This window comes from Oryzias latipes, chromosome 17, assembly GCF_053564925.1.
Source record: "Oryzias latipes strain Hd-rR chromosome 17, Olatipes_Hd-rR_3.1".
In the NCBI taxonomy this organism is placed as follows: Eukaryota; Metazoa; Chordata; class Actinopteri; order Beloniformes; family Adrianichthyidae; genus Oryzias; species Oryzias latipes.
In genome coordinates, this window is record NC_136253.1 from 18,342,403 (window position 1) to 18,449,506 (window position 107,104).

The 107,104-nt window shown below is 39.6% G+C and overlaps 1 protein-coding gene and 1 long non-coding RNA gene across 9 annotated transcripts; one reads left to right on the forward strand and one right to left on the reverse strand.

Moving 5' to 3' along the window:
- Positions 1-9,523: 9,523 nt before the first annotated feature.
- kcnn1a (potassium intermediate/small conductance calcium-activated channel, subfamily N, member 1a) lies at positions 9,524-106,734 on the reverse strand. Of its 6 annotated transcripts, none has more exons than XM_078934817.1 (9): positions 106,582-106,734; positions 55,182-55,655; positions 51,023-51,118; positions 48,530-48,948; positions 27,519-27,660; positions 27,250-27,360; positions 22,509-22,636; positions 17,723-17,792; positions 9,524-11,264 (listed from the first exon to the last, which is right to left on the reverse strand). In XM_078934817.1, exons 2-9 carry the CDS (start codon positions 55,569-55,571, stop codon positions 10,959-10,961), a joined length of 1,662 nt encoding a protein of 553 aa, XP_078790943.1. In that variant the 5' UTR covers positions 55,572-55,655; positions 106,582-106,734; the 3' UTR covers positions 9,524-10,958. The 6 variants fall into 6 exon arrangements, with proteins under 6 accessions (XP_078790943.1, XP_023820732.1, XP_078790944.1 ...); XM_023964964.2 differs by lacking the exon at positions 106,582-106,734 and adding an exon at positions 95,573-97,848; XM_078934818.1 differs by lacking the exon at positions 106,582-106,734 and adding an exon at positions 94,534-94,679.
- Positions 78,276-83,796, forward strand: LOC111949042 (uncharacterized). 3 transcript variants are annotated; one of them, XR_013650622.1, is made up of 6 exons: positions 78,276-79,558; positions 80,169-80,259; positions 80,409-80,558; positions 80,958-81,091; positions 82,749-82,874; positions 83,154-83,796. It is a non-coding gene; the product is annotated as an uncharacterized LOC111949042 (long non-coding RNA). The 3 variants fall into 3 exon arrangements; XR_002875060.2 differs by having other exon boundaries at positions 78,276-79,118; XR_002875062.2 differs by lacking the exon at positions 80,169-80,259 and having other exon boundaries at positions 78,276-79,118.
- Positions 106,735-107,104: the final 370 nt, after the last annotated feature.

Here is a 107,104-nt window from a genome sequence, read left to right on the forward strand (position 1 = left end):
AATGTCACCACTTCTCATTTTTTTTCTGTCAAATGCATTTTTGCCAATAAATATGTATTAAAAGTATTCATTATTTCAGACGCATTTGAAGAGGAGATAGCTGTCGGGCACTAGAGGGCAGCAGGTTCTTATGCTTCTTGGAGCAAAAGCCTCACTGCTTATAACCAGATCGTTTGTCTTCCCGTTCAGTTCCATGCATTTTCTTTGATAATAAAGAAAACTAGAAAAATAATTTGCAATAATAATTAAGGAGAATTAACTGCAACCCCTGATACCATAAGACTTGAAAAAAAAAACACTCACTGGGGTCTGAGTGCTTCCTCTCTTTACGTCCAGTTGCACGTCAGAAAAATCACTCCTCCTGCTGAACTGAGGCCTCATGATGTCAGAGAAACTGAGTGTGTTTTCACGAGCAGATAGCTGTGGGCAAGGACACTCGCCTTATCTCCCACTCCACGAAGACATCAGGGTTAAAGCAAAAAAAAAAAAAAAAGAAATTTAAAAAAAAGAAACTGAAAGTGTTTTTTCATGTACCGGTACATAGATTAGATTTTTGTCAGACAAATAGAAGCAAAAAATATGTTTACCTTGACATATTTCAACCACCTTGCTTGCAGACTTCCCTTTTCTCTACATTACTACAAGAGTAACCAAGTAAGTCCTGCAATTTACTCTTTAGTAAATCCCATCAGTTGCCATAAACGGACTCATCTGCTCAAATGCATGTGCAGTGCTGCAGGCACAGAGCTCTGCTCTGCAGCCAATGCAGGACAGTGCAGAGACAGTCAAAGAGGAGTCATAAAAACAAGCATTTTGTGAGCACAAATGAGTATTTTCTTTGCACAAGTTAGTGTTTTGTGCACCCAAGATACTAATGTATGCACAAAAACATTTTACACAGACAAATCAGAATTGTGTAGCTACAAATTGATATTTTTCTGGCATTTTTTGCGCAAAAGCTAGCAATTTGTGGCCACAAATTAGCATTTTATTAGCATTTTAAGCGTAAAAATTAGTATTTTGTGTGCACGACTTAGCATTTTGTGAGAACAAGTTAGCATTTTGTGCACACAAGATGGCAGGGGGCATCCTTGACAGGTCGCCAAGTCTGTCGCAGGGTAGTGTCCACAATCACACACCCATGCACTCTCACATTCACACCTGGGGACAATTTAGATTAACCAATTAACCTATTTAGCGTGTTTTTGGATGGTGGAAGCAAGCCGGAGTCCCCAGAGAAAACCCACGCATGCACGGGGAGAACATGCAAACTCCACACAGAAAGGTCCCCCATTGATGTTTCCATTGGAGCCCTTCTTGCTGTGAGGCAAGAGCGCTAACCACTGCGCCACCGTGCATCCCTAAAAAAATATACCTTTATTTAAACATACCAGGAGTGCAGAAATGGCTCATTTCCAACTTATTTTCACATTTACAGTAGAGTTTCAACCATGTGAAACACTGAAGCCCTCAGCTGGCTTCCCTGTAAAAACATGAGTCTATGCATTTGCATATAGAGTGCAGATGGTCCGAACCACATGATCGTTAATCTACCAGATATAACCGTACAAGACACCAGCCTCCTCCCACTGACAAAACACTGCATGTAGTGTTGATGGATGAAATCGTCTGTAGGTGTGTGTGTAATTGTGAACAGATATTTATCTCATTTGTCTCTGGGCGGTCTTGTGATGGACTGATGACTTCTGTGGGATGAGTCCTGCCTTTGGCTGGATGACAGAACTCCTCTTCGGCTTGAAAGCATCCCAGGCTTCCAATATCAATGTAGGCGCCAGTAATTCAATTATGGTACATTATTAACAGTTTTTTTTTAAAAGAAGCATCTAAATTAACGTGAGGGAGAAACAAAACTAGTGTTTGAGAGTCAGTTATGTGATGAGTTCATTTATTGTGATTTCACTAAGCTGGAATGACTGAGTGAATAAAACTTAATAATAAAACTTTTTTGCAAGTATTAAAAGGAACTTTTGTTTGTTTCTGGTTGACATAACTGTTAACATACAAAATAAACAAATAAATATATAAAAAGAACTGTTAACATACATTCCTAGTCAAATGTTTCTCTTGTGGCTGCCACAGGCTGTCCCTGAAGGGCTTTTTACACACAAAAAAATCCCCAACACCCATTAAGCTGATTCCTCCTGTTCACTCAAAGTCTTCTTGTGCTCTTTTTTTGTCAAGCTTCCCTGCTTCCCTGGGATGAACTTACCTTTTACCCTGCAAAAATTCCAACTCCAACTAAGTACATTTATCTAATTTTGAGTTGAACTACCTTATAGCACTTGATGTTTGAATCAGTGACTTAAAAAAGGACATTTAATTGAAACAAAATGATTGTTTCCAGAAAAACCTGGCTTTTTAACTTGCAATTAGGTAAAAAAGTCTTAAAGACCATAAAATGTTTTTCACATAGTAAATAAATCTAACCAAGCAAGGTAAAAAGTTGCTCCTGTTGTAGATAAATACACTCTGTGTAAAAGTTTTAAGAGTGTGGAGATATCACTGGTTGTTCAAGACTTTTCTTTTTCGTTTGAATAAAATAATGTGCGAGGGATGTGCAAAGTTAAAAATAACTTTCACAGTAGTATATTATGAGGTATTAATAATACATATTGTATAGTATTTTACAGAAAAAGTGTGGTAGCATTTTAGCATTATGTATTCTAAATCATTGGTAGCATTAGGTTTGGCACTACTTGCAGGCTTTCTGGCAGGACCACCGATAATTTTTTTTTTCTTGGAGGATGACCTTAGTATTTGTATGCGTGTTTCACCTAGATCAGACTTTAGGCAGTTTACTGGTACTGAGCGGAGAAAAATAAACTAATCAGAATTCCCTCAGTAGTGGTGAGCAAAGAGGCCCGTCCTAAATCCCTGTCTGGCGGGTGGACGAGGGACAAGTGGCGTACAGAAGACCGCCTGCACGAAGTAGCCTGGGTGCGTGAAGCCTTTCTGATAAAGGCTGGGTGGGATCCACTTGTGGGACCCCGCCACCAGGCCTTGCCCGTCTGCAGTAGGAACGGGTTACCCCGCTTCTGCCATGACAATTGACTGGGGCGCACTAGGAACAGTGGTGTTCAACAGTCTCGCCATCGCTCTCACAGGATCAGAAGCATTGCTAGCTCCGTTAGCTGTAGCTGCGTTAGACTTAGCTCTGGGTTTGATTTGTTATCCAGTAATAATCTTGCAAGAGTGTTGTTCCAACTCGTTCACTCGTTTCTCCAATATATTAATCCTGTTGTCCCATTGTTCAGTCTGGGCTCTAAGCCTTAAACTAGCTCCAAAATTGGGACTAGCTCAGCTTTCATGACTGTATCACACACACATTGAGGTTTGTTGATGATGTACAGCGGGAGACCACGTCAATGGTCATCTTGACCCCATAGGATAACACAAGGGGTTAAAACTCGATTAATGCCAGAATGACTTCAAAAAAGAGAGCTGACCATGGACCCAAAGAAAAAACAATTCACGAGTGACAACAAATACAGCGGGGAATATAAGTATTGAACACGTCAACATTTCTCTCAAAAAACACATTTCTAATCGAGCTATTGACACGAAATTTTCACCAGATGTCGGCATCAACCCAAGTGATGCACACATAGAAAGAAATCCAAACATTTATGTCCATAAATGAAGTTATGTGTAATAAAGTGAAATGGCACAGGGAATAAGTATTGAACACATGAAGAAAAGGAGGGGTAAAAAGGTCTGGCAAGCCAAGAAAGCAGCTGGAGTTTGTCAGTATTCAGAAGGTTAACCTGCCCCCTATTAGTACAAAGTAATATCAGCTGGTATAGTCCTGATTGATGCCTTTTAAAAAGGTTTCTCACCAGCAAGGTGTTAGACAAGAAGCATTGCATGATGGGTAAAAGCAAAGAGCTGTCCAAAGACCTTTGCAACCTTATTGTTGCAAAACACACTGAAGGCTTTGGTTACAGGCGCATTTCTAAACTTCTTAAAGTTCCAGTGAGTACCATTGGGGCCATCATCCGGAAGTGGAAAGAACACGGCATTACCATAAACCTGCCACGGCCAGGTGCTCCTCGCAAGATTTCAGACAGAGGAGTCAGAAAAATCCTCAGAAGGGTTCTCCAACAGCCCAGGACCACTCGTGGAGAGCTTCAGAAAGACCTGGAATCAGCAGGTACCGTTGTTTCAAAGACAACAATAAGTAATGCACTCAACCGCCATGGCCTACATGCACGCACACCACGCAAGACTCCATTTTTGAAGAAGAAGCATGTTGAAGCTCGTTTGGAGTTTGCGACACAACATTTGGATAAACCCATGACATTCTGGGAGAAGATACTCTGGTCAAATGAGACCAAAATTGAACTGTTCGGATGTCATAAGACACAACATGTTTGGAGGAAAAATGGCACCGCACATTACCCCCAAAACACCATACCAACAGTCAAGTTTGGAGGTGGGAGCATCATGGCGTGGGGCTGTATTTCAGCATGTGGTACTGGTAGACTTCATATCATTGAAGGAATAATGACTGGAGAAAAGTATCGAGACATTCTTGATCAGAATCTGCTGTCATCTGCCAGGCTGCTGAAGATGAAAAGAGGGTGGATCTTTCAGCAAGACAACGATCCCAAGCACACAGCCAAGGTAACACTCAACTGGTTGAAGAAAAAGAAAATAAAGCTGCTACAATGGCCCAGTCAATCACAGACTTGAATCCAATTGAAAATATTTGGAAAGAACTGAAGATCCGGGTTCACAGAAGAGACCCCCGGAACCTTGAAGATTTGAAGGCAGTTTGTGTGGATGAATGGGACAAAATCACACCTGAGCAATGTATTCGACTGGTTTCTCCATACAGGAGGCGTCTTGAGGCTGTAATCACCAACAAAGGTTTTTGCACTAAGTATTAAATAAATTTCAGTAAGCATGTTCAATACTTATTCCCTGTGCCATTTCACTTTATTACACATAACTTCATTTATGGATATAAATGTTTGGATTTCTTTCTATGTGTGCATCACTTGGGTTGATGCCGACATCTGGTGAAAATTTCATGTCAATAGCTTGATCACAAATATGTTTTTTGAGAGAAATGTTGACGTGTTCAATAATAATAATGGACTAGATTTATCTGCGCTTATCCAGACGCTCAAAGCGCTTACATTGTGGCCATTATTCATTCTCTCCTCATTCATACTTGGTGATGGTAAGCTATGGTTGTAGCCACAGCTGCCCTGGGGCAGACTGACAGAGGCGTGGCTGCCATTTCACACCTACAGCCCCTCTGACCATCACCGGGACATTCATGCACATTCACACACCAGTGGAGCCACACTGGAGGCAAGGAGGGTGAAGTGTCTTGCCCAAGGACACAACGACATTTGGATGGTGGGAGCGGGGAATTGAACCGCCAACCCTTTGATCATTGGACAACCCGCTCAACCACCTGAGCCACTGTCGCCCCAAACAATACTTATTTTCCCCGCTGTATTTGTTGTCACTCGTGACCTGTTTTTTCTTTGGGTCCATGGTCAGCTCTCTTTTTTGAAGTCATTCTGGCATTGATCGAGTTTTAACCCTTGTGTTATCCTATGGGGTCAAGGTGACCATTGACGTGTTCTCCCTACCATGACAAAGGTGGATAAAGGTGGAAAGATTTCATGTAATCCATGGACACCAGTGAAGATCACAAATCATTGAAGAAAAAAGGTTCATAGCACTGTCTAGTGGGTCTAGATGACCCAACTCCCAATGTTAAAGTGCCTAGGTTATCACAAGAGTTAAGACAGCTTAGGACGGGGCTAACTGCAGAGAGCTGCCGGCCTGTGTCTGCCATTGTTGACCCGGAACCGGAAATGATAAGCTATGAATAGACACTATGTGAGATGAACTGACTGATTCATGTATGCATAAACACACTCAAAACACATACATTTTCCCAGCACTAACCGCCCTAAAAACTCGAATATGGGAGGCAAGGGACTGTTAAGCTGTTTGCCTCCATCATAGGTCTTTGGGGTTGTGTAGGAACAACTACAGGGTGACTGACTGTGTGCTCTTGCGGGATGTCGGTCTGCTGCCAAATCCCCACTGAAGTGGCTTTAATTAACCAGGCTGAGCCTTATTGGTGCATGTGGACAGAAATAGTAGCTTGCTATTTGAACATCAGCAGCTCTGCCTGAATGTGTGTGTTGCGCAAAACACGTGGTGCACCTTGGAGCAGGGCCTCAACAACCATGCTTCCTCTGCAGCTGTTTGTGTGGAGCTTTATTTTTTTCCTGGGAGAGTTTCTTCGGGGGCTTCATCCATTCTTTTCAACCAAAGAGAACATTTCCATCCACACTATCAAGTAGGATCGTTGACATTCAATTGCTGCCATGACCCTTCTTATTTAGAGGGCTCTCGAATATAATGTCAGACTTGATAACATTGATTTAAGTGAAGTACAACATTGAAATGATAAAACTCTTGTCAACAGCAGAGAAAAAATAGCATATTGGTCTTAACCGAAGTCTGTAATGTCTTTGTGTCTCTTCCTGTTTGGACCAAAGTTTACCTGCAAAGTGAACGAAGAATAAAGAGTGCAGAGAAAAGATGTTTAACCCAATGAACATCCAGTAGAACAAAAAAAAAAAAAACGGAAACTGTACATAATTGTTTTATTTGGCAGTGTACACACAACAATGAGTGTATATTTTGAGTATAGATTTGAGGAAAGATTGAGTATGTATTTTTCCAGGAGAAGTTTATGAAGAAATCCTACTTTTCTGGATTAGTAAGGATTTTTTTTTGCTTGAACAAATCAACCATCGTTATCTTTTTTATTTTTTCAAAAAACACTCTTGTTATAAAAAAAACCCATATCCTTCTTTAAGGGGAAAGTAAGTCTGCAGTTGTTAATTTTTTAAGGGAAACTGAGAAAAAACATAGTCAGGGGTGTAAACAACAATCTACCTTAGGCAATGTTTGATTTTCATCGGTTGACTTGGGGTAAATTTTCATTTTTTTTAATAACTTCAGCTAGTCTTACCTTATGTTAGTAACCATAATGTTTGTTTTTTGTTAGTAACGGAGGCAATTAGTCATATGACGCTCCATCTCAAGGATGAGAGGGTTGTGCCAAGTATATGGGAGGGGGCGTTTCCACAGCGTGGTTATTAAGGCTTGCTTCATTTGGGAGAGGAGCTTAAAATGATGACATCCACAGCATCGTTGCCTGGCTGTACCCATTGAAGGGTCACACAGTCCAGCTTTATTTGTATAATAGAACTGGACTGTGTGACTCCTCCCCCCTCAGGTTCCAAATAGGAAGGACCCGCTAGTCCCAGAAAGCCAAAATTCCATAGACTTCAGTTAAAAAATAAACAAGTATTACTCAGTCATTTGAAAGAATAGCCATTCTTGCTCAGCTACATCTTTTTGATATGTTCTTGCTAATCCTAATTTTCATTATATTTTTGCAAGTTATACAAGTTGTAAACTGACCAATCAGATGCCTCAATAAAAGTAGTGGCCCTCGCGTTGAACGTTCAAAGCATTTGATTGACAGATTCTGCTGACAGGTAAACTAGACAGACCCTGGACATCCCTGCCCTCAGACCGTCCTCCCATATTTGACGAATTGGGGCGAGAATGGGTTGTACTTGACAAAGCACCACTCATTGCCACGGTGCCTTACAGACACAGCTGCTGGTAAGTCCATCCTACCATCCACAGACTCCAACTTGAAACTTAATTGGAATCCATACTGGAAAACAGACAGTGTTCCACTGTTAAACTATTCGATGGCCAAATGTCTCTACGTTCTTGTTATCCCTTCTCAGTGTGGTAGTGCATGAGGCAGGTATATTGATCAGTCTGAATATGTTGCTCTATAGCCTTTCAACATCATCCAAGTTGCTTACACTGTATGCCAGGGGTGACCAACTCCAGACCACGAGGGCCGGTCTTTCTGCTGGATTTCCAGAAGTCCTGCCTCATCTGCTGTTGATTACATGGATCAGGTGCGTTTAGCCAATAAGAAGCTTAAATGGCAGGTTGGTTGGGAAACACTTTGAACACTGGTCCTCAATGCCTGGATTCTGACACCCCCGCTGTATGCCCTCCCATACCACCTGAGGTGCACTTATAAAATGCTACAAGATATCCCTCTTCTTCTGTTTCTTCTATGGGACATCAAGTTTGAATGAGCTCATTTTTGTGCACACAACTCTATTGTCAAACAGTTCTGTTGTGTTTACTCTGTTGTCAAAAACATTTATGCCTTGTGCAATTGTCCTTTTAGAAAAATGTCAGTCGATCCAATTTTGTATGTAACTGTTTAAAGGCCCACTCCGATGACAATGGTATTTTTGGTGTTTTTAACATGTTCTTGTTGCATTTTTGTCATGATGGAGGACATATATAAAAAACATTAATGTTGTATTCACACTAGACACAATTGGTTCGCTTAAAGTTAACCAGAGTTAATTTACCCCGATCCGGAACAAATTTTCAGTCTAGATACCACCAAGAGGACCCTGGTCAGGGACCAGAAACCACTATCGAATTCATCTTACGAGGTGCTCTTAGTTAGTTTCCATTTGGATTGAGCTCCGGTTTTCTCTGATTTTTACTCTGTCTGAGTAGGCTCCGTACTCTGAGTTGAACAACTGAACCAAAACAGCCACCGTAGTCGGTCATCACGTGATGCAAACAGAATAGAAACATAGCAACCATGACGATGAGACACAGCAACTCATTGAAATGTGGTTGGATGAATGCAGGCTCATTAAAACAAGATTTAACGGAATACACATTTCTTCTCAAACTGTTTTTCCGACAATCTATATGTCATAAAAACTTATCCTCCTACCTTCTTAGACAACGTCTCCTTAGTAACCCCCTTGCAGCATGCCTACACCATACCAAAGCAGCAAGTAAAAAGTGTTGTACCTGATATTGATACAGACGTTCAAACTTGATCAGTGAAATGTAAAGTTTGAATAAGTGTACCCTCCCGACAAGGACTGCAAAGCGTAGAACTTTAATTATTCTTTCTCTCGTTGTCTTGCCCCGCCCTCGCAGTTCCTGGCCAATGACTGAAAGGATCTTTAGTCAAGTGGTTTTGTTTACAAGCTTTGGTTCGAATCAGGAAAGTCTGCTAGACGGCAATCTGAATACAAGGATCAGGACTCGATCCGGACCAAATTAAGCGGATTCGGTCTGGAACAACAGACTTTTCCAGTCTGAATAACACCTTTATATGGATCAAAATATGATCGAAGTGAGACTCTAAATTTAAAAAAAGCATGGCTGAGTCTCTGTGGAAATTATTGAGTATCCGCTCATCCCATGAATCAACACGAAGAGAATTGCTATTTCATGACAAGAAAACCAAATCATGTCACGTCCTTTAGTTGATTTATTTATGAAATCATTGTGAATCAGACAGAAGGCTTTATTCAGTGTATGATTTGTACCCTTATAAAGTGTTACCAGCTTTTCTTTTGTACTTGGGGAAAAGATCAATTCAGTTACTATTGGTTTCTTTAGCACTTTTATTAGTATCCTCTCAGGATTCTTTTTTATTATTTTCCTCATATTGCAAACAGTGTTTGCATCACAGAATTACATCCTGCAACTCTTAATGCTCTGAAATTGTGAAGATTTTGGATATTCTAAAAAATCAAAAGAAAATTTCTAGAAATTTGGTGAAATAAGGAGGATGGAAAAAAAGCAACAATACAAACCAAAGTAAAACAAAATTTTAATCCTCCGTTGTTGTTTTCGAGCAGACACATGCAAAAAAAAGGAGAAAAAAAAGAGAAATGTGTGTTTAATTCAGTGGTTAGACATTAGTGAGAAAAGTTTTCCATAATTCACTGCTTTATGCCTGGTCACTTCTGCTAGCTCTCTTAACTTCTCATTTCTCTGTGTTTGTAGAAATGACAAGAGAGAGGCTTCTTTCAAAACATTTGGAGTTGCAGTGTAATGAAGGCAATGTTATGCATTACATTAAGACATTTTCTTTACATTTTTGCAGAGGAATGTATCTGAAAAAGGAATGCAATGCCGTATTCAGACTGGTAACATCGTAAAAAAGCTCTGAAATTAGTAATTAAATAACCCTCTACTTATTATACATTCAGGCACTGAAAAATCACGTTAATATGTAACTAAAAAAGATAGTCACTCTCCTTTCTTTGTTCTTGGTATGAACAAGGAAGCTTTCACCTCGAAGTTGGCAAATGTGTATATTTTCTTTCCTACCTAGTAGTAATGCCATGTGCATCCTCTTTTGCTAGTTTTGTCTGACAGTTTCTCCGACTTAAGTGCATTTCAGAACTGACGCCAACTTCTAAAGCCTTTGCCCCTAAGCGATAGGAAGAAATCCACGACTCTGGTCTCTTTAGAAGGAAGTCAGGTGGTCTCCTCTCCTGACGAACAGATAAACGGACAGACGGGTGGACAGGTGAGCCGAGGCCCTCAGCTCCGCAGACTGACTTCCCCCATATGGTTAAGGACTCTCCGGTGTGATAGCCAGCTTTCACCCCAGCGATCCTGAACTCAGTCTTTTTTTTTAAACTATACAAGGGCTTTTACAAAAAAGCTAACTTGAACAGCCACACAATGGCTAAAACATAAACCATATCTCTACTGTATCTTGGTTTTTCTTGATTTTTTTTACTGTTTTTCTTGGATGCATTTGTGTTTTTTCATCTTCTCATTTTTGTTCTGTTGAGTAGCTCTAATCCAGACCTCTGCTGGGAGGTCAGTCACAGAGGATCTGCTTTCAGGAATATTTTGGTTGAGCGGACGGGCCGTGGGGGGGTCAATCGAGTCATGGGTTCCAGATATGGGTTCAGTTTAAGTCCAGACTCACACGTGGATGTTGGCTTTGGATGGGACTGGTGATGCATTAGTTTTGATAAAGGCAATAGCTGTAAAATGGTAATCTTGCAGAAGTTCTGTCAAAGTTATCCGCTGTCGGAGGAAGTGTGTGGTGCTGTTGACGGAGAGCGCCTCCTACGGGTGGTGGAAGTCCAGGATCGCTCAGAGCGTTCGGAGCGCTCCGATGCTAGGGAAGCAGGCCGGAAACGGTGAACAAAGCCGTCCAGGAAGTCCTGCTGCTGCTGGGATATGGCTTGGGAGATGAGGCAGGGCAGTGCCTGCAAGCTGCCCGTTACCGAGTCTAGCTTGTCCTCCAACGTGCCGATGCGCTTGTCTAGCTCTTCACTGCGCTCCTGCAGCTCTGACACCAGGTCATACATCACATTCTGTGTCTGTAGAAGGAGAGAATGGGCGTTATTAGCAAGAAATTTAAGCAGAAAGACATACAAAGGCATTAAAGAGGCTATTTTCCATTAAAACGTGAAACATCACAAAATCTACTTGCTTTCAGCTTTACTTCCTCTGGTGATAAAATGTTTTACTTATTTTGGAAATTCCTTTTATTTTTACTCACTTTTGTATATTGATAAACTAAACTGTTTTATGCTCATTTAAAATAAAGTCCCACTCCAGCCATGTTTTGATCGATTTTAAAAGCATTCCCAGTGGTCTTTTAATCATCATTAATCATCATGCCTATTTATGCTATATAATAAAAAAAACCTGTAATTTTCCCATTCCCCATTAACCCTTTGTTTACATTCTCTTACTCTATCTTACGGCGCCTCACAACCTAACATTACCAGGGCAACAAAAATGTTGAGCAATATTTGAGCTATCCAGCTGTACAGTCTGGAGCCAGATTCCAGCTCAGACGAGGCAAACTAAGACAAATATGGATTTAGTCGATGGATCAGAATGGAGATGAGCAGGGAGCTTATGGCCCGCTAACTGTAGTTTGTCTGTAACAACTAAAAGCTTTTTCAAATTGCATTTCTTGTCTGCACCTGATTTACCCAAATTTGAATAAAGAAATACTCAGAAATGCAAATGTAATCTTAATTTTCTTTACACACGTCCTTCATCATGAGAAAACTGCTAAAAGAGCATGTTAAAAACACCCAAAACACAGTTTTCATTGGAGTGAGTCTTTAATTACTTTAGGCCTTAGTCATTACTGCCTCTTATGCAGAGGCATCTTATGCCCCTACTGCCTCTGCCTGAAGATGCAGCCGCTTGTGTTTACAATCCTCCATGGGCCGGACAACCCCAAAATCTGCTCCACCAGTCTTCGTCGACCCCGGTACAGATGCATGTGACTAGGGCTTTACTTTAGAGCTAATAACTGTAGCATACTTTCAGCTATGGTCATTATAATGTTTTCCTAAAAAATCAGCAGGCATTGATTTCCTGTTTTTGTACGTAACATATGCTTTTTGTATAACCACTGTAGTACTTTTATGAAGATTTACAACTTTTTCAGAGTTTAGAATGAGCTTCTATAGGTAAAATGTTGAGACATTTAGAGCTGACGGCATCAAACAGGTGGTTTCAGTAGAACATTGGATGGTCATTTCCACCTTTTACTTGCTTCTGCCAATTTTCCTATCTTTGCCTTTTTCAGAGGGGGGCAACACATACTCAGGGACACATCACACCCAGGACACACTCTGTTTGAACTGTTACCTTCAGGACGGCGGTACAGAGAAATCAGAACACGAACAAACAGGTTAAAAAGCAGTTTCTATCCCACAACCATCAACACACTCAACAAACATTATACACACAAGAAGGGCTGCTGAAACAGACTAGCTGTGCAAGAAGAGAACTGATTTCTGCAATAAGCTGACAATTTTTGTGCAATAAGCAGACTAATCTGTGGAACAAATGGCCAAATTTGTGCAATAACTGGACTAATATGAGAGATGTATTTTCTATTTTATTCTTCTTTCTGTGTTTGTGTTTTAAAACTTTCCTTAAATGGTACTTTAATATTGAGTTGTTTTCTTTTTCTAAACATGCAACTGTAAAGACACTTCTTTTTTCTTTTCTTTTAATTGTCCTTTCCAACAGCTGAGTAAACAGATACGAGCTGAAAGCCTCTTGGGTTGGACATATTTAACTTTTACAACAGGGGTTATGAATCTTCTAACACACTAGGTGTGTATTTGAATAAACCCCTTTTGTAATTTATACTAAACTTTATCCATATTACTTATATTTGTAACAGTTTTAGTTGGACCGGACGGAAAAGAAAAGGAGGGAAGATGAGAGAGGGATGTTAAATTGGGGGATATTGGGGGTGATTATAGAAAGGTGGGGTACACTTATAAACTATCATAAAGCAACAAGTTGCTGGATGTTAATAATCATTACTGTCAGGTTTAGGTGTCGAACAAATCTAAAAGGGGCGGGGCCTGTCCACACACACAGTCAGATGTTACAAACAGACCTGTTGGCTCCAATAATGTTCATATACACGATGTAAAAATGGACATAAAACAACTATCTTTCACACATGCATACTTGTGCATTCAGACTAACACGTGAAACATTTCATTCAGTCACACAAACTATTTGTGCAATTGTGATATAGCACCTGTGCTCGTGTGAGTGTTTATGTTCTTCTGAGATGGATGATGGACTGTAAAAAGAAGGAGGGAGGGTCATCACCACACCAAGACCCCCGCTGTAAGGACACTTCTGAAATTTTGTTGTGCAAGTAACATGTCAAAATGACAATGAGGCCTATTCTATTCTACTCTATTCTTCACTTCATTTATATTTTTAGCTGATTCAACATGCTTTTTTTAGCTTGTTATTTTTTCTGCTGGTTATTTTTAGGCTTTCTTTTGTATTTGATGTTGTCTGAAACTTTCATCAAGCAGTATTTATACATTCAAAAATATTTTAGAAATTTTTTTAACATTTAGTGTTGTGTCACCATCTTCAATGAACACTTCAGCTTTTAGTATTAACTCTTACATTATTGCTAATAATGCAGTTTTTTTTTCAAAGTTTACACTTTAATCCATAAATACACAGTTGGGCTCTACTTACTCAGTAAAAAAAACAAGGAAATACTGCCAGCAAATAGTAAAAAAGAGGACTTTCATTTTTTCAGCAAGTCAGCATAGATTTTATCTCCCCTTAGATTTAACAAGCAACCTCTTCCTTCCATTTATAGCATGACAGAGCTTTTTGCTTTATGTTTTCCCCCTCACCCGTTCGTTTATGTAATTAAACGCTTCTCCATTAAGCAGACACTTATTGTTCTCCCTTGGTTTCAGCAGCCAGACTTTCAGAAAGTGACATTTGCAAGTTTTTCATGAGAAATAAAAGAGTTTTCTACATTGAGCTCTTTTATAATTCTCCAAATGTTTGTCTCCACAAAAGGAGATTGAGCTTCTCTTGAGGAATGCATGCAGATAGATGTAAGAACAAAACACAGTTTAAATGCCTTTAACATCAATGGAAGCAGCGGTCATGTACCTTCATTTGACCCCCCTTCTTCCCTGATGGGCCTGCAAGAACAGATCGACCAGGGTATGACTAAGCCTGTCCTTTGTTATTGATTTTCATTGTGTTAAAGGTTCTTAATTAAAGCAAAAATTTGTAAACTATTGCTTCTACTTAGTGCCACCTGAAAAAGTTTGTTCCCCACAATAATCTGGAACTAATCAGAGAAATGCAAATTGATTGTAGAAAGTTTTTCAAAAATCCTGGTTATAACTGCATATGAAGCATTTTAAGATAAGTTATTAAATTTTTTTGCAAGACATTTACATTTTTATAAAATTTGCAAAAGCTACTTAATTCTGTCGTAAGGATATTTATTGTTTGCTGTGCATATTTAAATCAGCAAATATTTTCACATTTGTTCAGGAAAACTTTATTAAGCAATTTGTGTGGCCTTCCAACACCTGATTGATGACAGTGGTTGCTATTTGATGACCAAGACTGACTTGGACCAATCACTGCTTACTGACAATTTTTTATTTCAACATGGCGAAAAAATGGTGACTAAATTGGTTTTATTTTGGTGGAACTATGGATAACATCACACTCACTCAGTCAACTTTAGTCAATGGTTGTCTTCTTTGGTTTGTCAATTTTATTTCCTTGGTTTTTGTCGTTGCAGGTTTTTACAACCAGCATTCTGCATCTTGCAATGTCACGACACCAATAGCTTTCCTTGTAACACTGTTCAAGTCCCGCTCTGGCACATCTAGTCTATATATTTCTGAGCGGTACGCTGTGGTCATAAAGTAATTTTTGTGAGAAGAGTCGTCTGGGCCGCTGCTCTTCATGTTCCCTGTCGCTGGCGAGAGTGGTCATGGCTGCTTCTCTTCCTGCCTGTTCCTGAGGAGGGGGTTTCCATGTTTACCACACATAGTTGTACTACAAGGACTTTAAGTACGGTATTTTTGGGTTTTGCTTTTGTTCAAACCGTCCTCCAGGCCCCGTGCTTTTATTTGCTTTAGTGATCCAGAGGGTTATTGTAAGGGTTGTAATCTTTGGTTTGTCAATTTTATTTCCTTGGTTCTTGTCTTGTTTTGTTATGAGTTCTCCACCTGTCACAGTCACAAAAGGTTAGGTTACCTATCTGCAACTAATTTCATTTGTCCTAACTATCTTCAGTATATACAGCTTGGTATTGGCTGGAGGGCTCAGTTGTGTTTAGGACTGGCACATGGGAAATCAAAGTTTAAATCTCAGGTAGTGCAATGAGCTTCAAACTGTGTGAGTCCTTGGGCTCCACCCAAGGAAGCCCCTAGCCTGGGTTTCCCTGTGCCTGTCCCCAGCCTGGATAAAATACAGGGTTGTGTGTGTGTACCACCTGTGCTACTCAGGTAAGTCAAAATTGATTCACTGTGGCAAAACCGTAACCCTTGTGCTATCCTAGGCACTTTAACATTAGGAGTTGGGTCATCTAGACCAGTGTTTTTCAACCTTTTTTGAGCCACGGCACACTTTAACCTTGACAAAAATCCCGCGGCACACCATATCCAAAAACATATATAAATAAAAAAAAAAGAAAAAGCTCAGTCTGTATTGATCTACAGCCGCTCTGCAATCTCACATGCATTTTTGTGATAATTGTTGCAGAAAACGCTGGAAGCTGAAGCTGTTTTTTCTAAAAGATGTATTAAAAATTCAGTCAAAAGATTCAAAAACTGTTTGATGTGTGTTCGTTGTTTTAAGACGTTAAGAGGAGAGACTCATTGTGCGCTAAGACAGTCACTTTACTGCATCATGGGAGATGTAGTGCCCGTAATCCGCCGACCGCAGAAAGACCAGCGTCTTTGAGCTTCATGGTTTTGTTCACTTGTTCCAGTCTGATACCAGATTCTGTGGAAAGCTACACCGCTAAAGACGAGCTTTAGCTGGTATTTTTGTTAGAACAGAGAGACTTTTTTGCGCTAAATCGAAACAAGGAAGTGAATACTTTAACCACTTCTGATTGGTCAGACTGATGACATGTGATTAAGCCTTCAAGAATGATTGGTGGAGACAGTTAAAGGGGCGGGACTTTTCCTTACACAGTTATAGCTGCAGCTAAATCGCGGTATCCCGTTATTCTTATCAAAATGTCTTTAATAGAATCATATAAACACAAAGAAAAAATAATTTTATGATATTTCATATTCTTAACTTCTCAGTGTTTTTTCAGGGCCTGTTTGGATGAACAAAGAGCTGATTTCCTGGAGATGGTAATTGCTTTTAGATCAGTTAATGAGGGCAATTTCTCACGGCACACTTGACCATCTCCCGCGGCACACTAACACTGGTTGAAAAACACTTATCTAGACCCACTAGACAGTGCTCTGAACCTTTTTTCTTCAATGATTTGTGATATTCACTGGTGTCCATGGATTACATGAAATCTTTCCACCTTTGTCCACCTTTGTCATGGTAGAGAGAACACGTTAATGGAAGGGGGAGGGGGTCATCTAAGATAGCACAAGGGTTTTAAGGGATATGCTGAAAGATGAACAACAGATGTCTGCTTTTCTTTTCCTCTTTGTTGGGTCTTCTGGTTAGTGACCATTCATTAAATTTAAGCATGTTTAATTTTATTTATTAAACCTCTGAGTACCAGGCTGGTCTCCTGCATTTTGGTCCTACACCAGCAGTTTCTGGCACTGAAATACACTGACATAAATTATTACAAACACAGATACAACACGCGCTGACTTACCAGCATTTTGGTAGGGTCCAGGCCAAAACGGCTCCTTGACATCAGTTACAGCTTTGGTGCATATTTAGCTTAATGCAATATTTTGTTTTTTAATATGTGCATATCAAGTAGCACTAACATGCCAAACCTCCAGTCCATTTTTTGGAATAAATAAACTGCATCCACTGCTGCCAAGTTAAAATAGTATTTAGGAATAAGAAACTGAATTTTTTTATGCCACTCAAAACCCACCTTTGAGTAACTTGATAAACTCATAAGCTATGAAAAAAAAGACTTTTTTAAGCAACACAGCAGTAACACTTTGAGCTGTACATGTTGTACATCTTCTTTGTTTTCTAAATCGTTCCAGTCCAAAGTTGTTATGAAATAGTTTTCTTCTAAATTGTTTCACAACCAATATTGTTCCTTCTTAGCATTAACACCAATTGTTTAGCCTACTTGGTGTTTGTTCACTTCAACAAATACTAGGTAATCACATGCAACTATTCTGCATGTGATTGCAAATGTACTCAAATAATTTTAAGATATCTCTTACATCTGGAGTAACCTTACATGAAAATAACTGCACAATACACTGAAGATTCAAAATACACTGAAGAAGTGTGACAGCCTATGTGCAGACATTGTTTGTGTAAAAAGATGACTTGCCTTTGCCAGGTCCACCAAGGTGTTGGCCTGATCATTCAGTTTCCTCTGCTCCATCTTCACACTGCGCAGTCTGATTTAGGGCAAGGGGAGGGACAAGCAGGAAAAAGAGAAACAGGAAGAGGAGAGAAAAGAGAAAGAAAACAGCAAGAGAAAGGGGAGATAAGCAGTTGGCAGAAGGGGAGCAGTGAGACAGGTAGTTTGGGGTCAGAGGGGAGTAAGGAGGCCAACAGAGAAGGAAGAAGGGGGGAGGAACAACACATGTTTTATCTCTCTTTTTATCTCTCATTGACAGCATTGAAAAGAAAAACATGCCTCGCAACCAAATTTTACAAATCTGTGCATACATATACTGTATATATTTACATATACAGTATAGAAAGATGTGCATATAAGCAAGCATTCCTGGTCCTGATAAATATAGAACCAACAAAACCATGCAGAATTACAGAAGCATAGTACACTCAGTTTGAGAAATGAAACACTGCATCTTTTTTGGTGTAACAAGATCAGTTTCTCATAAACACCACAGCAATTCTAAAAAGCAGAAGCTGAAATGAAGATTTATTTTTGCATTTTTAAGGTTTTTGATGATCTTGTTACGAGTAGGGGTGGGCGATGTGACTTTTTTTTCCCCCACTGATGAGTGAAAAAGCATCCCATTCAAAGAAAGCAAAACTTTGGGAACAGAAATGAATAATCATTATCTGAAGTCTGTAATTCAACACCACCCAAGTTTCCCTTTTTTTGGTAAGTTTTATGAAATAGTATTTCTTCTTTTAATCCGTTTAAACTCTCATTTTGAAGGTATTTTGTCCCGCACCCTTGATTTGGGAATCTGGAAAAAAATCTTTATTTGATTTAGTTTGCTTTCAAATACCCACAGGACTGAACCAAAGACCGAAGCGGATCAAACTTAAATGTCGCACAGTGGCATCGGCTATTCACTGGAGGGCAGTAATGTCTCTGTGACCATGAAACTCACAAAGAAGAAATCAGCTAGTTCTCCTTCACACAGGTAATTTCATCTCCTTAACAAAGAGACCATTTTTGAACCAGATTCTTTGTGATCAGTGTTTTTTTTTTTAAATCTCCTTCTATTTTGTAGAGCTCATGTTAATTCCTCCTTAGGAAAGTTTGTCTGCATTCACATTGTAGACACGAGTTCATTTGTAGGTGAGCCAAAGTATCACTTTCAGGCGGGCCAGGGTTTGCTTGTTTGGCCTGACAAAGTGAAGTGGACTTTCCACGGAAACAAGCTCTGGTGCTGAACAAATGTGCCAGGGTAAGTGCACCCACACCCCCCGTTTTTGCATGTTACAACATGTTTTTATAAAACGTGTTAATTTAAAACATGTTATTTACCTAGATAAACATAATAGTATTTGTGGTCTAAGTTCTTCAATTGTTCAGACTAATATTTATTGCTCTTTCCCTTAAATCTAGACCTTTTAGACAAGGTCTGTTACTTTCAATTACTCAACAATTCAGATGGAAATGTAAATTTGTAGATGCATTTACCTTTTATTTGCCTTGTGAAAATTGAAATAAACGTTTAGGCTAGCATTTCACTGCACTGTGACAGCTTGTAACAAGCCTTCTATGGGCAACCATAATCTATTAGATCAACTATGAGTGGTTTTATGTTTATATGTATGTTTTTATATGATCCAAATACCAGCAGAATAAGTTTAAGCTGCTATATCTGTAGAAACAATTTGAGGAGGTCTGTTTCCGAAAATGTGGGAATCCTGACCCAGATTGCTGTTTAGTTTGTTGTGAGTTGCAGGGACATAAGACCCTCAAGCCTAGGCCTCACCAAACAAAAAAGCAAATAAGATTGACTGTTTGATTCCATTTCAGCACAACTAAACCTACTTTACTCAGACAACAATATGTGTCTCAACCAACATGAATAAACTTAGTCACAACAACCTTTAAACAATTAGAATTTGTCTCTTTATCTTTTTTAAAATAATTCTGCAACTAGAGAGTAGTTATGCTAAGTCAGTTTGGAATTCAAACTGTTTGAAAGTGTAAGTAATGTTTTTTGTTTGACAAAAGCAGTTTGGAAGCAGCTCAGTTGGGGCTTTTCTTTAGGAAGCTTGTGGGAGGCTCAGAGTGGTCGTAGGGACAACTTCAGCTGACCACAAGGGTTGCTATCTTTAAGCTACATCATTTTCAAGCAGCAATGCATCAGCTCAGGGGTGCCGCCCAGTCTTTTTGTGCCAAAATGTACCGTCATTTCTGCACTATAAGGTGCACCTGGATCATGAAGCACACCGTCAATAATTGGTCTATTTTTTAACTATAAGGTGCATTAAGCGAGACAAAAGAGTCTGTCAGGGAGTAATTACTATGCGTTCATAGTAATTCTATAACTTTTTTGTGACCTGCATTACTGTTTTTGAACTACAAAAAAGGTCAGGCCACAGTTGAAAATAAGAAATATTCTTAATCTGTCTTGCCTGAATAAATTAAGGTTAAATAAATAAAAACTGCATAGCAGAATGATAAAATTTGCCATAAAATTGACCCAACTTAATAGATCTGTTAGTCACGTCCACCAGGGGAAAAGAATTCAAACAGGTCAGCATTATTCACTAATTCACAAACTCAAACCCTCAAGTTCTTGTTAGTTCTGTGGTCCAAGTCCCCACCTCATCTCAGCTTTGTGTCCTCTCTGCATCTGCTCCACTTTAATGTTCAGGGCTTTGGTTTTATAGATTTTTTTGTATTTAGCCTATAAAATCACCAGGAAGATTTATACTTAAGCCTATCTATAGAAGATGACGCAGAAGAAAAACGCATTGATTTTATCTTTATTGTATAGTTTAAGTGTAATGAGTGGATGATTCGACTGTAGCATTGCTGGAAATAGAAAACATATCATTAACGGAATCGTATCTCCATGTTTGTGAGCGTAACTGATAAGAACTTTGTATACCAACAGAGAAAGTCTGCATGAACTAAGAAATAGTCCCTAGAAGACGATGACTCGTTGAAAAAAATAACACCAACCTTAACTCAAATGTAGGTCAATGTAGGTTCGTAGAAACATTTTTCATTCATAAAGTGGATTTTATTCAAATCAAAGGAAATGCAGCCTTTTAGCCAAATCACCCACCTCTAGTTTTACTCCAAAAAAGACTAACATATTAAAAAGATTTCATTGAGTGAAAATACAGCTCAATATGACTGATAATTGTTTTCCAGCATGAATGCAATATGCTTCCATACAAACCCTAAGTACTATTTGAAAATAAACCCAACATTCCCTTTAGTTTCTGCCCCCAAAACATAAAACATAAAACAAAGATGGCATGCCCCTTGTCAGTGCTACAAACACCTCAGTGATAGGACTTCATATACCCACACTGGACATTCAGTAAGCGTGCAGTGGCTATGACCAACTTTGTGCACAATGAAACGTGAGTAGAGCTGTTTGCCATTGCTTGATCATGTATTTGTGAATATTCTCAAAGGGCTGACATGTGTGAAAGGATGCCACAGATAAAAGATGACACTTTCCAGAAACAAAAACTGTTGGCTGGCACTGTCGAACATACGGACAGAGACACTCTGAGTCAAACTTGCACACCCCGACGGGTTTTGGCAAAGTAATTTGCTGATCGAATCCAACCGAATGGCAAATGCGTGCTTATAAAAATGGCAAGGCTTCACACAGTCATCTTCTAAAGAGGAGGAGAGTTTCCCTGTGCAGCACATACTAAAAAAAGGATGACGCTCATGTGCAAATCGGTGTATCAGAGCATGCTCACTTATGACTCTTATCTCTGTGGGGAACTGGTTCAGCTGTCTGTTTTTTGTTTTTTTTTAGCTTCTTTGTCCCATATGTATGTTGAAGCATGGGGGGACCAAAAGCTGAAGCTAATAGAATGAAACATTTACCTTTTTTTTCTTTCTAAACCTGTTATTTTTTGACAGATTTTGTGTTAAGCACTTTCTAGTAGACTATATACATTATAAAACCGTAAGACTCGAGGTGGAAGTCAATGTAGCTGCAACTATTTTAAATATTACTGAGGTTATATACCACATCGTAGAGGAGGATAACTTGTTGGTCGGGCCAGCAAAAGCCTGAGCGTGTTCTGTGCAAGGAGCTTTTGTTTCCCACACACTCTCCAGACAACCCCACACTGCTGACATCGATGGCATAATGTTGATGCTTTTTTTTTCATTCCATTCAAAGGAGAATGGGAGGGAAGAAAAAGGTAAATGGAACACTGAAGTAAAGAAAAGGAAAAACAAATCGGCATCCAGCAATTTTTTTTCATGCATGTGTCAAACGCAGACATGAAGAGAGGAGGAAGGAAGGAGGATGTGGAGGAGAAAATGGGAGAAGGATACATAGAAGACTCAACTTACTTCTGAGCTCTGCAGTGATAGAGCAAAACAAGGACAGAACACAGTACAAAGTTTTAACCCCACAACATTCACGAAACAAGTGAAACCATTACACTTCTCGCTGTTAAAGCGCAGAGTCAAAGGGGGCTGAGGGGGAGGGGAACGGGCAGGGAAACAGGAAACACCATTACAATACTTCAAAGACTGTGTGTGTATGGGTGTTAACATCTGTTAGAGCTCAGATATGGGGGAAGTATAATTAACTAGTTTCTAGGGGCAGAATCAAATGTATGGTGACACTGCACACCATCCGATTATTAGTTAAAAAAGCAGACTCAGTGTTCAGAAGTTGAAGTGTGGACTGGACTCTATAGATCAATGCTGAAGAGCCTTTAAGGTCAAATGAGATGACAGAACTTACTGGTGAATGGCTTGGAGAAACTTGCGCTGGTGTTTCCGGACCTTGGCGTGGTCTATTTTCTTGACCAGCTTGGTGTGTTTGTAAATGAGCCATGTTTCCCTGAGTACATTGGCAGCTGTGTTCTTCACCTGTAACATAGGGTTTAAAGCAGACCATATCATGACCGACTGACAAGTTATGTGCATCAAATAATGTGTTGCTGGATCGCGGTTCATGTTTCGCAGTCTCGCTGTTTTACAGATTCTTTTTCAGTGCAGGTTGCAATGCCACTTTTTTCTCTCTCTCTCATTGGCTCATTGACTGTATTGCGGATGCTGTCATGTTAGCGGCAGTTGACAATGATTGATCTAAGTCAAAGTTTCTATGGCAACAACTGTTGCCAATCATGAGTACGCTTGTTCATAGACCCCCTCTATTGAAAGCGGCTTGGGAGAATCTGTCAAGCAAATATTCAAGGTGGGGCCAAGGGCACCATATGCTTTTACTGAGGCATCTGATTGGTCAGTTTATAAATTGAAAATCTTACTATAAAGAAAATGTAGCAAGATGGGTTAGTCTGTCAAATACAATGACAGAACATTAGCTGTTTTATTTCTTAGTAGAAGTCTACGGGATTTTGGCTTCTTGGAGCCAGCAGGTACTTCCTGTTTGGAACGCTAGGGGGGTCATTGCTCTCTCTATAGCGCACTGTGCTTTGTGCCCTGATTGATTCTTGACCTCATCAATCAATCTCCTCTGTGCCGTGTCTGCTGCAGTGTTGCCAGATTGACCAGTTTTCCTGCCCAATTGGCCGTTCCTGATTTCAAATTTGTAAGCAAAAATATACAGGTGGACACACATTGGGCAGCTTTGTGGTCAGTTTGGCCCTCTTTTGTCAGGTTAGCTCTTTCGGTTTTTGTGGGCTATAGTGGTTTTTACATACCTTTTGGGCTGAAAACCGTGACTCTATGTAACAAAACACCAACATCCTGTACAGAATATGTTCAGCTTGCCAGAGTTGCATTAATCTTCTATTTCAAGCAGATTTTTGTTTTCATTCTTATTTTTGTACAAAGGATTGAACTTTTGAGAGTTTAAACAAGAGAGAAAAGTGTGAAAATGTTCATGTCTGTCTGAAATAATTGTATAAAGTGTGTAGTGAGGAGTTTTACAGACTAAAGCATCTATAATCCTACTTCATGAATTACAAATATTGCGGGATATTTATGGAATGTATCCCCTGCGATAAACAAAGGACCACTCTACTAAACATCTAAATGGTTTCCAATTGAAAAATTAAGGATGGGCTGAGAGACGTAAGTGTTCAGGATATCAAAAGCTATAGGATTCTATCTCATAGGTTTCTGTTGTCTGACAACAATGCATTGGAACCAGCGACATATGTACATATTGGTGTTTTTCTTCTATTTTGCTAACCAGAAAAAATAGTCCCTGCATATGGTGCAAGAGGTAAAACGTGTTTTCCATCTTCTCACACTAAATTGGTGATGCATTTTGGGTGTAACAAGCAATTATCACAATTGTGTTACATCTCCTTTATGTGTAAGTGTGAAATCTGTAAGCCTTAGCTCTTAGTAGATAAAAACAGACTTGTCGGGTTTGATGTCAGTGAAGTTTTACACGTAAGGTGAAGGTGTGCTCAATGATCATGTAATGAAGTAACATCTAATCAGTTGTTCCACAGGGTTTTATATTTTGACACATGTCCGATGGCAGTTCTCAAAATTTTTAAGTATGATTGTGAAGTCACTGATTTTTTATCACTTCACAACCCAGTGGGTTGGCATTTGTTGGTTTACTCATTGGCTGTAAAAGAGATCTGTACTGAAAAAATAGGAAGTACCCTCCGACTCCATTCATTCATCTTCTGCCCTTTAATCCCATTCGGGGTCACGGGGCTGCCAGAGCCTATCCCGGCCACTTGTGGGTGAAGGCAGGGGACCCCCCCTTGACAGTTCGCCAGTCTGTCGCAGGGCCGCAATCACACACCCATCCACACTCACATTCACACCTAGGGACAATTGACCTATGATGCATGATTTTGGACGGTGGGCGGAAGCCAGAGACCCCGAGGAAAACCTTCGCATGAGAACATGCAAACTCCACACACAAAGGTCCCATTGATATTTAGTTTCAGGTCCCCCAGCCGGGACTTGGACCGGGGGCCTTCATGCTGTGAGGCAAGAGCGCTAACCACTACGCCATCGTGCAGCCCCCACCGACTCCAAGAAGCCAAAATTCCAGAGACTTCTTTTGAGAAATAAACAGCTATAATATAATATATTATCTGTAGTGCAAGTTATTTAAATTATAAACCCTCCAGTCAGATGCTTCAACAAAAGAATGGTCTTGCGTTGAAAATTTGAAGCATTTGATTGACTAAAGTGGTAGATCCTCCTAAAATGGGAGGGCTGTCGACTTCCAGCATGCTCACTCCTGATTGGCAAGACTGGTTTGTTGACTAAGACAGATGGGGACCACTGCTAACTGACATTGTCTGGCTCAAAAAAGACAGCGTCCATATCGTGTAAAAATGATGATTGAATTGACTTTGTTTTGTTGGAACATAAAGTAAGTCGTTTTCTATGGGCGATGTCATACTTGCTCAGTTCAGTTTTCTTATACAGTCCATGGGTTTACTATGAGCCACTTTAATAAAGAAGGGCTTGCGATGGCTTCCATAACTGGATTATATGACTTTTTTTTGTTTATAAAATGACATTTATTGCCTATTGCCGTCTACCTTTAAAAGACTTTTGTCTGTCTTGTAAAACACCCTGCAATTTACTGTAAGTTTACTTGGGTTTATCTAGTAAGATATGTTACAACTTGGAGAACTGGATTAGTTTGATCTACTAAAGCAGCACTGATGATGGGTGTTTTTGTTCTACTTTTCATTTCTACAGTTTTTATTCTTCCTTTTATTCGCTTCCCTTCTTGGTTTACTCTCATCAGTTACACCTGCTTCTAATTACCTCTCTCCTCTGTGTGTAAAGTCTGCGCTGTCTCCTGCTGATGACAGCTTGCTTTGTTGTCATTCATAAGCAGTCAGACATTATTGCGGTGCGAGCCTCCCCGAGTTTTTGATTCTCAAGAGGGCCTTTTTCTTTTTTGACTCTTTGTTGGCGCTGTCTGATTTGACCACAACATAGCCTGGATATATAATTTCTGACAGCAGCTTCCACTTTGGTGTTCACATAATTCGGTTCTATATTTGTCAGGAACACAACCCAACATGGATTCCCCTGAATTCCAGTCTTTTCTCCCTATCGTTTTAATTTAGTAAAACCAATCCAACACCAGAATCGACTTCACCATACAGGAAAAACAATTGGAAGGCAGGAACCCACAATTGCAGCTCTTTTGTCTCATCAAAGACTGAAGGTTTGAGTGAACAGAGATCTAAATTAAGCTCTTCATCTTTTATTTCACACCTTTTATCATTTAGAGCAACATCTATTTTGAGCTGCAAGTCTCTCCCTTTCCATTTGTGGCCTTTGTGATTTCCTTCTAATATTAATGCATGTCACATCTCCAGGAAGATTTAATAGTAGAAGGAGGTAAAAAAAAAACCTCTCTTGTATTCTTATTCCAGGAAAAACTAGTTTGGATTGTACCATCAAGTTCTGACAAGTGTTTGCTGATAGAGTTTAGAATAAAGAACTTTAGTTTGAGGCTTTTAAAAAAGGTTGGGAAATCCTGTTATTGTTGGGAAATTATGACAGAATAGCGTTTGTCATTGTCCTGGTCATAAAAATTGACTATGAGATAGAAATTCTAAGCATGTTTAAAGTGTGATCAAGTTTTTCAACAGCTCTGATGGAAGCTGGATTCTTTTGGCTTACATTGGTTTCAACCATCTGTGATATTGCGCATGGAGAGAACACTTCATGGCATCATGTTAGAAAAAAGGTTAGACTCATCAATCAAGGAGATGGCACTGAAAAGCACAGGAAGGAATTTAAAATCCCACATGCAACAGGACACCCTTACACAACCTTCTTTTCTTGTGTCCCTTAGGCATTTTGGCATCCATTTTTAGAACATTTCCGCAGCTGAAGTGCTAAGACTACAGGTCAATCCCCATGGGATAAATCTCTCAATGCTAGTTCTCAAGGTTCATTAAACTCAACCTTTTTCCTTTAGACATCCTATGTGCTGAAGCGTTTGTCTGTTGGATAGATCTATCGTCTCTGGAATTCCTTTCGACGTATCTCATCTAAGGTGTCTTCTGGACATCATTAAATCTCCCTCCTAATTTCTTCATCTGCAACCTTGAACAGGTCCTGCCACTGATTGTTCTAAGAAAAGACTGTACTGGCTCTTGAATGAGGAGTAATATGCGTCTTCTGAAGACTATCATCCCTTCCAATTTTCGTTATTGTCGCCTTTGAGAAGACATTCAATGTTGGTATTTAAAGCAATTTACGTAATTATTGTGTATGAACTACGTAAAATACGAAAAAAATGCTTAATTCTCAACCGACCAAAAAATTTTAAGGACTCACAACAGAATTCACGCAAAGACCCATCAGTGGAGACCTTCGACGGATATCTATGCACATTGACCAAGGATAAACGCAAGAAACACTTATGAATTACGTATATCACGCATGTATCAAAAAAGAAAGACATTTCATACTTGGAAAATCTGCAAAATGTACGTAATGAGTGCGTGAACCTGCCCATAGGGAGAAACCAAAGGGTTTGGAAAGCTAGTCAGATCCGTCTGTTGACTCACTCGTTTGCAGAGTTGTGTGTCCATCATGAAGTTGTGGACATGCTTCTCAGCCTTGGTCAGCTCCAGCTTCCTGGCCACCACTGCGACGACCAGTGCAGTGCAACCAGCACCCTGTTGTACAAGCACAGTGACCAACACACAGCAACGTTTGGGTTCTCACCTTAAACAGAGCAGTGTTCAAACTACAGCATGAAAATAACATCAAAATGACGGCAAGGGAAAGGGAAACAGAAGACATCCCTTTAAGAATGAGACTGAGGGAACCCTACCATGATCCCTGTCAGCAGACAAACGCCTTTCCCACAGTACGTGTGTGGCACCATGTCCCCATACCCAATGGAGAGGAAGGTAATTGAGATGAGCCACATGGCTCCCAGGAAGTTACTGGTCACTTCCTGTTTGTCGTGATACCTGAAATGATAAAGATAAGCAGAGGTAGGAGGCACACTAAGAAAAGAAGAGACATTTTCTGGGACGTGTGCATGCTGATGAGTTTAGGTTGGTGTTGGTGGGAACCAAACAAGGGTGGTAGGTGGAGAAAATAAAAGATTATTGATTTCTTAAGAAGAAATCGTCAAGGTATAACCCATCTATTCTTAGATTTTCAGTCATTTCTATCTAAAAGGTTGTTTTGCTTTGGTCTTATTATGAATTTTATGAAATGACTTAATGGAAACTGGAAAATTTGATGTTTAGGAAAATAACTGGTGATGTGAATAGTGACTGGGATCATTCAAGTAATGGGTCTGAGGCACAATCAACAATATCTAGATGGAAATTGCAAATAGAATTAAAAAATATATTTAAAAAGTCAAAGAATCAGGTCATGTTTCTGCACATGACTGAATAAAGGGTCTGTGGGTCAAACGTGTTCTACATATTCCAACCCAACAGAAACAAAGCCCAACTGATACATTTCAATCAAAATACCGCCGATGCTTATTGCAGAGTTTATGCTGCTCCTTAAAAAAAAGTTTCGCAATAACAAGTCACCATTTCAAACAAGTTGCTTGCTGGAAACAGCTGACAACCATGCTTAAAATGTGAAGCCAAAGGCCGACAGACTGCATGGAGTAGCCTGAATTATACCAAAGCAAAGCCGGATGGAGGATGGCATCCTTTTGCACAAAGGCAAAAGTCCATTTGCAGAAGCAACTCTGCCTCGTCCACCCCCCAATTCCATCCCCCAACCAATGAGCTGTCTAGGAAGAGACATGAAGATGTACTTTGGATTTAAAGAACAAAGGTGCATTGAAAACATCTTGGTAGCATCAAGGGTGTCCAGCTCGATCCTTGGGGGCCAGCAACTCGTTTCATTTTCTAACGCTCTTTCTGCAACTTCAGGTGGACCAAGAATAAGAAGGTTGGCAGCCCTGAAGAACTAGAGGTGGACACCTTTGCAATTCATGTTCAGCTTAGCAGATCTGTTTTAGGGGAATCATCACTTTTAAGTGACTTTGAACAATCAAATCATCGTCAACAAGCATCATATCAGCCTCCATGAAAAACAAAAAAGCATACAAACTCCATGACGGAGGACTTTCAAATGGGAAAAGCCGACCTGGTGTGCTGGGAATGCTCTCTCCACTTTCTCCTCCAGGACAGTTCATGTTTTTTTTATTTTTTTCAAATCTTAATAAATAAGGAGTAGCACATTCATGCCTGAAACATTTCTTGAAACTCCTGATCGTGAAACTCATGTTCATGCCAATAATTCAATTATTAAAAAAATTACAACTCAGATTCTGACCAAAGTGTGGGGCGCTGTGTAAAAACAAATCCGGATAAAGTGGTCCTAAAGTTTAGAAAGCATAACCTTATAAAACATGGAAGACATGTCAGATGTTAAAAATAAGACAACTTAATTTTATTAAAAAATAATCTTTAAAATAAAGGTTAAATTATTCTTTTAAATGGTAAACTGAAATTCAGCTGTTCTTTTGGATGTGTTCAAACTATTTTACAAGAGGATTAGAGCCCTTCAACAGGTATACTTCTCAAATTTTCTCTGGACTAAAAGCAGGATTCTGATGGCACTGGAAAAAAACCCGCTGCATACTATCGTACCAAATGGAGGCCAACGGTTTTGAAAACCGAAATACAACAACTTAAAAGTAAAAGCTGAAAAACTGGTGTTAAACTAAAGACAAATTTAAAAAAAAAATAAAAAAAATAAAAACTTGTGCTTCTGTATGTCAAATATTACCTTTTATTTTTTTACAGCTTCAGATTTTCTTTATTTAGGTTTCAAACCTCAGATTTTAACTTTACATTTTTTTTTTTTAACTTTACATTTTTTTCTTTTTTCAGTTTCAAATCTGAAATTGTTTGGCCCCCTTCTGGAGGGCAGGGCTTAGATGAAGAACTAATCAGAATGGTGAGGGTGGGAGCTTCACACACAATGCATTCACTGAGCGGAAACTTGGACAATTACCGTACTACCAGAAACTTAAAACACTTACTATTTGATGGCGTCGGAGGGTCTGCCGAAAAACAGATGATGACTTTTTTGGGAAGAACAGCATACTGTTCACACGAAATGCCGCATTCAAATGTTTGATGGTTGAGGCAGGTTATTCAAAGATTTGGGCAGTTACGATTTCAAAATACAGTTTGAATTAGTTTTGAATGATGAATATGTGTCTATTGTGGCCACTTTTTTCACGACGACCACTTGAATAGTTTTTGTTTTAGTAGTAATCATCCAAATTTCCAATGTTGTGAATGCCTCAAGCCTAAAGCTCCCAACCTCATCATTCCTGTTAGTCCTTCATCTAAGCATCTAAAAGTGAAAATAACGATTTGAAAGGGGAAATTTGAGGTTTGAAACTTAAAAACAGAACATCTTAAACTGAAAAAATTTACATTTACTTTTTCAAAGTCTGTTTTTTGCTTTTTATTTATCTTACATTTAAAACCAGTTTTTCAGCTTTCCCTTTTTTTTCGGTTTTCAAAACTTTTTGTCCCGATTTGACACCATAATATACAAAGCAGGGACGGCTGTCAAACTTTTTGTGTTTTTTTTCCAAATGAAAGTTTCCGATGTACCACCAGAGATTCAAGCTGTTCGTTTAAGAACGAACTTCAAGCTGGTCGGATTCTGGTCTTCAGTTCAGAGGACGAAGATTCCTATCTAAACTTTCATATTTAGATTCCTCTGATCTTAGGTCAGGGTTCCTACAATGCTTCATTACAGATATAGCAGCATTGCTTGAGAGTCACTTAGCTTCTTCTCTACTTTAGGGGATTTTAAGCTTCATTTGTGAACTGAGTTCCCACATACATTTTGCGCATTTTCCACCTATATTTCAGTCTTTCATTATACATGCGTGATATACCTAATTCATAAGTGGAATTTGCGTTCGTCATTCATCATTATGCGTGATTTTTGCATGCATAAGCAAATTTGTGGCTTTTCCCATATGCCTAGTGGACTTTTCACACATGTACCACCGATGTATAACTTTTATATCGCACATAGAGCGCGCATATCACGCACATTAAAATTATGTAATCGACGCACAAATCACTACAGAATTGCACATAAATAGTGCAATAATCACGCACAGTTCTACGTTGTTCTACGTTGTTCTATGTTGATTAACGTGTTCTTTGGGTGGTTGATTCATGCTTCTTGCGTGGTTTTAACATGGTTCAGCTGTGATACATCTGTAAAATTGTCATGTGAAGACCACAACTTTCTCCCTTTTTCCACGTATATTCACATATGACCAATTTTCCCCCATGCAATATGCACAAAATGTACGTGGTGGCTGTGTAACATGGCATTTAGCCAACAGTGATTGAACCCCAGGATCAAGGATATCCAGTTAACGTTGGAAACCTCAAACTGGTAAAAAAAAAAAAAAAAAAACTGTTCATGAATCAAACTGGTCAAAAAAACTGTTCATGCATTAGTAAACTGTCTCATTTTTAATATTTGAGGTTTCCATGTTTTTTGTAGACAAAATTGATCTATACAGGAGGTTTATTTTGTTTTTAGTTGTACACAGACTCCCAACATGTCAGAACTGGAGTTGTAATTTGAGCATTTTGGTCTCACAGGAAGTTAGAAGTGTGTGATCGGTTGGCTTGAAGCTTTGTAAATGACATGCAGAGAAGCAGTCTGTGCAATCCCATGCAGGAATAAAAATATGTCTGCATCCTGCATGCTTCAGAGCCAGTATATTGAGAGCAAGGGTACGATGCTACAACCCAGTGTCCATTTATACGGAGAAGAATCAACACGGTGTCGCTAGGCAGAATGTGTGGGGACTGGACAGCTAAAAAGACAAATCTTTGTGTGCTTGACACTTTTTGACACCTCAGCACTGTTGCCTGACAGCTAACTAAATATCATCAAGAGACTTGTGTGTTGATTTTATGAATGCTTTTCTCAACAAGTGGATACATATGATAAAGGGAAAAACCTTTTCTGTGTCCTAAGACTGATTTTTCCTTCTTTGCCATTGGGTTTTATGCATTTCTGCGCCTTAACCATTTCACAGATATGTAAGAGAGTGGAAAACAACAGTAGAAGGAATTGCTCTCAATATACTGTGTTCAGTTTGGGAATAGCATGAAGAAGAGCTGGCACCACTTTCTCTCTATTCCAGGTCTGGATGTGTACAACGACAGGAGCTCCTTTTTCTTCCCCCGGTTACAGATGCAGAACATGTGGATCACTGCCTTTTTAATCCAATTATTTTATATTTGTTTTGTATGAAATAAAGTAACAATAAGAATACCTTTGAAGATTATCACAGAGTTGACTCTTCATTGAGCTGATCCAAAAAATGTGTGTTTCTAACAACCAGTGAACACTGAGCTTGGGATACAACCGACAGTCGTAAATATGAAGCAGCCACAGATTTTCTTTGGCGCATCCACACAACTTTATAAACTCTTACAAACTGTTATTATAAAGACAACAATCATCTATACCAAAACAAAAGTCCTGTAAAGAGTTGAAATCTTGATAAAGCGTTATGCCATAACTGATGAATAACGGTTAAAAATGCAAAAAATCTAATCAAAGGTCAGTGATACGTGAATTATTGGTTTGGGATATGACTAAAATGTAAATACGATTTATTAAAACTTGACCAAACTCTTCCTGTATCTCTTTTTTAAATAATGTATTTTTAGTACAAAAGGATGGTAGCTGAAGAAATTAAATTGAATATTTGTTTTGATGCCAAACTGGAATACGATTTTCAGATTTCTGTGGGTTTAGGTATGGGAGGAAAAAAAGTTAGAAAAATCGCAGCAGAACAGCTCTTCACTGTCCCATCATTGCCCCTACAACAAAAATGGGCATTAAAAAAAGGAAATCAAAGCTCTTTGTTGAATCTTTCCATTTTTGAAGTTCCTGGTCTATCAGCTGGTCTAACGTCTCATAGCAAGTGGAGATTGAAGTGGAGCTGCTAGACCCTAATGTTTGAAAATTACAAATCCGCATTTCTACTAAAACATCTCAAGCTCATTGTTTTACATGGAGGTCGAAGTGGAGCGACAAATATACTGTAGAAACTGTACTGAATGTGTTCCAAATGCACCAGTGGTCATTACCCAGAGGGGTAAGTAAGGGTGAAGTAGGTGAGACAAAGTACGGCGTATGGATTTTTCTTTTTTTTTCTTAACCACCCAGAATCCTGCACTCTAGCCTGTTACTGCCGTTCAAGTGAAAGTGCGCGCTCTCAGAGAGTCAAAGTAAAAACACGTTTTAAATTATTGATATTTGTCAAGTTTGGGGCTAACTCAGTGCATTTGTGTGTAGAAGTACCCTGCAATTAATTGTGTATGAATATTGATAAAATAATCCAGTATCAGACTAATTTCTTTCTTTACTCATCAGACTTCTTTTGTATTTTGGCTCTTCTCTTTGAAGATCATCTGTCTCCATCTCCTATCTTCACAATCCTCCTGGCTCACATCAGCCCCCTTGATCCTCCTCTCGACCTCTGTCCTGGTAGCTTCAACCTCAGTCTTTTTAGCTCTCAATCTGCTCCCTGCTTTCGTCTCCAAAACATCTAATATGATCTTTTCCTCTGATGGATTCATTCCTGATTTTACCCATCCTCGTCACTTGCTTTGCCTCCGGTCCCTTTCTCAGAGCCACACCTCTAAACCAACATGGCCGCCTCCACCACAGTCTTTACCCATTATGCAATCACAGTACATTTGAATGACTTAGTAAATCTTGCCCCTCACGCGTCTCATACATAAATTACTTTGGTGAATCCAAATGTGTAATAGAAAAAAAAATGAGGAAAGAAAAACTAATAAAGCTCAGCATGTGTTTTTCTTCTTAAACAGCAGCTGCTTTGCTTTCTATGTAAAGAAACTAAACAATCTGTGAACCAAGGCAACAGTGTTAACAGATTTAGCATCAATGTGCAGCTCCTTTGGTATGAGGTATGAAGTTTTCTGTCATGACGGTGTGTTTGCATTCACTGCATCAGAGTTTAGGGTTCCAGGATGCAGAAGAAACAACCTGACAAAGGCAGTGGGTGACCTTTTCTCTTAGAAACCCATCCACTCGTGCAGATTTTTTTTTTCACATAACAGCGATCTTAACATTGTTGTAGCACATTAGACCATACATGTGTCTGTCAGCTGGATAATTCTCCTTATAGTGGAGCCGGTTATTAAAATGATAAAATACACAACAAAATATCAACCTAACCGGCTCCTCTATTGGCACAAAGTATATAGATGCTTCTGTAGTATGGTATTTGTTAACCCTTGTGCTATCCTAGGCACGTTAACATTGGGAGTGGGATCATCTGGACCCCACACGACAGTGCGTTTACCCTTTTTCTTCAATGATTTGTGATCTTCACTGGTGTCTATGGATTACATGAAATCCTCTCCACCTTTATCCACCTTTGTTATGGTAGGGAGAACACGTCAATGGTCATTTTGACCCCATAGGATAGCACAAGAGTTAAAAGGGCCACAAAGGGTAGTTTGAGGCGATGATTTGACCTCTAAATTCCCCAAGTCAAATAAACAAATAAGTCAGACTAAGGGAAGTTCTGTCTCAAATCTTCAACTATAGGACCTGTTGAGAATGTTTTGGCAAGTGTTTGGGACCTCCAGCTGGAAGGTCTCTGGTTCAAGTCCTAGATGGATTAAACTTGGGTGGGAAATTAGTCTCAGCAGTGTTTGCCTTACCCTCGTTACTCCACCCTTGTGTGCAAGGCCCTTGATCCCAGTTGCTCCAGTGCTCTGGCTCACAGGGTCTATGGCCGTCATGGGCAACCCCCCCCGGCCCCAGGTAAAAATGCGAACAGAGCATCAGTGTTAAATTGAGTTTGCTCTCAAAACATTTCTCCACGGTATAAATGCATAAAAACAACAGTTCACGGCTGGATTGTGGTGATAAAGACATGCCTGATGGGTGTTAATATGTCTTCAGGTGTTATTTTTCAGTTGTTTTCCCTCTTAGAAATGATTTCCACATGTAAAAAACCACTGGAACATGTTTTAGGCTCATCAAATCTCTTTCCAAGTACTTAAAATAAACCAATGCTGCAAGTGCAGCAAAGGAAGACACATGCACGTCTCTTGAATCTGTAATTTGAAAATGATTAAAAAAAAGAAAACACACCAAATTGTTAATTTTATAGGGAAAAAATCTACATATTGCAGACTACAGAGCTGCTCTCTGAAGGAATGCACTAAACAAAGTTTACCATAAAACCACTGCTGATTAAGAACTCAGAGGTTTTTATTAAAAAAATCTGCTTCCATCTTTAGCTTTTATGGTTGTGCTCTAGTTTAGTAAACTTTGAGTGCTGAGGGGTCTCACAGAGACCCTTTATTTAAAATCAAAAATGGGGAGGGGTGGTCATTAAGGGTGTTTTGCAGCAGTTCTAATGCTGACTGGGTTTTTAAATAGATTCTCAACAGGATTTGCACAAATCTGCCTGTGACACTTTAGAGATTTAAAAAAACCCAAAAACTTTGACATGAAACATTTGACTGTCAGTGCACATGTAGCTAGAGATGCTACAGAAAAAACTTTGCCACTTTTCTCTACATGTGGCACATCTAACCTTTAAAATGCACCTTTAGAAAAAAAAACAGAAAAACAATCCCACTCCACCTCCACTTATACTCCACTCCATCCTTTCCTATTTTTTGTTTGTTTTTGGTTTGTGCCCACGGCACCAAAGCTGTGCTTTTTATCTCAACTTTCCTACATTTTAGGCTTTTACAAATGTCTTTTCATATTTTCTACTTTTTTAAGTCCAGTCAGTTCTTGCACTGTATTTGCAACTGTAAAACATTTATGATAATCCCTTCTGTCATTTTGAGGGATTTACTGCCTAAATAATGTAATGTGTGGAGTGTGGAGAAACGTGTGTTTTTTAAAACTCAACACTCAGCGCTGCTGTCTCAGGTACACCATAAAAACAGAAAATGATCTGCTTTATGTGAAGCTACTTAATTTCAGCAATCCACATATTGATGGTATTTGAATGTACACTCACCAGCCACTTTTATTAGGCACGCTTGCCCAAATGCAAATTTTTGATCAGCCAATCACATGGCAGCAACTCAATGCATGCATAGTCAAGACGACCTGCTGAAATTCAAACCGAGCATCAAAATAGGGAATAAAGGTGATTGAAGTGACTTTGATTGTGATTGTTGGTGCCAGACGAGCTGGTCTGAGTTTTCAGAAATTGCTGATCTACTGGGACTTTCACCCACAACCTCTCTAGGGTTAACAGAGAATGGTCCAAAAAGAGAAAATATCCAGTGAGCGGCAGAAATGGCTTCTTGATGCCAGGTCAGAGGAGAACAACCAGACTGGTTTCAGCAGAAATGCAACAGTAGTACAAATAACCACTGGTTACAACCAAGGTCTGCAGAAGAGCATCTCTGAACAAACAACATCTCCAACCTTGAGGCAGAAGACCAAACACCGGGTGTCACTCATGTTAGCTTAAAATAGGAAACTGAAGCAACAATTCACACAAGTTCACCAAAATTGGACTTTAGAAGATTGGAAAAACATTGTCTGGTCTGATGAGTCTCCATTTCTGCTGCCATATTCTTATAGTAGGGTAAGAATTTGGCATCAACAACATGAAAGCATGGATCCATCCTACCTTGTATCAATGGTTCAGGCTGCTGTTGGTAATGTCATGGTGTAGGGGATATTTTCTTGGCACACTTTGGGTTCATTAGTACCAGTTGAGCATGATTACAATGCCACAGCCTACTTGGGTCTTGTTGCTGACCATGTCCATCCCTCTATGACCATAGTGTACCAATCTTCTGATGCCTACTTGTCAAAAAGCTGGAATCATCTCAGACTGGTTTCTTGAACATGACAATGAGTTCACTGGACTCAAATGGCTTCCACAGTCACCCAATAGAACACCTTTGAGATGTGGTGAAACAGGAGATTGGCAACATGGATGTGCAGCCGACAAATCTGCATTAACAGCGTGATGCTATCATGACAATGTGAACTAAACTATGACGAAACTTTCCAGCACCTTGTTGAATCGATGCCACCAGGGAGTAAGGCAGTTCTGAAGGCAAAAGGGTTCAAACCTGGCACTAGCAAGGTGTACTGTTTAAAGTGGCCAGTGAGTGTATACTTTATGTGTATGCGGTTGCACATTTTGCGAGGAGCCATGGATTCTGAAAGCTATAAAAAGGTTTTAGAGCAAAATTAACTTCCTTTCTAGATGGGATCTATTTTAGGCAAGACCTGAATATTAAAACATCATGGCTTTAAACAGTTTAGTGTACTAACTTAGAATGCCATTCAGTTAATTCACCTTTACCCTGCTAAGCTTCCCAAATCAGGCATGGCCAAAGCCACCCAATTTTTTGAAAATCGTTGGCATGGTCTTGAATGTAGATGGTAGGAGGCAGTCAGTCAGGCGGGGATGACTGACTGACTTGTAATGAAATTTCCAATTTTTTTTCCCAACACGTACAAAATCAGGCGACAGCTGGGTGGCCACAGGGCAGCGGCAGCTGGATAAATGTCTCCGGACAGGGCCATCCATATCAAGTGCGGCCATCAGTTGACAGCACTTGGGGTATATAAAAAGCGGGCCATTATGCACCAGTGGTCATTAGCAACTCAGATTTTGAGTACACATTATAAACTTGTCAATTTAGAAATTTTTAGACAAAATGCCTGCCAAGAACCCCAGCAAGGGCAAGCCCCGCACCCAATAACACAAAGGTCCAAGCGGTCCAATCACAGCAGGAGTCTTCATCAAATGAAGAGTCTGAGCAGGCCTCGTGGCAGATGCAAGGGACGTGCATTCTTCACATGGTGAAGAGGAGCCTGATTTTGGGTACAAGATGGTCTTCTTCTTTGAAGATAGGCCCCATTTCTACAACCTTACCCACGCATGATTCCAGAACAAGTGGCCAGGATGGCCAGATTAAGGTCAGGTCATCACTGGGCCTCTGGCCCATCTCAACAGCCCACACTGCTGCCTTAAGATTTTTAACAATCGGACGGTGGCAGTGGGATGGCAGCACGGGGGCAAGGAGGTGGCTGGAGGGTGGCAGTCTGAAATTATCATCAGACGATTTTGGGGACTTTGGAGAACCTCCTATAAGCCAATAATGGTGCTGCTGGCTTATTGCCAACCCCTGTCACTGGACTGCCACCACATGACCTTCAAATGTGCCCAGGCGGCCACTGACCGGTGTCAAAAAATCATCCGTACGCCGTCAAATTCTAACTTCTTAAATCCTCTGGGGCCGCCATGGCCGTGTAAAAAAATGCAACTGCCACCTCCTGATTAAAAATGCTTCCACGCAGCCACCGGCCAAATTTGCTGAAAAACTTCCATTTAAGTTGCAGCACGGTGGCATTTTGAGATTTGTGGCCGTAGTCTTAGCAGTATCAGTCTGTTTTGTTTAGCATGTTGCAACCAAAGTTGGGAGTTGCAGGTATTTGGAATGCTCTGATGTGGCTAACGTGGCTAATATGACTAAACAAGTTTTGACTTACTATGAACACAGTTAATAAGGTCGTAATGACGGACTTATCTCGGTCTCTTTTGTCTTGCTTATTGCGGCTTATAAATTGTTGCGCCTTAAATAGACAAAAGTTCGAAAATAGACCATTTATCAATGGTACGACTTATAATCCTATAGTGCAGAAAATACGGCATTTGAAAATGCTACTCTTCACTTGTGAGGAATGCAGCACTTTTAAATAAACTTTGTATCCCCACTTTTTAATAAAAACTATGCACCAAGAAGTTGTCAGGACTGTTGTCAGGTTCAGGACTGAACCTCAAAGTGTACCATGAAGGCATCACAACAGTCTCAAACAATAGATTCTGAGACAAATTGTTGCACACAGCATTTTTTGGCTGTCAAGCTAAAGTTGAAGCTGCACTGGTGTGTGCTCCTCCGGTGAACATTACCAGCTGTGCAGATGTCAGAACCACACAGCGTTGACGTCTAATGAAAATTTAAGTGAAGACCAAACCCCCCACCCCATGAAAACCTTCTGTGTGATAAAAAAAAAAGAATTTTCTGTGGCAAAGACTTCCAAATCTGTTTTCGTGCTAAAATGAGATTAGCTGTTGTGTCGCTTCTTCTAAAAATGTGAGTTTTTTAAAAAATAAATAAATAACAGGCCAGAATAGCCAAAAATTTAAATAGCTGTTCGGTTATGAGAATGAGGATCCAGAAAGGCAGGCGAGCCATGCATGCACATTTTGTAACTACGCTTGTGCTATCTGCACATAAGAAAAAAAAAAGCAAAGGATGGGAAAAAGGAGGGAGATGATAAAGTGCAGAGCGTGTCATGTCATATGGGTGCAGCAGGAAATCTGCAAAGCATCAGTCAGGAGTTAAACAGAAAGAAGATGGAGCTTTTTGGGAATACAGGCAAAAAAAAGGCCTAGTTAATGAGCTTAGCTGAGGTAGGTTAGCTCTTATGATGAAAAGGGAGAGGAGGGGAGGACCATTAAGTCTCATCTCCATGCTTCTTCAAGCTCCAGTCTCTCTCTGCTCGACAGTACAAACACCTTTCAACCCCCCCATTCAGGCTTTTTCCAGGTGGGCTCCGTGCTGGTCCAATCTCACACTGTACCGCTCTCAGATTCAGTCAGGAGCGCGCTCAGTGTGACAAACTGCACTTCAGGAAACAAGCACCTCTATTTTTAATTTTTTCTTCAAAAGATGGAATTGAAGAGTAAACATGAAAACTTAAATGTTGTTTTGATGTTTACTAAAAGTGCTGTAGAGGTGTTCGGAGGGGGCAGCATGGATGAAACAAAGATGCGTGATTTAACAGTATGACATATACAAGTCCTGTGCTACAAAAGTCTTTTTAAAACAATGATTTTATCCACCTTTATCCAGAAAAAGCAGAAAACATGTCTGTACCATGACACCATCCACTCTGACCTGAGTGACCACCACCACTCACAAGATGATGCACCATTTCTCAGTTTTTCAGCAGAAATCAAAATCCTTTTGAGCACCAAAACGTCGTTCATTTGCAAAGGGGAGACACGTAATGAGATGTGCTAACACGAAGAGCAGAAAGCCTGTCGCTCCTCATCTGCAGCTAAGAGAACACATGGATCTATCATAATTACATAAAGAGGGTAGAATGAGAGAAAACAAGAACGGATTTGTCCTCTGACACATGAAGGAGACTTGAAGGAGTTTCTGTCTGCCTCCTCCACCGTGTCCTCCTGTCGGACACACAGCAGTCAGCGACGAGGCGCTTGCTTCAAAGTGCCGCTCGCACGACTCGCCTCTCTAAGCTACTTAAAATCTGTTTCCTGAGCACACGAAGGGTGCTGCTGTCTCGCCAAATGAAGCCATTACCTGATTCTGCTTCAGCTTACAGAGTTTGGAAAGGATTATCAGGTCATTTGCTAACCCCCCCCCCCAACACACACACCCCTTACCACCCAGCCACCCTCCTATCCCACTCAGTGCAGCAGTGGCGCCAGCTCAGTGAAAAAAAAAAGATTAGTTGGTTTTTTCCACGGCTGGAGAACGAGGACTCACATGGTATCCCTATGGAGCAGCATAGTGGGGAAATAGAAAGTACAACAAAACATTATACAAACACACACACACACATGCACACACACTCACTCACAGGCCCACATGTGCATGCTGGCATCCATTCGTAGTAACCCAAAGACTTTACACAGTTCTGCCCGTTGCAGAGTGAATTAACAAATAGCATGCATCGCTCACTGAAAGTGTGTGTCAGAACCTGCAATAGTGTGTTTGTGTGTAGTCAAACCCCTCTCTACTGTGTTATACTCAACTGACATTTAAATCTTCCACTAATGTCTGCATTTCTGAACTGAACTTACAACCAAGGTGCAGGGTTACACATGGAGAGCAGAATTAGGCTGAAAATGTATAGAAAAATTAATATTAAATATTGGAAGGGATGTTTTGTGTTTGCGGGGGGTTTACACCAGTGCTCAGGATATTTCTTTCATTTTTAGTTATTAGGGGAGTTAAGAAAGGTTTTAACACATTTATAGATGGAGCCACAGGGAATAAAGTTTTGATCATTTTAAGAAAAAACAATTATAAAGTTGATTAAGGTAATGCTGTTTTGGGAAATGTACATGGCCTTGAAGCAAATAGGTTTATGCAAACCAGGTCCCACCAAATGTGAAAGCAGACAAATGCATTATAGGAAGGATCATGTGTGGTCCCATAGTAAGGGTCTCTAAAGTTGAGCACAGCTCGACCTACTTTTTTAGATATCGCATGAGCGTCGAAAAAATGTAAACAGGAAACATGGCCAGAACAACCTCTCGCATTGAATTTGTGTCTTTTTTCTTTAAGGGTGGGTAAGTAAGTGAATTTTTTGTTTTTTAATAAATTTCTGAAAGGTATATAAATTGGCTTTTTTAGGCTATTTTTTTCTGTAGGAGTGTTACAGTTTAATGTCTTAACAATTTTAATATTTAAAAACTTTAACATGCCCATTTCTAGTATTTTGCATTTTCAATAGATTCTATTGGAAATGAATGAGCTCAGTTGGAATAAATAAATAAATACTAAATTAAAAAACAAATTACTATATTTCAAATACATAAATATGAGTTGAGTAAAATAAATATATGATTTTGATCAATGACATTTTTTTTATATGTATAAAATATAAATACATAAAAAATATAAAGAAATAAATAAGCTTGGAGGATGCTCCTCTTCACAGCTAGTGGGGCCACTCCAACTGTTTACAATGGTTTTGAATGGAATGGCATCTTGTTCAGGGTCAGTTCCTGCACTCCAGTGTTTACATGAAGTAGAACTTAACACTAAATGTCATCGCACCATCACGACACAGAGTAAGAAGTGCCGCAAACCGAGGTTATACCGATATTCCTAATTTTTTGTTTTTCTACTTTGTAACTTTTAAAGCTTTTGCCAGGATGATGAAAATAATGGGGCTGATCAGATTAGCTCCAGGTCAGTAGAAATCAATGTAAATCTATCCTTGGTGTGTTGAGATAGGTTGTGTGAAAAGCACAATAAAAATGTAAGAAAGGAAATAGTTTTGCCCAGTCATATAAACGCAACTGGAACACAGATAAACTATTTGTTTTTAGATTAGACTGATAGATAATATGAGATTTAAACCTAATTATTCTATGACTGAGTAGAGATATTGTTCATAACTTATTATGCCAAGGTTAACAGTAAAAAAGTGAAACTAAATAATTTTACATCTTTTTTCTTTACATTATTTAATATGCAAAAAATAGTCCAGCTTATTTTTTTAATTGATATTTTGCAAAGTTATTAAAGTCATTAAAATAATGCTTACATTGCAAAAACAGCCCCCCTATAAAAAATACAAAAGTCTTACCTAATTGGCAGATTTTCTTTAAATAAGCAAAAATATCTGCCAATGTGGCGAGAAAAATGGTCTCACTGAGAATTCTTATTTGAAGAAAAAAATTACAAGTCACAAGGAAATGTTCCTAAACTGGGATACATTTTGCTATAGAAAAACTTTCTTGATAAGATTAGTTTTCTTGTTAGAAAGAAAACAGAACTTTTTTTTTAAGCAATGGTCTTTGCAGTGTATTTAACATTTTCAGCCAAATTGTTGCTCCGTATTTACTTCTTCTTCCACTTTCGGCTTCTCCCATCAGGGGTCGCCACAGCGAACAAGTCGCATGGTAAATTTGGCAATGTTTTACGCCGGATGCCCTTCCTGACGCAACCTTCTCAAACCGGATTTACTGGCACTTTAAAATTTAAAGGTCTGCCAAAATGGTGAGCTGTGTACTATTTTGACTCAGGGATGACACATCTGTCAACCTCTCTGAGGTCAGGAAGATGGGGGGAACCCCTGTAGGTGAGCTGGCATGCTAAAAAATATTTGCCAGCTAAACTAAATTATTCTCTATGATGAGATTAGACTTGGAGAAGTGGTTTTAAGTGTTTTTTTTCAAAAACAATCTTTAGGGAGGTACGATCAAACATCAACCCGAAGCATAAGTCAAGCAGTGGCAAATAAAAATGCACAAATGCTTACTAGCAGGATGCTAATCCTTGCGTACCAAAGATATAAATTTAGGCTATATCTACATTTGAGCATGTTACAAACAAGTTCTAGAGCTACTGTGAACGCAGTTGATAAAGTCTGACTGACTGACTCATCTCTGACTCCTTTACTCCCTTAATGCACCTCATATATGACATAAGTTTGAAATTAAACCATTCATTAACGGTGCGTCATATAACCTGGAGCACCCTATAGAAAATACAATGTATGAGAGGATCTTTAAATAATGATTTAACTAAAAAACAATGTTGCTCCTACTTTTAGATACTTGTCCATTGGAAAACCACTAAATCAAAAGCTTATTTGTATGGTATTGATTTCACTTAATTCAAAAAGACTTTGGAAAGGGAACATCTTGGCACTAAAAGGAAAACTGCTCAGCGTTTCTTTGCCCCACATCTCAGACCACATTTAGCCTGAAAATAGCATCAGACCGGGCGGCAGCAGCTCCTTTCTTAAACACAAATCCTAAGAAAAAATGAATAAATTAGCAACATAGTTGACTTGGAATCACCCCTAATTAGTGTTACACTGATGCTCAGTGAAATTAGGGCTATGATTGCATTCAAATGGATGTTACTTGGATGAATGACAGGAGTGGAAGATGTTTATGTGTTCAAACGTTTGCAGTTTTGTTGTTGTTGTTAGTCTGTGATTTAAGCTGTAATGTTTTTTCTACACCAGTCCAGTTGATTTATGGAAGTTTGCATCAGAGCCTCTTTCACTCTGAAATCCCCTCAACAGTTTTCATAAAGTTCAGAGGAGCCCAATGCAGCCTCAAATTCAACCCTGATTCTAATAAACAGGTGTAAGGTAGGGCTATTAACAGACTGAAAATAAAGGAAATGTTCTTTTTTGTGTTTATCTACTTCCTGTTGAGTCAACTATGTAGTAAAACAATCAGTGGCTCACTGTGGGACTCAACTCATTTACTATTGTTTGTTGAAACACGCTGGATGTTACTTTTCCTTCATTTACCTTCTAAAAACAAGTTTATCTGTAAAACTACATAAATGATGTAACTGTGAGCTCAAATGTTGTCAGATTTTTCTTGTATCTCCTAATTCATGAAGAATCAAATAAAGAATATTTTCAAACATTGAAAATGAGCATGTGGATATTTGGGGGGAAAATATCCTCATTTAGTACAACTGGCTCAAAATTCCAATAAAGCACCACAACTACTGCATGAAAATAAAGAAATACCTGCAAACATAAAAAATATATATTCCTTTGTGTTTTAGCTTTACCAGGCCAGTGAGCTAAAATTTACAAATAGGTTCTGATTAGATGCAGCATGTAGGTATGCAACTTATGTTAGATGCTCCACTAATTATTACCACTTAAATGTAGTATTTTTCCTTTTTTTTAAAAGTCTTCTCCAATAGTTACTGTCATATATTAATGGTTTTTTTTTCCAGATCAGCAAATAGACTAAATGGGCACCCTTAAGACTTTATATTCATCAGCAGGGAGTGACTTTGTGGCAGTTTGTTTTTTTAAATAAGCATAGAGTCCAATTGGCTCAGACTTTAGTGCTGATGTGTGCAGCAGAGGGGAGGGAAAGTTATGGGGGCAGCTCTCACAGGTCAGAACTCTGTCTCCGCCTCTAGTCATCAGCGGGAATCATCTCCAGATTTCTGAACACACTATATCTCCACGCAACCACAGCGCTCAGTTTTTGGATGCCACACACCTGACTCTCATGTGCACTCACTCACAGTGTTTAAGCACTGCATTGAGCCTCACTCAGAGCGAAGTATTGTTTGTGTTTGTCTCTGCCTTCATTACCAAGCATTATTTCTGGACCGAATCTTCTGATTTTCTGACCCTGCTTTGTCTCTCAGTTTGGTTGCCGCCTGCCCCAAATCTCGCCTGAATCCTGACTGCCCGTGTCTCTTTTCTGATGCTCCCATGCTTGTTATTGACTCCTGCCTGCCTGACCCTGATTTAGCTTTGTGGACTTGTAGCTGAGCTAATAAACCTGCTGCATTTGGAACCAGCCTTCTGCCTGTTTTGTGAAAGCAACATTTCTGAATGGGCTTTATTTGCTGTCAACAGCAATTACATGCAAGGCTTCAATGGAGAAAAATGTTCTCTTATGTACCAGCACCGTAATAAAATAAACTCCAAATTTAAAGTCTTAAGGCCAGTTAAGAAGATGCAAGAGTTTGCTGGTTCTAAACAACGTTCTAAATGGAGCTTCAAAATGTAAAAAGAAGAGCAACAGGACAATTTTTCATCAAAAATAGCAACATTTTGAATTGCAAACTGTCAAAATTACATTGAATGGTATTTTCTGATAAGTAATCGTGTTGTTATGGTCACTTGATGGCAAAGGCCTTAAAAGGTCTATTTTTTTGAATGTGTCAGGATTCTTGAGCAGTTTTAGCAATGGCCTTTCACTGCTGAGGTTGGAAGCAGTAATACTGTAGTTTTGCATTTTTTAAAAGATCCTAATGCTACGTTCACACCACCGTTGGCACCCCACGTTCAAGCGGCCACCTCCAATGAAAAGTCTATGTAAATGCTCAAAACTAGCACTCACGCGTCACTGTGAAAGTTTCAAAGTCAGTTTTAGGCTTTACGTAAAACATGTGGGGCCATTGAACGACTGTTGAAATCTTAAACCAGTAAACTTTGAGCAATCAGGGACTTGCATTTGTCATTTTTGTTTGGGTAGCACCCTTTTTAATTCATTAAAGTACAAACCGTTTGTATAATTTAACAAATAATTTGTGCTATGGTCCTAAACTTTTGATTACCTAATGTATTAATTCAACTGTCTGCCCAAAATGTTTGGACTTTTGTTTCCATTTCTTATTTTTACCATTTGAAGCTCTTCCTAAAACCTTGTAAAAATGTAGCCGTTCCAAATACAAATTCGGGCAATTTCTTAACTGGTCGTAGGATTTTGATCAGGCGTGTATATGTCTATGTCTTATGTGTTAAGCAAAATAATGAGTATTGGAACTGGTATATTGTTCATTGTTTGTGTCAAATGTTTACTTTTTTCTACATCTTAGTCTAATTTTGATCCCCCCATTACCAGTAAGTCCGGACAGATCCACCAAAGCATTAACGTTGATCTTTTTTATATTTATATGTGCACATTTGCTTGGTTTGTGGTTCTTGATGTAACTGAAGCTTCCTATTGATTTGTTTACTTTGATAAAGGCCATGTCACAGACCACTATGTGCATTTTATGAGTTTTCAACCAATGAAATTTTAGTCTTTTATGATTCATGCGTGATTTACGTAATTCGCAAGTGTTTCTGCATTTGTCATTTATCAGTGTGAGCAGATGTCCGTCGAGGGTTTAGGCAGATTGGTTTTTACGTAAATTCGGTTTTGAGCTGTTAAAAGTTTTGGTTAGTTGAGAACTATGCAATTTATGTGAATTTGACTTGGTTTATACACAAATTATTAATAAATCTTAAGCAATTAGTTCATGTTGATTTACATGTTCTTTGTGTGGTTCATTTGTACTTCATTTTTTCATTTCTGATACATCTGAAATTTTTAAGTAAAGGCCACAACTTTACTCACTTTTTTCACATACGTATGTATGTATGTATGTATGTATGTATGTATGTATGTATGTATGTATGTATGTATGTATGTATGTATGTATGTATGTATGTATGTATGTATGTATGTATGTATGTATGTATGTATGTATGTATGTATGTATGTATGTATGTATGTATGTATGTATGTATGTATGTATGTATGTATGTATGTATGTATGTATGTATGTATGTATGTATGTATGTATGTATGTATGTATGACCAATTTTCATCCATGCAATATGCACCACACGTACGTAGTGGCTGTGTGAAATGCCCTTTACATTATCATTGTTTGTATCAGTGTATAATCACTGTAAATTGAGAATTGCCATTACTAGTTATTTTGTGTTACAACCCAAATTTTTGTATTCGGACAACTGAAGGGCTCCTTTTTTTTCTTTCTAATTCGATTCAATGAAGGTCTTTTTCCTTTTTCACAGAGATTTTTTTCATTTTCTATTAATCTTATAATCTTTTGCACTGAAGACAATGAAATTAGCAAATCTTGTCTACTTGAAAATTGAAGATCATTGTTGTATTTGAGTATTGCACAATCTTTTCATGCACTCTCACAGATTGGAGAGTCCTCGCCCATCTTTACATTTGAAAGATTCTCACTTTTACAGCTAATTATGTTGTAGACTCGACATTAAATACCTCAATTAGCTCATAGATCATTTCATGGCCACATTTTTTTCAATTTTTTGGTTTTGATTGCTATTTATTGCCTCAATGTCAACTATTTTAAAACCTGCAGACTCCAAATGAAATAAAAATAGGTAATTTAACCAAAAAAAGTGTGGCATTTCTCAGTTTATTGTAAAGTTTATGTATTTTGCTGTAACTAAAAACGTGATAAATTGTGTGATTTTTGATGGTTGTTTTATTTTCTAAAAGCCAAAAGCAAAATGTTTTCAACTTTTCCTGATGTCAGCTTGCGTCTGGAGCTGAGGCAGTGGACACGGGACTCTAACCCTCACGTCCAAAAGGTAGCAAAAGCTTAAATAGTGGAAGACTGACACCTTAACAAGCTGTCTGCTGGTAAAAAGTCTATATTGGTGAGTGGTGGTGATTGATTATAGATTAATGCTGCTTTTAAGTGGTGTCTGAACTGCGTTACGATATAAGGCCGGGGTTTAAGAGAGCGGACGGCGTTAACACAGTGCTGCTGAATGAATCTGTACAGAGCAGCTGCAAATGTGCTTTGAGCTACTGCAGTGGAAGAGAAATGATCCACTGTGGTCTGCATCCACAGCTAAATAAATGCTTAGATTAATGTACCTACAGTACATTTGTGGGAACATTGTTTTGATTCTGTTTTCTAAAAAAGAAATGCAAACTGTTTGAGTCTAAAATGAAAATGTCCTGAAAGGGTTGAGGTTTCTGAACGTTAGAAGGGATGCTAGAGGAGGGAAAGGTGCAGAAAGCTTTCCTCTAAGCTGATATTTGTGCAAAGCAGCACGTGTTTGCCAGGATTGGTCTGACAAATTCTGCTGCATACATCATCCACCCTCCACCAACCCCACTCAACCAAGCAAGAGGACGTTAAAACATCAGAGCTGGCATTAACGCCTCATTTCCCTTTGCAAATCCAAAACAAAAGAGAGAGAGTGGGAATCTTTGCCTTTGCTCCCTGCCTCTTTCACTTTCTGGGAGAATTCCCGCCGTCCCCCTGAGAACAACCCCAATGTGTCGTTGTTTTTGAGGGGGGGGGGCCTTCGGGGGTCCTGGGGGGCTGCTCTGCATTACCAAAACAAACCATTCAGCAAACAAACAATTATACACTCATGAATTATGGACAAGTCGTCTAAAACAGCAATAAAAACATGGAACGGGGGGACCCAGGGGTGGGTGCCGTGCTAATGAAATGCGCATCGAGCTGTTTTTACGCACGCAGGTCGCAGTTCAGTCAGTCGACTAATCGGCTAACGACTCCACACGTTTCTGTGGTCAGCTGAATGTAAGTGACAGAAAGAAGCAACACTGAAAAGCGTGGGACATGACAGCAACAGGGGTGCCAGAAGAAAATGTGTCAACAGCAAAGCAACACAATCGTGGTCAACCATTCTGTTTTTCATCTTCAGTGTGTGCCAAAAAAAAAAACATTCACCATAACCCCACAACCTGGTGTTTACCTCTCACAGACACGCACAGTCCATGCAGCAATGATCCAGGAGGATATACTGAACACCAGCAACACAGTTCCCGGACAGATGGTCATGAGTGTCTTCATGACGAAGCGCGTGTTGAAGTTGATCTTATTCAGGGCGCCTATGCTGCGGGACGAAGCGTCCGTGAACAGCTTGCTGTGGAGAAGCATGACCCTGCCGATCAGGTAGAGTCTCAGGAACATGGGGATGGAGAGGATGATGTCCACATCCGCGTCCGCCACGGACGGCGTGTAGGTGAAGGCCAGCCGCGCCGTCCACGTGAAGACGTATTGGCCAGGTATGGGGTGGATGGCACACACCAGGAGCTCCAGCACGATAAAGAAGATCCGCTCGTACGTCATGGCTATCCTCCAGTCGTCCGCACCGTTGTCGACCATGAAGAGCTGAAGGGTAAACAGGCGGAGGAGATTTGAAGAGCGGTGCATTTCATGTCATTCATAGCTAAACTGCCATTTTATCGTGCTGTCTGCCAATGGTGAAGCTAGAACATTTTATTCGGAGGGCCGAAAGGATCCAAAATAAGTTTTTAAAAAAAGTAATTAGAGGAGCTCAAGATTTCAATGGAAAATATTGTTTTTGTTATTTTTGCAACGCTTAAATAAGCTTGTGTTGATGATTTCTTAATCTTTGTCAACAATGATACTAGTAGTGATTAAAAATGTGGCTGCCCTCAGCCCCCCCTGTGGCTTCGTCCCTGCTCTCTTGTGTTGTTAACTAAAAATAAGTTAACAAGTCTTTCCCTTTTAGCTTTATTTAGTCCTTACATATTTACCTAAAGCCCATGTCACACAGCCACTACATACATTTTGGGGATATTGCACTGGTGAAAATCGGTCATACGTGAATAGATGTGGAAAAAGTGAGAAAAGTTGTGGTCTCTACGTGATGTATCACACATGTAAGACATTAAAACCATGAAAGAAGTACAAATAACCAGGCAAAAAACAACAACACATAAATCAATGTAAAAGCCAAATCTCTCCCAAAATTCATGCGTCTATTACGTAATTTGAATGTGATATGTGCTACGAATACATGATATGAAAGTTTTACATCAGTGATACATGCGTGAAAAGTCAGTCAGACGTACGTGGAAAACTCGTGGAAAACCGCATATGCGTCTTGCAAAAATCACGCACGATTGCATAAGATTTTGAGATTGAGCATAAACTACGTAAAATTCCCCCCAACTGCGTGATTTTTAACCGAAAAACTGAGAATCTCAACCTGTCGATTTATCACGTTAATCATGATTTATTAATTACAGACAAATTATCATGTTTTTTTCTTCATCGTGTTGATCTAATAATTGTCATGTGAAACTTAATTTGAACTTAGTTGAAATTGCATCTTACAGTGTCTCAAGTAAGCAGCGCCTGCCTGTCGTTGATGTGGTGCCATCAATGTGCAACTTTCTAGTTCTTGAATGAATTAACCCAAATCAATGCCTTAACGCCACGACTATGATCTATTATGTAAGGGATAAAGCCAGAAGAGGAGTTCATTATCATAAATTAATGGGGTACGCGGAGGGCTTATTGCATTGGTCGGTAAACCTTATCTCTGCTGACATTTTGCTCTTACGGTTGAGTGCTGGAATACTTCCTTAAAGGGAAGGACAGCTGTGGAAAAAAGTATGTCAACATATGTATTATGGTATTAATAGGAAGTTTGTGGTTAATAAATTTGATGTGTTAAAATAGAGCATTCAGAACCTGATGATTTGTTTTAGTTTTTCTTTAATGTTAGACATTGAAAAAAATACCCCTTGTTAGTGCAAAAGTAAAGGTTGGAAGTCTTTTATATTAGCAAAGACACTTTTTTAGTAGTATTTTGATCTTTTACTGCACCACAATATCACAAATTTAAGTGAAAAAAACTCAAAATGATGATTTTCACAGTAATTATAAGGTTAGATCAAACATAGATTAATTAGATAAATTAATTATAGGCATTGATTAATTTATTTGAACATAAAATCAACTATATGACAGCATTGTAATAATTATTCAGTGGTAGATTTAGGCAAACAATAACTTAAAGACACAACAGTTGGAAAAAAAATACTCAAAAACCAGAAGACAGTGAGACATAAGCAAACCCCAAATTTTCCTGGAATTTATGGAATCCAATGTTAATAGATGGGGCGGGAACAATGATTTACCAGCAATTTTACATTTATAGTGGAAAAGGTAGCAAGTTCAAAACCTCTTTGGCTCAATATTAGCTTTTGAATTTACTTTGTCTTTACAAAAAAAAGAAAATGTTTACGTTTTATTGCAAACAAACTAAGAATTGACATTGCATTTCAAGATGGCAGTCTTATATACATTATATAAATATATAAAAAATATATATATATATATAAAAATAATGTTTACAAGAAAAAAATATGTTTTCTCCCTTCAGCCTAAAGTTTTCACTATCTTTTTTCTCTCCCATTTATTTTGAACTTACCTGGATTTCCCGGGCGTGGTACATTATTATAAGACCAAGCAGTATAACAGTGGAAAGGCTGATGAGGCATTTCAGTGCAAATGAGTATGAAGATTCCTGTAATGAGAAAAAAACAACATGAAAAAAATAAATTACCAGAGTCAAAGCTTCATCCTGTATCAAACAGGCCTAATGTAAATAATCAATTTCCAGTCACTATGTGGCTTCTTCAAGTAATTCCAATTTCATTTGCAGCAACCATAACAATCCTGATCGCTCCTGGTTTGATTATTTTCTTCTTTTTTTTTTTTTTTTTGGTATTCCTCAATATTTTGAGTTTTAAACCTACAAAGGAAAAAAAACATACAGAGATACAAAAACACATCTCAAATCAAAAACATACACATGCTCAGACACGGTACTGTACAGGAAACTGTGTCTGGCTCTCAGGATGTGGCTAAACAAAGCTGCTGCAGATGTAGGTGCAGCCTGATATTATCTGGACGTTGTTCTAAACTACCAATTAATCAAAGCTGCACAGAAAAAAGGGGGACCTTCCACTCTGTGGTGGTTTTGCATTAGCAGCCGTGTACCACAGTGGTGATGAATAGTCTGGCTAGAAGTAAGGGCTGCAAAGCTGTTTAAGAGGACATGGGGAGCATAGATCTTGGAAATGAGAACCTTTACTTCTCAATAGTCCCTTATACGTTGGTAAAATGCCAGCTAATAAATCTTTGAACTGGCGTGGTGCAAAGAGGCTGCTCTGCAGCCGGGTAATGATGATGGGGTTGTTAATATAATAATAACAACACGAGCAACAAATGATAAAAGCGATAAGTGGAAGTGGTTTGCATAATCGTGGCCTTGATGGCAGTCGGAGCTTTCCAATATTACTCTGTCCTTCGGTGGTCCACATTTCAGAAGGTATTTTTAGCTGTCAACTAGATTGCTTTGCTCTTGCATCCAGAGACACGTTCCAAAGACATTCAAAGATTGTTTTGAGAAGTCCCAGCTGAAATAACATTCAGTAAACCAATTAATTCACCTGCCAGAGGTTCAAGGAGGTTTGTGTCCCAGTGCTTTCGAGCTCTTTGTGTTTCCCTCTTTAAGGGTGCAGGAAAAGCACACCGAGCTCAGTGACACGTCAGGGAACAGAATGTACGTGGAACATGCAACGTGTTCTTTGAGGTAAGGTGTTTAGAGCAGGTTGTTTTTCAACAGAGGTCATGCCTGGATTTTTCGGATGGTTTTTTGGACATATTTAACAATTCAAAAGTGTACTTTGGTGGTTTCTGTCTTTGTTCACACGCTACGGTCACACCTAGCCTCAGAAGCGCATGTTCCAACTCTTCTTCAATGAAAAATCTACCTAAACACACGTATGCGCTTTACAGACTACCGCGTTCAAAACTCTTTGTTCATGAGTCACTACGCAAGTTTTAATGGGTGTATTCAGACTGGGAAAAACGTTTGTTCCGGACCCATTCCGCTTGATTTGGTCCAGATCGAGCTCTGAACCATGTGTTTGGTCTGTAATCAGACTGCCGTCGAGCAGCCTTTCCTGATTCAATCAAAGCTAGCAAACAAGACCACGTGAATAAAAATCTCTTCACTCATTGGTCAGGAATTACGAGGGTGGAGCAAAGCAACTAGAGACAAAGAGAATAGAATAGAATAGAAACTTGACCTCTGCACTACTCACGGTAGTTCATTCAAACATTATACTTTGCTGACCAATTTTGAACGTCTGTATCAACGTCATGTTCAACACTTGAAGCGTTTTCAGCTGTGTTAAAATAAACAACTAAACAGTTTGACAACACAACAATCGTTGTCAATCATATGTCCACAGGTCTTCTGTTACTACATTCTGACTGTGACTTAGGTTCTTTTAATATCAAACACGGTTGTGGTTTTTTTTCCACATACCAGACATGTCATGACGACGAAGACATCCGTCGAAACATGTCAGGTATGTGGGAAAAAACACAACCGTGTCTGATAATAGAAGAACCTAAGAAGTCAGTTAATAATACAGACACAATGAACTTTATTGAACATTCTGACTGTGTTTAGAACACGTGACCACTGGCTTTGGCAGTGTTTTTCAACCAGTGTGCCGCGGCACACTAGTGTGCCGTGGGAGATGGTCAAGTGTGCCGTGGAAAATTGCCCTCATTAACTGATCTAAAAACATTAACCATCTCCAGGAAATCAGCTCTTTGTTCATCCAAACAGGTCCTGATAAAACACTGAGTAGTTAGGAATATAAACGATCATAAAATACTTTTTTCGTTGTGTTTATTTGATTCTATTAAAGACATTTTGATAAGAATGACGGTAACGCGAAATAGCTGCAGCTATAACTGTGTAAGGAAAAGTCCCGCAGCTTTTACTGTCTCCACGACTCCACCAATCATTCTTGAAGGCTTAATCACATGTCATCAGTCTGACCAATCAGAAGTGGTTAAAGTCTCCACTTCCTTGTTCCAATTTAGCTCATAACTCAGTCAGTTCCGACAAAAACACCAGCTAAAGCTCGTCTTTAGCGGTGTAACTTTCCACAGAATCCAGTGTCAGACCGTGGAACAAGTGAAATAAACCATGAAGCTCAGAGACGCGAGTCTTTCTGCCGTTTTCTCGCAGTTTTCACACTACATCTCCCATGATGCATTGGCTTAAAGGGACAGCGTCTTGAAAACACAACGAACATACAGTTTGTATGTAACTTAACTTTTATTACATCTTTTAGAAAAACATCTGCAACTTCCTGCTTTTTCTGCCACAATTATCACAAAAATGCACGTCAGATTGCCGGGGGGGGGGGGGGGGGGGGGGCTGTAGATCAAAACAGACTATGAGTTTCTGCTTTTTTTTTTTTTTTTGGGATGCTGGTGTGCCGCGGGATTTTTGTCAAGGTTAAAGTGTGCCGTGGCTCAAAAAAGGTTGAAAAACACTGGGCTATGGTAGCTGTTTTGATCCATTTTTTCGACTCACAGGATGGATTGTATTCAGACTGAGGAATCTCAGAGTGAAGCTCAGTCCAATTGGAAAACGAACCGAGACCACCTCAAAAGATGGGTCAGAAAGCTGTTCCTGGTCCCGGACCAGAGGTCACTTTGGTATATTCAGACTGAAACTTTACTCTGGATTATCGGGGCAAACAAACTCTGGGTCACTTTAAGCAACTCAAATGTGTCCAATCTCAACAAACCCAATGTTATTTTTTTAGGCTCTACGTACAAAATACACGGTTATTGAGCACGTGCCAAAAGTGAAACCAGTTGAACCTTGACCAGTCAGGGACTCTGATTTGGTAGTCTTTCTCAAAACACAGAAGTGCCAACCAGTTGAAAATAAGGAGAAATTAATATTTGATAACTTTTATCAGCTGGAGTTATTTTACCCCAGTCTTTCATATATTGAAAAAGAGCTGTGTAAGAAAAAATCCGCAGCAAGATTTTCTAAATTTGCACCATTTCAACATTACATGAGTACATGCTCTAGAGTCGGGCGGTGACAGACCAATATGACCACTATATGCTAAAAGCCACACATGTCCGATGTGAACATAGCATGACAGTTTTTACATAATTTGTTGTAGCTGGAGCAGCAGTGGTATATAATAGTTTCAAATCACTAATGTATGTCAGCTATTTATCTTTTTTCCATTCATAATCTTTCCATCCATTTCTTTAACTTGCCTCATCCCTTTCCATTCCCTCGTCACTTTCCATTTTGGTTTGAGCTTTTTTGAGAAAATTGATACAAAAATAAATTTGTGTGTTTGCTATATCCAAATTGCTTTATATTTATCTATGTGTTTTACACTGATTTTTCATGTAGTTGTTGTTCGTGTTTTAATTCATACAATGTTTTTGTGACTCACAAATAAACTTTAAATTTTCTTTGGGATAATAAAAACCCCAACCCACCAATCTCCCTTATTTAATCCCCATGACACAAAGATCGTTAGTTCCTTGGCTAACATCCTAAGTAGCCATGGGGTCAATAACACATTGATACGATCAGTTGTCTGCAGGAACATCCTGATCACCTGAATGATTAGGATGTCCTAATCCCACAAGACCCTTAGACCTCTCCCGATGAACCCACAACCGAAGAAAAACAAAGAGCGGTCGAGGACACATTGATCTACTCAACTATCACATTCACTTACCTTAGTGTAAACCCCCCACGAAAGTTCTGTCTCTGTCACCATGACAACAATCCCAAACATCCCGAAGATGAGTGCGTAATCACTCAGCCGCTTCCTCTTCTCAAACAGCGCCCTCCGATGACCAAGTTTGTAGCCAATGTCCCTGTTTTTCTTCTGTGGAGCCCTCCCCCCACCTCGCCCGCTGCCCTCCCTGACTAAGCTCTCGTTGGAAGCCTTGCTGGGGTCTTCACCACTGTTGCCCTTGGAAACCACCACCTCTAGGCCAGAGCTGTGCAGCGTCTGTAAGGGTTGTGTCTCCGAGTCAAGCTCTGCGAGGTTGCGGCGCGACGAGGACGCCAGGCTGCCCACTAATGGTCTCACCACTCCGCCATTGTACTTGCAGGTGTTCATGGCTATCTGAGGGAGTCGGCCACTGCTCTCAGAGAGAGAGGGCTTTGATCCAGCATGGCTCAGCTTCCTCTGCTCAGTGGTGGCCTGTGGACACAACAGATGGGTAAAAATGAGACACAGTCCACACATCTTTAGATCTTAAACGGAGAGTTTTGTAAAGTGGCCCTGAAGTACAGGTCATGCTTGCAAATGCAAAGACCTATTAAAGGGCCTATATCACGCAAAATTAACTTTTTGAGCTTTTTAGTTTCTTTTAAGGTAAATCCACATGAAAAACAATCCCAAAGCAGTATTTTGATCCGTTTACACATTCTTAGTATTCCTCTGAAAACCTGTGCTCTGAGCAGCAGCCCCTCCCAATCCACGAAAACGAGCGGTTCTCACCAGCTAACGTAGACCAGTGAGGAACCGCCCCTTACAGGAAGAGTCGGCGCTGCCCCAGGCTAACACACACTCCCACTTTCCACATTCACCCACAAACGTCATTTACTTTTGATTTTTGTAAGGTTTCATTTTTTTTGGAACTGTGTTTTGGTTTCTGGTTTATGTGATAATCTTTGATAGTTTTGGCATTGAGTAATTTGTTGATGTGATTTGCACTGTAGTTTTGTCTTTAACATGAAAAAATAAAATAATATTATATTTAAATTGCAAATTATACAATGATGAAATAAAGTTGCTAAACTTTTTTATAGTCTCAAGCACTAAGGAAACTTTCTTTGGCAACATCAATTTTTGAAATTTGAACATAGAGAAAGTTTTCCATTAAAATGTACCAAAATAGATGTTTGTTTGTTTGTCTGGGAGGAAGTTTCATATAACAGCTTTCCCATGCAACAGAGTGGCATCAAAACTGGAACTCTAAAAAACAAGTAAATAATAAATGCGCTTAGATGTATAAATAAAACCATATAACTCATAGTGGACCCTACAAAGTGCAGAAAATTGAATCTTTGCACAGCACAAAATCAAACCTAAATGATTAATGCTCACTGTGACCCTATTTTCCATTAACATGAACACATTTCTTCCAGAGATAAGAAGCAAGATGTCCAAAAAAAGAGATTAAAATACCTTTGCAATGATAGAGAACCAGGATAAAATGCACTTGATGTGAATAAAGTCTAATTTCAGTGTAAGAGGAATTTGCTGTGCTCTGAGAATGCCGCACCACACACCTTGGAGTTCTTATGAACTGCGAGTTTCTGATACGCTAACACAGACATGCGATGTCCCTTTGCAGAGGCTGCAGCGCAGTCATCCCAGCTGCATCCATCTGCCTCTCTACTCTTCATAGACTTGAGCAGATTATCATAATGGCTTATGAAAACTTCACATGGAACGGTGCCTTTTCCAAAACAAGTCGAGGTGTGTGATAACACCGCCGGTCCTTTCTATTAGTCCTGACAAAGCACGCTTAATGCCTTTAAATGTGCTGGTGGGAATACAGAAGGGCATCCCTAATGGAAATTTACTAACTCTGTTCCTGTGATGCTATCTTCTTTGGCATATTGTTGCGCATGAGAACACGACTAAAGGTTAAGGATTAGTGCAGACCATAGGGTTTCTAATCCCTTTTCGGTATTAAATTGCTTTTTAATCTGTGCCATTAGAACCCCCCTTTTATACTTTTGATTTGCTTGAACTTTGAGTCTGAATGACAGGAAAGATTTGAGAAAGGGGCGCTGACACGGCAAAATGCTGTGATCGTGCTAAAGCCAGCTAATTTGATTTAGATTCTGATAAACAGGGGTTTCCCACATTTCTGGAGAATCACTGGGGTTTTTTTATTCATAACTGTTCAACACATATGTTTGAAACATTCCGGTTTAACTAGCATGGCGATAATTTGTGAATCAGGAACAAAAAGGCTACATTTATGCTGAAAGCACTGTACCAGGGTATGTTGGGATTTTGGCTAAAATTATGGTTTTCTAGACTTTCCTGACATGAAAATGAAATCAGGGATCAATTTAGGTCATATAATGGATACAAGTAAAAAGAAAAAGAAATAGGAATACGAAATTCTGTATTTGTCCCTCAATGGGGAAATGTACTTGTTGAAACAACTACTACATACAAACAGTAAAGTTTTTTCACTCATCTGTAAAGGTAAACAAAAATGTACTGTTTGTATGTACAATTCAAAAAGATTAGGGAAAGAATTTTGGGGATTGTTTGGGTTTGAGAACAAAAAAGTTCAGTGCTGAAAACATCAAATCTAATTTAAAATCTCATATTTATTGTATTTTCTGCGCTGTAAGGCGCGCAAAAAGCCTTAATCAATAAAAAAAAAAGAAAAAAAAGAAAGTGCACCTCATAATCAGAAGCACCTTAAAGATCAATTTAGCTGCAAACAAGTTTTGGGTAGACTGTGCTTTTTACTGACAAGGTTGGGAGTTGGCATAGTCACAGTTCGTTTGGTTTAACTGTATCGATCTGTTTTTTATTTGTTGCTAAAAAGGTTTTCACAAGTATTGTGACAATGAAAATGCAGCTAATGCTTCTTACATGGCTAATGTATAATAATGTGTTACTAAACAAGTTCTACAGTTACTGTGAACACAATCAAAAGTCAGACTGACTGACTTCTATCTGACTCTTTCGTCTTGCGTAATGCACCTAATACCATTGTCCGGGTGAATACTTGATTCTGATTGGCCGCTGGGTGTGGATTAAAAAGTGATAATGTACACCTAAAAGAGAAGATCCGCTCACATAGCTTAAATGTATCACTGCGCTGGCTTCGTTGAAACAAACTTTTGCTTTATCATATGGACAAAAACAAGCGGTAAAAGGTGAACTTTCGCTCTAAACTGATGCTTTGTTTAACCCATCGTGACGATCCGCATATATATATATATATATATATCGCTTTCCTTTGCCAGTGTCCACTCAGCCATTACCATGACAATTTGCTGCGTCACATTATTTAAAGTCCTCTTTCTGTAAAAAAATGATTTGAACAGATAAATAATGTATTTCTTTTGCAAGTGAGCATGGTATAAGCCAGATAATGGCCTTCAAAGTGTCAAGGTGGACTTCAAGACTTTGCTAAAGCAACCGTCCTGGGCTTCACATCATCTGTTAATTTTTGATGATGGACACCTCATCAGACAATTTTCCTATAGCTCGGTGCGCCTTATATGACATAAATTCCCAAAATAGATCATTCGTTGTCCTGGTGCCCATTAATTTGGTGCGCCCTATAGTATGTAAAATAAAGAACTTAGGTTTTCTTTAATGTCCCCGCATTTGTTGGTTCTTTTGAAATTCTTAAAGATTTCTATCATAAGCATTTCTAGCATTTTTCTTGCACGCAATATTTCACATCTTCAGGCCTCAAGTCTTTTTTTCTTAAGGATAGTCTGATCTTTGTTCTGATTTTATTATTACCTTAAGCAGGACAACGTGACGCCTCAGTTTCAGAAAAGTTTTCTATTGTTGCTGAGGAGGTAAATTCTCTCTGAAGTCTTTCTCTCTGAGTTTGGAGTATTTTTAGACTCAGTCACACTGTTTGAGTTATTTGATGTGTAAATATGGATTGTAGTTCCTAAATCTGGGACAACACTCACACGAGGCCTGCTTTGTCAAGAAGGGCTTATAAGAATTGCAGAAGTGAAATCAAGTTTGTCCTTCTCAATTTAATTCATTTCTGTACTATCATTCATACTGCGATTTGATTCTCAATCTTCTACTTGACCAATTTGTGATTAAAAACACTTAAGTTTACACTCTGTCCCGCTAGCTTACAGTCCATAACACCCCCGCCTTACATTACCAGTGTAACAAAAATGGAGAGCAATGTTGGAGCTATCCAGCTGTACAGTTTTGAGCGAGATACCAATCGAAGAAAACAAAGATGTACATGGATTTATTCATCTACAAGTGGATGCCTCACATTGGAGTGGAGCAGGAAGCCTGTGGTCCATCAAACTGCATTTTGTCATCTGCTCCTGATTCACAACAAGATCAACAAACAGATACACATTCATCTTAATTAGCTGTTTTTAAAACACAACAAAGCAAGAAATAGTCAAGCAGATCAAAACAAACATTGTGACTTCTAGTGCCCAGTTGGCACAGAGCCACGCTTAAACAACCAGCTGATCACCTCATAAATCCCCCGTTCTCGCATCTTACCGGCTTCCTCTCAAGTCCTTTTAATATGCTCTTGGTTCAAGGATCCCTGAATTTCTACCTTTTCTGTCAGATCTGTGCTCACCTGGTGTGCCGCACCCAAATCATGTATGGACAGGTATGCACACTGTTTAAACGTAACCCTTATTATTCTATCTACCTTACTTTTTGATGTTGTTGTATTATTTACTTGCCCATTTTAATGCTTTTTTTTTCCTATTTACATTTTCTTTTTAAGCTTTATTTACTGAAACCATTTTTTTAAACATAGATTTTACATGATCCTTAACTTGTGTTACTGATCTGCTTGTTAAAAGTAAAAATGTGCTAAATTTAAGCTGTTCTTATTTTGTGACGTGGTTAGATTTAGAGATTTTGCTGTGTCATCCTTTTCTTTCCATTCATTTACTAAACTAGTTTTGTCCCTTTCGGAGTCACGGGGCTGCCTGAGTCGATCCCGGCTGCTGGTGGGTGAAGGCAGGAGACATCCTGGAGAGGTCGCCTGTCTACCGCAGGGCCACAATCACACACCCATACACACTCACACCTAGGGACAATTTGGAGTAACCAATTACCCTATGAAGCATGTTTTTAGATGGTGGGAAGAAGCTGGAGTCCCCAAAGAAAACTCACACATGCACGGGGAGAACATGCCAACTCCACACAGAAAGGTGGTGTTCTGTTTCAGGTCCACCAGCCAGGACTTGAACCGGGGCCTTCTTGCTGCGCCACCGAGCAGCACCGTGCGGGGTCATCCTGTTTCTCTAAAATACAACCAATAAACTGAACATAATTTTGTGATTTTCAGATCCTATTCAACACACAATTTGAAAAAAAACATGTTCACTAGCTGCCTATAGCTCACTGAGTATTGGATTAATAATGGTGACTACTGCAATTCAGCAGGACACAGCTCTTGGGCTTAGGACATTTTTTTGCCAGTTATCTGTTGCAAGTTTTATCCCTGCATTTCACCGCTAAATTACTCATTCTACCTATATTTTTGTTCAAAAATTTCTACAGTTAATAGAGTGAAAAGATTTTCATGTGTCAACAAATAATAAACTGTCTGCCACCCAAGCAGCTCGGCTTTATTTCATCACCTTAACAACCAGACTGGTTTGTAGCAGGGGGGGAATGGTGGACGACTCGTAGACGGCTTCAAAAGGCCCTGCCATGCTCAAACCTAATGTGGCGTCAGACCCCAACTTGGTTTTGTTCTCAGCATTATCCATGTGCCATGCAAAGGTTGGCACCTCATGATTAGAACCAAAAGCCTCATTACTGAACAGCTTAAAGGAAGAAACCATTCTTCTTGCCAAACTCCCTCTTCAGGCAGCTCAAATCTGAGTCCAAAGAATACTAAGTGTTTAGTGCTGTGAGGGACAATGTGCAGCAGTTTTAAATGTTTATGAACTTTTAAAGACCCACTACAATGAAATAGATCCATGTACGTCTTTGTTTTCCTCGTCTGAGCAGGCATCTGGCTCAAAACTGTATGGTTGGATAATATTGCTCGCCTTCTTTTTTTACACCCGTAATAGGTTGGGGTTGTGGGGAGCTGTAAGCTAGCAAGAGCGGATGTAAACAAGGGGATGAGGGGAAATGAAGGCAGATTTACTCCGCACCAACAGTCCCTCCCAAACTCGAATTTGTAATTTCTAATGAACTACTGCTGCTCTGCAGAAACTATGACTTAGAAAACAGTAACGTTTTTTTTGTGGCTAAAAACAGCATCATCATAATAAATAAAAAACCCTGGGAACACTTTTAAAATAGATCAAAAGATGATTGGAGTAGGACTTTAACGTTTATGAACCTTTACGACATCTCTGCATCATACTAGACTGGTTCTGACAAAGATGACATGAAAGGAAGATCCTGGAAGACAAAGAAGGAAAAATAACAAATAACGTTAAGATCAAGGACTGGAGGAAACATGAAGAAGGAAGAGATAAATGAAAGAAAGGTAAAGACTGCTTCCTGTAGGCGTCTCTGCCAGCCACAGAGTGATTGAGAGCTGCAGGCTACACTCTTTGGTTTGTCCCTGCACCCCAGACACTGTCACATTTCTATGACAGGCCAGCAGGCACCGGGGCTCCTCCGTCCATCCCTGACCAGCATGTGGATCATAACTCAGTGCTGGCGAAGACAGAGCAAAAGCAGCAGCTGCAGCCACACATGCACAGGAAGGTACTCCATCACAGCTGTCTGCTTAGGTTCTCCACAAAGGGATTCATTTAGGCTGGAATATTGTTAAAGCTTTGAATGCCAAATATAGCAATGACATTTTTCTGAGAGCAAAAGAAGAAAAAGCATCCTAATTTTTTAAATAGTTATTCCCTCACATTTTGAAAAAAAATAGCCATTTGAGTTGTCTATAACTCTGCAGAAAGAGTTTTTTATTTGATAAGCTAATAAATATAAAAATGAAGCAACATGCAGAGAGGAAAATATATATTTTACTACACCTCATTTTCTAAGAGACCAGACCTAAAACAATAAAGGGGTTAAGTTGCATGGGTGAGTAAACATGTTAAATATCATCTCCATCTGTTGGTCAGGCACTTCTGCTGCACTAATTCAGGAAGAATCACCTGTTCCACACAGCCCACCCTATGGCCTTTTAACCCTTGTGTTATCTTAGATGACCCCACCCTTACATTGACGTGTTCTCCCTACCATGACAAAGGAGGATAAAGGTGGAAAGATTTCATGTAATCCATGGACACCAGTGAAGATCACAAATCATTGGAAAAAAAAGGTTCAGAGTACTGTCTAGTGGGTCTAGATGACCCAACTCCCAATGTTAAAGTGCCTAGGATAGCACAAGGGTTAACAGCAAGCACTGCTTTCAGAAATCACCAAAATTTAGGAAAACACCAAACTTTTAGGAATCACCAAACATTTAGAAATCACCAAGCTTTCAGAAATCAACAAGCTTTTACAAATCACCAGAATTTCAGAAATCACCAAACATTCCAAAATCACAGAGGTTTGGGAAATTACCAAGCTTTCAGAGATCTGGCCATGTTTTCCTTTTTATAAATTGTTTTATCAGAAGTCGTTGGATGCTGTGCTGAGTCATCTAAGATTTCACACACATGATACTGTATGTGAGTTTGCATTTCCTGAATGCGTGTTTAAGGTAACAGACTGATGCATTTTTCTTTTCCAAAATCTGTGATCAGTCGAGTTTTTATATACTATCTATATAGTATAAACTTAAAATGTTTGAATTTAGTCTGAAGTATTTAGTTACTGTACCTATACTCAAGTATACCTAATAAAATAAACTTTAAGTGAACTACTTCAAGGTTAGAGCACCAGTGGTCCTAAAGTGTAAATCACACCAACAAACAAGTTCAAGTAAAAATATATTAAAGATCATCGCAACAATTAAAACAAGAAATTAAAATTAAAATAAACATTCAGGGGCGGAGCTGCAGGGAGGCAAGGGGGGGGGGGGGGGGGGGGGGCAAGTGCCCCCCAGCAAAAAACGCTGCTTCCATTGTTTCAATTTTTTGTTTTGATTTCTGAAATGTAATGTGGTTTTTCCTTTTTAATTGTCGGGATTTTAAAATGCTTTTGCACTGAATGATTTGTTTTTGTGATTTGCACTATCACAGACTTTTAGTCCAGGTTTTCCAAAATAATCTCAAAATTCATCTCAAAATCATTTTGGTATCATATTCCATATTTTTTTGACTTGGATCTAATTTTATGGAAAAACTCTCAAAATCTCTATTTTTAATGAAATGATGTCACACCTATAGACTTAACAGATCATATTTTGTTGAACTTCTTTTTAGAAGTTCCCTCTCAAATGAAAAAAAAATGTAATCTTCAAACAAATCCAGCTAAAGAACACAAGAAAGTCTCCTAAAGATTTCACTTCTTAAAACTCATTCCATCTTGTTTTTATTTTTCCTGTTCCATCATTATGTCCTAAATCAAATTTAAAGAAGCTAATTTGATTACAAATTTGATGAATATCCATATTAAGATTTTTAGTTTTTGCAATACCAAAAAAGCTTCTGTTCTAATATAAGAAACAGCTTAATTAAATATTAAATTTCAATAAATGTGAATAGATGTTTCAGGAAATGTAATATTCTGAAGAACCCTTTTTTATAGGTAGTTTGATGCCTAATTAATGTAAATATCAGATAAAATCAAACCATGTACAAATCAAAATTAAAAAGACATTTAGAAAAGTAGAAAAAGGAAAAATAAGTCCAAAAGTGAGACAGGAGGGAAGAAACAGACGTGTCATTTTTCTCTTTGACAGGTAAATGGAAGGATAAAGATGTAGTTTACCTTTAAATGTTTTAAAAGCTGGCCTTCCTTAGAAGGTTTGGTGCCTGTCAGCTATTTGGGAAGGTAAACTACATCTTTATCCTTCCATTTATCTGTCAAAAAGAAAAACAGCCCATTTATGTAGATGGAAGACAAAGAGAATGTCATTTCCCAGCATTTTAGAAAGAGGACAAACAGCAAGAAGTACTAAAATTAACAGCAGCCGTGAGATTAGTAATAAAACAGAGGTAAGTCACTGGTCTGAGGGGAGACAAGATAAAGATCTAATATAGTCCAAAAAGATCCCTAATGTTTTAGCACTATTAAGTTTTCATGATCACATATCTGGTATTTTCCATCTCAAGAATATACATAATAATGACTGAGTGAACTCAAGCTGGAATTTAATCTAAACAAATGCTCAACAGTGAACAAAGGTAGAGATCAAACAGCTTTAGGACATAATATATTATAGAACATTTTCTAGTTTCTATTTTAGGGTGATGTATGGTCCTTTGGTAACTTAACACATATACACATCTTCAACAGATGCATATACAGTATATGATAATATTTAACCTTTGGCACACTAAAGAACCACTTTTTGATGAAATCTGAGTTTTTTTCGCAGCCCATTTTCCTACTTGGAAGTAAGACGACCCCTTCTGTCTGAGTCAATGGCTTTCGCTTCATGTGGGTGCCGCCCATTTTATGACATCATCCTAGAGCTGGCCTCGGCATCGTGTCAGCGTGTCTCCCACGAAAACAAACAACATCCAAACTTTTGCAAAGATGGATGTGCATATTGTGCATAAGAAATAAAAGAGTTTTTGCCAAACACCGCTAGCTCCAGGAAGTGGGTGTTTGTGTTAGCCTGGGGGCGGTGCTGACAGCACAGACTCTTTCTGGAAGACATACCGGTACTCAGAGATTTCTCTAATATTTATGAAGAATCATAATACACTTAAAAGATCAAAAAAGTTGTTTTTGCATAACATAGGCCCTTAATCAATATAATACAAGGTATCAGAAAGTACATTTTGCACAGAAATACCTGAATTTAAAGACCCACTCAGTTAAATTATGTTTTTGGTGTTTTTAACATGTTATTTTAGCATTTTTCTCATGATGGAGGACATATATAAAGAAAATTAAGATGAAAATGGCCTTTTTAAGTATTTCTTTATCCAATTTGGTAATCACGATGAGACAAAAAAAACGTATTGAAAACCATTGCATTACATACGTAGAAAATGCGCAGGGTGGGCCACAGCTCTCTGCTCCAAGCTCTTAGCAACAGGGAAGAGAAGAGGGAGCTGGGTTTCCCCACACCAACAGAGTTCCACAACTCAGAGTTAATTTTCTCATGAACTATTGCCACCCCGCAGAAACTATGTCCTAGAAGGTTTTTTGATTTTGACCAAAAATGATTCAAATTAAAAGACCAATGGGAACAAATAGATCAAAAGATGATTGGGGTGTGAATTTAAGGTAATCTTAAATTAAGGTAATCTGTTTTTGGCTTTTGAATAAAACAAATATAGAATAAACATTAAAGCCTGATAGGGACCAGTTTACAAACACTTTTACAATGCATGAAGTGAATCATCTGTTTATATCAGTGAATAGTTGGAATTACGTCAACATAGTTACACTCAAGAAAAGGGTATGAAAGAGAATTAGACAATTTAAAGGCTTTAGAAATATTAACACTGGAGGTTAGTCCTCTAAAAATTCTCAAATGTTAACATCTAAATTAAGAATAGACTTTTAGACTTTGTTCTAACTATTTTTTCAAAACTGACCTCTGTCTTCCACTCATACTTTTCTCTTGATTATAAGGGGAAAAGAAAAGCCAACTTACTCTTTATGCTAGTTTTTTACATTGAAAAAGAGATCTCATTTTACAGGTAAACAATGCATTAAAAAAAAAGCCCCTAATTTCATTGATATGCAGATTATCAAAGGGAAAATACCCAATTGGAACATGTGTCACAATCACTCGGCATGAACGCTGCAGTTTAGACATCAGAAAACCCTAACAGAAGCTAGAAACGGTTTCATTCCCCAGCTCTCCCCATTGCCTCTTGTTCTTTCAGTCTCCATTTAGATATCAAAGAATAATTTGCCAAAAACAAGGGTAGACCTTCATTAAAAGGAGGCAGGTACATGCCTGTGGGACCAGGTTTCATTAGGACAAATAACATGCTGTTCAACAGAGACACAGTTCTTTCGTAATTAGGACCCAACAAGGTTATTGCATGTGTGCATGCGTGTGTGTCTTATAAATTAGGTCCTGGGGAGATTGGGGTTAGAACTGATGAGGAAGGGGGGTTACCTTCCCTGTGGGACATGCATTGCCTGATTAGGAACAATTTTAATTTCCAGCAAATTAAAGGACAGGGTTGTTGGGAAACTGATTTGTGGAATTGGGCCATAGATGATGGGCTGGTTCTGAGAGGACTGCAAACCAGCTTAACCTTTCAGCGTTAGCAGTCCTTCAGAGTGGTCTCATAACAACAGCAGTAACATCTAGAGGCGTCAGGAAGTTTGGCACCACTTTGTCTTCTGCTTTTGGCAAATAATGGCTCTTATTTTGTGAAAAACTCCTTTAATCATAAAGTGTAATGAAGTAGACTTTCCTGAAATTAAGTAACCGTGACCTCAGATTTATCCCAATGGGTCACGTCATGATATAACCGTATTTTATGGACTATGAGTCACTTAGGAGTAGGCCTAGAAGTTGCAGCAGCCAAAAAGTGCATAATAAAGAAGACTAAAAGTCATAAAAAAGTTGTGCTTTTAAAAGAAACTTATTTAACAAAATAGGGGAACAAGGTTGAACATTTTATCTTGAAAAGCAAATCATAATAACAGAATAGATAATAATAGACTGAGTATATGATGATTTACTACAATAAACAGGGTTTTTTAAACAATAAAGCTTCATGAAACACAGGAGGAATCTAGTAAGTAAGTGCAACATATGAACAATTATTCAGCATTAAAAATGTGCTGACAAGTTAACTAAACTCTTTATATAAAGGTCATATCACACAGCCACTACGTACATTTGCACATTTTCTACATACAGTACAGACCAAAAGTTTGGACATACCTTCTCAATCAAAGAGTTTTCTTTATTTTCACGACTATGAAAATTGTCACACTGAAGGCATCAAAACTATGAATTAACACATGTCGTGTTATATACATAACAAAAAAGTGTGAAACAACTGAAAATATGTCATATTCTAGGTTCTTCATAGTAGCCACCTTTTGCATTGATTACTGCTTTGCACACTCTTGGCATTCTCTTGATGAGCTTCAAGAAGTAGTCACCTGAAATGTTTTTTACTTCACAGGTGTGCTCAGTCAGGTTTAATTGGTGTGATTTGTTGCCTTATAAATGGGTTTGGGACCATCAGTTGTGTTGTGCTGAAGTCAGGTGGATACACAGCTGATAGAGCTACTGAATAGAATGTTAGAATTTGTATTATGGCAAGAAAAAGCAGCTAAGTACAGAAAAACGAGCGACCATCATTACTTTAAGAAATGAAGGTCAGTCAGTCCGAAAAATTGGGAAAACTTTGAAAGTGTCCTCAAGTGCAGTCACAAAAACCATCAAGCACTGCAACAAAACTGGCTCACATGCGGACCGCCCCAGGAAAGGAAGACCAAGAGTCACCTCTGCTGCAGAGGATGAGTTCATCCGAGTCACCAGCCTCAGAAATGGCAGGTTAACAGCAGCTCAGATTATAGGGCAGGTCAATGACACACAGAGTTCTAGCAGCAGACACATCTGTACAACAACTGTTAAAAGGAGACTGTGTGAATCAGGCCTTCATGGTAGAATATCTGCTAGGAAACCACTGCTAAAGAAAGGCAACAAGCAGAAGAGACTTGTTTGGGCTAAAGAACACAAAGAATGGACATTGGACCAGTGGAAATCTGTGCTTTGGTCTGATGAGTCCAAATTGGAGATTTTTGGTTCCAATCACCGTGTCTTTGTGCGACGCAGAAAAGGTGAACGGATGGACTCTACATGCCTGGTTCCCACAGTGAAGCATAGAGGAGGAGGTGTGATGGTGTGGGGGTGCTTTGCTGGTGACACTGTTGGGAGTTTATTCCAAATTGAAGGCATACTGAACCAGCATGGCTATCACAGCATCTGTTCCATCCGGTTTTCGTTTAGTTGGACCATCATTTATTTTTCAACAGGACAATGACCCCAAACACACCTCCAGGCTGTGTGAGGGCTATTTGACCAAGAAGGAGAGTGATGGGGTGCTGCGCCAGATGACCTGGTCTCCTTAGTCACGGACCTGAACCCAATGGAGATGGTTTGGGGTGAGCTGGACCACAGAGTGAAGGCAAAAGGGCCAACAAGTGCTAAGCATCTCTGGGAACTCCTTCAAGACTGTTGGAAGACCGTTTCAGGTGACTACCTCTTGAAGCTCTTCAAGAGAATGTCAAGAGTGTGCAAAGCAGTAATCAAAGCAAAAGGTGGCTAATATGAAGAACCTAGAATATGACATATTTACAGTTGTTTCACACTTTTTTGTAATGTATATAATCCCACATGTTACTGATTACTCTTCTGAGACAGACATGAACATTTCCACACGTTTCTCTCTTGCTTAAACTCTTAAAGTTAAAACCTTTCCAAATTCCAATCTGACAGAATCTGCAAAATCTGCCTGCAATTGAATATTTATGTAATTTCGATAATTGCATTCTGTACAGAAGACACGGTAAAGGGGAGATTAATTGCCAAAGAACAACAGCCAATCAGGACGCAGAAGAAACAGCCAGACCACAAAAGATGAAAAGCGATAATATAGTGAAGATTACAAATCATTGAAGAAAAAAGGTGAATGACCCCATTCCCAATGTTAAAGTGCCTAGGATAGCACAAGGGTTAAAAGGTGGTTGTTCCTTTTTTGCATCCATCTATCCATCCATCCACATCTACACCTGCTTTGTCCTAAATGGGAATGGAGGGTAGGGTTGCTAAAGACTATCCCTGGTGTCTTTGGGAAAAGGGAGGGTAAAACCAGGATGGGTCGCAAGTCCATCCCAGAACTTGTATATTAAAAGATTTTATATATATATATATATATATATATATATATATATATATATATATATGAATCCAAAGATCTCCAAATGGGATATTTGTCCAATGCATAAGGCCAACTTTGGCAACAAACATTGCTACCTAAGTTGGGAAAAAGACATAGCAAAAAATGTATTGCTGAATTTATTGCTCTGCTTCTGTTGTTTATAGCAGTATCTGCTTTAAATGAAGGCGATAAAACACACGAGCGCGGAGGCAACAATTTATGTAACGCCTTGATTAATGGCTGACATGTCGTTGTTTCCATGTAAAACACCAATCAGTGATAGACGGCAGCACAGGTTCTTCTGTATGTGGCAAACGTAGAGAACGTATTTATCTTCTCCTGACGGAGACCGCTGTCGCTAAGGAATTAATTAAATCAAATTCAGTTAAGCTACATTACATAGCAACAAAAAAGCTAACAAAATCAGAGATCATTTTAGAATGTTTCAAAATAAAAGATTTTGATTTTAAAAAATATTTAACATTTCCAGTAAAGATTTTGTGTGTTTTTATCTTTGCTAACGGCATTAACTATTAAAACAACAATATTAAGGTAAGGAGAACACTAAAATAATACTCTATCTTGCTAATGCTTTATTATCATTATAATCAGAAATTACTAAATATGAAAAAAAAATTGATAAAGAAGTTTTTTTTTACATGAGGTTAGACAAAAGATGCTTTTCAAATTCAAATGAATTGAAATTGGCTCTACCAGCACAGCTCTTGTTTAGCATAAAATCAAAACTTTTTTTCTTTACTTTTACATATCTGTTTAACGGTTTAATACCATTCAATTTGTCTGTATGGTCTAAGACATGGTCAAATATGTCAAATATTATTTTGTGTTTTTATTCTTTTCAGGTAAGGCTAAGTTAAGTGAAGTTCATATTTTAGTGGTAGGTTACAAAAGCTATAAATGGCATGAAGGGGTTAAATCTAGAGAAACACTCAACGCCTGTCTCCAGGTTTTTGTATCTCTGTTTCATAAAATCACACCATCTCTGGTTTAACACTTTGCATTCTTGGTGTCCTCCTATTGTCCTGTCAAACCAAAGCAGGTCCAGTTCCGTGGTTCTGGTTCTGCTGGATATATTTTTCTGTTTCCTCTAAACTGTCGCTATGCCACTCTGTCAGAATCTGTCGGTTACTTATCTAGACGATGTTTGGTTTTATGTCATTGCATTCACAACAACAGCCAACTGAACTGGAATTAACTGGATTAAAATGAATTCTAATATAACTGGATTATGTAAATGGATTATAATTTGTTTGAATTGGATTATACTGAGTGTGATTGGACTAAACTGGACTCTAATGGGCTTTTTTGCGCTTTCTGCAGAGAGCACAGAGCTGACTTACTTAGGACTAAGGCTCAAAAGAAGAAGTTAACCTAAATTTAATTAAAAAAACTGTGAAACTGATCAGTGTGATAGAAAAAATAAATAGCTTTGTTTTTATTTAAGCAACTGTCAACAAGTTAAAATAGTCAACAAAATCAGAATTTTCAGATGATCAGCTGTGATATACTAAATGCTCATCTGCACATTAAAAATACAGACATTTTACTACGGACTAAAAATTTGGCAACAAAAGGCTTATAAAGAAAAGTTGTTGTTGTTAAATAAAAACCTACAGTAGTATTTGAGGAGATAAATTTCCGCATATGTTTCAACAGACAATTTTGGATGTAAAACAGATTCCAAAACAAAAATGTAAAAATGAAGCTAAAGAAGGCAAACAAAATGTTCCTTTTAAAGTTAAAGGTTGTCACAAATCTTATCCCCTGGGGGAGCAGTGAGCTGCACACACTGCGCTCAGGAACCATTTGGTGGTCTTACCCCTCATTCCAATCCCTTTATGCTGAGTCAGGCTGGGGGGGGGCTGAGTCTTTGGTATGACTCAACCATAAATTTGAACTCAAAACCCTATACGTTCTAATTCTATGTTCACATCGGGCATGTGACAGGTGTTTGATAAATTCTCTTCAAAGATCAATTTTCAAACCGTTGGCACTGTCACGGTGGTGGGGCTCGAGAGCCGGTAGGACCCAGAATGCAGAGGCAGGGGCACGTGGTTCAAGGGCAAGGGGTATAATTATAACAAAAAACGCTGCCGAGCAGGATGACAAAACCAAAAACTCACTGTGACGTGACGTGGCATGAGACAAAGAACAAGGAACATGGCATGACAAGACATGAACACCAGAACAGGAATAATGGACCAACCCAGGAGGAAGGCAGAGACAAGACTTATATACAGACAGGGCAGACAAGACACAGGTGGACACGATCAGGGCTGAATGGGAACCAAAGGAAGTAAAACTCAAGAAACCAGACAAGACAGGAGACTTTCAAAATAAAACAGGAAACAGAAACAAGACAGAACAAGGACCAAAAACAAGACAACAAAATCAAATCATGACAGGCACTTCAGTGATTTAAAAAGGACGCCATCCATACATCCCGCATGCAGCATAAGGAACATATTTCAAAAAGATCAAGAGAATCTGGAGAAATCACTGTGCGCCAGGGATAAGTTCTATTGCAGCTCTGCAACAGTAAAATACAGACATGATTCTGGAATGACATCACAGATTTTACTGCTGATAGAGCACCAGGAGTATTTGCGTAAAATTCATATGTGTTAGCAAACATGGCAAATAGCAGGAGAACCTCCTGCCAAGATTTGAAAATGTTGTTCTTCACTAACATGTTTGCTTCACGAACAGCACTCCAAATCATAATTAAAACAAGATTCTGCTTGGCAACTTTTAAGAAGCCTTTATGGGATCTGTTATGTTTTACCTTTCTGTGGTAGTAGAAGAGTCTCTGACCCAAACCCCATTTTACTTTAAACCTGTGCCCTGTATGATGGGTGACTATAAGCAAGAGAGTGACCGCAGAATTTAAAGTCCAGAAAACATCACCCAAGCATTGAAACAAATTGAACATGTACTAACACTCAAAAGCTTAAAATATTTTAGTTTTAAACATCTAAAAGCGAAAAAAACTCTTTAATAAAGAATTCTTCTGGTGGTTGTTGGACGTCTAATGTGCTCCTCAGTCCTGACAGACCTCCTCTGTCACCTTGCTCTCCTCAAAACCTTATTCTCCACATTGAGATCAAAGTCCCACCTGGCAGTTACTCTTTTTACTGTCCAGTGATTTTAAGTCATTTCAAAACGAGCCTGGTGTAAATTCAGCCTGAGACACTTTTCTCCTTTGAGGCAAAGACATCAATAGTGGAGAGAAGCCAGGACAACCGAAACCGCGGGACGGATCAATAGTGCAACAAACTCTGTAAAGATAAACTGGAGAGTTGCCTGGAAACATCCAACTACAGATTTATAAGGGGATGGCAAGGGGGGGGGGGCACTTTGTAAAGCAACAGGGGCAAGAGCAACAGGCGGTAGGGAGGAAAACAGTTATGAAGGCTGGAAAGATTTCACAATTTTTACATTATAAAAATGAAAATACACATTGTGAGTTTAGTTTAGCAATAACAAGAATAAATTTCCTCTCCTTAGTACGGCAGGTTTGAACGCTCACCTGGTGCAGATCAAACAGCTGGTTCTAATGGAAGTGAACTCCGCTGGAGGTCAGAGTGTGACTGCAAACTGTCCCAAAGACCAAAAAGGCATGAACTCCGTCAGGGTTGACATAAATGCTCTTCATTATGAGTGATTGGGAGTGACATCCTGGACTAGTGAGTATTCTGTCACAGGGCAACACAACATTGGAGTACCTGGATAAAACCCAAGAATGCAAACATGTGATCATTGGCATTCCAACCAGTGCCTTCTCGCTGGGAGAATGCTAACCACCACACCCCAGTGCAGCCTAAAATTATAAATTAATCATTAAAATCGCTTTCAAACAAGGTTACAAGAGTAAAATACTGCCAAAAAAGTTTCATTTTAATTTTATTGAGTTTAAAATAGTTGATTATAGTCTGGACTTGAATATTGTCATACTAATAGATGTTCCCGTGTCAGGGGCATCCAGTTTTAATGTTAAGTCAATGTACGGATGCAATCGGAGATCCTGCTGCGAGTTTGGAGTACTTTTTGAGAACTGCTGTGCATCTAGAGTTCCAATATCTTAACTTTGGGCAACCAATCAGGGACGCAAGGACTGTGACATGTTGATAATGTGGAGTCCACCCTCTGATCATTCTCCTTCTGAACTTTTTGATATTTGTCTTTGTTTGTATAAAGAGAATCATAACAGGTCCTCTGATTTTTGTGACTGCATGTCATCAAACTGAGCCACAGAGACATGGAAGTATCGATGAATGTCATTCAGATGCAGCTTCTGCAGTAGAATGTAAAGCGAAACATGGGGACGTGATTACAGATGCTTTAGTAGAGCTCTTTAAAATAAATCAACCTGATCTCTCAACATCAACCGTGTCTTCCATGCACTGACTTTATATGAGATACATAAACATATAGAAGCTTCCATGTAGTGAAAGCTAAAAACAATTAACAGTAGCTCCTCCCAGACATATTTATGAACACGCTTTCGGACAAGTGTTGAGCAGAAAATTTGATTTACATCAAAAGAGAGGGAACAGATTCCGAATTTAAAACGCAAATCGCATTTGGTTTAAATGTAAAATACAGGAGATTTCATGGCAGAAGTTATCAAACACCTTCAAAATTTCCCAGACTGCAGTGAGAGGTTAACTCGATGAGTGGGGCAAAAAAGTATTTCATCTGCCACCATTTGTGCAAGTTCTCCCACTTAAAAAGCGGAGACAGGCCTGTAATTGTTTACCTCAAGTACGAGAGACAAAGTAAGAAAAAATAATCCAGAAAATCACAGTGACTGATTTTTAAAGAATTTATTTATTCATTATGGTGGAAAATACGTATTTGGTTAATAACAAAAAGGAATAACTCAATGCTCTGTTTTAAACCCTTTGCTGATGTTAAAAACACCAATGAATGATTTTCGTGCAAGTGAGTCTTTAGGCAGAGTCAAGGATTGGTCGGCTCAACATTTTAAAATTCTGAATGGGTAGATCTCAACTGTACAGTTTAATCACAACACTTTCCTGATGGACTCAGTCCTCAGACATCATGTGTGATCTACAGTTATCACCTTTGATGTCTCTAACTGTAGATTTTAAACTTGACAAGGAGATAAAAAGGTCTCTTTCTATTATCTTTGGCTTTCATCCTGTTCAACTTTTGATCAAGTAACGAATGGCTTCTTTCATCTATAGGCTGCTGTAACCTTTTGTATCAGCGAGTAGGTCAAAATGCCCTTTAATGTTTATGGTTGATGCAGAATGCTCCTATTTGGCAGTGAACCAGAAAACATGAACATGTGACAGCAATTCTTGTTCCCCTTAAGATTTTACTGTTTGCTGTCAAAACATTTCATGAACTGGCTCCCCAGTATGTCTCTGACCTTCGTTTAATACAGAGACTGACGCGATCATTGAAGTCAGAGGGGCGGCTCTGAGCTAGGAGGGGTTTTGAAACCAGCAGAGGGCTTCTTCGTAACCCTCGTAACCCTTGTGCTATCCTAGGCACTTTAACATTGGGAGTTGGGTCATCTAGACCCACTAAACAGTGCTCTGAACTTTTTTTCTTCAATGATTTGTGATCTTCACTGGTGTCCATGGATTACATGAAATCCTCTTCACCTTTATCCACTTTTGTCATGGTAGGGATAACCCGTCAATGTAAGGGTGGGGTCATGGGATAGCACTTAAAGTTCCACTCTGATCATCATTTGATCCATTGTAAAGAGTTCCCAGCTGTCTTCTAATCATGACTGTGGCGTTTGTAGCCAGAATTTTACAAACTGTGTTGCTTCCTATGGATAGTTTCTGCAGAACAGCTGGAGTTCATTAGAAAATCCCCTCTGAGTTGTGAATTGTTAGAGAAAGCCCGCCCTCACTTCCCATTTCACGCTCTGCTGCTGTCTTATAGCTTACAAACCCAACCTAACATTATCGGTGCAAAAAATATGGCAGGCAATATTGGAGCTATCTGGTCGTGCAGTTATAATCCAGATGCCAGCTCAATGGATTCATCAGAATGGAGCAGAGCAGGGAGCTTGCCGTTGTAGCTTCTACGTCACACATACAAGCTTTTTTTTTGGCAGCTCCTGATTCACAACAATTTGAATGGAAAAATACTCAGAAATGCCATATTAATCCTAATTGTCTTTATAAATGTCCTCCATCATCAGAGAAAGGTCTCAAGAACATGTTAAAAACACCAAAACACAATTTTCACAGGAGTGGTCTTGTTTCCCTTTTTCTTAACTTTTAAAACGAAGTTGTTGTTAAGCTGGCTTTTAATTGCACGTGGCCGGATCTCCAACTTTACCAGACAAACTGGATCATTTAGAAAAGCTAAAACACTGATTTCTCAACTTTTTAAATACAATTTTAGAAATTCAAATGTGCTCCATGTGACAAACGTTGCTAATTCTTGCAGATCTTTGTGTGCACTAAATCATTTTTATCATTAGCTTCTTAAGGTTGGTACTAAAGCCAATGTCACACAACCACTATGTTTGTTTTGGTCATACGTGAATATACAAGGAAAAAGTGAGAAAAGTTGTTTTCTTTTCGTGACATTTTCACAGAAGTATCACAAATGTGAGCGGCCATTGTGCAGTGGTAGTGCGGTCGACCTCTGATCGGAAGATCGCAGGTTCTATTCCCGCCTTTCCCGCCCATTTGTCGAAGTGTCCATGGGAAAGAAACTAAACCCCACCCTGCCTCTGGTTGAAGGTTGGCGCCAGTGTGCCTCAGCGGAGCCGCCATCAGTGTGTGAATGTGTGTGTGCATGGGACTGTAACTGTAAAGCGCTTTGGGCCTTCAAAGATGGTAGAAAGTATGTAAGTATGCGCCATTTACCATGTACCATGTTAAAACCACAGAAGAAGTACAAATAAACCACACAAAGAACACGTATACCAGAATAGAAAATGAACCGTGCATAATTATTTCACTTTTAATATGCAAATCACTAGTAATTCATGCGTCAATTACATAATTAAAAATACCCATTAGCCAAAGCCTTGAATAGAGATCTGCGCAAAACAACAAATGACGAAAGCAAGGCACATTTACAATTACATGTATCACACATGTATCACAAAAGACCGAAATTTCATACGTGCAAAATGTACGTAGTGGCTGTGTGACATGACTATTACATAATAAGACACAGTTCTATGTTGTAGCTTCAGCCCACATTAATCTTCTCTTTTGTTTGCCAGCCAGTAAAACACACCTTTTCATGTGACCTCACTCCCATAAAATCGTATTAGGTCCACTTCAATTCTGTCTCTGTGCTTTAACACACATCTCAAGCCCCGACTGTGTGCTTTACCTGGTAGCAGTAAGTTTTCAGGGGTGCATTGGTATTCTTTAAATTCACTAAGGCTTCTTTTCTAATGATGAGCTGCCCCTTTCTTCAGAAATAAAGCAGAGGCCTATTTAAAAAGCAGCACAGTTGCACACCGTTAGTCTTGCAAACACAACGAAGAATAAAACACACACAAACACAATAATTCTTAAGTGTCATTGAATAAAAGCCAAGGATGAGCAAAAGGCAACTGGCTAAAACGGACTTTTCAAAGAGCAAATTTAAGGGGTATTTTTGTTTGTAAAAAGGTTTTAACCCTAAAACTGTTGTTACAAAAGGAGAACTGTGCAGTCCACTCAAGCACTAAGGGGTTAACAGTCAGACAAAGGCCAAGGATGGAGGCAGAAGCAGCTGTATGGGAACTGCGGCTCGCACAGTGCCAAACACCATAGAAACCACTACCACAAACCTGGGAGAAGAAGCAGAGTGTGGGTGAGGACGGAAAACAGGCGCCGCATTTATTCAGCACGCCAGCATCTTGTGAACAACTTCAAAAACAAATCTGACAGATTAAAATGCAGGAAAATGTTTTCATGTATTGTCTGAAAATGTTTTTACACATTAGGCTCAAAAGGAAATCTGTTGAAACACATGTTTTCTGTAGAGGGCTACAGCTGTGGCGAGCGCGCTTCCCGCTTGCAGTGGTAAGACACAAACAGAGAGCATTTGAGAAGCACACAAGACGCAAACACCACCTCTGATAGGAGTCTGCAAAACCCCTCATCCCCTTTCCATCATTATTTAAACTCTATCAGGTGACTTAAGGGAAAGAGGCGGCTTCATTTAGCCTCTGCCTGACTTTGTGAGGCTAAGGACTGAAAGGCACTAAACAAACTCAGAGCTTCTTTTGATGCCCATTAATGGTGTGTTCAAAATGCTACAGAGAAGAGCCATGACAATGCCACTGCAATTCATCAACAGTTTCATCAAACTACTTTTACTTAACCCTCAAAATGTCAAATATCAAAGCCATTCTGATCATGTGACAAAGTTCTAAAAATATGTTTAAAAAGTATGCAAAGCCTTTCCAAATTTCACAGTTAAAGAGATTGTCTGTGGATCAGAGGAAAACCGGTTGCTGGTTCAAGTCTTACCTGTCCAAGTCACATGTTGATGTTTCCTCAGAATTGTAAGTTACCCCTTTGGGTTAAGAATAGCAGCATATCCTCTCCCTATCCATGTATGGAAATGAGAATGTTTGAGTAAATAGATGAGCATTTGTGGGTTTGGGGTTTATACAAATCTACTCTCTAGTTCAGGGGTCGGGAACCTATGGCTCGCGAGCCATATATGGCTCTTTTGATGGTCACATGTGGCTCGCAGACAAATCTTTAATTTTACTTTTTTTCATTAGACCAGTCCTTTTCGGGCGCGATGCGATGCCAGAGGCGCGCAGTAGTAGCGGTGCTTGGAGAAAAAACTATCAGTTTACTATTATCTATTTCACAGAGTTTGTACCACCCGGAAACCTGTGAATTGCCGTGCCTAAAACTGCGCGCTCTCGTCTCTGAGAAAGAGCGCGCAGTTGCGGGGATGGGAGTGTGAGGAAGAAAGCAGAGGGTGGGGGTGAGGGGTTGTGGGGACAGGCTGCAGGTGAATCGCGCAGGGTTTGTAAAAACGTAAAACCCCGCTGCCCGTCACTCACTGCAGCGTGTGAGTGTGAGTTTGGCTCCGCGTCTGCATGTGAGCAGTCTGTCTCACATCTACACTGTCAGAAAAAAGGGTACGGTTGGGGTACGTTTGTGAACACTTAGGGTACAAATGGTGAATTTGTACCCTAAGTGAGTCATAATTACACCTTAGGGTACTCATATGTACCATTAAAGGATAAAAAAGGTACAAATATGTTTCCAACAATCAGAGGGCCCATATTTGGACCCTTTATTCCACAAACAAAGGTACAATCACTTGTGTGACAAAAGTAGTAATTCAAAGTGTATGAAACGTCACCCAAAATCATTTAATACGTTGTTGGTTATTTGGAAAAGATGCACAAAATAACCAAATATATTTAAGAGACCACACATCTTTTATGACTAGTTCTGAACAGTACACAAGCACATTATATTTTATTGATTGTGCAGAGCATCAAGATAATAACTTTTAAACATGTATTAGTGTGAGCCTGTTTTTTTTTTTTTACTTATATAAGAGCTGTTTTAAGTTTTGCCTTTAATGTAGAGCAAAAGCACAATGTAGACAAAATTATTTGATGTTTTTAACCTTATATGGTGTACTTTAATTTGGCCTAAGTTCAATTTAAATTTCTAGTCTTTGAGCTGTTAATTTAAGTTATTTTTTTTCTAATCATACATTCTCATGAAAAAGTAAATTTCTCTGTTACTACGTTACATTAAGTGTACATATTAGTACCTTTTAGCTTTTGTACCTACACAGGAAAAATGAGAGAGTACTTTTTTCGGAGTTACCATCAGTAATTTTTATTTAAGTAGGTGTAAAAACGTAGTGGAAATATGTTGGAGTAAACCAGCGAGACCACGCCCACTCTACTTTCTTAAGTTTCGTTTCTTCCGCCATTTTGTTATCCCGCAGCGGCCGGAGGAAGATAGAGGCTGTGACTGAGGTAAGTCTGCTAATTGCTCAAAAATAAGTTGGAAACTTGTTTTAAGCGGGTTCGGTTATTTTATCTGTAAGGAATAACTTTTGTGTAGTGGAATGCTGCCATTCCACCGTGTATGTGCCTGTGAGGAGATTGCAAACTACGAGCAGGAGTTTGCTAACGGTTAGCCTCAGCCGTTTGAAGTTCAGCTAAATGCAGCCATTAAATAAATTAAGCTGTTGTTTTTATTGGTGTTGTACCGCGTTCCGTTAAATACATTGAAATATATACATTTTATCACTAGATAATTCTGTCGCCGTTTTACCGATGTACGCTGGCGTTGATGCACCGGTTGTTGTTGCCTACCCCCCCCCCCCTTTTTTTTTTTCTTTCTGTCTTTCTTAGTAAGGAAGCCAGCTACTTTTGAAACGACCAGCTCCATAATTCCTACTGATATTTATCAGGTCCGTCGAATTCAATGCGTTAATCATTTTAATCTGTAATGTGTAGGAGTCCAATAACTTTATTTTTATTTTTTTTACACCGCAGTATGGCAGTCCTTCCCATTTATATGTCAGCTTGCCGTAGCTGCTGTGCGCGCGCAGCCACCATTTGTCGAATGCAAGACAGTGACAGAGACTGTTTAAGTTGTCATGATCGTTCATTGTTGGTCAAGCGAAGTTTACACTGTGTTGTTGATTTTGATCATTCTCCTGCAGAGATTATTTTTTTTAAATGGAGGTCCGTGATTCCAGATACTCGTCACGATTTCCCATACCAAAAACTCATCTATAAACCAGGAAACAATATTTTTTTTAAATGAACTTCCAAGAAATAAATCTGTAGGCCCTTAGAAGCGAGTGCATTGTCGTCAGTGTTTTTTTTTTTAGCAGTTCTGCAAATTCTGCAACATTGCTGTGGCAGCTAGTGTAAACTATATATTTCCCATTACTATTTTAAAATGTATTAATTTATTTGGAACATGGCTTAGATCTGAATAAATGCTGTGTTGGTACCTTTTGGTGTTGTAATGTTTTTTGTTTTTTGTAGTATATATATTTTTGTCCCCACCAGGAAAGATGCAAGCTGTGCGTGAACATGTCAAACGCCAAAAAAAAAAAACGATTTGAAGGTCAGCTGACCTTCAAATCGTTTTGGGAATGCGGTGAGTGGAAACATCCCAATTTCCAGCATTTTCCTTTACAGGAATCAGTCAACTTTGTGGATAAACTGTCAGCTGTGATGCAAACAGATTTTTTTAATTTAAAGATAATTTCTGTGCTGTATTCTAACATAATTTTGCTGTGTTCACAGCTGCCAAATAGTTCAACATCCCAACATTGGACTTGAAAGTGTTTGATGACTCAAAGACAGAAGTTGATGAGCAGGTTTTTGATCTCCTGTTGAAAAACCCAAACCTTGGTGTGTTGGAAATTTGTCTGGCCGAAGATACAAATCCAGAAGGTGAAGTTTTTCTTTTAAATTGTAATTTATCTATTTTGTTTTGAATGGTTTTGGGTAAATTCCCCTTTGATGCCTGAATTTATTTCCAAGGGAAATAATCTGTGTTTTTGCTTTCAAGTACATGCTAAATTAAGAACATTTTTGAGCTGAAGAGTTTTGATTGTATATTTGCATCAATAGGAGTCTAAGGGTTAATGATTTATTTGACAGGATAGTGTGGAGAACAAAACACGGGCAAATAAGTGAGTTTTATACCCTATTGCTGACTTAGACAAGATAATAAATCTGCTAAACTGTTAAGTTGGTCAGTATTTAAAAATCTTTGTTTTTACTTTTTTTGTTTTTGCTATCATACTAATTTAAATATTACAGTAACTGAAAGCTTTAATACTTTGACAGATCAGCCGAGTTGTCCTGCAAAGAGCTGCAATACCAGTTCAAGTGGAGATACTGAAGTGGACTCAGATGACACAATAATATTACAACACAGTCCTACAACAAGACGAAGAGTTGAAGACACCTCTCTTGCCAAAGTAAGTAAATAATCTTTTCACAAAGTCATTGCAAACATTCAAAGTCAGGCTGTCTTTCCAATTCAGTTTAGTTGTCAAACAGTGCAGTAAGGCAGATCATCCAAACTAGTTTAAAGTTTTCTAGGGAAACAGCAGATTGCACCGAGTGAGTCACAACACATTGAATACATTCTGGAATACTGTCCTCATCATACAAACATATAATTCTTCTGTATTTCCTTCAACAAAGCTCTGCATAATTAACAAGATATTGACTATACGGGCGACAGTGGCTCAGGTGGTTGAGCGGGTCGTCCAATGACCGAAGGGTTGGCGGTTCGATCCCCGTTACCACCAGCCAAAAAAATGTCGTTGTGTCCTTGGGCAAGACACTTCACCCTCCTTGCCTCCAGTGTGCCTCCACTGGTGTGTGAATGTGCATGAATGATCCCGGTGATGGTCAGAGGGGCCGTAGGCGTGAAATGGCAGCCACGCCTCTGTCAGTCTGCCCCAGGGCAGCTGTGGCTACAATAGTAGCTACCATCACCAAGTATGAATGAGGAGTGAATGAATAATGGACACAATGTAAGCGCTTTGAGTGACTTGAAAAGCGCAGATAAATCCGATCCATTATTATTATTATACTAAGACAGGCATTGATTATGCAGTTTTTGAGGGGGAAAAATGTTTTCTGGGACATGGTTTCTGCAGTTCAATTGGAATTCACCTTCAAGTTCTTGACAGGACTGTTTTGCAGAGTTAACCGGCCTTAATTTCCCATCATGCCATTGTTTACGCTCCTGTTACCTTACAGTCCCTCACAACCCCCAAGCAACAGAATTGGCGTGCAATATTGGAGCTATCCAGCCTTATAGATGTGAGCCAGATGCCAACTCAGACGAGGAGAATGAAGACAAGCGGAGCAGGGAGCTTGTGGCCTGCCAAATGTAGCTTGTACGTAACAACTACAAGCTTTCTCAAATGACATCTTTTCATCTGCTCCTGATTCATCCCAATTTGAGAAAATAAATATTCAGAAACACAGTTTTATTCTTAAATCTTATAACAAAATGTCATCATAAAAATGCTACATTTTAAAAAATAACTTTCATTGGAGTGGGTCCCCCATTTTTAACATGTCGCAGTATTTTTCTCATGATGGGCACGTTTAAAACTGCACATCTGAGTATTCACTCAAATTGGGATGAATCAGGAACAGACAAAATAAATGCAGTTTGAGGAAGGTCTCTATTGTGACGCACCACATGAAATGAAGTGGGTCTGAGTCCCTCTGCTCTGCTCTATTCTGATGCGTCCACTTGCAGACAAACAGATCCATTAACATCTTCATCATACTTGCCTGAGCTTGATCTACACTATGGCTGGAAAGCTTCAATATTGCTCACCATTTTGGTTTCACCACTAATGTTAGTTTTAGGTTGGAAGGACTGTAAGCTAGCGGGAGAGGGCGTAAACAAAGGGATGATCGGACATCAGCAGAAGGTAACTACTGTGTCAATAGCCCCGCCTACAACTCAGAAGTTAAATTCTGATCAACTCCAAACCACTCTGCACAAACTGTCTTTAAACATCATCTCAAAGTGCTTTAACCCCAGTAATCAGTGCTTGCAGTTGTATTTTTTATTATTAATATGGACTTTTAAATTTGATCCAATAGGTGGTTGCTGTCATTGGTGAGGATGCATCATCCGTTGAAGGTCATGTGAATGTCCTGCATATCCAGTACAGCAAGGTGCGAGAGGATATACTAAAGAAGTACCCTTTCTTGAAGACAACTTCAGGGGTCAGTGACATTTTAAATCAGTTCTCAGCTTAAAATGCATTTTGAATGTCAATATAAGCTGAGACATCTGCTAAAATGACCATTAACAGCTTTAACTCAATTGTAAAAACATTGTAATTTTCTAAACCCATATATAAATAGTCATTCAAGCCAAGTAATATTTATACAATGAGATCACTAAAGGGAAATGGCAATGAAAGAGGCAACAAAGAATATTAGAATGTTTTATGTCTTTGTTTGTTTTAGTTAAAGTGAATGATTAATTTTTTCAATTTTCAGTTGTTTGATGATGTTGACCAAGTGCATCCATCACCTGTCAGTTTAAGCCAGAGCTTCAAGGACGGCGTTTACCAGTGTTGTGCCAAAGGTGCTATAGCTTGTTCAAAGAAAAGCTCCATTAGCCAAAGTCTCCAAAGAAGCAAGAGAAGAGATGCTTGCAGAGGATCTACTAGGTATTGACATAAAACGTAATCTTTAGTGTGTTTTATAGTTCTTCTTTTTAGAATTCGTATCAATATTATCTTATCACATTTATGCATTTTATTATTTAAATTATGCATTTAAACTTGGTTATAAGTTTACTTTTTTATTATCTATTTTTAGAAAATGTAGAATGCAGTAAAAAGATGTGCTTAAAATGAGGTCTAGTGCTTCTTTTGTTAATGTCACAAGTTTTATTTCATGGTTTAAAAATGGTAACTGAAGTGCTATGTGCTGTTTACAATTGATCAAATGTTAAGGTTATAGTTACAATGAATGCAATGTCAACTGAAGGAAAAATATAGATTTTTCATTATTGTAAAATTGCTAATAATTGTAAATATATGCATCCTGTTGTGACACTGTAAAGCTTAAAACATTCATACTGTAAAATGTCAGAATTGTAATTGTTTTGAATGTTTAATAAATGTGATAAACAGTATACTGGTCTTTTAATGTGCTGTATCTGGTACAAATTTGCCATCAAAGGGTACAAACGGCTTGTCACTGGGGCAGTACCCTTAAAAGAACAAAGTTGTACCTTTTTTTAAAGGTACATTATGGTACCATAGCACTATAAGGTACAATTTAGTCCACAGAGGTACATATTTGCCTTTGAAAGGTACATACTGAAAGGGTACAGATACGCACCTATATGAAAGGGTACAACATTTGTACCCTTGAGGGTACTGCCCCAGTGACAAGCCATTGTACCTCTAAAGGTACAAATTTTGCACATTTTTTCTGACAGTGTACAGAACATTCAGACCTAAGATCCCGTTTAAAGTCTCAACGCCTGCATGAAGCAGAAACTCACCACGGATCAACCAGACTAGACCATCAACAAAACTACCACGAGAAATACTCATCATTTATTAGCAACAGCATAACAATGTTATTAAAAAGGATCCACAGACTTATCGTACTTTAAAAATGTTGAAATTACATCAAATGCACACATTCATTTGTATATTTAGTTTTAAAAATATTGTCGCGGACTGAGTTTAACTTGGCTGTCGGGCCGCGTTAAAAATTCTGGGGTTCATTGAAGGCATCAAGCAGAGATCTGATTGGCTCTCAGTTCTGTCGCTCAGCCTGTTGTTAGGTAATTTGGACCAATGGGGTTCAGCTATGGGCCGAATAAGGAAAATGGGAGGGGCTGGAGCGGGAGGGGGGAATATAAAGTTGGGAGAAACGCTCTCTCTCGTCTCGGCAGGAGAGATTCAGGAGTTGATGAATTAGTTGTACGGCGTTTGTTGCGGTCTACAGTAACCAGAATAAAGAACTTTAAAAGAGGTTAAGTCTCCGTGCATCAGTGTGGGAAAGAGACACAACATTATTGTATGGCTCTTTCGAAATTACATTTAAAAATATTTGGCGTTTATGGCTCTCTCGGCCAAAAAGGTTCCCGACCCCTGCTCTAGTTTCTTGAAGCTATATAACCTCTTTTTGTGATAGTAAAACCTGTCCAACACAAAAAGCCTTCAGCTCTAATCTGTTTGCTAAGCTGTTGGACAGAACAAGTTAAAAAAAATAAAAATAAAAAAATAAAAAAAAGATGAGCATTTGAATTAATTTGGCTAAACTAACAGATGAAGAGAAAAGAACATGCAGACTGGTTAAAGGGCATCTGGGAAATTAACAATAACTTGTCTTTTCCTACTTAAGAATATATATTAGGGCTCTACTGTTTGCACCTAAGCCATCACCTCCCATTCTCCAATTGGAAGCAAAATGTTGCAGTTTCTCAAATGGCCACTAGAGGCTGGTTTCAAAAGGGACCAATTTTAACAACTCCTTGTTAAAGGGCCAATTTCATGCAAAATCAACTTTTTAGAGCTTTTAAATGTATTATAATGTTAATTCTTCACAGAAAACAACCTCAGAGCGGTATCCTGCTCCATCCATGCAGGTCTGAGCATTCTTCTAAAGACCTGTGCTCTGAGCACCAGCCCCTCCCAATCGGCAAAAACGAGCGGGTTCTCAGATTGTGACGTATAAGTAAAACAACAGCCCCCTCCAGGAAGACTCTAGGCTACCAGCAAGCTCCCTAGGCTAACACATACACCCACTTTCTCCTTGGAGCTAGATCGGCTAAACCCTCTCATTTTATATGCACAATATGTACATCCATCTTTGGAAAAGTTCAGATGTTGTTTGTTTTTGTGGGCGAAACGCTGACGCGCTGCTGAGGCTCTAAGTTGTTGTCGTCATGAAACGGGCTCTGGTACCTCAGAGATCGAGTCATCGTACTTCTTGGAAGCAAAATGAACTGTGAAAACAACTCACATTTCATTAAAAAAATCTTTTTTTAGTGTGCCAAAGGTAATTGATGATCAGATATATGGATATAGTTTACTCTGAAAGGCTCAAGAAAAGCAAAGGATATGTTATTTATGTGTCGCCGGCGACATCGCCTGTGTTAAAGGGTTAATAAGAAAAATCCTACAGTAAAGCACATAAATCTTCTGCAGGAAGTTATGTTACGTCGGTGTATGAACGCCAAGCATCTTTTTCAAAGACCAGTCTTGTTTTCAAGTTGCATCAGTAAGCATTAAACTTCTGCAAAATCCCTGTGAATTACTTCACCGTGGAGATTTCAGTACTTAGCGGTCAAGAAACAAAAACGGCTAAGGAAAATGTCAGGGTGGAGTGATCACAGCCATTAAAGCTGTTCTAACGTTGATGATTTAATACTGCCCCCTAAAAGACTACATTTAAAAAAAGGCTGATGTTTTTTGCTTTTACGTTAAGGGAAATTCATGGCTAAAATGCACATTGCTGCAGTGCCCACACGTATTTTAACCCTAACCGTATCCCCGCCCTAATTATGTGCGAATAGTCACTTTCTTTCTTTACAAAACATGAAATAAAATGAAGTTTGAGTGCCAAAACAATACAATCTTACTTATTTTACAGTGTAACCTAGTGGTTACTTGGTGAACTGACATGGTTCCAGTTAAAACTGTGCGTGATTTTTGCGAGATGCGTATACAAATTTGTGGCTTCCACGACCATTTCCCGTATGTCCACATATGTCTAAGAGACTTTTCACTCATGTACCACTGATTTTTAACTTTTATCTCATGTATATGGTGAACATATCACATTAAAATGATGTCATTGATGCACGAATCACTAATGAATTGCATGTAAACGGTGCAATAGTCACACATGGTTCGTGTTGATTTATGTGTTCTTTGCGTGGTTTATTCGCACTTCTTCTGTGGTTTTAACATCGGTCATTTGTGGGACATTGTGGTGATTGAATGGTCAGCGGTTCAATCCCGGCTCCCCCCAGTTAACTGTTGTTGTGTCCTTGGGCAAGACCCTCCCTGCCGATGATGGTCCAGGTGATGGTCTGAGGGACCGTAAGCGAGTACTGGCAGCCACACCCCTGTCGGTCTGCCCCAGGGCAGCTGTGGCTACATCAGAAACTTACCATCACCAAGTATCATTGAAGAGTGAATGAATAATGAACACACTGTAAGGGCTTTGAGCATCTGAAAAAAGTGCAGATTGATCCAACCCTTATTATTATTATTATTATTATTATTATTATTATTATTATTATTATTATTATTATTATTATTATTATTATCATTATTATTATTATCTGTGAACATTTTACGTAAAGACCACAACTTTTCCCACTTTTTACGTATATTCACGTACGACCAATTTTCATCTGTGCAATATTTGTGACATTGCCTTAAGACATATGGACAATTTATCTTTTTCCTCTTGTTCTTAAGCAGAGGACCTTAAAATTCTCCACAACACTTTCCAACCCAAAATCTTCAAGCCAACAGCTTCAGTGATGAGCAAAGAATGATGAAATCCCTCATAAGAGCATTCCTGCCAACAGAGTCCCATCGGTGACACGCCTGCGCACTGGAGAAATGACTATAGGTCTCTGTCCAGCACCGTGACGAATGGCCAGAACCTGTTTGCAGCTTCATAACTCATTCACCCGCACTCTTTACGTTATGAGCATGCTCTAATGCAGGAGCAGCCCCAGATCAATAACCTAATTATCCATATAGCTTATGCATTGCAGTGATGCATCGTATGCCTCTCCTACTACTGTCTCATAAGAATTATCATACAAATGAGCGGTGATCATTTATTAAGCAAAGAGCTGCTGTGACCACTTGGCATGCTGCAGGGACATAAAGTATAAAATTGTTTTTTAAAACCCACATTAAAAAAGAAAAACAGCACAAAAAGGTCAAGCAGTCGGATCATAAATTTCATGCACTGCTGATGCTGGAAAGTATGAGATCAGGGAGGCAAAACACAGTTTTCAACGATCTAGGGGGTAAATCAGCACACCTCTGCTCGTACGTGCAATGCCGAAATGACACTTTATGACTTTCTAAACTCCACTTTCAGTAAAAGAAGTTTTTCTGAGGGCTTGAAGCAGCTAATGGTACACTCACAGCCGGCTCAGAAACGCACATTCAAGTGGACACCTCCAATTACCTTATGTTTACACCAGCTTCGGCAACTGGCGTTCGAGCAACCGGGTTCAATGAAAAGTCTGCGTAAAAACGCTCGTAAACCAATGTTTCGTGCTTCCGCATTCGGAACTCTCGCTTCTACATACAAACCGGCCATTTATTGAAAGTTCAACCAGTTAAACGTTCGACTGCTTGAACCCAAACAGCTGAACTATTACAAATCAGGAAGTCTGATTTGGAAGTGACATATGAGTAGCGTTCTATTAAAAAAAATGGAAGTGCCGACCATTTGAAAATTGATCATGGAGTAAAAATCAATAATTGCTGTTTCTGCACTGCCGGAATTATGTGACACCAAGTCTTTCATCGGAATAGAACTGTGAAAGAAAAAGCCTGAAGCAAAACCTGTGAGATTTGCACTGATTCAACATTTCCCACCAAGACTCTTCCAACTGTTAGTGGTGGGCATTCACTAGTATCAAGTATAAAATCAAAAGAAGAAGACGCCAATCCCCACCATTCCCTGCTTTGTCCAGTGTGAAAATATGAAGTGCATTCATGAAACCATGTAACGTGCAACACATGCCTGGTGTGTACGTAGCATGAAAAGTCCATGTAAAAGCACGTTTCGGGCTTCCTCGGTCAGAACTCTCAGGTTTATTAAATATGTTAGCAGTTCCATTAACATTTAGCAACTCAGTGGCTTGTGGTGGAGTGTCTGCCCTTATGCTATATTCACACCGGACTCAGGGACATTTGTTCATAAAACTTTGTGTTAAAGTGTAAATGCGTGTTTCAAGCTTCTGTGTTCAAAAATCTCGCAGAAGCCTACCTTTTTTGAGTTCCATTTTGGGTTCTATGTACAAAACGCATGGCCATTGAACGCATCAAACTTTGACCAATCAGGGACATGATTTTGGTAAAGACACAATGTTAGCGTCCTTTTTAATTCATGGAAGTTCATGCCGTTTGAACATTGATCATGGAGGGGAAGTGCCCGGTTGGAATTTTGTGACACCAAGTCTTTCATGTATCGGAATTGAGCTGTGAAAGAAAAAGCCTGGAGCAAGTTTTGCGAGATCTTCACCGATTCGATATTTTACACTAAGTGTCTTCCAATTGTGAGTACATGCGGTAGTATTGGGTGGCAACAGTTCCGTGTGAACACCGTATACTGAAAGCGTTTCTAAAGAATGCCACTCTTGATCGCGCATCACATGTGTGCATGTACCAAAAGGCTGTTGAGATCCATGAGACACGGCACTTTAACAAATCTCGACCGAGCTGAACTCTCCATAGCAACACACACAAAAGACACAAATCTATTTCCGAGCACTTTAGGCAGAGGATTAAAAGGAGAATAAAAACCAACAACCATCAATTATTTAAAAAAAACTTTGTGTTCATACTTACTGGCTGTGCGCGGTGCCAGCTGCAGCTGAAACTAAGAGGCTCCCACACCTTCCCACTCAGTACAGCTGTTATCAGACACCTACAGCAGTGCCACTCCTTCGTCATACACAGGGAGCCACAATCTGCCCCTATGCTGACATTTAATTGTTCAGCCAACAATTAATTGTTTACTTTAAAGGTGGTGCCTCTAGAATACGGAGGCCTAATGTGAGACCAAAAAAATTGAAGGTCTGGCAACAAAAGCAGATAGATGACCGATAGAAAATCCAAACCAGCACAAAGTTCCTCTTGGCACAAATCCTCCAGGAAACTACCACTGTAAGAGCAAATCTGTTTGCATCAATTGTTCTTCATTCTTCGTTCCAGAGAGCCAATGCAAACAAACAGCTGAGGAGACGATGAATGAATCCAAATTCACCCTGTAGTCACACTCTTTGCATTTGAAAAGAAGGACATCCATTCAAGAGTTAGAACGCCTCTGAAGCAAGTCTGTCTTCAGATTACGGATGGTGTTTCTGGTAAATCTGGGTGAATTGAGATTGTCACCAGAGTCACATGAATGCACACAAGGTAATTCATGCTGTGCCCGATTTCTCTATTCCCACGTTGGGGAAGGATGGAGTGAGCCAGAGCTTCTTGGGAACTCAGGTTTGGCTCAGCATACCACTTGGCAAAGAGTAGTCTATTTAAGTGTACTACAAGTATGCTTAGTCTATGCTAAAAGTGAGGTAGAATACTTGAAGTTTACTTTTTATATAGCCTACAATCTATGTATTGTAAACTTAAAATGTTCCAAATTTAGTCTAAAGACGTATTCAGTTAGTTAACTCCTTAAACTACACATACATGGTCTATAGTATACTCGCTATACTTTTTTTTATAAGATATCAAGCTCTTCTTCCTATTTTTTTTGGTAAATGGCAAACCTACAAAAAGGGTCCAGACTGCCACCTACCGTCTAGGGTGTACCAAATATTAAATAGTCAATATTACCTCTCTACACCTGGTAAGTACTCCATTTGTGCAATATTTATATGAACTATATGATGGCAGATATTTTTAATAATTTTAATAAACGTTTTAATGTTTTTTTTTTTCTCCAGAATATAAGTCGCAGAAGCAAAAAACTGCAAAATAAAGAAGAAAAAAACATAAATAAGTTGCTACGGAGTATAAATCGCACTTTTGAGAGAAAAACGCTTCTGAAGGAATTTGCCAAAATGCTGCATTCATGCTGAACACACATCAAATTCACGTCCACTGACACGAGTCAAATTCAATGTTCAATACCTGCCAAAAAATGTGTTCATGAACTTTATGCTTACGTCAAAAGCGAGAGGAGATACTGTCAAGTTTTTAGCCTCATAGAAGCATTGATTGTATATCTCATTTACAACGCATGGAAGACCCAGATGATGTTGAGAGATCGGGTTTATATATTTTGAGAAGCTCTACAAAAGCCTTAATAAGCTTGTTTCCATGTCTGGGATCTTGAGATAATTCAGACTTTTTTTCCGTGAGGTTTACCATCTATTGCAGCCAGGAGCTGCGTCTGAATGACAGCAGCGTCAGCATTACTTCTGTGTCTACATAACCATGACTTCCTGTCCCCGCATTAGTCGAGGAAGGAAAAAAAAAATGTTTATATGCAACTAAGAAAAATATCATAAAGTTCATGAGGTGAACAATCAGATTCTCCTCTATGCCTGTTTTGGATGGTGCTTCTTCTTCTGCATTGCTGTAAGTAGCAAATACTGACACTCACACCTACAGTGCCCTCTAGTTGTTTATTAACCGCTGAAGTGCAATAATTGACAATATAATATATAACTGGACGAATCGCCTGGAGGTGACCCATAGGAAATGCCTTACTGCTACAGCCGGTTTTTAGTTAAATAATGACAAATATAAGAGACAAAATTTACTTTTTTTAAATAAAAGAAATATGGTAGTGCTTTTTTGATGAAGTGGAGGAACTGAACTTTTATGTAACATTGGGTTCTGAGCTCAGACCCAAATTGTCGTGGACAATACTGCAGCACTGCCCCCGAAGAAATGACAAAAATGAAACAGGCTAACGATCTTGTTTAACCGCGGATCGGTACAGGTAGTCTGGTGTGAGTATGTCCTTAAGTCCTCTTGAAATTTTTTTTGTTTTTACTATAATGAAATATTTGTACATATACTGTACATGTGCAAGACTAAACACAAAATAAACATTGCCTTTTGTTGCCTCTAGAATAGATCAATATCAATAAAAAAAAAAAAGGAAAATGCTTCTCACATTTCCCGTCTTTTGAACTTCATCTAAAACATGACAGAAGGGACATTTTTAAAATGTGGAATCCCTAGAACTCCTGTACTGAAAACCAGCACTTTATTTTTGTAATGTTCCCCACTTCACACAACCAAGATGAACATTCTTTGTATCTAAAACAGCAAAAAAGAGTTTTTATTCCTCTCCAAAGCCAAACAATTCCCCATCTAAACACTCTACCCCCACTAAATCGTAACACTTCCTCCTCCAGACATCGTCAAGTGGACACTAAGTTGCATGCAAGTGCTGCTTTGATATACGTCGTGTTGACCTTTTTCCTGATTGTATAGGGTGATTATTTGTATGTTGGCGTGCCTATTTGGCCGGAGCTGCACGGAAGCCTTTACTTTAATAGCTTTCTTCGTCTTTGGAGCCATTTGTCCTCCGTTTGAAAGTTAGGCTGGCGCGTGTTTCACACATGAGTGGGTGCATTTAAAGGCTGGTTGCAGCCCAATATGGTGATGAGACGGCGTATTTGCTCTTCTGGCCCTCCGAGCCCCCAAGGAGTCCTAAAATGGTTACAATGTGAAATGTGAACAATCAGCTTCTTAATCGATCTTCAAAAATCTACTTTCCTGAGCAGAACCAAGCAATGTTGGTAAACTTAATTTGTTACTGTGGCGATATCAGCACAGCAGTAAGCGGAGGGCATTACAGTGCTTACACAGCTCAGCACAATAGAAGAAACACACCTTTGAAAACTTAGTGTAACCGAGGCGGGTCATGGTACGGTACCACCTGCCTTCTCTTCTGTGGTGAAAGGTATTGGGTTTCAGCGGCACTGTAACCCAACACGCTGCATCAGACGTGTTCTGCCACAAGTGTTTTGTTTAAGGGATTGCAGATGGGAGGGGAGTGGAGGAGCTGATGTAACCATGATCCCACAAATGTCTGCGGACAGAAAAGAGTGCCTCGCTCGATCGCCGTGCTTGTGGTGGGAACCAACTAAATAAATGAATAAATTAAAGAGAAAAAAACAGTGGGATGATCAGCATGAATCCAGATAAGATTGATCCCCTTCCAGATTTTTCCAGATAATTCTTATGTAATTCTTTTCTGACATGGCAACACTTCATTCACGATGCCAGTCGAGTGTTGGGGAGTTGCACAATGCGGAGGATGATTATATTTAAAAACTGTCATCCTGTTATCCTGTTAGGACTTTCTCCCACGTGCCCGACGCTGACAAGAGTGGACGAAAAATATTGATGCAGCCATACATCATCATCCCTATTTTTGTAGAAACAGCATTGATGCTCTAATACCAATTTATGGATGTTTCATATGATTGTTTAAGACTACGAACCTTTGTAGTCTTAAACAAGCAAATCAAGAAGATTTGGTTTGAATAATACTCTAAAAACTATAAAAACACATATTTTTTCTACTTTCTGATCAGGTGGAGAGGGTCCTGGCTGCAGGCAAGATGGTGTCTGACATCATCAGCTGGAAGCAGAAATTATAAGTTTATAACTATAAGTTACTCTAACCCAAAAGTGCTGAGAATTGGGCAAAAATTATTAAATAAAGCTGTAACCCTTGTGCTATCCTAGGCACGTTAACATTGGGAGTTGGGTCATCTAGACCCACTAGACAGTGTTCTGAACCTTTTTGCTTCAATGATTTGTGATCTTCACTGGTGTCCATGGATTACATGAAATCTTTCCACATTTATCCACCTTTGTCATGGTAGGGAGGACACGTCAATGCAAGGGTGGGGTCATCTAAGATAACACAAGGGTTAAAGTGGAAAAACCTTAACTGTTAGAGTTGCCAGTTAACATAACGTTTATTTTAAAAGCAATATGGAGAGACTGCCGGTTTGGGTCAAGCTCTAGACATTCATGTCTGCAGTCATTGTCCTCATGACTTGACTAGTTATACAAGAAGACCAAACAGGCAACAATTCACTGAGCTAAAACCTCTAAAATAAAGAGTTATTCACTTGGTCACACTGCAAAAACTTAAATTTGTAAATCAACATTTTTAAATTAAGCAAAATTATGCAGTCAATGGAGTAAGACCCCAAGAATTGTTATTGTAAGAAGAAAATGTAATCATTCAGACATGTTTTGTTAAACTAAGATTATTTTGCAATCGGAAAACCTTCTTGATAAGATTATTTTTACCTGCAAGACAGAAAATAAGTTTTTGCAGTGTATTTGTAGATTATTTTCCATATTTTAAGGGAACGTTGAGCTACGTTGGGGAAAAAATTGACAAAATGTTTGATTTAGATACTCCAGCAACTTCTTAGAAGTTGCAAAATACCTGTGTGTAACAGCATGAGGTTCTTCAGAATTATGATTCAAAGATAGCTGGATCTGCTGAGCGAGCGTTAAACAAAGGCGTCCACGATTAAGAAATTCAGAACAAACAACTTTACATGGAGGATAAATCTTTTCTTTTGCAGCATAATTTCTAAAGATCACTTATTCACAAAATGACAATTCAAGCTCACCAAGACTAAAATTCTACAATACAATTTGTTCAATGTGTTTTTTTAAACCATATTGAAATTGTAATTGCTATGGCACTGCAAAGTCCCTGTGCAGCGTTAATCCCACCCTATTTTTTGAACGTTCACTTACTTTTGGGGGGATTTTTTAGATCTTAAACTCCTCACTGTCTCAGCTCTCAGAGTGATTGACTTTAGAACAGATGAAAAATTGACAAAACATAAGAGTTTATTTAAGGCTGTTTACAAGCAAAAGTTTCACTTCTGTTTGTCTATCTAAATATTTGTGTGACTTTTAGTCAAATTAAGTGATTCCTTTTAATATAAGATAAAATTTCTTCATGTGAATTTTTTTTCCAGAAAATATGTTAGAAATTATGCTGTTTTGTCTTGTTTTGCTGTCCAAAAAATGCAAATAAAATCTTTAGGTAAATTGTCCAAAATAGCTAATGTTAATTTAGTATGAAGTTGTTACATAGACATTTGTCAATAACATTTAGCTGTAAAAAGCTCCAAGATTCAATTTACCTCTTTTTTTTTTTTAATCCGGCTAGATGCTCTTCTGCTGACGCTCCAAAATGAGTTGAGTTGAGTTCAGAACAGTCATGTCAAGGTTCTCAAAGAACCCCCCCCACCCCCACCCCCGTCACTGCTGGAGCCTGCTCAGCCCTTGATTGCAGCAGTGGCCCGCTACAGTCGAGAGCTGTTCTTATTTAAATGCAGCAACCTCTTTTGTTGTTTCCCTTCCTGCTTGTGGGACAAAAACTTCACCTTGACACCGTGGGGAAAAATAAAGTAAAAAATAAAGCATAAACATAAAGCGAAAGTTGTTGAATAAGTTGGAAATTGAACTTATATCTAATTTTTATATTACTTTTAAATCATTTTTTAGCAGAAGTCAAATATTTTTCATCCATAAGGTTTTTCATTTTTGGCTTCTGACTTATTTATTTTCACTTGAAATTCAAATGTTTTTTAAATCGAATCTGTTAACTTCATATTTTTCCAATTATTTGTTTTTGAATGAATCTTATTCATTTGTGTTTTTCGTCATGTTTGGGGTCAGATTTGGCAACCTTGAGGTTTTCTTATATTTACTGTGGCAGTCATCTTTATTACAACCCATCCTTCCCCGAGTCAGTAAAGAGCAGCAGCCTGAGCTCGTGGTGTGTCAGGTGTGGGCCTGCTGATGCTGAAGCTATAAGCTCAGCTGCCTTTGTTTGTGATTTCCGCAGCGTAATGAAGCGGGTTCCTAAAAAAAAAGAAAGAAACACCGCAACATGGAACAGGTGTGTGCGCGTCACTGCGCCCTCCGCGCGAATGCCATGTTGAGCGCTGGCGCACAAGTATTGCATGAAAGAACGATGCATTCTAACCCCCCCCCCCCCCCTCCCACCACCACCACCACCACCCCTGTCTTTCCTTACATGCGCGTCCTGCACGGATCCGCCACATCAAAATCATGTTAACAGGCGTGGTCACTTTGTTGTTGTTTTTATTCTTTTTTTCTATTATTATTAATATTATTATTCATTTTATTTTTTGTCAGCGCTGAGTGGAGACGCACCTTATGGAGGTCGATGCAGATTCTCTCCTCTCCTTTATGCGGGCTCTCTGGCCACAGGTGATAGCTGGAGCCGTAGTTGGGGCTGCCTCTGCTGCTGCTGCTGCTGCTGCTCCTGCTGCTGCAGTCCGAATTCTCCGCGTGTGGCTGCGGTGTGACCGGCTGAGTTACGCGGCTGTGCGGCTGCGCCTGGCCGCCGTGCGCGGCGATCTTCGCGCACTTATTGCGATCTTGTTCACAGTGTTGCTGCGGACGCCGGGCACAGATTCCCAGCGCACCTTGCTGCTGCTGCTGTTGCTGCTGCTGCTGTTGTTGTTGTTGTTGTTGCTGTCGCAGCAGTGGTGCCTGCTGAGTCTTACATAGCTCTCCTGAGCCGTTGGCGCAGTAGTTGACAGGCAAGCTGCTTCCCACCAGCAGCTGTTGCTGCGCGCGTAATTGAGGGATCTGTTGCTGCTGCTGCTGCTGCTGCTGCTGCTGCTGCTGCTGCTGCTGCTGCAGCTCCTGAGACTGACTCCCAAATGCTCTCCCAGACTCTGTGGCCTCGCACACATTTACAGTTTCCGAGTTTGCACGGCTTCCTTCAGGGGAGGGGTCCCTCTGTTGGAGTCTGAAATGACAGCGCTGCTGCTGCTGCTGCAACAACTGCCTGTGGTCTCGGTGCCCTCCTCCTCCTCCTCCCCTGCAGCGTTCCACGATGCTCCCCTCCTTGCAATTGTTTCCGCTCCTTCGGAAACGATCCCCTTCTCTTGATCCCTGGGAAAGAAGCAGAGAGGAGGATGACGGCGGCGGCGGTGGTGGTATGGCTATGGGTGCCGGGAAAAGTGAGGAGGGCTGCGGAGGAAGAGGGTCATGCTTGTTTTGTAGAACGATCGCCTCCTGCTCTGAAAAGCTGCAGTGGCAGCCTGGAAAAAAAGGCTCCCCCTCCGACTGCAGCGGCGGCGGCGGCGGCGGCTGCTGCTGATAGCCGGACGGGGCCCAGGGATCCTGCTGCAGGTGCGCCGGCTCCCCGCTGCTGGCTGCGGTTCCTCGCTGCGCCGGTGGGTGGGTGGTGTAGCTCGCCGGAGGGAGCGCGTCTCCGCTGTGGACGGGTTTCCGTGGGGGCTGGATCAGACACGGGAGCTCCTGGAGACTCTGGCGGTGCGCGGCGGCGGTGGTGCGCTCTCGGGAGGAGGGCGGGGGTGGCAGGCAGAAAACGGGCGCGACTTGCTCTCGGTGCTGCTCGGTCTTTCTGGCGGGGATCTGGTGCTGATGGACAGCTCCCGCGTACCGATGCCGCATCCCCCTGATCGCCGCGTCTTGCTGTGGATGCTCCTTTGCTGCGCAGAGCAACGACACCCATTCATTGCGACCAGTCCCAGCAGAGTAGGACCGACTTTTACCATTGGTAGGTTTGACCAGGACCTGCCTTAAAACGTCACTGTACAGCCAGAACGCCGCCTTCGACTCAGCACCGGTCCATTGCTTACCATGCGCACAGGTTGCAGGGGATCGAACCTTTCCTCAGATGTTCCCAACATTTTCAAATCTCATGATGAATCATTTTCATACAGAAGAGCTGTTGGTTTCTCAGCTAAAATATTTCTTTTTTTTAAACCTGACTCATCTTTAATGTGATCAAACAGAAATGAATTACCTTCCATCTTAAGCCAGGGAGCAATATTGAATAGTTTTCTGCGCAGCTTCCACTTGTTGGACAGCATCGAATCAGAACATCTGATTACATCATGTCCAAGAGCCTTCCCTTGCAGCGTGTCTTACAATGAAGAGCCGTTTTTTTGTGTAATTAGCAGGCAGATGTAAGGATGGGGGCTGCGTGGATGCTTGCATGCGTGCAGCTGCTGCTGCAGAGAGCTGACAGTCTATACTGCTGCATGCATGCAGCCTCTTCCTGCAACATGCCGGTGAATAGACGCAGAGAGGAACAGAAGGAGGGAAAAAGCAGCGGCATTTTGAGTAGAGAACTGTCAAACACACGTGGAGCCTGGTTTTTGTACATTTTCCTCGGATCATCACCCTGACATTACACAATGGAGGAATGAAGGAGGCTTCCATTTAAATAAAACTTACATGACCACAACTGTCCAGAGCCATCCAAAGACTGGAGAATGAGACACATGGAGATGTTCTTGAGGTTATCATCAAGTGGATTTCTCATGAAGAATCTCAGATTTTTTAGATTCTTCATGAGAAATCATGTTAAGTTGTAGCATGGGGGTGAGAGGATCTTGTATTTTTTCATGTTGTAGTCAAGTTAATTTTAAATTGGTATAATTCAACTAAAAGCAATGATTTAATAAATATTATATTGAGAGAAAAACTGTGCTGTTGAAAAAAGTCATTTTTTTAAGATCCACCCATTAGTCCTCAAAACCTGCTGAATCCATTTTGGGGTCACAGGGTTGCTGGAGCCAACCCTGTTGGGTGAAGGTGGGGTACACCCTGAACAGGTTAAGGGTCTGTTGCAGGGCCACACAAACACATGCACACCTATAGGGGCATGTTTGAGGCACCAATTAACCAGTGAAGCATCCATTTGGACCCTAGGAGGAAACAGAAAACCCACACACACATGGGGAGGACATGCTAACTCCACACAGAGGGGTCCCAGCATTTGAGCCAGGGCCTTCTTGGTGTGAGGTGGGGGCGCTAACCACAACGCCACAGTGCAGCCCCACTTTTAAAGTGACATCTTGTTTAGTTTAGTTAAGAACTAAACCCCAAAAGGCAAATGTAATAAAATAATGTGTTTCATATCTTTGAGTAGCTACATGGGTTATCACAGCTATGTGCCAAAAGCTATGAAGCTAAAGGTTGCGGGTGTCAAAATGTTTTAAAAAGCTGCTGTGGTACAGAAGTCAACCTCTGTTCTGAAGATTGGAGGCTTGGTTCCGGTCCTGCCTGCCGACGTGTCAAAGTTTGGGCAAGGCACTAAATCCTGCATTATAGGTTTGCACCAGTGTTAAGCTATATTTACACTACCCTCGGCAATGCACGTTCAAGCAGCTGATAAAAAGTCTATGTAAACAGGAAAAAATGCGTGTCTCAGGCTTCCACGTTCTAAACTTTCTACGACCATTTTCGACTTCTATGCAAAACACACTTCCACTGAAGGCTCATTGAAAGCTGTAACAGGTCAATACCTGACCCCTGCAGGGACTCAGATATGGTAGTGACGGATGAATTGTGTCCATTATGATTCCCAGAAGTACCAACAGTTTGAAAACTGATCATGGAGGAGAAATTAATAATTGTGGTTTGTGCCCAGCTGGAATTCTATGACACCAAGTCTGTCATGTATCGGAATACAGCTATGAATGAAAAAGCCTGGAGCAAGATTCATAAGCTTTACATTGCTTCAACATTTTAGACCAAGCCTCTTTCAACTGCAGGATACATGCTGGTATCGGGTAGCAACAGTCCAGTGTGAACACCATGAGTTGAACACTCATCACAAGCCCGGTGTGCACGTCGCTCCAGGCAGCGGAGATGTGTCAATGTGTGTTTGCATTGATGAATGGGACTGTGACTGGAAAGCGCTTTTGGGCCTTCTGAGAGGGTAGTAGAGCGCTAGATAAGTTCAGAGCCTTTTACAAAAAAACAAGAAATGAGGGTTAAGTTTAAACTCCATCATCAGTAAGGACTTCTTAACCGTCTAAAGCAGGAATCACAACTGACTGAAAAAAAAGAGTGATCACTTCCCCAATGAGTGTTTTTAAATACAAAGAAAACAGTACAGAAACAGAAAACAGTAAAGAATACATAAAAGAACACTTGAACAAAGAGTCTCAGCACAGGATCCTTACCAATAATTGTATGCTGTGAGTGGACAGTTCCAACTACCACCATGGAGCACCAAGAGGAGGTCAAAATATTAGATTTATTACTGGAACAAATGTTACTTTGCAGAAAAAAGGTCAAAATCCATAGAGAACCATTAAGTTCATTTAAATTTCAATTAACTAAAGCCTATACACATTTTGTTCGAGGATCTGTTATTGTCCGTAGTCATAAATAGAATAGAATAGAATAGAAGAGATTAGATCCCACAAATGGGATATTACCTTGTTACTATAGCTCAATTAAAAACTTCAGATAGATAATATATAACAGTAAAAATACATAAAAAGTCCCTTTAGCGGCAGTCCAAATCTTCAAAACATTTAAAAAAGGCTAAAAGTGTGGAAAAATTGAACCTTCTCTCTGCAACTTCAATATAGATCTTAGCTTACATTTTTTAGGAATAGGGACAAATGGTTGCATTGGCTGCTGCACATGGCAGCGATTTATCCCTGATATCCTTAAACATTTTTACTTGTAACATGCAACCGTCCAAAGAGCTTGCAGGCTCACATCTTTTCTTGGAGACGCGTGTGGACCTCACAGGTCAGATGTCAAAACCACTTTACTGAGAGGAGACTAAACTGGTCAAGTCAACATACTGTTTCAGTATCAAACACCTTTTTTTTTCCAAACATCACACCGTATGTAACAGCAGCATCACACGCTAATCGACTGACTCAAGCATCCTCACGTTAGCAACCTGCCCGTGGAGGGTGGAGCTGCTTTTTTATCTGCTCTCACCTGTCGCTGTGAAGTCAGCTGACGCTGCTTTAAATTATTATGCTGCACCTGAGGGAAATTAGGAAACACACACACGTATGGCACACAGTGAGACGCAGCATTTTTATCATCAGGCAGAGGAGATCAGGCTGAACCGAGAAGGCAGGAGGGGACGTGAAGAGAAGCCAACTTCATATCATACATTAGCCAATCTTAATAAGTAATAATCCTCTCATTTCAGCTGTTTCAGCTGTCTGAAGTTTTGAAGAGTCCTAAGGCTGGAGCAGTGGCTCGTTTGGCTCGGCCGTTGGAAAGGAGGGAAGGATACATCCTGTTTTACAGCTGCAGGAATGCAAAGAGCAGAAACCTGATCATTTTCATTAAGTAATTGGTCACTCTGACCTGTGTGAGTCTGCTGCCAAGATGGAGTTTCCTTTCCTTGTTTGGGAAGCAAACTTGCTCTGCACAGATGAATAATTCAATCAACTACAACTTCTGTTCTCAACACAGACATTCGATGACCACAGGATCGTTCGTGCACGCTTCAAGTCGCTTTATAGACCCACTCTAATGAAAAATAGTGTTTTTGACAAGTTTTTAAGTCATTTTTCTCTTGATAGAGGACATGTATAAATAAAATTAAGATTAAAACTGCGTTTCTGAGGGTTTTTTTTTATTCAAATCCTGCTGTTTGAAAAAGTTTGTGCAGCTGGATTGCTCCAATATTGCTCGCCATTTTTGTTGCACTGCTATGTTGGAGTTGTGAGGGGCTGTAAGCTAGCGGGAGAAAGTGCAAACAGATGGGTGATGGTAACTTAAGGCAGGCTTGCAGGCTTGAATCAACTCAGAAAGTCAACAAAATCATCGTAGAGAAAGATAAGAGAGCTTTAATCACACAAAAGGGAGATTTACGGGGGAGGAATGTCTGTGTAATAAAAATAAAAACCATGCCGAACTGATACGTTTGTGTCTGAGTGGAGCAGGACAGCCAGGTGAGTCCAAAATGAGCAGGTGTCCGTTCAGAGAGCGGATCAAAAGAGCTCATCTGAAAAGAGACGGAGAAGAGTACTGTGACATTGCCCAAAATAAATAAATAAGACACACACACACACAGGTACCAAGATTTTGCCTCTTATCTGCTCACATGATCATCTACACGGAAGATAAATCATATCAGCGTGAGCGCTTTTATCTTCACAGGATTTAGAGAATACAATAAACTAGTATGACTTTGCTTCCTGGCATGAGAGTATGTCCTGTTGATGTTGTTTTGATACCTTGTGTTCAGAAAGTACAAAACAATTTGTATCTGAAAGTATAAAACTTGCTGTCCATTTCTCCTTCTCAAGAGTTTGAGAAACAGTTCATGTTTTCCCATTTAAAGACCCTCTCCGATCATCTTTTGAGCTATTCTAAAAGTGTCGTTTTCTAGGCCATTTCTGCAGAGCGGCAGGAGTTCATTAGAAATTCACCTCGGAGTTGCAGGCGGGACTGCTGACACAGAGTCAACCTGCCTCCTCTTCCCATCAACCATCTCTTTACATGCTCTCCCTCTAGCAGCATTGGAGCCATCTAGCTGTACGAACTCGGACGAGGAAACAAAGATGGATCTATTTGTCTGCAATTGGATACATCAGAATGTAGTGGAGTAGGGAGCTTGTGCGAAGAAAATTTGTTCCGCACCGCACCAGCGCAGAGTTCCTGGATGCTGCACACCTGACTTTCATTTGCAATCACTCACAGTACACTTAAGGACTACACTGAGCCTCACTCTGCCTACATTGCCGAGTGTTACCTCCGGACCTGATCTTCTGATTTCCTGACCCTGTTTTGTCTCTGACTCCGTTTGACTGCTGCCTGCCCCGACTCTCGTCTGGATCCTGACTATTTTCATTGTTTCTTTGAAGCTCCCATGCTCGATATTGACCCCGTACTGCCTGACCCTGATTTCGCTTTGTGGACTTTTAGGTCAGCTAATAAACCTGCTGCATTCGGAACCAGCCGTCTGCCTGTTTTGTGACAGAAAAGTTTCAGAGAGGTTAATTCAGCATCAAGGCTCATTTAGGATTAAATCAGAAGGATGTTAGCACTGGCATCTGGTTTTAAATGGTCCAGTTAATATACAGGCCCTTTCAACAACAAAAAAAAATACTTTATTTGGTGGACATGTTGTTCTTAACACGCTCTCCAAGCATTCAGGGTTCCTCTCAAAAGAAAAAAGTTAAAGAGGCTGATCTGGCTGGTAAATATTTCTGCAGATTTTGAACCCCAAAATTTACAAAATTGGCAAAAAAGAGACATATACTGAAAGTTACTTTGAGCAGAAAAGAACCAATGAGGAAACAGAAGACTTCAAAGAAGGAGAAAACTGAAAATACAAGGGGTTCTTTTTTTGCCTTCAGTTTCTTGTGCATGCCCTGTTCCATGCATCCTGCGTTTTTTAACTGCACACATGACCTGTGTGCACAGAAAGTAATTCTGTGACGCGGTCCGTGCCGCTCAGCATCATGACAGACCAGAAAGAAATTTAACTTTACAAAGTTAAATCTCAGGCAAATTGGCCTTTAGTATGAATCAAAAAAAGACCAAAAACAAAGATCTTTTGCAGTTCTTTTATCCAGAAATATTTAAAATTTCCTCAACATTCCTGCCAACTTGCTTCAACGGAAAGCATCTTGATTAAGTCTGTCAAGTAACGTCATTGCTTTGGATGTCCCTTCCTGTTGGAAAAATGCCCCGAGGACTGAAGGACTGTTGCACCAGAGACAACAGCAGGCCTTCAAGCTGTGATATCAGCAGTGAACAAGGTGACAAATATGGATTTCACAGGCTGGTCTGTGTGGCTCTTAATATGGTCCGCACATGATGAAGTCCTTATGATGGCAGCAATTGGAGTCGTGACTTTCGTAGCTTTGTTTTTTTTTCTTCTCAGAGGGAGCAGCCAGATGACAGAACAGCTGGTCTTGAGCCAGTCGCTCTGTCTGGGTCTCACAGACAGCGCGACTGGGAGGCTGAAGCTATTTTCTGACCTACGAGATCACTGGCTACATTTCCTCTTAAATTCAAATCACTAAACGTTTTTTTTTCCCCACCACTTGAGATGAATCTTGTGCAAAAGGCTTTTTCCAATGATAAGTCTATGTAATTGCCCATATATGCACGTTTTTAAGTCCATTTTTGTGCTCTACATTTAAGACGTGTGGCCTTGATTGGGCTTTTAAAGTTAAAACACTTTGACCAGTCAGGAACTCGAATTTAGTAGTGATGCACATATGACGTCCTTTTTCTTTCACAGAAGTGCCAACCGTTTGAAACTTGATAACAAAGAAGAAATTAATACTTGCTGTTTGTCTACAGACGCAATTCCATGACACCAAACCTTTCATATATTGGAAAAAAGCGGTGGAAGAAAAAGCCCAGAGCAAGACTGTGCAAGATTTGCACCACTTCGACATTTCGCACCTCTTTCAACTGTGGACGCATGCGATAGTATCGGGTAGCAACACCCCAGTGTGAACACCATATGCTAAATGCGTGTTTAAGAAGCCGTCTTCAGTATGTTCTTGCACACACATTACATGCCTCGTGAGTGTGTAGCGTCAGACATTCAGGTTTTTTGCTGAATGATGGAGATCTAGGATTACCCTTTTCCACCATCTAAGACAAAGCGTACATCTTTACCATCTTCTTTTACGTAATGGAATCCATCCGTTTCTGAGTCTTATAGCAGATTATCTCTATTGAGTGAACATTTAGAGCTAATCCATGTTTGAAGTGCTGGACCAGGGCTGCAGAAGGAGGACCAGTAACTCTGCCTGACACAGATGGGGCGTACTGTATTACTCCAAAAATAAAAACACAAACAGTCCTAAATTTCTACATCATGGCTCTCTCCTTCATATTTTCAACATATCTATTCAATATATCAACAAAGTGCATTAATCTTAAGACTCTTCATTCTTCGTATACTTTTCTTTTGGACACTTATGACAGTTAATGTCTCATAACCCTGGTTTTGCTCTACTATATACTTTTGTCGCAGAGAAAGCAACCTTGCATAGCTTTCAAGATCCAACTCTGAGTGGATTATTTGTTGTAACCAGTACCTTTCTTTCTCCTTTGGTGTTTGTCTTGTTTTAGTATCAGACAATAAAAAAGAAAACCAATAAAAAGTGAGTTTCAAAAAAGAAAAAAATGTAAACAGTCGCGAGTCGTGATCTAACTGTCATGTCATGCCTGCAAACCAGATGAATCTTTGAAAAATTCTTGTTTATTAAAGTGCTACCAAACAACTCTTCAGCAGAACCAGGGCAGCACCACTGCTGTTCAGTCCTGCATTAATGGTGATTAAAGGAAGAAGGAATGACTACTATAGTACTAAACTAAAACAGCAAATCAATACCTTTTAATGCAATAAAGTGACAAAGTTGTCTAAAAATTGTCTCCTTTGTGGTCCTAAAATTATTTGTTTCATAAAAACTTTTAGATATTTTTATGACTTGTTTTACTGGCTTATTCATTTGCTTATTTTTTTTTATTTTCCTTTATTCATTGGGGGAATTTCCCTCTCATTTGTCTTGTTGTTCCTTCAGGTGTTATTTCTTTATCTGACCATAAACTGGACAAATTTATTTTCTTATGCTGAACTGGTGACTTGGATCTCTACTCTCCCTTTGTTCTATGGAAAATGGGATAAGCTCCAGCAACTCCTGTAACCAACACAGGATGAAGTAAGTTCACATTGGTGGAAAAAACGAAGCTGTGAATCAGAATCAGAAATACTTTATGGATCCCACACATAAGAAATTTGTGAATGAAACAACTTTGATTTCATATATTACTACCAGTCTGCCTTTAACTGTGACCCTCAGACAATGGTGAGACTTTCACTGTTTTATCAAGTAACTTTTTGTGCAAGACATAATTTTGTGCAAATAAGGTAATAAAGTGAAAGATTCAGACAGCAGTAGCACCTTTCAGGGAAAACTAAGATCTGTGGAGATGAGCTCAGCGTGACCTGGAGAATGGAGCGTCCCCCCACACCTCCAGGGATAAACGGGAAGGTTCATTAAATATTTACCTTGGTTTTAATCACAACACTTAGAACACACAGAGGACACCCTGCCTTTTTTTCCCCTCACTCACTTCAGTGAAAGCTGTCGGTCTGATGCCAATACATCCCCACTACACAGAAAAAACTGAATACCTCGTTTCCCCCAAATAGGTCCCCTTTTTTCTTGTTGCAAACAAAAGTTTCATCGAAATATTTTTTGCAAAGTGAAAACATTTTTGGTAAAAAATATGACTATACTTTTACTAATATTATGTAGGATTTAACTAGTAGCAAGCTTTACTTACATTTTAGTTTGTGTTCCACCAACAGCAGATGACTGATACTTATTTTGGTAAAATAGCATAACATTTTCTTGGCATTTAAACATGTTTGATTCATTTTCAGTGTTTGAATGAGCTATCATTTTCCAGCATCCCTATTCCATCAGGTGTAATGACTCCTACAACAGCAGGTTTGTTTCTGTACAAGAAAAATATCAAATTAATCTTCACTCAAAGGCTTAACCTGTGTATTAAAGATCTCGGCGCTCCTGCTTCTCATCATGGTGCTGCAGCCTTAACTCAGCACAACACATGCGTGAGGGGCTTTTGTTTAAGACTCATTCTGCATGACGTCTGCCTGTTTCACAACAACAAACGCCTGCCATGGTCCTCCTGTTGTGGCCTTAAAGAGCCACTGGACCATAATCTGTCCTCAAAGTCGCTGAAATGGAGCAGGTCATGATGAGGAGAGCAAAGATAGAAGACTTTCCATCCATAACTCAGTCCGGGGTGAATCTGCGTGAACCCCTGCATGCACTTTCAGGTGTAAAAATACTGGATTTTTCAGCACATATGCCACAGTGTTTGTGCACACTCGTGAACACACGTAAGCACTGATTCACTACGGCGTGGGCGGACGGGACCTGCATCTGACAAGAGAGGCTCAGTTTGTCCACTTGTGAAATATGGTGATGAGAGCTGGAGAGGAGAGAGCTCATCATCGATGCAAAGGTTCAAAGACTTGGTCCCTGTCTCATCATCAGAGCTGCAACCAACACAAAGGAGATGACCAACTGACCCTCCCTCGCATTCAGCGTAAGCCGCCGGAGATGGGCTGTGTGCACTTCTCTGGAAAACACTCCAAAAAAAAATAATTTCGAGAAGGGCACGCCTACATGCCTTTCCAACTCATCCTGATCACCCATCAAGAACACAGGAATGCCCTTCCACTCTGCACACCACTGACACAGAAAGTCCTTTTCTGCTCTCTGAGTCTGAATTTTTTAAAGCCGGAAGCTGCAGACGCCAAAATCTGAATTCTAAATTTGATGCCCTCATAACCCTCCATCTGAAGTGAAGCAACAAAGTGAGAGAAGCAGCAAAGCTAAAGGACGTACCTTTAATCTTACGGAGGTTGCAGAATCCTGCTGCTCGCAGAAGACACATCAAGATAATGAGAAATGACAGCAACAAAATCAATAGTCTCCTACTAATAGCAGGGGTTCTCCCAGTCATTGCGGTCTCCTGTCGCCTGTAGCGTGGAATAACAGAAGACTGGGATTTTCGCGAGCACACGCTCACTTTATTGTTGCAGCTATTGGCTGCTCTCTCTTCTCTCCCCACGGTTTTCTCCTCCAAACGCCTGTGCAAAGATTTTGGGCTTTAAAAGTGGCTTTTTTTTAAATGAGTTACTTTCAAATGATCTTCTCCTCCAGTGACAGTTAAGTTTTATCGGGGTGGGTGGTGTCTGGTGTGATTTTGTTTACGGGGGGGGGGGGGATCGATGTAATTGTGTCCATTCAAGAGTGATGGGATAAAACCTGACAAGGTTTGGGTCATGTTTGAAAAACGCAGATGGGAGCTGTGATAAATGGAGAAGAAAAAAAATCCCTAAGGGGTGGGTGTGGAGGGGGGGGGGGG

Coding starts and splice junctions, on each gene's coding strand:
- kcnn1a (XM_023964964.2), bottom strand. CDS start 96,847: ATGCGGCATCGGTACGCGGGAGCTGTCCATCAGCACCAGATCCCCGCC. Junction 22,637..27,249: donor ACACACAACTCTGCAAACGA/GTGAGTCAACAG, acceptor CCTATGTTACAG/GTGAAGAACACAGCTGCCAA. Junction 17,793..22,508: donor TTTCTCCAAGCCATTCACCA/GTAAGTTCTGTC, acceptor GCCCTAAATCAG/ACTGCGCAGTGTGAAGATGG.